Source organism: Hemicordylus capensis, chromosome 6 (genome assembly GCF_027244095.1).
Source record: "Hemicordylus capensis ecotype Gifberg chromosome 6, rHemCap1.1.pri, whole genome shotgun sequence".
NCBI classification, from domain to species: Eukaryota; Metazoa; Chordata; class Lepidosauria; order Squamata; family Cordylidae; genus Hemicordylus; species Hemicordylus capensis.
The window spans coordinates 156,630,475-156,747,793 of NC_069662.1; the positions used below are offsets into that span (position 1 = coordinate 156,630,475).

A 117,319-nucleotide genomic window follows, 5' to 3' on the forward strand; every position below is an offset into this window, starting at 1 on the left:
TATTGCCTCCAAGTCCCAGAACCTGTTGGCCACCGGCTGGCCACCGGTGCCAATACAGGGAATGAGACAGGCGAGCCTTATCATGAGCCTCTCAGAGCATGCTCCAGAAATCTTAAACACAACCACGCGTCTGGCAGGTGATTTTGTTCACCATGGCAACCGGAATTCCATTCTCTCCCCCTTGTGCTACCTGCTTGGGGCAGGGAAACAGGCTCAGCCTTTTGCAGCTTTCAATTGGCCACCTGCCTCCTTGATTTTCCCACATGGTGCACTCTCATTGGCTGCCTCCCCTGACAAGCTGCTTCACTTTATGATAGCAGAAGTGCTGGGAAAGCTGGCACACAAACAGGCCAGTGGAAGCTGCATCAGTGGCAGACTCAGCTGCCTTACTGAGACATACTGATAAGAAGAACCTTGTGCTGAAGCGAAAAAGAAATCCCATTCTGTGGATGGACATTAGGGTTGGGAGTTTTTTTGTTTTTTAAGTTGCTCATTCTGAAACTGTGCAGCCAGACCTTGTACAGCTTGGGTTGAGCAGAGGCTGAAATCTTGCAAATTCTAGGTAAGCTTCAATTGACTATACGGAGTTGCATTTTACGGCTCATATGATTTAGTTTGGAATAATCTTCAGTATCTTTTGGGATACAGTCAAAGTCCAGTCCTTTTTGGACTGGAGGGATGGGATGGAGTCTCCTTCTTCATGAGCATTTTGCTTCAGATACAGGGCTGGTCATCATTCAGAGACAGAAGGAATTCCTCACACCCATTTTATTCAAAGTTTCAGTTTCTTTCCTGCTAGCATGATTCCACAGAGCCCTTGGAGTGACTAAAGACAGCTGCATGAATGCAAGTTACATTTACAGACTTTAACATACTCATTTCCTCTCTGTCCTTCGGTATTCCTCTATATTTCATTGTAAGCTACTTTTTTGTTATTATTATTTAAACAAAAAGCAGGCTATATCTAGAGAAAACCAACATCTGGCAATCTGGGACTATTTCCCCCCCAAAAGAATTTCCCCCTGGTAAAACAAGATGCATACTGAATGGGTTTTGAATGTTTGACTGTTAAGATGGTCCTTATTTATGTGCAGATCTACATTTGCAAATGTTCATCTCAGAAAGCTAACATCCCAAACTGCTAATGTTTGATTCAGGGGGAGGGGGGCTACATTACATGTCGGAATGAAACTTTCCTTTTCAGACACATTGTAGTTTTGGGTTTCTCTGGCAGGCAAACATTGAGATGTTTATGATGAGAAAAATGCCATGATGTCTGACGTTATCTCAACATAAATGTTAAGAGTTAGGAAATTCTGTATAAAAAAGGAAGCCTGTCACACACACACTCCCTGGGCTGAAGTGTACAAAGTGATGAAAAATCTGCCACCTGCCCAAGTTATTATTTTATGTTGACCATGTTTGAATAGGAACTTAAACTCATCAGCCTTTGAAAATCTCATCTAAATATGCAGGAGCAAATCCACAATTTGGAAAACATTTCATTTCCATCTCCTTTTATTCAATACCATGGCCCCAGTCTGGGAAACTGAGAGTACTGCGTGATAGTGTACTGCATGATTGCAAGGTCTGCCTCCTTCCAGCTAATTAGTAATCATCCTTATCAGCTGTGAGAGTGTCAATAAATGTTCAGCTGGCCAGGAGGAAGGGGAGGGTGTGCCTAGACTGAGCAACACGTGCTTCCTTCTTACCTCATCAGGTGACCAGTGCTATTAAATATGACAGCACTGGCCACTGGTTAGCTGGTATTGTTGTGGTGCAGGAGCACTACACAACCAATCACACACACAGAGAGAGCTGGGTGCAGAGTTCCATTGCCAGAAACAGCTCCTCATGAAGTTATGTGACAACTTTCAGTAAGTGGTTTAGTAATGTGTTACTAAATTGTTGAGCCAATTTTTGTTGGCCCACAACACACACGTAACTTTTTCCAGCAAGCCATCTTTTTTGGTTAACCATGGGGTCTGTTTGTGTAAGTAGAGATGGGTCAGTTTAAGGGCTCACTACAAACCAACACAATTGTGTGTGTGTCCATCCTTGGGGCAAGTTGCAACTATTTGAGTATTTTACATTATTATTGTGACAGAAGCCTCTTGTCACCCAGCACAACTAGTCACACAGGACCCATGACAGTGTAAGAAAAGACTGGTGCCATCTAAGGAAGAAGGGTTATTCTCCAAAGGAAAATAATAGCTGTGCTGAACAGCTGGCAGCGTGGGGGCACTAGGACTCAGAAGAAGACTTAGGCTCTGCCCTACTCTGTACAGGAAAGGGGTGGGGCTTCTACACAGGTGTGAAATCGCAAATATCCACCATGCCTGCTGATAGGTACAGAGAGCCCAACAGACCAGCTAAGGCCCCTACATAAACAGGAAGCAGCAGGGAGCTGTCCATTAGGACCTTGCAGTCAATGGTGCTGAAGCTAGCTTCTGAGGACACTGCAAGACTTTGAGACTTGTTCCAAAGAATTGACATACAGGAAGTTTGGAACTATGCCGCTCAGGACTGCTGACTTGTAACCCATATTAGAAAGAGCTGAAGACACAGCTATAAAACCTAACCTACGTGGGGACATGACTTGACTAGCAAGCATGAGGTTGCTGGTTTGAATCCCTTCTGGTATGTCTCCCAGAGACTATGGGAAACACCTATATCGGGCAGCAGTGATATAGGAAGATGCTGAAAGACATCATCTCATACTGCGTGGGAGGAGGCAATGGTAAACCCCTCCTGTATTCTACCAAAGACAACCACAGGGCTCTGTGGTCTCCAGGAGTCGACACTGACTTGACGGCACATTTAACATTTAAGTGTTCATCAGGGGATGTGATACAGTTCTCTGTATGACTGTGCCACCTCAGAATGCAACTGAGAGATCATGTGTTGAAAAACATTCCTTAACCAGGATTCCCTGGATCTGGATACCTTAAATGTCAGGGAGAGGGCACTGACCCTAATCTTCTCTGGTGAGTTATCTTTCCACATATAAGATATTCTGATACCTGGCTATTCCTAAGCACACAGGCTTGCTAATAGAGATGTGCACAAATCACAATTTGCTGTTTGATTTGAGCTCAAATTGAATCTAAAAATCTACGAATTGATTTGGCAGAACAGCTGGCTTGGCCAGCTGTTATGACGAATCAGTCTTGAATGCAAGTGATTCAAGCACCATTTTTTCTGGGGAGAGCTGGTCTACCAATTGGGGCCAGCAGGCAGACCAGTCCTCTGAGGCGGGCTGATGTGCTAAGTCCAGGGTGGAGGGCTACCCACTCTTGTGATGGGTAGTCCAGCCCTCCACCCTTGACTTAGTGTGTCAGCCCACCTCGGAGGACTGGTCTACCTGCTGACTACAACTGGTAACCAGCTCTCCCCTGAAAAAATGGTGCTCGAATCGAATGGAGTGATTCAAGGTCAAATCAGAGTCAATTTGATTTGAACTTGAATTAGACCCTTTATTCTAAGGGTGATTTGATTTGAGTTCAAATCACCTGAATCACCTCGATTCGAGCTCAAACTGATTAACCTCAAATTGATTTCACATCTCTGCTTGCTAACTGCAAAACCCTTATCGATAGATAGTTTTATCCTAAGTATTCGGTCCTAGCAAGAAACTCCTTCCTAAACTCAAAAACAATGATAGTCCACTCCTGATAGTGAGAAATCAATTCAGTGAAGCTGGAATTGGATGTTATGGCAGATGCAGAGCTGCCACCAAACCCAGCTGTCCATCTCATTCTTCTCTTCAGTAGTGTCTACTCGTGATAAAAAGTGCATAGTGTGATGGCATTGCCCTGTAAATTCCCCACCCCTGCAAACTGCAAGGAATGAGTGGTGCAGCAGAAGGGAACTCACAGCCTGATAACATTATCCCATGCACTTTGCATTGTTGGCAGGAGAGGGGATGCAGAATTGCTGCTTTCAGTCGCAGTCACTCTGACAAGGCTGAGCTGCAGGAGCTGGAAGTCAGGATAAGAGAGGGTGTTAAGCCAGGAAGTCAGAGCACACCAGAGCCAGAAAGATAATGGTTGCCCAGACAAATTCTGGCCTAAACAGGAAGACCTTTTATAGCCCTTCCTGTTAAGAGAGCTAATAAGCTGTCTGGATGGGCACAGTCAGTCCAGTTCCTGGAAAGCCTTTATTGTCCAGGGAGAGATTCCAGATTGCAGTTCACCACACAAAGCCACTGTGCCCAGAGTAGTAGTGGACTACTGGTTCTCATCTTATGTCTCCTGATGTATGCATGTCGAAGGAAGATCTGAACTGGCCCTGTCTGAAATCATATTTTCCTTCAGATGAGAAAACAGTGTTCTAAGTGCCATGAATGCATCAAAGAAGTTCCAGACGCCATAGCAAGCTTGTTTGAATGTGTTAGAGGGTGATTATTAACACTGCAGTATTGCTGACTGCTTTGGGTGGGGGGGGGGAGTATTCATTGGTTGCTGAGGAAGCAACAATCTGGGTTGTTTTGAAACCTGGCTGTGACCAGCATGCAAAAGAACTGGCTTCTCCCACTGTAAGTTCATGCCTCATTGGCTTTACAGGTGTGTGTTATTCTTTGATTTATTCAAAGGGTAGAGCAGATGGACTGATTCCAGTAATGAATTTTAGAAGGAAAGAAGGGAGCTAAAGCAAAAGGAGAAGGAAAACTACCTGATGCAGATATCTTGTATATGTAATGAATGGAATTCAAGTGGCATTTTACATCATGGAAATAGATGTAAGGCATTCATTTTGTCCAAGCAAGGATGGGAAGCCTTTCCCACATTAGAGCCTTGCCTTGGTCTAGGTCCACCATGGGACGTTCTAAGCCAGATTTGTCAGATGGCTTATTTCACCTTTATGGCAGGGGCTGAAACTGATCTACCAACTCACCTTTCATAAAAGGCTCCTGAAATGTATGACTGATTTCTCTTTTGCTGTGACCTCTGATCTCTGTCAGTTTGCCTTTTTTCTGGTCAGTTTTGCCTCTGCTGAAATTTCCAGAGCAGTGGCAATGAAAGTTGTCTACAGGCTGAGCTTGCAAAGCACTTTACTGCACAGGTCAAGACCTTTGCCTGCCGCTTAGCCCTTTGTGACACTGCTCAGATTCTTTGACCAGAGTGGAGCTGGAAAAGGGTTTGTGGTGATACAGCAAGCTCAGCTCTTAGTCCTTATTAAAGGCTTTCCTCATTCAACTCCTTTCATCTCCCTTCGCCTCCTGCCTTTATGGAGGAAAATGAGAAGGTGCTTCAAGGGACCAGGAGAGCAGCGTGATAGGCGAAGGTAGGATTGCATCACCTTACACCTAGAGTGGAGGAGCTCCAGAGGAGAGAAGTGTGGTCTCTGGGAGCAAACTGACAAGCCTAAGGCAGCCAGAGAGTATCAATAGACAGGATTCCAGGCTCAGGCAGCTGGGGTGGAGTCAACTGCGTGCTTAGGGAATCTCTCTGTTGCTCTCTCCAGCAACAGGAAGGTCACAGGTGTGCAGTTCAGGGATATTTAAATATCAAATACGGGAGTGTTTGTTGCAGTCGCAGAAGTATGGTGCTGGTACAGGGAAATATAAAGAGAGAAAAACAAATAGTCTCAATGTGACAGATCTATTTTGTACAACCCATGTTGTTATACAGTATATACATCCATCACATGGTGTGATATGTAAAGATGAGAGATGTTGCAATAGGGTTAAGGCACGTGTCAGCATAATAATCAAGTCAGATCATGGCTTAGAAATTCATCTAATGTGAAAGTCACCCGCCTTTCAGCCTTGCTAATAGTCACATGACCTAAAAGATACTTCACATTGCATAGAAGAAGCACTGCCTTGTTATCATGCGCACGCATGCACGTGCACACACACACACACCTCTTTCTACATTTTGTTTCTGTTCATAAACTCCCCAAAATATCTACATTAAAATATAGACATTTTAAACTGTATAATTTTTGATTCCACATTATGACACTTCTAAGAGAGTACACCTCATGATGATTTTTTTTTTAAGTGATGGGAGAAGTTTCCCAGTGCTAGTGACATATCAGCACTGGGGAAACTACATTTCCCAGCACTCCCAGCATCTGGCTTAGAACTATAGCACAATGCCAGGCACAGAGCGCAGGGAGGAATACCTCTGTCCCTCCTTTCTTCTATTTTTACTGGAGCAGCAAGTAAAATAAGCAGGAAGTGGAAGGGAGTTGGAGAGCAAGAAGGAGGCAGGAATGGAGTATTTAACAACTTCTTAGATTTGGAATTTTGGACTAAAATCAGCACTGGAGAAGGACTTTTGGGGCCATGATGCTTGCCATGTATTTGAAGCAACTATTACAAGTCATTGAGATTCCTGTTTTCAAACCAGGAAATATGATGACATCATGAGAATTTTCTGGGTCCCACCGGGAGATGGACATAGGAACACAGGAACATAGGAAGCTGCCATATACTGAGTACGACCATAGGTCTATCTAGCTCAGTATTGCCTACCCAGACTGGCAGCGGCTTCTCCAAGGTTGCAGGCAGGAATCTCTCAGGCCTATCTTGGAGAAGCCAGGGAGGGAACTTGGAACCTTCTGCTCTTCCCAGAGAGGCTCCATCCCCTGAGGGGAATATCTTACAGTGCTCACACATTGTCTACCATTTATATGCAACCTGAGTGGACTCTGCTTAAAGGGGACAAGTCATGCTTGCTACCACAAAGACCAGCTCTCCTCTGTGATTATTGTCCATTCCTGATTATGACTGAAACAGGTTACCCACCCAGGAGTCTTTTCGTGCTAGCTGGCATTCCTGAGGACTCTGCCCTCCTGGGTGTCTGATATTCCGACACAGCCTATAACCATACTGAACATATATGACACTGCCTTATCCTGAGGCAGACAGTGGTCCATCTAGCTCAGTACTGACAATGAAGCTATTCTCACGATCAGTGGAAAGCAGGCTATGGGTGCTTAGCCCACTTCCCACCGATCGTGAGACTCACTGGGCTCGCAGCCGAGCCCGGTTGAGTCAAAGCCTGTCACATGCTAAAGCAACCCTCCCCTAAGCCCAGGTTAGTGGAGCAAGTGCTCCGCTAACCCGGGCTTTTCGATCATGAGTTGGGCAACTCACGAGCAGACCCCCGAGCGGGAGGCTGAAAAGCAGCCTCCCGGCTTGGGGGTCTCTCCAGCATGCCCTGCGTGCTCGCGCAAGGCATGCTGGAGCTTCCAGGGGTTGCATGGTCCCCAATCCTCCCAGCCCCTGCTGGCTACGTAACGGAGCCAGCCGATGTGTGGGTGGCCGGTTCAGCCACTGGAGCAGACTGCCTGCTTGTGTGTGGGGAAAACGGGCTTAGCCCGCTCTCCCCGCTAACCCTCCCCAGGCTCTTTTCACTGATCGTGAGAAGAGCCTCAATGTCTACACCAGAGGTTCCCAACCTTTACTCCAGATGTTGCTGAACTACAGCGCCCATCCTCCCCAGCCACAATAAATCCACATCTAACTGGCAGAGAGTCTTTCCCAGCCCTACCTAGAGATGCCAGGGATGGAATGGAACCTGAGACCTTTTGCATGCAGAGCAGATGCTGTGCTACAGCCCTACGGCCCCTGCTGCAGGACTGCTGCTCTCTTGCACTTGTTCCCATGAACGGGGGTAAGTAGCACCTGGCCAGGTGGTGATGATGGAGGGAGAGCAACTATCCCCCAGGTGCCAGTCTCTCCCTTGGGTGTTTTTTGAATTATGAGCCCTTATGGGACAGAGGACCGCCACCACCCCTGCCCTCATTTCTTTTGCTATGTAACTCACTCTGAGAATTTTTTTATTCAAGGTGGTATATAAATACTCATAGCAGCAATAGCAATTTACTTTTCATTCTGTATCAGGCAACCTAACTATTATATGTATTGTGCATAGTCGATTTGTCACATTGTGATTTTATGTTTTTGTCTATTTGAGTGATTCATCTGTTGTCAGTATTAATATTTTGTTAGGAATTATTTCCTATTACCATATTATTATGGTATTACCATATTTACCATTTATTACCACTTATTATGGTATTACCATATTACCTATTACCATATTTACCTGAATTGATGACGATTCTGAATTTAAGATGACCCCTTTAAAAATACAGGTTATACCTAATGGCGCAGCGGGGGAAAGACTTGACTAGCAAGCCAGAGGTTGCCGGTTCAAATCCCCGCTGGTATGTTTCCCACACTATGGGAAACACCTATATCTGGCAGCAGCAATATAGGAAGATGCAGAAAGGCATCATCTCCTATTGCGTGGGAGATGGCAATGGTAAACCCCTCCTGTATTCTACCAAAGATAACCACAGGGCTCTGTGGTCACCAAGAGTCAACACCGAATCAACAGCACACTTTACCTTTACTTGAAATGAACAGGACTCTTGACTTAAGATGACCTTCTGATTTCTAATATCAAAAAACTTGGAAAAAACCTAGTCTTGGATTCAGGTAAATATAGTACTTCCCTATTGCCCTTATAGAAGAAGCAGGGCCACAGGGAGCCAGAGAGTTACAGAAGGAGGCTAAAGGTGGAAGCAAGATTCAGATGTGGCTGTCTCCGGTTGTTATCCTACCAGGGTTGTTTAATCCCATGTGGATGCCAAGAAAGGGCTGGCTCACTTCTGTTCACTAATGCTCTGAATATTTTCTCAGGCAGGGACGTGGGAAATGGCTGTCCTTCAGCTGGAGGGGCTGCTGCTACTCCTGCTGCTAGCTCTGTCCAGCAGCACTGTGAAAGGACAGCGGGACCCAGAGGTGTTCTGTGGAGGTCAGTGGCCCAACTGGGTATTCCTCTCTTGTCTTCTTGCTTGATGTGGCTCAGATGTGATGGCTTCATAGACACTGGCCAGCCTGGCATCTCCAAACCCTTGAGTCTGGTACCAGTGTTCCCTCTAACAGGGATCCCCAAATATTGTTGACTACAATGCCCAGCATCTGCAGCTGCAATAGCCTTTGCTTGGGGATTATGGGAGTTGTAGTCAACAACAACTGGGAATCTCTGTTAGAGGGAACACTGTCTGGTACCTCCGCATATTACATGGAGGCCGGTATTCATCAGCATTATTGCTGCTTCCAAGTACGTAAGGACAGCCCTGCTGGATCAGGCCCAAGGCCCACCTAGTCCAGTGCCCTGTTTCACACAGTGGCCCACAAGATGCCACTGGGAAGCTCACAGGCAAGAGCTGAGGTCACCCCCCCCTCCTGCTGTTACTCCCCTGCAACTGGTATTTAGAGGCATCCTGCCTCTTAGGCTGGAGGTGGCCTATAGCCCTTAGACTAGTAGCCATTGATAGACCTCTCCTCCATGAATGTTTCCAAAACCCTCTTAATGATGACATCATTAGTAGTTCTTAATAAGTTCTTGATAAGAACTAATTATTATTAATAACTACTTATTAGAATGGCTACTCAGAGTAGTAGCCGTTGATAGACATCTCCTCCATGAATTTATCAAAACCCCTCTTAATAAGAACATAAGCACTAGGAACATAGTTCCTAATGCTCCAGTCATACATTTAATGGGAGGTCATATGGAGAAGGATATTTGGTTAATTTGGTAAGTGGCTGGTGTGGTGCCACTTCAGAATGCTGGTATGGGAATAGATGTTTGAGTGCTTTCTCATTTTAAAAACCCCTTGCATATCTAGGGTGGCAGGGAGAACATTGGACTGGAGTCCCCCACCATGGTGGTTTTCCATGGGCAGAGTGAGCTTTTGATGTGGGAAAATATCCAAACCTGTGATTGCCCAGCTGCAGCACTAGAGTCCCTGGGTGTCAGACCTCAGTGGAGTCAACTCACAAGAATATAAGAGCAGCCCTGCTGGATCAGGCCCAAGGCCCATCTAGTCCAGCATCCTATTTCGCAGAGTGGCCCACCAGATGCCGCTGGAAGCCACAGGGAGAAGTTGAGGGCATGCTCCCCTGCAACTAATACTCAGGGGAATCCTGCCTTTGAGGCTGGAGGTGGCCCACAGCCCTCCAACTAGTAGCCGTTGATAGACCTCTCCTCCATGAAGTTATCCAAACCCTTCTTAAAGCCATCCAGGTTGTTGGCTGTCACCACATCTCATGGCAGACTCCTGGGCCAGAGACAGAGTAAGGGTCCAAAATGGATAAGGCCAAGTTCCTGAGCAGGCAGAGCAGGATCCGAGGGCCAGAGGCAGAGGTGTAGGCAGATCCAGGCAGAAGTTAGGGGGAGTGAACATAGATCAGAAGGACCAGAAGCAGGGGGCAGGGCAGGGCAAGGCAGTCTCTAGAGTGACTCTGTCCAAAGTGCTACCCACACTAAGCAGTTAGTTCTGAGGCCAGGTTTTTATAGGGTCTGGTGTGCCAGGATTGGTTCTTGGAGTCAGCTGACTGAGATTACAGCCCTGATGGTGTCCCTGAAGCCTAGATCTCAACCTAGCAGGCTTGTGGTAGGAACAGAGCACCGGTGGCACAGGAGGGAAGGTACTGGCAGCTTGATGCTGGGAGCCTGGTTTGAGACAGCCTCCCCCATGTCTTACCTTGACATTTTCTGCCTGTGATTTCTCTAGAAACCAAGTGGAGCTGGGTATGTTTAACCGGAAAAAGAGAAGGCAAAGGGAAGATGTGACAGCAGTCTTCAAATATCTGAAGGGTGGCTTGTTATAGAGGAAGAGTGGACCTGTTCTCTGTTGCTCCTGAGATCAGGATCGCAATCTGTGGGCTGAAATGACAAGGAAGCAGATTTAGGCTAGATATCAGGAACATCCTAAACATTAGGGTTGTTTGACCATAGAACCACCTGCCTTGTGCAGTGGTGGGCTCACCTTCACTGGAGGTTTTCCAGCAGGGGCTGGACAGCAATCTGCCAGAGATGCTCTAGTGGGTTCCTGCCCTGAGCAAGTGGGCTGGAGTAGAAGACCTCCAAGGTGCCTTCCAGCTCTAACAACATTCTGTTATTCTATACAGGCGTTCTGGGGTGGGTGACAAAGGGTGCAGTTGCCCTTACCTCCATTGAGCCAGTCCCATTGAATTTAATGGGCCTTTTCCCCAGATTAGCGATAGGACTGCAGCCTTTCCCCCCACCCCGGGAAAAGGTCCTGTGGATGCCCATGTGTGTAGACCTGCTGTTCGAGCAGTCATGTGAACAGCTGGGCTCTTGGTAAAGCTTTGCCGGTATTTGAGCCCCAGAGCAAAGTGAAAAATCGAGCAGCTTTATATTTGTGGTTTTATTTGTGCAATGAAAGGAAGGTGCTGAACTGCTTCATTGAAAAATTGTTGGAAATAATTCGATATACTGATTGGATGCCTCATTTATCAACAGCCCACAGTCCTGTGGCTGGCCAGCGTAGTGATCTTTAAGCTACCCTAGACCTTGTCTGTGTTGACTGGCATTGTTCATTCCGCTTATGCGAACACCTAGATGCAAGGAGTCGGTCCATTCAAGAGCACCCATGCAGTCCTCTCTTCCTCCTCGGCGATTCCACCTGGCTGCAAACAACAAAGCTTTGTCATCTATTGACAGTTGTATGCATGAGGGGGGAAACTCTCCATCTGTGGTCTCCTAGCAGAGAGACAAGTGACTGCGTCTTTTAACAGATGGCACCATGAGCTATCAGAAATGTACATCCCCCCTGAGACAGATAACCTGACACGAGGTAGTTTCAACAACATATTGAAATAAATCCTCCCTTATGAATGCCAGGGCTGCAGAATCAGCTGCACTGCAGTCCCAGGATCCCTTGACAAAAGTCTTGCTTGGGTGATGCAAGCGCGGCAGTTTTGAGAGACAGACCGCCTTGTGTTGCCTGAAAAGGAGCAGAAGGAGACAGGGGGGCAGGTGAGGGGACTTTCAGATGCACATCGATTTGAAGAGTCTGAGCTTTGTAGCATCCATGCCTCTCCCCTCCAAAATGAGTTCAGTTGGAGGAAGGCGGGTGTTTCCTGCTGTACTGAAATCTAGGCTGCCTTTGCACTTCTCTTTCCATAGGAAAGTTCCTGGTTCTGCTCTAGATTGTATTTCTGGGATCAGGGGTGTAGCAAGGTTGGAGTGGGCCCAGAGACGAGATTTTAAAATGCCTCCCCTCACTGAAGCTCAGCTCATGAAGTAAAGAAATCTTAAATGAGGCTGAGTAGTGGTAACAAAAAGCATAGTAAAATTTATATATATAAAAAACCTATGTGCCACAATAGAACATCATCCTGAATTATTTTTAAAAAGGTTTTGTAAACTGTGGACGATGCAAGTCATTTAATGGTACTAGAGAAAGACATGCTGTTCTGGAAGCTCCAGGTCTTAACACTCACATCAGTTTTGGAGGATGGATACAACTGACGGAAGCCCAGTCAGTGTGTGGCTGGGGGAGTCAGTCATGTGACTTGCCTCTGGGGGGCCCCCAAGGCAGTGGGCCCCCAGACAACTGTCTCCCCTTGCCCTATTATAGTTACGCCTCTGTCTGGGATAATACAACTGGCCCTATCCAGCCCCAGCACAGCATCCCTCTAGTGGCTGTTGCTGGTGTCTATCTTATGTTTCTTTTTAGATTGTGAGCCCTTTGGACACGGAGCCATCTTTATTTATTTTTATTTACCTATGTAAACCACTTTGGCAACTTTTGTTGAAAAGCAGTATATAAATATTTATCATTGTTGTCATCATCAACTACAGAGTTCATTGTTTCCCTTCTGTAGTGTCTATGTAAACCCTCTTCTTACTCAAGAAATGGGGGGTTTGGGGTTCAAGTCTCTATATTTTCTGAGACAGTGTATTTCCACCAGTGCTTGCAAGAAAGAAAGAAAAATTATAATGCCAAACTCAAGGATTTATATGTATTTAAAGTTTCTTTGTACATATGAATTTGTTAAGCACACATAAGGATAAACTTAAAATACCTGTTTACAAAATGGTACAAATTATAAAACATACATACAATGATATCATAAGGCTATTCTATGATAGCTTCTTTTTCACAAAGTAGCATGTGGCTTGATAAAGAAAACCAAACCAAACACAAACTCCCAGTCTCTTTCTTGTAAGAAAAATGTCCCAATAGCACGTTTGCACAGTTCAAATCTGCTGCCTCCTACAATGGGCAAAGACAGCTATTTTTCTGCAACACAGATGCAATGTTATAGGGCTGTACCACGGCAATAAAACACAAAACAAGGCATCGGAAATGTGAACAGCACCTTGCTTACAGTGCAGGGACTGTGATGTCAAGACACAAGCAGTATGGAAAGACACTTAAGGGACACATTGTGTCACTGTGGTAGCGTGCAATCTGGAAAGCACCCCAGTGCACAACTTGATTGAAGAGGAACTGTAATAAGGAAGCAAGTTCATAAGACGCAAAGGTTTCTAAAATCTCCTTTTCTCCCTCTCAGTTCTTCTTGCGTGGGTTGGAACCTCCAAAAGATTCTAAGGACCCTCTGAGCACGCTCCACTACCAATTAAGAAAGGGGAGGGGAGATCACAACACCCTTTAGTTGTCAAATTCAGGGAGCCTCTATTGTTAATCTGCACTATAAATTAACAATAATAATGGTGGTGGGGCTTATATCTACATATATCCTTCCATTAGGATCTAACTGTTCCCTTTCCCATTGGTTTAGCTACCAACCATCTGGGTGCAGAGTGGCGGGCTGGAGAATATCATTCTATATATTGATAGGATTTCCTCCTGGAATGAACCAACTTGTTGCATATAGCTGCTGTTGTATATTAAGATGCAAAAATAGTTTGTTGTGAGATTGGAAGTTGGCTGATTTCTTTCTTGGCGGTTCTGTCCATTGCATGAAATCTAAATTTCATATATCACAGAAGTATCACTGGAAACTGGAATGCTCTTTCTTGGTCATTACGTAGAATGACCTTCTTTCTTGGGGAAAGTGTAGCCCTTGCTTACAGCATGGCAATGTACCATGGTTGAGGACTGGACTCTGCTCTGTAGCATAACGGCTAACCCCACACTGGAGATAAATGATCTTATCTATCTATCTATCTATCTATCTATCTATCTATCTATCTATCTATCTATCTAGCATATTTTTATACCGCCCCAAATGCAAGTTCTCTGGGTGGTTTACAAAACAATAAAAACAACCAATAAAAAAGATTAATATATTTAACAATTAATCTCTCAGCATTTCAAATATCAGATATCTGTGCAATGAACTTGGGTATTCAATTGGTTACAAATACTGGAGTTGACATGCCTTGCCTTGAAGAACCTCCTCCACATTAATTCTCATGCTGCAGAATGAATGTGCTCTTGGAATGGAATGTCCACATCAGGGGCGTAGCAAGGTTGGAGTGGGCCCAGAGGCAAGACTTTTAAATGCCGCCCCCCCCCCGACAGAAGCTCAGCTCATGAAGTAAAGAAATCTTAAATGAGGTTGCATAGTGGTAAGAACAGAACATCATCCTAGATTATTTTTTTTTTAAGTTTTGTAAATTGTGGATGATGCAAGTCATTTAATGGTACTAGAGAAAGCCATGCTTTTCTGGTAGCTCCAGGACTTACACTCACATCAGTTTCAGAGGATTTGAACTGAAGGAAGTCCGGGTGGGTACGTGGCTGGGGGAGTCAGTCATGTGACTTGCCTCTGCCCCCCCCCAAGGCAGTGGGCCCCCAGACAACTGTCTTTCCTTGCCCTATTATAGTTACGCTTTTGGTCCACATTGCAAAAAATTCTGTGGCCTGTTCTACAACTCAGTTCTAGGGCTGCCAATTCTGACTGAAGCTATTTCTGGAGATTCCCACCCCAACCCCCAATATTTTTCACAATATCAAACCATTACAATCCCCAGGATTGCTTTCAGTAGGCACTTGGAGATTGATGCCTGCACCAATCCTGGATGATTGGGAACCCTAGTTCACACATGCAGTGAAAGTCCTAGATTGTGGAGACTGAAGCTGTATCCTACAATGGGTTTCACAGACTCCTCAAACAACACTTTGCAGGGGAGGATCAGGAATGGAAGCGAAGCTATCTTGAGGGTATGCTAAATGTGGGAAGGCCGGTATTGTGCCATCCAATCCGAAATAGTAAAGTCCAGAAAACAATTAGAATATTTCTAACATGAATTATTGAAAATTGCCCTTCAAAGTGCTGATTTGCCACAAATTGGAACAAGTGGTGATTGCAAACAAGTCACACTTTGGGGAGAAATTGTCACATGGAGGGCACTTTTCAGGGATAAAGAGTTACAAGGGAATCCCCCCTCACTACATACCACATTTTGGGGCCAGATTAGGGGTTCATTCAACTTCTTTTAAAATATCAAATGTAAAGGTGAAGTGTGCAATCGCATCGGTGTCGATTCCTGGTGACCACAGAGCCCTGTGGTTGTCTTTGGTAGAATACAGGAGGGGTTTACCATTGCCATCTCCTGCACAGTATGAGATGATGCCTTTCAGCATCTTCCTGTATCGCTGGACCACTTCCAAAAATCATAGTCATGGAAGTGTGTCTAACTATAATACAATTGCCCATATGTTTACTCAATTTAAACAGTTCACTTTGTATTGCTGCACAATTTGCGGACATCTGGAATGTGAATTTGCAGAACCTGGAATTGAAATTAAGGAGCCTTAATGCTTTCTGATTTTAAGATTGCTTCATGCAGAAGGCATTCAAAGGAGAACTGAAAGGAGAAAGATGTGGATTTGGCATTCAATAACAAAGTTGATAGTGGTGGTATAGCAAGTCTAATAATGAAAGTGAAAAATATAAAAGGAATATATATTATATATAAATATGGTGAAAAACAGGCAAGAATCAATTTCTAGACACTATTACGTACAAAGCTGTGGTTAGATGGAGACTGCAGGGAGATGTCCCTGTGCTCAGCAAATTGTAAGAAAATATACCATATCTCCCAAAAAAATCAGCTGGACTGGCATTGTTCTGAAATAACCTGATTTGATGGGTCAGATCCCAGATATACAACACAGCAGATGCTGAAGAACTGCTGAGCTTTAGGGCTGGTTCTAACAACAGCCCTAATGTTGGTGCACCAGAAATCTAGAGATTCCCACCGCACATATGCTCCCATGGAATGCTTGTGTGAACTCAGAAAATGAGGGTGATTTCAGGTTTGCACTGCACCAAACCAACATGAAGCCGAGATTGATAATAGATTTGAACTTGGCTTGACAATCTCAATTTCATGCTGGTCTGGCAAGGTGCCGACCTGAAATCACCACCATTTTCTGAGTTTACAGGACATGGTCCATGGGAGCACCTGCAAGATGGGAATCAAATTCCTAGTAAACTAACCTAAGGGCAATTGTGAGAACCAGACTTTGGCTTGGGAGCCTTGCCATGCTACTTTGGTCCTTGCAGCTGCTAATCAAATAAAGCTAAGGCTGCAATGCTACCCATGCTAATTTGGGAATAACACAAGCCTCTCAGAATGCAGAGACACTTATATTTGGGTAAACATGCAGACAATTGGCACACTTGCATGGGAAGCAAGCCCCATTGAACAGTAATACTTACTCACTGGTAAACATGCACAGGGTTGGGCTTTATGGCTGCAATCCTGTACACCCTTGGTGGGCAGTAAATGCAGTTGAATTCCATGACAGTTTCTTCTAATAGATAGAATTGGGTAGTAGTTTTTGTTTTGTTTTGTTGTTTGTAAAGCAAGGCAAGGTGCATTGGATGATCTGCCTTCCTCACAACCTGTGGCCCACTGATGTCTTTTGAATTTACAGAGCAAGAGAGCATGCTTAGAATCCCTTAAGGCATAACTAATCCGTGTTAGGTGATCCCTGCATAAGACCTCTTGTTTAAGAACTGATATGCTTTGCTCGTCAGATTAATGCTAATCCAGCATTCACTTCAAGAGTCCCAGCACTAGCAGGCAGAATATGGCCCATTGCACAGTGGCTTGCTGATGGACCATGGTATACCTTTTGCCTACAGTATGGCTTTAAGAGAAAAATAACAGGAGGGTTTTAGGCTCCCAGTGCTCCCAGTTAAGGCTACCAAGATCCCCTAAAACGACTGCATTAATGGGCATTCCAGTCAAAAGTGGCAATAGATCCCCAAAGCCCCACATCTCATCCAGCATAATCCTCAGCCTTTATTTGTCATGTGTTTTAATCTAGCTAAATGCAAGGCACCACCAACGTCTGATTTTAACATCTGACACTTACACGTGAATATTTGTTCAGGCTAACCCAAGACAAGTGCTTTATTTATCAAAGGAATTGCTGAGCAGTGAAGAAAGGTGTGACAGCAAGTTCCAGGGTTGCATATTTGGTCCTAGCCGTGACTCAGGCATCTAGGTAATTATCTCCCCTTCAGGATGACAACTGAGAGACATGTTCATTCTGTCTGGAGGAATAACCCTGTTATTTTAGTATTTCTTTCTGAGCATCGACAAGTGCTAACTTGTCAGGATGCAGACACTCCTCCTGCCTCTGCTTCAGTCTCCTAGCTGGGCTGGATTATTCAATTACTGGCTCTTTGGCCTCCTCTCAACCTTTCTAAACCATTTCCAGCTTCCACACAACTCCTTGGCAAGAGTTGAAAGGTGGTTTTCCAACCGAAAATTTCACAGCTTCATCAGCCCTTCCAGACCGCCTGTTCCCGGCTTAATTCATTTGAAAGCCGGACTGAAACAATTATTCAGACCCAATGGATGATGGATCCAATCCTGTGTTTGGCTGCACTCAGGTAGTGGTGCAGAGGACTCACCAAAAAAAAAAAAAAATCCCTGGTGCTTCTGCTGCAGAGGAATTCCTTGTCCCTTCCTGTGAGCTTCCGTAGGCATCAACGCTTCTAGGCCTGCCTGCTTTCCTTCCAAATCCCTGCATGAATATAAGAAAAACCCTGCAGGGTCAGGCCCAAGGCCCATCTAGTCCAGTAGTCTATTTCACACAGTGGCTCACCAGATGCTGAGGGCATGCCCTCTTTCCTCCTCTTGCTCCCCTATTACTGGTATTCAGAGGCATCTTGCCTCTGAGGCTGGAGGTGGCCTATAGCCACCAGACTTGTGGCCATTGAGAGACTGTCCTCCATGAATTTATCTAAACCCCTCTTAAAGCCATCCAAGCTGTTGGCACATCTTGTGGCAGAGAACTCCATAGGTTGATTATGTGTTGTGTGAAAAAATACTTCCTTTTGTTGGTCCTAAGTTCTTGGTAATCAGTTTCCTGGGATGACCCCTAGTTCTAGTGTTATACAAGAGGAAGAAACACTTCTCTCTGTCCACTTTCTCCGCACCATGCATGATTTTATAGACCTCTATCATGTCTCCCTGCAGTTGTCTTTTTTAAAAACTAAAAAGCCCCAGGTGTTGTAGCCTTGCCTTGTAAGGAAGGTGCTCTAGGCCCCTGATCCTCTTGGTTGCCCTCTTCTGCACCTTTTCCAGTTCTACAATGTCCTTTTTTTATATGTGGTGACCAGAATTGTATGCAGTACTCCAGGTGTGGCCGCACCATAGTTTTGTATAAGGGCATTGTAATATGAGCAGTTTTATTTTCAAACCCTTTCCTAATGATCCCTAGCTTGGAATTGGCCTTTTTCACAGCTGCCGCACATTGAGTCGACACTTTCAATGCGCTGTCCACCACACAGAGACATATATAGGTAATATTGGAGCCTGGACCTGAAGGGCTTCGGAGCTGCCCCCGCCCCCGCACTTGAGGGCTGGGGCAGGGGTTGGGGGCATGTCAAATCTTTTTTAATACATTTTTTAAAGCACCACTGCGTAGTGGAGATGGGGGACTACCAGTGCGCGTGTGGGCACTTGGGGGAGGGAGGCAGTGGCAAGAGCTCCTTCTCTAAGCCCGCCTGCCTCCCAAATAATAGATGGGCCCATTTTCATCCCATTTAGGGGCTCTCTGCACACGCCCCTTTCACCAGGTGTGACTCACCTCAGCCCTAGCTGGCTCCTCCCACTGTCTCTCTCCAGGCAAAGGAGAGAAACAAAAACTGAAAGCCATACAGCCCCCAGAACAAGCCCTGGTGCCCTGCTTGTGGAAGTCTTTCCCCAGAGACAAGGCTCACCTGGTGTCCAGAGTCTTGTCTTCCTGGTGCCAGGAGAAGGCCTTTGAAATGGCTCTTTACGTTGTTTGGATGCTTGCTTTTATTTTACCTGTTTTTTTTAGTTACTGCTTGGATTACTACTAGCAGTAGTAGTTACTGCTACTACTACTACTACTACTACTACTACTGTGACAATGGATATTTATGTGCTGCTTTTCAACAAAAGCTCTCAAAGTGATTTTCATAGACAAATAATTATTAATAAATAAGATGCATTCCTGCCCCCAAAGGGCTCACAATCTAAAGAGAAATGTGAAGTAGTAGACAGCAGCAACAGACATTGGAGGGATGCTGTGCTGGGGTTGGACAGAGAGGGTTGCTCTCCTCCTGCTAAATATAAGAGAACCAACTCATTTAAAAAGTGCCTCTTTGCTCGGTTAGCAGAGGTATTCCGCCCCTAAAATCAGAACCCAGGCTGCACTCCCAGCATCAAGGAAGCAGTGGCCTCCAAGGCTTTGTTTTTGAAATGACTTCTGGTAGGGTTTGTTTTACCTCTTCCTCTACGCCCAGAGAAAGATGCAGGGCATCTTGGCACTGGTAGTATTTTCCAGGAGTGTGGTGATTACATGCTTCCGCATGCAAAGCATGTGCTCGACAGCTAAGCTATGCACCACCACCCCCGACCTTTTCAGCATGTACACAAAAACCTAAAAACTCCCAGGGTTCTTTGTGGAAGCCAGGCCAGTGAGTGAAACTCATTTCCAAGCCGTTTACCTTGAAGATGTGTTGCATGGCTGTGCTACTGAGGGAGCATCTCTTGCCGTGATCTTGAAAATGTACAATGAGAATCAGGTGGTCAAGTAACCAGAGTGGATGGGAGGCACATCCAGAGATCTGTCAGATCTAGCTTGCAGATGGAGCGTGTACATTTTAAACCCTTCCACCTGAGAGCTGGTTGAGCCCCAGGATGTGCTCATAGGAACCAGGCAGCCAATCACAGTGCTAACACGCATCAACATTTGATTAGCCGGGGACTAAACAGGAGTTCTTCCATGCTGGAGCAGCCAATGCCTTATCAGCCTGGGGCTCCCTCTAGGCAATAAACAGATGAGCTTAGTTGGAACAGACTTTGTTATCGTTTGACACTTTATTGGGAAATCAGGTTCTTCTGTGAGGGAGAAAAGGATGTGTGTATTGGAACAGATGGTATTCCCCTTTGAAAGGTGCCAAATCTCTAACTAGACAGCAAACAAAATCCTCCCCTGCCCTCCAGAGAAGGATAGCCCGCCACCCGCCCCGGCTCAAATTCCCAAGATCTCTTTCTTCTTCACATCCAGGTACAATGGTTCCATTTCATTGAATGCAAGTGCCGCAACTAAGGTGGAGGAGTGGCTCACAGAGCTTTTGTGAGGCTCCTTCTCCCCAGGGTCTCAAGTCCAGCTTTGGCAAAGGCATTATCAGCAACAATGAACCATTTCCGTTGAGATGCAACAGCCTGATATCTCTCAATGCCCTTCAACCATTGTGGATGGGCATGATGGGAGTTGGAGTCCAACAACATCTGGGGACCCAAGACTGGGGGCCCTTGAGCTTAAGTCTGCAGGCCAAATTGCACTTAAAGATGCAGCAGTAGGGCCAACCCAGGGAGTCTCCATAGTCGGACCCTCTCTAGCCTATTGCTGTTAAGAGGCTTGGGTGCTGGTTGCACTGATTTCCCTGTAGTTTCTTTTTGGCCAGAAATGGGTGATGGTGCACCGGACGGACCACTGCCTGACATCCACCAAGGTTCATGTTCTGCTGCAGGCTTGGGTAGTGATGTGGACGAGGGTGTACTGCTGTACAGCCCTCAGGGACATATTCCTGGCAACAAAAAAGGACTTTTGTGGGAAGGGGAGAGGAGCAAAAATTGCCTCCTCACTCCCTTCCCATGTGTTAGGCATGCAAGACAAGTGTTAGCTGCACCTACTTTTTAGGCTAGTGAGAACTGAGCTTTTGCTCTACCCTCGTAAGGCTCCTCCCCTCCTGCATGCGTCCCGGAGCGCATCATGTCAGCCATTATTCCAAGTGAGGTCTGACCAGTGCAGAATGGTCAGACCTCACTTTTCTGTGATCTGGCCTCTGTTAATGTATCCCTAGGTTGTATGAAACATTTTAGCAGTTGTATCACACTGCTGGCTCATGTTCAATTTGTAGTCCACTAAAACATCTCCTCCTATCTATATCTATATCTATATCTATATCTATATCTTTATCTTTATCTTTATCTTTATCTTTATCTTTATCTTTATCTTTATCTTTATCTTTATCTATATCTATATCTATATCTATGCCAAGCCAGGTCTCCCCCATCCAGTGTTGGTGCATTTGGTTTTTCTTACCCACATGCAGGACTTTACATTTATCTCTGTTGAATTTCATCTTGTTGGTTTTGGCCCAACATTTGAGCCTGTCCAGCTGAGTTTGACTCTTGCTTCTGTTTTCTGTTTTTGCAGCCCACCCATGCCCCATTTTGTGTCATCTGCAAATCTGATGAGCATCCCTTCTATACCCACCTCCAAGTTATTTATGAAAATGTATCTTTACCCCAAACTGTTTAAAATCCCAAAACAACTTTGAGAGGTTGTGAGTAGGGGTGTGCATGGTCCGGAGTCCCCCCCGGTCTGGCACAGGGGGGACTGTTACTTTAAGTGGGGTGGTGGTGGTACATCCCCCCCCCCCCGCCGCTCTTCCCCCTCCGGCGCTGGTCGTTTTAAGCATCTTCTTGGGGCGGCAGAGTTCCTCCCTGCCGCCCCTGCCCCCGTCGCTGTTCCTTATGGCTTAAAAGAGACTAGCGCTAGCGGCGCGCATGCGCCCTCCTCGGCACACGCGCTTGTGTGTGATGCTGGCGCGCGCCAGCGTCAAAGACAAGCATGCGCGCCGAGGAGGGTGCATGCGTGCCGCTAGCGCTAGTCTCTTTTAAGCCATAAGGAACAGCGACAGGGGCAGGGGCGGCAGGGAGGAACTCTGCCGCCCCAAGAAGATGCTTAAAACGACCAGCGCCGGAGGGGGAAGAGTGGTGGTGGGGGGTAAGTACTACCACCACCACCCCGCTTAAAGCTACATGCCCCCGCCAATCCGAACCTCCAGACCGCCAGACTGCCGAACCGGTCCGGAGGTCTGTAACAGTGTGCCCGGACTGAACCATGCACACTACTAGTTGTGAGATGAAGAGGAGAAGTGACAGCAGAGGGGCACCTAGGTAATTTTGGAGCCTGGACCTAAAGGCCTTTGGAGCCCTCCCCCCCGCCGCCCGCAAATTAATGCTCAGCCGGGTATCCACACCACCCAGGACAGACTAAAGAGGATTTGGGGGGCCCCAGGGGCTGTGGAGGCCCTGGGCTTTGGCCTGGAAGTCCAGGGGCAAGAGTTCCTCTGAGTGGCAGTGGGAGGGGATGCTTGCTGCCATTTTTTTCTGCCCTCAGCTTTCCTCAGCTGCGCTTCTCCAGGGGGTGGAAAAGCAGCTGAGGGCTGTGAGTGAAAAATGGCAGAGGGGGACAGGCTAAGCAGAACTTCTCCTACAGTACATAGGCACACTGAAGTTGCTATTTGCACCCTATGGGGGAGACCCACGCAGATACCCATATGGTACTGGTGGTTTCTTCACATGAGACAAATAGCAGTTCCAAAAGGAGGGATCTTGGCCCCTTTCCCCAGTCACAGTGTTGTTTCCCTGATTCAATTCCCACCTCCCACCTCAACTGCTTTGAACAACAAAAACCCAAAGGGAGATCCAGCCACCATCTCCGTGCATAAATCTAGTTGGGCCCTGAAAGTGGCAGGAACAGGGAAACTGAGGAAAGTCCCCTTGGACAAGCCGGTTAACCTGAAAAGCATTCTAACTTGCAAGCTTCAGGGGCCCACCCATAGATGTCGGCCGCTCTTTCCCTTTTAGCGTGAAGAAAGTTCCTTCTCTGTCTCCGCTTCCACTTATCCCTGCTGCTTTTTAAAATCTCCTTCCAGTTTTCCCTGTAAATGTCTGGACTTAGTAAATTATAAATGACAACACATTTATATGAGCAAATAAATGTTGTGTTTGTGAGCTAATAAATCGAGAGAGGTTTTATAGCTGCTTCCCTCATGAACACAAAGTAATCTTGTATAGATTTAAGTAAGCGTTTATTCAGAAACAACTCAGTTTTTCTCCTCCTCCTTTCCTCCCTTTTCCTTTCTGACTCCACTCCTGACACTCTCTACAGGATCCCCACTGGGACAAACTTCTACACAACAAAACATAAAAGATACTGGATAGAATACAACAAGCAGGCCTGTATTATCTGCATCTGCATCCTGGCCTATGAGCTCAAGCTCGCAGCAGGCAAAATCACCAGATGGTGCCGTCACAGGCCCAAGTCACGTTAGCAATTTGGTGTGTATCAATGTGTAGGGCTGCTCCAGCCTTGAATGAAATCGCTGTTGTCATCTGTGCTGTAGACTTTTCAGATGCTGCCTATGATCCTATTACGTCTGTAGCTTAGTTCCAAGAACGATTCTCAGGAGGAGGTAATACTGAGAGGTTCTGGCCCAACCATAGATTAATATTTTATGGTGACAAAATGTTTCCGCGTGTGTACTTGGGAATCCATGTTGCTTGTAAATGGCTCTCTTAATACTTCATATCCTCCCTCCCCCTACAATGAGGTCCACTGCCAATTAATTTTATGTTGAGCAGATAAATAAAGGAAAGCCTGGGGAAAGCGACACCAGCTCTGTATTCAGACATGGAATGAGAGACCCCAGTTTTGAAGCATTTGCAGGTTTCTTTTTAAAGCAATGCATTTCAAACAATGCTTGTATGTACCTTTCCGCTGTGGGACGCTCCCCCACCCCCCAGTCGCTGGATACTGCTGAATCTTTCCCAGTGCAGTCCTGGGACTCGTAAAACGAACGTGGTTTTGCTGATCCAAACACTGGCTTTGGTGCCTTTGTTGCTTTAATAGGCAGAATCTACCATAAAGTCCACTTCGCATGCTTGGTGGTGCTGGCCCTTCTCTTCTTTATTAGGACATTGAGTTAGGCTTTTGTTTAAATGGGATGACAAATGATAAAGAGAGGCTGTAGGCCGTAACATCCTTAACACCTGCAAGACCATGACATACTAGTAAGAACCAAGAGATTGGATTTCCCGTAGATCCACAGCTGCCAGAGAGATCTTGTTTTGTGAGAATTTCAGTTTCCTCCTTTTTATGCCTCTGTATTTAAACAAAGGGATATTTCTTGCCCTCATGATTTTTTGAAAAAACCCTGGAAATGTGTTCAGTGTCTAAAAATGGCACTGAGTTCTTTTTGTTCTGTCAAGCCAGGCTCATCCCTAGCTGTTTATCCCCAGCACTGGCTCCACAGAGGGATACTGGCTTACAAGCTGACTAAATTTACTAGAGGAAGTCCTACAGAAATTTAGTAGTCCTTTAGAGGAATGCCTGAATAGTACTGTCGAGTAATTTAGTCTGGATGTCAGCCACTATCTTTAAACTGGTCCCAGCTCTTGGTCTAAAACAAGGGTTTCCAAACTTGGATCCCCAGATATTGTTGAACTATAGTTTCAATCATCCCCAGCCACAGTGGTCTTGTGGATGATGGGCTGTGGTTCAACAATATCTGGGGACCCAAGGTAGAGAACCCTGGGACTAAAAGAGAAAGAGAGAGAGAGAGAAAGAGAGAGAGAGAGAGAGAGAGAGAGAGAGAGAGAGAGAGAACTCATTTCCTATTGGCCAAACACTGAGCCAGGTCTCACGATCATTGAGACCCAGTTTTGGAGTGTGCGCAGGGAGAGCGGGCTAAGCCGTGATGGAGCCGGTGGGGGCTGGGGAGCTCGGGGGCCACGCGGCCCCCGGAAGCTCCAGTATGCCCTGCGCAAGTGTGCAGGGCATACTGGGGAGACCCCCGGGGCCGGGAGGCGGCTTTTCACCTCCCCTCCGGGGGTCTACTCGTGAGTAGCCATGGCGCAGATCCGCGCTGCGGCTACTCACGATCGGAAAGCCTGGGTTTGCGGAGCGCTTGCTCTGCAAACCCAGGATTTGGGGAGGGCTACAAAAGCGGGCTAGCCGCTTGTAAGCAACCGGGCCCGCCTGTCAGCCTGGTGGTTTACACGATCAGCAAAAATTGGGCTAGGCTGTCCTAGCCTGATTTTTTCTGATCGTGAGAATAGCCCCAATACTTTATATGGGAACTCTGTGATTAGAGCTTCCAATATAATTTTTCTTCATGCACAAACAGCTGCCCCTCACCGCTTTGGATCAGAATCATGGTGAAGGGGAGGGGAATGCACACTTTCCCCCTATGCCACAGCATCAGTTCATATAGCCCCCCCCCCCCGGAAGCTGCTCTAAAACATGGAGGGCAAAACATACAGGCACAAAAATTGATTTAAGTTGGAGAATCAGCACCGGGAGGATAGGTAGGACCTTGTTTTATAGCTACTTCCCTCAAACACACAAGGAATGGAGTGGAGAGCAGACTTTCAAACCTTAGCCCCTGGTGGCGCAGTGGTAAAACTGCTGCCCTGTAACCAGAAGGTTACAAGTTCGATCCTGACCAGGGGCTCAAGGTTGGCTCAGCCTTCCATCCTTCTGAGGTCGGTAAAATGAGTACCCAGAAGGTTGGGGGCAATATGCTAAAATCATTGTAAACCGCTTAGAGAGCTCTGGCTATAAAGCGGTATATAAATGTAAGTGCTATTGCTATTGCTATTGCTGTTAGCAAAGTGCCCCCTTTTTGGGCCAGTTGCAAGTGACCATCTGTGCAGGACAGAGAGCTAAATTGGTTCTGTGGGCAGAGTCTCCACATCAGTAGTATTGGTCGCTCCTCCTTGTGCTGCCACTTTCTGGGGCAGTGCCCTATGAGAAGACTGGGTTTGGAAGGATTTGGACTGAACAGCCTGGATGACAGGAGAGGGGTTTTGGGGCACCAAAGAGAGCGATTTGGCACAGTAAAGAGCGTTTTTCACCCTCCTAGCCATCTCTATAACTTCATCCCAGGTAAATTTCTGCTCCAACAGCAGGTTTTCATGCAGTTTGGAGCAGTGTGTTTTCATAACAATCTGATCCCTGATCATTTCATCATTAAAATTGGCAAACCCACAAACTCACTTTAGGCACGCAGTGCTGTGACATACTGATCGATAGATTCACCAGGCGGTTGGGATCTAGAACAGAACTTTTAACATTCAGCAATCACATTCAGTGAAGTGATCCTCATGATCGCTGCAGGAGGCTCCCGCCGTCTGTGGAGAGGAAGCCCAAAAGCACTTACCTCCCCGCAGATGATAACTGCCTCCTCTCTGGGCTGCCGGATCGGCCGCCCACACAATTGCCGGCTCCGTGATGGAACCGGGAGGGAAGGTGGGGATCGGGGCTGCGCGGCCCCCAGAAGTCCGAGGATGCCCCATGTGAGTGTGCGAGGCATCCTGGAGAGACCCTCGAGCCCGGAAGGCATGAAAGTGCGGCTGAAATGATCACCTAAGGCAGTGATTCCCAACCAGGGTCCCTCCAGATATTGCTGAACTACAACTCCCATCACCCCCATCACAATAAATTGTAGCTGGGAATGTTGGAACTTGTAGTTCAGCAGCATCTGGAGGGACCCTGGTTGGGAACCACTGATCTATGGCTTGAAGAGCAGCTTCGTAAGAATTGGCATCCCAAGTTGGCAGGAAAGGGCCAATGATTATATATTCTCTGGCCTTCAGAGCCCAGGCAGTGTAGCAATATAGCCTTCTGCTTTGATGGAGTAAAATCAGGGCTCTGTATGGTAAGGAGGTAATGGCAGAAATAGGACCTCCATGGTTTCCTGGGAAGAGCAGGTTCTTCTGGGTTGGGCTGGGCAAGAAAAACAGTGGTGGTGGGATCTGAGCCATGCTGCAGTCGGCATCCAGTGAACAACAGAGCCCAGGATTGAGAAGGGGAAAGTACCTTCAGGGGTTGTGCAGGTCAGGAAGCCGGAGAAACAATCAGCAGCAGCGATCCTTTTAAGCAGTGCAGGAATGTAGGCGCAGTAATGCAATGAAAGGAGGCTGCAGGAACATTCACAAGCTTTGCAGGCTCACACGCTTAGCTCAAAATCTCATCGCCAAATGTTTTATAGCTGCTTCCCTTATAGCCACAAAGAAATCTTATGTAGATTTAACTGAAGGTTTATTCAGCAACAACTCCATTTTCTCCTTCTTCCCCTCCCTTTTCTTTTCAGACTCCTCCCTCACACTCTCTACAGGATTCCCCCCCCCCGCACCCACCCCAACAAATCTCCAAACAAACTGCAAAAGATCACTGGATAGACGACAACAGACCTCCCTCTCCCCATTCCATGGCCCCAATCAGAATTAGACTTCCCCTGCAGCTGTTCTTAGGAGGACATAATTAAGTCAGGAGCGCCAATGTGATGTGTGATTTGACACTAAGAGAGCACAGAAGCAGAGGTGCACCTAGGTAATTTTGGGCCTGGACCTAAAGGCCTTTGGAGGCCACCCTCCCCTGCAAATTAAGTATCATCATGCTCCGCCAGGTGACCACACCACTCAGACAGACTAAAGAGGATATGGGGGCCCCCAGAGGCTGTGGAGGCCTTGGACCTCAGTCCCAAAGCCCAGGAGTAAGAGACCTCTGCACAGAAATAGCAAATGCGGAGACTGATCCTCATTTGGTGGGCGTCCCTACGTAGTTGCTTGCACATCTTTGACTTGGTAGGCCAAAAGGCTTTAATTGTTTTTTTTTTAGGAGATACAGACAAGTTGGCAGGAATGCAGATAGAAGATAGGATATGCACCCTCCCACCAGCCACGATTGCTTTTTAAAAAAGGAAGAAGAGCATATTCTTGCTGCCATTTGGAGCTCTAGAAAGCTCCAGTTCCTACCCCCCCACCCCCCAAATGGGGTTGGAAAAGTCTGATCTGAACTTGACTGTGCAAGTACTGGTTCAGACTCTCTCCGAACCCCTCTGATTTGGGTAAAATTGGACTAGGTCCAGTTTTACTGATCCGATTTTGCCCAGGCCTATGGGGACTGCCTTCCAAATTCCATCCAGGCCCAGTCCTCTTGAGGCAGGCATTAGCAGTGGGCCCCACCGGGATGCGGAGGCCCAGACAGCTGCCTAAGCATGCGGCCTGTTGGTGCCAGTCTGCTTCATGACCCCCTCCTTGATGTCGCACATAACTGCGAGAAGAGAAAGCCGCCATTCCGATGCTGCCTTCTGCAGACTGCCGAGTTTGCTAGGGTGATTTCTGCGCTGGGGACGCCACTTGCTTATTTTTGTTTGGCTTTGTTTGCTGTAGCTTGCAAGGCCCTTGCCGAAGAGCTGGCCTACGACATTAAGAAAATAGGTCCCAAGAGGACTGTGAATTCAGGGACGTTTCGAATCAACCCGGATGGCACACGAGGGAAGAAAAAGGTAAGAGGGAGAAGGACAGGGAGGGGCAGTAATTGCTGGGGTGTGCAATTACCAACCACTTATCCAAACAGCAGTTGGTCTCTTAATCTTCTAACCTTTTCCGTGCTAAGGCCAGTTGCCACTAAATTGCTTCTCTTTCCTCTGGGACCCAAAGTAATCTGTGAGCTTGAAATTGAGATATATTTTCCCCCTTCTTTTTGCAGTACCTTTTTTGGGGAGGGGGGCTTTCAGTTGTCGAGAAGGGAGTATTGTTCCATTGCCACAATGTATTAAAGAAAAGTCAATCACAACTATACAGGAGGCTGCAAGGGGGGAGGGAGGGAAAGGATGGCAGCTCCACTTAGAACCAGTTCCCCGGCGACGTGGGCCAACTTTTCTTGCTCAGAGGAGGCACCCGCTTGTACAAGCAGTGCAGCTTCACTCTGCAGTTTGGGTCACAGGAGCCCGATTCAGATATTAGGACATCTCACATGTCCATGAACTGGGTAGGAGACCAGTTTCCAAAGCTGGGCACACTCTGTTTTGTGATCAAGTTAGATAAAAACAAGGTCAGAGGTGGGGAGCTTGATAGTTTGTCAAGCCCAGCTGGGCAGGGGTTCCGAAGGACGGAATCCGGGTAGTGCACACTTGTCCTACCCAACTGGGCTTGACAGATGATCAAGCTCTCCCACCCTTCCTTGTTTTTATCTAACCCACAATTGCAAAGCAGGGGTGTACCCAGCTCCTGGAAGTGGGTGAGTAACAGCAGGAGAGAGGGCATGCCTTCAGCTCCTGCCTGTAGGCTTCCAGCGGCGCCTGGAAGGCCACTGTGTGGAACAGGATGCTGGTCTAGATGGGCTTCCTTGGGCCTCATCCAGCGGGGCTGTTCTTATATTCTAAACTGGATAGGGCGCATCCTCTACCCAGTTTATGGTGGTGTGAACTGCCCTGGGATGTTGTAGTGAGGCATTTGCCTGAGGTGGCAGATGACTGGGGCACCAGCAAGGTGGCCAGACATCTCCTCCAGGCAGCTGCCATCAGAGCAGCTCTTTGAGACTGATCTGACCCTTGCAAGCGTTGGAAGGAGTGCCTCTGCTCATGCTCCTTGAAAAGCTTGCAAGGAGCGAGAGGAGAGGAGAAGAGAGGAGAGGCTGCTGGCAACTTGTCCTCCTCCTCACTCTCAGCACCACTCCCAGATCTTTCAAGGGTTGGTTTTGAAAGGGGGCTGGAGCCCATCAGGGCCATGGGGCACGGCATGCCGCAATAGCTTGGGCCTTCCCTGATGTACAGAGATTGGTACAGAGCTACATGTTTCTGTGTGAATGACTGTACTTGCGGTCATCATGAGGTAACATGTGAATAACTGTTTCTGTGTACCAGAGCTGTACCTCTTTACACTCACTGTATACTTGTTGTACAAAGCCCTATTCAGACTCTTGGTTATACAGATGTCTGTACACTTGTACATGTGGATACTTGTGCCTGTGTTCATTTAAAAAGTGAACCTGGGCACAGGCTCCTCAAATGCATGGTACAGATAGGACGTATACTGTACCTGCATTCAATGCAATGTGTGAATAACTACGAATACAAATACAATGAATACAATTCAACAAAAGCTCCCAAAGCGGTTTACATAGAAATACATACATGCATACATACATACATACATACATACTGTACATTCATCTGGATCTATGCGCACCATACACTCATTGTATGGATGTTGAACCTACTCTCCACTGGTGGCGTGCTTGTAGTCAGAATGACCCGCTGCCCCTCCCAGGTTGCTTGGCCACACACCCCCGCACACTCACAAGCATGTCCCTATTTCATGGAAGGAATTTTGGAGGATTCAACCACATCCTGGCTTGTAGGAAGCCCCTCGCAGCAACCTTCAAAGGCGGCTTCAGTCTCAAGGCCAAGCAACGTGTGACGCATGATTTGAACACTAGCCTGCCCTGCCATATTCAGAGAAGGAGGTGGGCTGGGATTCAAAGCACAAATTGAGAATGAACATGATGGGCACTGAACCCTGTCTACTGCCTTTCTCTTCCACAGTCCATCCCCCCAGGTCATTGCCCTCCAAGTATCGGAGAGCAGCTCAGAGACCAGCAGCAGAGGAAGGAGGGATCCACTGGAAAAAGCAGCAGACAGGGGCGGGTTCAGCACCCCCAACTGCATACCCCTTTGGGCACTTTAAACAGCATCTCACCAGGTTTCACTCAGATGATTGGGGAAGACACATACTCAATATGCAGTTTGGCCCTATGCAGAAAGACACAGTCTCCCTATAGCAGTGGTGGACAGAAGGTAGATCTTTGGGTCATTCACAGTGGATCAGCAAAGATTTCTGACTCCCAATGGTTTAGGAACAGGCAAGAAGGCTTCCCTCACTGTTTTTGTGAGCTGATAACAAGGCCTGGGTCCCCTTAATTAGGTCAGGCAAGGAAGCATGGCTGGGGGTAGGGAGGGAGGGAGAAAGGGAAGGGAAGGGTTTTCCTTTTTCTGCTCTTCTCCTTCTCCTCTCTCTGCAAACCTTTTAGGCAGGTCTTCCCACTTGTTCATCCTAATTCCCCCACAGGTGATTACACATGAACTTTCTGAGCCCTTTGAAGTCAATTGCACATCTTTTCTTGTACTTATTGTCTGCTCATACTGTATGTATGAGCCATGATCACAGGGCATGACTCAGAGAAAGAGGGAGAGAGAGAGGGAGAAAGGGAAAGAGAGAGACTACAGACACACACTTGAAAAAGAGCATGTTTAAACACGGATCAGTGGAAGTATTTTGCTGGGGAATGCTCATTTCCTCAGACATTTATGGTGCTAGCAAGGGTGGTGCGTGAACTGCACACTCTTCAGCATGTGAATTTACATGCATATAATGAAGCCAGACACAGAAACTGCACCCAGCTGACAAATATTAACAGCTAGGGTAGATTTATCAGTATTCCAGGTACAGGGAGAATGGGTGGGGTATAATAATGAAGCGATATAAGCTGGGTTTTAAAAAATGTTTTTAGAGACAATGCTAATATTGTTTGTACAAGTATTTTAGAGCTATAGTAACTTAACAAAATGGCTCTCCTCGGAGGATATGGATGTTTCAGAGCTGTGATGCAAATGGGGAGGGGGAGGAGACACCCACGAAGTGACTCTGAGGGTTGCCCAGTTTGCAGGGACAAAGTTAGAAGGAGACTGGGCTGGGACAAATGCTGTGGGCAGTGTTTAAAGAAGGGGTAGTGGTGGAGGCTTGGAAGGCAGTCAGGAGACCCTGCCATTGTCAGGACTGGTGGCAATGGTGTCTGGAGACCTCTGCACACCTGAGGCAGGGCACCATATGCCACCACCATGCATGCATCTTCTCCCCCTCTGTCCCTTTTTTAAAGCATGTGTGGGGCAGGGGGTAGGAAAGCATCTTGCCACCATGCTGGCTCCCCAGTGATCTGCAGCCTGAGGTGACTGCTTCATCTTGCCTCATGGAAGGGCTGCCCCTCCTGGTGGCTGTCCAAGGATATTATCAAGGTTCTGTACTTCTCCTCCTCGCCTCTCTTGGGCTGTGTCTCTCCATCCTTTGCCTCTAATACCCCTCCCCCAGTGTGTTGGAGAGGTGCCATTTTGTTGTCTGCTTGGCTGGCATCCCTCCCTGCTGGAGGCTGCACCCCGTGGCTCCAGCCCCTGAGGAAGTGGACAGCTGAACAAGGGGCAGGAAGATAGTTGAGTGCACGGCCAGAGCAGAGAAGGCAGTGACTGACTCTGGGTCAGAGCATCTGTGTGCACACATGTACATGTCTAGCATCCAGTGGGTTCCCAAAAGGGGCCACAGTCCAAGGCCTTGCATGCAAATGAATCATGTGGGACTATATTTTTCTCTCTAGTTTGGTGCCCTCCACTCACCAGGCGATCCAATCCTGTATTAAGGTGGCCATGCTTACATCACAGGCCCATTCACCTGTGGTCCATACATGCAGGAGAGTAAAGTGGTAGAATCAAAGGGGTGGCAGAATGGGTTGTACCACTTCAGCCTGCAGATTGAGGTGGGGGGTGCCATTTCTGAACACTGCCTGCATAATAAATGAATAGCACACAATGGTTCTAGCTCAACTCATTCCCTTTGTGCTGGTTTTCTACTTGCAGGGAGGGTTTTCTTTTCAAACAGAAGGTTGATGTTCAAAAATGTGATTCCTCTTCTGCAGTCTGAAGTGGCACATTTCATTCTATCTGATTTCTATCTATCTCATAGCTAAAATGATGGTTATATATACCTAGGTGGCCAGATTTGGCTTTAAAAAAGCCAAATTCTGGCTTACGGCCCATTTGACCCACGAGTATACCCCTTAGGTTCTGGCAACCTTGAAGCATTCGTTCTTTAGGTACCAATGGATACGAGACATTCTTGAGTGATGCCTAACAAGTTTCTCCTTCATCTCTGCCATGATAGGGATATCACAGTTCCCCTGGGCCTGGTGCTATAGGAATTGCATCACACAGAGAGGCCAGTGCATTACAGAGATGATGGAACAGAAAGACAAAAAGGAATCTGTAGCCACAGAACAACACAAGCACCCACTCTTTAACAGAGATTTAAACTCAAATATTATTTGTAAAGCATCACAAGGATTAGGTGTTACACAATAATTCTGTTTACAAAACCAGTTGCTGCCCTCAGTTTTTCAAACAAAATGTAACGGGGAGGAGAGAGAGAGAGTAGGGCTCTGCAAAACCAGTTTGACTCAAACTGGGCTCGATTTGAGCCAACCTTGTTCAACCAGTTTAAGCTCAAACTCCATAAAGGGCCCATCCCTGTTCGGCCCAATTTGACCAGTTCTACATGTTTGCAAAGGGGAGTCTGGTAAGGATTCCCCTTTACAAGCAAAGCGGGGGGGGGGGACTCTCCATCATTGAAAAGGGAGGGCGGGGCAGGTGGGATGTCACCTTATGTGCCGTGGTAGCAGCGCAGTCCTCCGCAGCAGTGGTGGGCTGTTGGCAGGTCCCCTAGCGCCCCCCCCCCGGCGCTCTCTCCATCAGCTCAGACAGGCAGGGGCCCACTGGCCTGTAATGATAGGGGGAACACCAGTGGGGCCCAGGGGAGCTGCTGCTGCTGCCAAAGAGTCGCACCACCACTGCAGCATATAAGGTGACCTCCCAGCTCCCCCCCTTCCCCTTTCAACCCCATAGGGTTCCCCCACTTTGCATGTAAATGGGGATCCTTACCGGATCCCCTTTGCAAGCATGCAGAACTGGCTGGTTCGGCTCGAACTTGGAAACACACGCCTTTTTGGAGGGCTGGTCCACTTCAAGCTCAGACTGGTCAAACCGGGTCGGTTTGAATCCAACCCAGTTTGATTCGAACCCAGTTCGATTTGAACAGGTTTTGCACATCCCTTCTCTCCGCACCCCCCCCCGCCCAAATACATTTTGATTGAAAAACTGAGGGCAGCATTTGGCTTTTTAAACATAATTATTGTGTGGCATCTAATTCTTGCAATGCTTTACAAATACTATTGAGGGCTGTTTGCATGACTCTAAACAGGGTCAGAGGAGTACCCAGCCAAGGTAGGAGAGAGCCATGCGTGCTCCCAGTCAGCACTTGTGTGTTTGGAGGAGCTGGGAAGGACGGCTTCTCACCTACCCTCAATAAAATGATGGGGGCAGGCTGTGGGTAGTCCACTCCTCGTACACACCAATCAGGAGTGTGAACAGCCCTTCTGTTCCTGTATTTGATGAACTGTCCTCTCACTTTTCTGCCCTTCCTGATTTTCAAGTTTGCACAAACCATAAATCAATTAAAAATACAAATTTGTGCAGGTCCCCCCACCTCCACCAGTGCTGATCTCCCTAAGTTTTTTTTTAAGGTAAGGGAATTAATCAGACAATGCATTTGAGATGAGGCTTTACAGCAGGGCGCAGAGCATGAGTTGCCCTGTTCTAGGAAATTCTAATAAAATCCTTGCTCTAACTAAATACCTCTATGATCTGACATCCCCAAAACTTTGAAGAGCATTTTCTTTAGTGTGCTTTCATGTGCTGCCCTCTGCCTTGTTGGAAGGGAGAGGTTTAGGTATACCTTACCCCCCAACAATTGTGCATTGTTTTAATTATATAGCAAACCACTTTGAGATTATTTTAATGAAAAGCGGTATAGAAATTGACCAATAAATAAATATATTCTATCCTGTTTGTTGGCTAGTCTGAGACTGTAATAAACAAATTGAACTATGATTTTAAAAAAGTTAAATTAAACTGTGTTAAATTTAAATTAATTTAAATTAATTAATTAATTAATTAATTAATTAATTAAACTATGTTAAGTTAAAGTAAAACAAAATTAAACTATGATAAAAAGTCCTGTTCTCTCCCACCCCACTGATAACAATGCCAACCCAACATCATGTGACAGCCAGCCCAAAAGCTCATCTAAATAGATAGGTTCTGGCTGATAGATGAGGGGAGGTCTTGTGGTAGCAAGCATGACTTGTCCCCTTAGCTAAGCAGGGTCCACCATGGTTGCATTTGAATGGGTGACTCCATGTGAGCACTATGAGATCTTCTCCTCAGGGGATGGAGCTGCTCTGGGAAGAACAGAAGGTTCCAAGTTCCCTCCCTGGCATCTCCAAGATAGGGCTGAGAGAGTTTCCTGCCTGCAACCTTGGAGAAGCCACTGCCACTCTGTGTAGACAATACTGAGCTAGATGGACCCATGGTCTGACTTAGTAGAAGGCAGCTTCCTATGTTCCTATGATGGTCAAGGACTGGGTCAGGCAGGTCTACTCAGGGATGGCATGCTAGAGCTGAGGTATAGTGACTGAAAAAGCTCTGTCTCACATGCTCGTCTGCTGAACCTCAGACAGCACAGGAAGGTGGTGCAGGGCTGCTTCTCATGTTGAATAACCTGCACAGTATGAAAGGAGACAATCCTTAAGACCAATCCTGGCCATTTAGGTCTTTCAAGGTAAAAATTCTCCCTCCCTCCTTTCTACTCCCATCTTTTCTCTCCTTTCTTTAAAAACAGCAAAACACACACACATAAACAACAATAATGATGGTGCCACCTGAAGCAAGGATCTACATTCTGAATATGAGTCGGCTTGTTCCCTGCCTGCCATTGCTCAAGATCAGGGCCTATTGCTGGCCTGGGTCGTGACTCCTCTACCATAGCATGTAGCAAAGGGCATTGCTTGACATTCATGGCCAAGTTCCCAGTGGATTGGACAGTGCTTCCCACTAGTGGTGAAAGTGACTAGTCACAGTGTAGTTCAAATTCAGCCAATTTGTACTCTTTGAAGAAAATCCAGCATTCCAATTTCAGAACTATTCGTTGAAGTCCAGGATTTTCAGCAAATTCATTTTATCTGGCAATGTATAAACTTTGGACCCTGAATTGTTTTGGGAATAAATAACGAATTGAGAAATCTTCCTGCTGATTCATCACAAGAAAAAGCTGATTAAAAATGAAAAAGCAAGTCAGACACACATGACAGCATCCAGCTGTAATGAGATAGTAAGCAAAACCTGCACAGATTAATTCAACTTAAATCTTAGCATATTTGTACTTTCTGGAGTACAGCATATTTTGTACTTCAGGAAGAACAAGAAGTTTCTGAACTTTCCTAATTTATAAAGCTCTATCCCCAAAGGAGGTGTTCAAATACAAACAGTTGCAGTTTAGATATATTTGAATCCAGGTATTTATTAAAGATAATGAACATTTGAATCTGATGGGAAATTAGGAAATCCCTTGGTCATTTTAAGTTCTCCCATTCCCATTTCTCATATATAAGCTTCCCAACATGCTTGATTGAGTTAGAGTGACCAAACATTTTTTAAAATCTTTTAGCAAAGACACCATAATATTTTATATTGGCTCATTACTGGTCCCTCTCCTTAAATCTTTTTGTTAACTGCTCAATGGTGTGTGTGTGTGTGTGTGTGTGTGTGTGTGTGTGTGTTCGTGTGTTCGTGTTCCAAGCTCTCTGCTGCCACCACTGACAATAATGCTGGGTGTTGTGGAGTCCACCCAAAATAATTTATTTATTTATATTGATGAATGTATATACCGCTTTTCATAACAAATTTAATTCAAGGTGGTTCATAACTGCCCTGAGCCATTTTTGGAAGGGTGGTATATAAATAAAATAAAATAAACAAATAAAAAACATATATTAAAAACAATACGATCCATAAAAATGTATATTTTTAAATAATATCTATAAAGATCTATAAAAATATGTGCACAGACCTCATGGACATATTCACATGATTAGTGTGAAGAGCTGTAAGGGGGTTTGCAGGGAGAGCGGGCTTGGCCCACTCTCCCTGCAGACGATCCAAAGGCAGCCCTGGGTGGCTGGATTTTTATTTTTTTATTTATTTTTATTTATTGTTAGATTGATTTACTGCCTTTCATTAAAAACAATCCCAAGGCGGTTTACAAAAGTTAAAACACATATGATAAAAATGAGTTAAAAGTATTTAGCTAAAAACATAAAAACAAATCTGATATTTTAAAAAATATAATATACAAACACATAAAACTATACATGGATTGGCCGCCCACACGACTGTCAGCTCCGTCATGAAGCTGGCGGGGGCTGTGGGGATCAGGGGTCTACTCGATCGAGTCTCCCAGTCAGGGAGCCACTCGTGTGTCACTGCGCGCCATGGCAACACACGAGCAAAAAGATGAGGTTCACAGTGCGCTCGCTCCGTTACCCTCATCGAAGGGGGGGGGTATTTATGGAGGCTAGCTGCTGAGAGCCGTGTGACTCCCGTTGCAGCACACGATCGCCCCAAAGCGGGCTAGGCTCCCATAGCCTGCTTTGGGGCGATTGTGAGAATAGCCTCAAAGTGTGCTATGCAGAATTTCCCCTATCAATGCCTTCCCTTCTAAATCCCCTCCCCAACAGAGGTTGGACAGCCTCAGGGATGCTATGGCAGATTCCTGTACTCAGCAGGGGGCTGGGCTGGAGGACCTCCAAGGTCCCATTGGACTCTACAATCTGTGCTCCCAGGAAAGGTGCAATGATGCTCAATGATGATTGTTTAAGGTCAAATATTATTTTCACTGTAGTTCAGTGGTAGAGCATCTGCTTTGCATACAGAAAAGTGTCTCCTGGTAGGGCTGGGAAGACCTCCTGGCTGAAACCTTAGAGAGCTGTTGTCAGTCACTGCAAACCGTACAGAGCTAGATGGACCAATGGTCTGAGTCAGTAGAAGGCAGCTTCCTATGTTCCTGTATAAATCAGCAGCTCCATGTCGATGGAGAGAGACACACATGCTAAGGTTAAAACCACCCTGAGCCATTTTTGGAAGGGCGTTCTATAAATCAAATAGATCAAATAAATGGGGGGGGACCCCAAGCACAGCTCCATGCTTTTCTTTGACAATTGTGTTTGCAGCAGTACCACTGGTGTTACACCCATGCTTTCTGCAGCAAACATGTAAAGTGTGGAATTCATCTTTAAATACAGATGTGCATGCATCTGGAAGCCATAATAGGGCTGTTAGATGTCCATGTGTGCACATGGGTGTTTGCGGATATGTGTCTCTCTGTCATTGACAGCTAACATGTTTGGTTGAGGAACACTGCTGTACTCCTGGCAAGCACAATTGCTGAGTTAAGTGTGAAGCCATTCTAACATGAGGCAATTGTGCAGAAAGCTCACTGCAGAAAAATGTTTGGTTCATTTGCTGATGTTCTCACTCTCCCTCCTCCCCACTTTCTCTCTCTCTCTCTCTCTTTCATGAAGTTGTTTTCAGTGTTTAAATCAATCATTACTCTCTGTTTATTTCAGCAAAGGACTTAATTCTGCAGAGAAATGTGCCCAGTCCCCAAAGGCTGTGATAGGAACATGACCTTTGGTACCTGTAAATGTTGTGTACCAAGACTGCCTTTCCTGACAGCTGTGGTGATAATCCCCTTTGTCTCTTTTAAGTGAGAGCTGATAAGTCTGTATAGAACCTGTTCACCACATTTCTCTCTCTCCACAAGGTTTAAATGCCCCTCAAAGAGAAAAATGCAAGCGAATACACGCTTGGTTCAAAAGGTGTTTATTTTGGAAGGAAATGGTAGCCATTCTTCCAATCAGAATTCACTAAAGGGGAAACTGGTCTTCATTATTTGCAGGGCTGCTTTAAAAAAAATCTCTTAAAGGAATTATTTAAATTTAGGAAGTCTTTACACCAGAGAATCTAGGATCCAAAGGGTCACCGTCAGTGGCTACATCCTGACTAAATGTACTAACGGAGGTCCTGTTGAAAGTTAGTACTCCTTTGGAGAAACTCCTAATCAGCATTACTGAGTAATATAGGATTTCAGCCCGTGTTCTGTGTGCACATCAGGGCTTTTCAGCCCCCTCTCCATTCACACTGCAGTCCCTTGTGCACAACACACCACCAACTCCTCACCAACACACTACTCTAAAGTTAGAAAGACCTCTCTTTTGTCACATCGGAAAAGTCACATTGGGTGAGAATAATCTGTAAGTACAACCACGTCACGCGTTACACTGTAGGTGTGTGGGTGGGTGTGACCATCGTCACTTCCCTATCACACCAACAGAGGGGTCACTTTAGGTGAGTTTATAACACTGGTCATAAATAGCACCTAAGAAGTGTGTTACTTACTATTACACACACACACACTCCTGCTTTTTTAGGTGTCATGATTTCAAGATCCACATTGGAAGGTTTATCCAAGAAACAGCAATGACAACACACCATTTATATAGCCGCCACATAGCAGTTGTTCTCTGGACAGCTCACAAGGTAAAAGACTACCCATTTATTATTGTTGTTTTCATTAAGTCCATTTGAGAGTGAAAAGTCCTGCGTAAGAGTATCTCAGAATAAGTACATGTCCACTAACTATTTGGAATACAGTGGAAGATATATTTGGAATATATGACTGAATATAGTGGGGGTTTAGTGGAAATGGACTGCAGATTGTGTTAACTGCATGCTGCTCAACCAGGAGAGATCCACCATCCTCCAGTTCATCATCTAATGCCAGCATGATCCTCACTGCTCAGCTCTGCTCTAGAGTGTAATTCAGCTTGCACTATGTAAGCACTCTCTGCTAGGGAACAAGGGATATGAAATCTCTTTCCCCTCCTAGTCCGTTCTGTCACCTGAAGCACATTTCCAGCCATCCAGAAGGGCATTAAATGGTAGTGTGCTTTATTCTCTCTCTCTCTCTCTCTCTCTCTCGCTAGTGCAGAAGGCCCAATGAATGGGGTCATGCATCAAGTCCCCTGCAGTTAACCATTATTTTTGGTGAATAAAGGATGGTTAAGGTTGAGTGGAATGTCAGGAAACCTTTCATCCTTCTTCCTTTCAGCTGTCTGTGTTCTTACCCACAAGCCATACGAAGCTTCCTGGCTTGGTTTTCACATACGTGGCCAGCTGGCTCCTTCTGCATAAGGCCTGTGAGCTTCTTGGCTGGGCTGAATGCCTCCACATCTGCAGAGAGAGAATACCAGGCGATTGCTAGCACAGTGCAGTCAATTGGGTTTTTGCTTCTCTCCGTGTTTTACAGGGAACAGCAAGTGATGCCTATAGCCAGTCCATTGCATGTCATTATGGTGCTGCTGACAACATTGGAGGTCAAAAGTAGGGTTCTTCTGGGGAGGGCCTGGAATGGAACCAAGGCTGGTCAAGGGTGGAATCTGATAGGTCAGGGAAACAGCCCATCAGAACTTGGAAGGTCAGATCTGGGTGGAGTGTTCTGGTGTCTGGTGTTGGGGGTCTAGAAGTAAAAAACTCTTTGTCAGGCTAACTCTGAGTGGCTAGGTTTTTTGCCCCAATACTGATTTGCTACCTGAATGTGCGTGTACTGGTTGAATCAGTAAAATAGTGGATAGTCAGCAGTTCTACATAAATAACCCATATGGGTTGTTTCTTTCCATCAGTGCTGGTGGTATAAGAACATGAGAAGAATATAAGCATTGATCAAAAGACTGAGACAAAAAAAAAATCACTCATAGAACTTCTTAGGCACAACCCTGAAGCTTTGATCTGGGTTTGTCCACCCTCCAAGGTTACATGCAGAGCCTTGACTGTCCTACACTGCAAACAACATCTGGAAATCATCGCCAGAAACTGTGTCTCAGTTCCTTCAGTTGCACCACATCCAAGAGGGGTACATATTCTAGCTCACAGGTCCTCAGCTTTAGGTCCCCAGATGTTGTTGGATTACAATTCTCATCATCCCCAGCCATAATGAATGGTTGTAGTCCAACATCTGGGAATTCAAGTTTGGGAACTTCTGTTCTAGCTAAGACAGAATTCACTTTTTAAAAATGAGAATGGGAAGGTGGGTGAGAGCCAGTTCTGTGGGAATGACCTATGTGCTCGTTAGGCTCTGTGCTTATTTTTATTATTTATTTATTTACTACATGTATATCCTGTTCTTTCAAGGAGCAAAGAGCAATGCACGTGGTTATATTTATCCTCACAACAAACCTGTGAGGTAAGTTAGGCTTACTGACCCAGAGTCTCCCAATGAGTTTTATGGCTGAATGAGGATTTGAACCCAGGTCTTCTCAGTCCTAGTCAAAGGCTGCCTTCTGACTATTTTAAATGTTAAGCTGGTCTAAGGACCGTAATAAATTTACTACGACTACTACTGACTAAAGAAGGCAACCATGCCTTCTAATGCTAAACCAGAGCCAACCCTGCTAGAGTTTCGATTTTGTGGTTGCCTGAATGCATAAAAATGCGGTTTCGTCACCCACCCAACCAACCAAAGGTTCTCAACCCCAAACCATAATCTGAACCTTTGGTTTGTAGTGTGTTTTGCTGCAGGAACCTCAGGTTTGAAGGTGGCATCATGTTGTCCAAATTCTGCTGTCATCGTAAGCTGAGCTTTGTGCTGTGGGCGGCTGCTCCCAAAACCATAGAGAGGGCAGCTCAGACCAGCCCAGAAACACGTCAGCTTCTCGTTGGCTGCTTCTCAGATTAGTTGTCCCGCCCTCTGCATTCTCATGAAGTTCCTCTGGCAGTCTGGTCTGCCCGCAAGACATACCCACGGAAAGTTTTTTCTTTCTTTCCCCTGCACAGCCACTTGGGTGTCGTGCTAAAGGATGCCCCACAGTGGCCAATTTACATAATGCACAACGCTGGTCTCAGCCCAGACCATTTGCTTGTGGACTATGATCTATCTCCAGTATTTCCCTACTCTGCCCACCGGAGACCGCCCAGACATATGGAGCAGCCCAGACTCCTTGGGAGTGTGGAAGGGTTGAGTGGAGATGGGAAAGTACAGAGTATGATTTCTATTATTAACCAGAGATACTGGGAGCTCCACATCAGAGAGCCCCCTAGAGTTCAATGCTTCATAAGAGTGCAGTCCAACGGAGATCCGAAGGTCATGGAGCCTCTGCTCCTGCTCAGTGGACTGGCCCTCTCATGAGAGAGCTAATCCCTGGCCAACAAGCCAACATGGGGTCAGAGTGTGCTGGGGCTTCCTGGACTGCTTGGCCCAGGTCTACCATTCCAAGAGCATCCTTTGCCACAGTAGACCAAACCCCAAGATCCTTTGCCTGCCCTCATAGATCTTTTTATTTATTTATTTTTTCAAATTTGTAGACTGCCCCAAACTTCCATCTCTGGGTGGTTTACAGCAACATAAAACAGATTAAAAATGAAAACCTTAAAAACAATTTAAAGCCACAATCCAGTTAAAAAGCCTGGGTGAAAAAAGAAGTCTTTAGGAACTTTTTAAAAAGTTGTCAGAGAACATATACATGTTACCTCCTAGGAAGCCATCATGACCCCTTCCAGGAGTAACAGGAACTAGTGCCCTACTGCAACCCCCAACACAAGTAGTTGTGCTTGTTGTGCACAGCTGTATGGCTGTGGTGCCTTACTAAGGGCAGTGGTGCAAGTGCTGTGAGGAACGAGTTTAAATGCCCTTTCCCAGCTGAGGGCAGTCGATGGATGCTGAAAAGGCACAATTGCACTGGGAGATCGTGGTCACAGCTTGACGCCTTGCCCACAGTCTGGCGACGTGAACACTACAGAGCTTGCTGGGATGCAGCCTCAGAAGACGAGGAAAAGGGAGGCGCCCCTCTGCCCACAAGCCAGAGGCTGTGAGACTCAACGATTATCTGTGGGCTGATTCCCAGGCTCACAGATTAAGCACAGGTTCATCTACCCGAGGTTTCATGCTAGGTCCGAAGGCGGCCTAACACTCTAACCACTACAACCAGTCAGAAGCCAGTGAGTCTGGAGACAACAAGTGGACTTTAAAAATAAATAAACTATTTATTTAACTACTCTGTCTCTCAATCACAAGGATTCCCAAGGCAGCTGAAAACAACATACAGCTATACTATGGCTGGGATTATTGGATTGTAGACCACCAACATCTGGTGGCCTTCTGAATCCCTATGAATGGGTAGATCTGTCATTCCCCAGAGCTTTTGCCCAGAACCGCTCTGAGAATCTCAAAGGCTGAAAAGTGCTTTCTTGTTTTCCAAAGGTGCTCTAGACCCCTGCAACAATCTTTTTGAGAAGTTAGCCATTACATTTCCAGGAAAAGAGGAAAACCAGAGTTGTGGTGGAGAAAGGATCATTTTGCATTTTGATTGCTTTGCTTTTGATTGTCTTGTTATTATTCACATGTTGGGCAATTTCTGCATGTCCATTAGAGATTATAAGCTCTATGTTAATGAGCCCGGACACAACACACAGGAAAGGAGGAACTAAACTGATTTTTAGCTAAAGTAGATAATGCTGGGGGAAATTTAATTTATTTTTCCAATGTAGCACATATGATTTTGTGTTGGATGAGAGTTAATTCTTTGTTTTCTTTTTGGAAGTGGGTACTGGATGATTTTAGTGATGGAATAAATAAGCTTTAGGCCACATTTACATATCACGCAGAACCAATGGACCCACTGTTCTGCTCCCCTCGCCCTGGGCTCCTGTCTGCATTCAGACAACAGGGAGACCGTCCTCTTTGCTTTTTGATACTGGTACAAACAGTTGGATCCTATGACATGCCACACAAAGAAAATGGCTTCTGGAAATGAATGGCCAGATTTTCATCCTAGCCCAAACACTGGCACCTCAGAAGCCACCCTCAGCACTGCTGGGCCATTGCTGTTCCCTTTTCAGCACAGCAGAGCCCCACACAAGAGGCCTTGCAGGAAATGAGGAGTGGGTAGAACCATTCTTCAGGCCTTGCATGGTCTTCTGTGGGTTTGCTTTATGGAATCGGCTCCTCTCAACAGCAAAGCTCCTGTGCTGATGGTTGCCTTGCAGTGTGGGGTTTTCTGGTAACTGGTGCCAAAGGATTAGGCTGAAAAATTGCTGCTACTTTGAAAACAGTTAGCTTTAAAATAAAAATAAACATCTGGCTGTTTTAGTAGTTTGAATAACACCAAGAATGCTTGGAAATAGTGTATTTTTGATGAGAGCCCTGGATGTTTTCTCCCAAGAGAACGCATGTTCCATATTCTTCTCTTCCATAGGCAATCAAAAACATTTTTATTCCACTGGAATCAGTGGAAATGCCCACTGTTTTATAGAGCTGTGAACTTCTGAATTTGTTACTTTCTTAGTTTTAGTAATAGTAGCTGGCATCCCTGACTAAATTTGCTAGAAGAAGTCCTATTGAAATTTAATATACCGTTTGACTATTCCCTGAGTAGTACTATTCAGTACGTTAGTCTGGCTCTCAGCTGTATTTGTTTTTCTATGTTTTAGATAGCTATTTTTGTTTGTATCTTTACATATTTGTAAGTTACTTTATGATTAGTTCTCTGTTGAAAGGTAGTCTGTAAAGAAACAACACAATTGCCAGCATTCACAAAGATCTCTCTGTGCACATCCCTTGCAACCCAATGGGACTTCTTCAAAGAAATATATAGAGGATTTCACCAATAAGTGAAATCACCAATTGGACTATCTCTATGCCACTTAAGAAAAGATCCGCATCAGCTTCAATCTGTGTCCCAAACGGGAAGCTACTTCTGAGATGATTTTGGCTCAATAAAGCTCTTAAGCAGCAGTGTTGCTTTAAAGTTTCAAGTTGAACATCTGGCTTCTGTTCAACATGCTAAGGGAATAAACTCTAGAGGGGCTAAAGAGTACCATATTCATTGTTTGTTTGTTTATTCAGTGTATATATCACCCTTCCTCAAATGGCTCAGGGTGGTTTACATTAAAATCAAAAACACATAATAAAACAATTTTAAAAAACAACATTTAAACCAGATTAAAATTAAAATTATATATCATTAAAAGCCAGGCTAAAAAGATGGGCCTTAAGGCTCTCCTGAAGGCCTCCAAGGAAGAAAATCCTCTTATATCCATGGGGAGCATGTTCCACAATGCAGGGGTGACAACTGAGAAGGCCTGATCCCAACTCACCACCAGATGAATTGGTGGCCTCCAAGACAGACCCCTCCTGATGATCTTAATGAGCAGTGGGGATCTTTTAGAGAAAGGTGTTCCCTCAGGTAACCAGGGCCTAAGCCATTCAGGACTTTAAAGATAATAACCAGGACTTAGTACTTTGCTCGGAAATGCAAATGCAACTGTTTAACAACAGGCACAATGTGTTATCTTCAGGAGTAAGTGCTTTAAATGTAGTTGGTGGATTAAACCCCTGTTTGCTGGGTAGAATCAGTGGATTCCAAGGAACAGCTAGAACAGCTAGGAGAAGTGGATGGAGAACCAAAGAAGGCATACTGAGTTGAGGTCCTTGGATATATAGTTAACTTCTTTCTATCTATCTATCTATCTGGGAGAGTGTTAGTTTTATGGACATAGTTAATAGATGATGATCTGAGCCTTATGGGTGGGTTCAAACCAGCAGCTAGTAAGTAAGAGAAAACCTCTGGTTCCAGCAAGCACACACTCCCAGTACTGCTGCCGTTTCCATATCATCGGAACCTACCAATGTCAGGTGGAGAATGTCAGTTACAAATGCTGGTTGAATTATGGGCTGTGAAGAGGACTTGGCCATCTCCATTCAACATTTGCAAGTCTGGACAGCATGGAAGCACTGGTGGTACCAGCAGCACATGCTCACTGGGAGCTGGTGGTTTTCTCCTGCTTACTTACTATGATGTCTGAACCTGACCAGTTTCTGATGATCTGGAATATGAGTGTGTTTGGAGGTGTGATTTATATTTGTTTGTTTTCGTTTTATCATTTAAATAGAAGGATCATAGGAAGTTCTGACATCAGTGGTTTGCATCCCCTTCTAGAATTACAGTGTACTGCAGTGCCTATCCAGTTATTCAAAAATGACACAAAGACTAGATACCATATAGAGCCATACTAATTTTGCACCTCCCAGGTAACAAGTCAAACCAATGAATTTAAGTAACATTGTGATGTGATGGTCTCTTCTACTTTTGTTCTTGAGTCAACATTTTGGTGTTTGTTTGTTTGTTGTTTGTTTTTTGGCTTTGGAAACCCTTGTTTACTAAAATTAGGAACTTCAAGAATCCTTCAAAAGGGGTGTTGTTGCTATTTTTCAATGCATGTAATTATTACACCGTTTAGAACCTGACAGACACATTCCAGTTTGATGTACATTATTCAAGTTAGATTAGCTTTTACTTTGTTCAGACCAGAAGTCATAAAAGATACATAAACATTAAAACAGCATATGCTCTAAAGGAATAAGATCAAACGTCATTTTTAAAAAACTCCTAGTTTATGTCTTGCTAAATGTTGTTGATGCCAAAAGAGCTATCAAGGCATAATGCAATCCTTTCTATTATATTTTTGTTTCAATTGACTAGTAAGAATACTGGTTTTTGTGAGTGGATCATTTGTCCTTGCCAAGAAGAAAGATCCAAATGCTGAGCTCTAAACTCCTTTTTTATAGAATAGTCCACTTGTAGCAATTTCCTGCACTGAGTAGTATGACTTTTAAAGTCTCTTCCAACTCTGAAATTCTATGAGTGGCTTCACATGACATACTAAAAGATGATCCATTGCTTCTTGGAGTTTGGCAGTGAACCCAACTTCTGGTGAGGGTGGTTGAGGATATGTTGACATTGACCATGTTCTGCAAAGCTGCCAGTGTTGGCATATTCTACCTGACTTTCGGTTCTGGAACCAACATCTGGAACTGATTTCAAATCTTGATTACAAATGTAAGTTCCAAACCCAAAGCTGGGGACAATATGTTGACATTGGTGAGTTCGCACAACATAACCAAAGTTGGCACATTGCACTATCACCAGAAGTCAGGCTCACTGCTGAACTGCAGGAAGTGGCAGGTGGGCTTTTAGTGTGTCGTGTGAAGCTGTCCATATTATGAGATTCCTCCCCTGCTCGTATAAGTCATGCACTACCACAGAAGACATCCAGTGAAAACAAAGGCAGGTCAGTGCTAACTTAACATGATGATTGATAGGATAACATTATAGTATATAACATAACATAATATAACATAACATAACATAATGTAACATAACATAGTTATTGTTATTCCTCAAGTGAGCCTGGAATTAAATGCTGGATATTTTGCCGCTCTCTCATGTGTGAGCAATTTCATTGTAGCAACAAGTGAGCATTATGGAATGTGGAAAATGGATGACGTGAAAAGACTGTCCGTGTTGGGCTTGGTGGTGGTCTTATATGAAATGGAATGCAACTGTTGCATTAACAGGCAGCTCTGGCAGAACAGGGCATGGATATCTTTAACTTTCAAGGAAGGCTTTTAATTCCAGATGTTAAAATGTCAGAGTTTGTTACTGAAAATGATGTTACGCTGATTAGTTACACCACAAAAGCTAAAGTACCTTCCTCTGCTCGGATCACGTCTCTTAATGGTAATAGTTGGGCTTGCTACACGAATTGCCTTCTCTAATATATCTCTCTCTCTGCACATTTGGCTGAAAATAGATGCAATTTCAGCCAAACTCTATTTTATTTTTATTTTTATTTATTTTTAAGTCTGAGTGCACTTTACCAGGCTAAAATGGGAGAAAATACGTGCTTTTATTTCAAGTCACAAAAAAGTATCTTCTACCATTCCACATTCTTGCAATAAACTTCTATTTCTAAAGTGTAACAGTAAATGGTTTAAACTTTCTCTGATTTTTTTTCTGTTGGTGAATAAACTCTTCTTCTTTTTTTAATTAAGCAAGCCCAGGTGGTAGGCCCACGTAGCAAACATATTTTTCCAACCTTTATTATGCCTCATTAGAATTCTCTCCTTTAAAAGGATTTCTAATTATATTGTCTAATAAAACTAAACCTTGGAGATCATTTGCATATTATATGAAGAAATCTCATACAACAAACTCACAGCGGATTCAATTAACATAATAGCTAATTATATATCCCATCAGCCTTTTGAGTAGCCCGGCATTCATGTTTCCCCTGTTCTAGCCTAGAGCAAGGGGGCTGCTTTCTGAGTTTTCACTTTTAAATATTGACTCAATAAATATCGGAAATGATGGAATACTTTTGCCAATTAAAAAGCTTGTGATTAAACTACATGGAAACACTTCTTTAAACACTTGTTTCCTTATTCTGGAACACTTGTTTCCATATTCCATAGCTGTTTTCCCCCATAGTCAAGCCACAAAGCACTGCATGTTATTAGACATGTGTACTTATTTACATGGGTGGCTGTACATATGTATACATACATGCATGCATAATTCATACATACTGCAACACTGACATAAGGAGAAGAAAGGAGGTGGGGAGAGAATATCTCTCACATAGAGAATGCTGTTAAAAAATTGATTGGCACTTTGTATTTTGGAAGATGTCCATCTGCAGGAGTTACATTTTTATTTTTCTTATCCTGTGTCCACAACCCAATTGTATTCTTGGCTGGCTATGGTCTCTATCAAGGCAGAAATTTACCACGAGATTAGTGGAGACATAGTAATGAACTGGCTCATGAGCTTTCTTGTAATTGACTGTTATGAAGGTGTCATCTCTGCAGCCTGTAATGAATTCTTAAAATTGGCTAAAATATTCTGGAACCGATTTGTCATGTGCACGTGATCATGAGTACAGAGAGTAACTTTTTGTCTTTTTTAACATTTTGAATTATTAGAAAGATCAGCGTGCTTTTCTTCTCTTTTCTTCTTTTTTTTGAAATGTCAAGTATGCTTTGAATGATCAGCAGTACTGGGGATTTATTTGAAAATGTTTCAAATGATCTATCCAATGAAAAAAATCTGCATACACAGCAAAATCAAGGGCGGGAAATCTAGTTTTCTGGAGTACCATGTTCTTTGTTGTTGTGTTTTAAAACAAGAAACCAAAACAACAAAAAACAAACCCTAATGATAGTGGCTAAAGTTTGATGGAGAGTCAGATGCCTTTCTCTCTTTACAATGATGGCCGCCTTGTTATTCATATTTTAATGAGGTTACTATCTCTGAGACAGCTTTTCGGGGTGGAGGCCCCTGTCTCCGGTGTGACCACAATAGGAGTTGTTTTATTGACAAGCACCATTCAGAATCTTCAGAGTCTCCAAAGAAAGGCCTTCATTTTCTGCCACTTGCCCAAATACTGTTTTTTGTTGCTCTTTTATTACTAAAGCAATTTTAAAGTATGCTGCTTAACTTTTTGATGAAAGGTCTGGTGGGGATGGTGGTTGCGATATGTCTCTGTAGAAAGTATACCTTTCAGCCAATATGTTAGTTTGAATATGAATTCCGGTGGCTTTCTAATAAAATTTCATTATCCAAAGAGGCAACAGAGACAGAGTAGAAGTGAACTGATTAGGTACAATTGTACATATTCCGTTTGCATACAGATAGTTATATGCATAGATACGTGTGTGAATGTGCACAGCCCTGTGCATATAATGGCACCCAAGACTGTGTGGAAGAAGAATTTAATCTCTTAATAATTATGTGGGAAAAGGAAGCTAATCTGAAGTCTCACACTGAGTTTAATTCTGATCATTTCAAAAGGGGTGTGTCGGGAGGGGGAGAAGTAATTCTGGAAGAGGAAGTGTTTGTAACTATGATCAGCTACTATGCTGACCCCATTCACTTTTCTAAACATAAAAGGTGGGTGTTGAAATGCACACACAACAATTCCTGCATTTGTTTCTTTTTTTTAAAAACCCACCACTTTGGTAGGCATAGAAGATGCTGGATCAGAATCCAGTCCTCTCTATATGCACATGGATATCTACTTATTGTTTAATATAGACAAAATGAAGAATATATATGTGTGTGTGTGCCAATCACAAATATTCTGTTTGTATGAATAAAACTTTACCCTGCACAAATGCATGGAAATCAGGTAATTTTTGTCTGTCATCACTTCAGCTAAAAACTCTCTCTCTCTCTCTCTCTTTCCTGTACAGCTGTATGTGTAAATGTAGATGAGCATAATCCAGTATTTCATTAAGTTTGCTTAAATTCAACTGGTGCCAATTGGATGTAAAGATGCTTATGTTTATACTGAATTGCAGTGTACTGTGATATATTTTGGGGTCCTAATTTGGATATTGTAAGTCAGAGGCAACTCACAATCTGTTGTGATACTTACTTTTGATATTTTGGTCAATGACTTCCATCGGATCCCATATGAGCAACCGGTGAAAGAACAGTAGAGAAATTGCTTCTAAAATAATAGCTTGGGATATAAATTGAAAACTTCTTTTGTTTCCTAATGCTTAGCAAATAACCATTATGATATTATGAAAAAAAAATACAGCTATTTCAGTATGCTGAAATATCACAAGTTACTTTTTAGATTCCCCCCTCTCATGTTTAATAGTCCTACACTTCTATTTAAATGTGAAGTCACATGGTTAGGGAAATATACTATGAACTATTCTGTTTAATGTGCTGTACACATTAAATTCAACACAGAGTTCCCATTCAAACCAATGACCCTCAGCACTCTTAACTCTGTGTGAGATTGTGGCCATGACAGCTCTAAGATGATGTAGCTGAAATCTGGGGGGTCAGCTGAATCTCAAATAAAACTCCCTGAACTTTTAATACTCATTATATCATGCACCCTTTCCCAAAAAGTCCTTTGCCTCTGTAATGAGTGTTCTAAAGACGTTTGTTTTGAAAAATGAGATTACTGGTTTTCTAAAAGAAGTACCAGAAAGAAACAGACAAGCCTCTCCTTGTTTTATTTTCACCTGGAACCTAAACATAAGAAAGCAAGTTCCCTTAAAATCAATGGAATTTAGTTCCAAATAATGTCAGAATATTTGACTTTTAAAATCCAAATCATACTGATGGGTGGGGTGTATATTGCATATTTCACATAATTTTTGAACCATCCTCTCTCTCTCTCTCTCTCTCTCTCTCTCTCTCTCTCTCTCTCTCTCTCTCTCTCCACAAACACACACATTTTGAATAGACTGCCAGATTTATAGATTGCCTTCCAATATGGCTCTTGCCATTTGCATTCAACATCTGCAATTAGTTTCTAATTAATAATTTTATTATGCTCTTTTTCCTCCTGTAATCTAATGTGCAGTGTTTACCTCTTGTTCACCTTTTCTTTTTTGGTTCTCCCAGATTCCCTAAAAAAGTTAATTCCAAATATAAGATGGGGTTGGGGTTAGAGAGGAGAAAGTATCATAAAAGGCCTAGTTTAAGGAGCACAGGAGGTGGGGCTGTGGAGGAGCAGTGGGGAAGGGACTCTAAGCTTTAATTTTAATTCTCCTGCCTTTATTTATCTGATTTGTAGCCAGATGGTGGTGAAGCAATGAAACCCTTTGTGTAAATGGAGCACACATATGAAAGTGCTTCTGTAATGTAATCATTGAGACCGGAAGGGTTCATACTGAGTCTGAAAAGAGACAATGGAGACTGGATATATCAACATTGCAGAAATCGAGTTCATTTGTGATTCAGTCCCTTTGACTATGGTTGTCATGAAAACTTCCTACTTTGATCAGTAGAGGGTGGAGAGGGGGAAGAATCTTCTAAAGGCCCAAGGATGCAACCCCCAGTTGTTTACTGTGCACTTGGCTTCAGTTCACGCCCCCTTCCGGAAGAAGCAAGAGGGATAGGCACATCTTGCACCTTGACCTGTCTAGACGGGGGAGAAGTTTTTTGTCCCTGTTTCCAAGGGCGAGGGGTGCTCTTTGACCCCTGAAGCACTAGCTGTGGAGACTTTTGCTAAGCATGTAGGTAGTGTCTAAATGTTTCCGCTGAATTCTTGCTTAATTCTGAAGGAAGAGGAATGGCTGAAGACATGGACCAGCTGTTTGGAAATAAAGCTTGAAATAGTAGAACCTGGGAGAAGTTAAATTTTGTAAGCGATTATTTTCTTTGCATAAACCCCTGGGAGGCATTAAACAGCTGCATCTGAGTTGACGAACAGCAAGTAAGACAGACCAACTGAAGGATGGGGGTGGGGTGTGTGTGGAGGGACTTTGTAGAAACTCTGCTCCAGTTAAAGAAACAAAGCTGACTCCAGCCAGAAAGCTTTCAGGGTTGCGTCGAGAAAATATTGCCCAGAAAAAGATGCTGTTTCTCTCTTTATTTGCTGTGTCTTGCACATCTTCTTTTAGCACCAAAATATGCTTTAAAGATCTAAATGCTTCTAATGGCGAATTGTGTTGTTGCAGTCTAAAAGGAATGTTTTGTCGAAGCTTTAGATGTTTCATTTTTCCAAGTGTCGTCTTAGATTCAGCTGACATTTTTAATTATGGATGTAATATAATATGGGCCACTAATTATGCAGATACGGAGGAGATTTGGTGACATTGTTCCTTTCCCTCAATCTGTTTAAGACACCTCTTCTGATACAAGCTCATATTTTGCTTTTGTGGTGTTTACTTTTTTTTTTTTTTAAGATGGGTATATAATATTTTCCCCTTTCATTTAGGTACCTTTTGCAAAGTCAGAGACCTTCTTAACGGATGTTTTGGAAAAGATCTGTGATCGGATGAATGATTACCAACTTCAAGATGATCCAGTAACACAGAAAAAGATATTCAAGAGATATGCTCCTAGGAAGGATGAGCCGATATATGCAGAATATAAAAAATACTTTTTTTATTCTGATGCTTATAAGCCCTTGAAATATGCGGTAAGACAACATAATAAACTGGTGACATTTCAGGCTGAATTGCTATTAGCATAATGTTTGATACTCTATATTAAATCACTTCATTCAGTGTCAGCCCATCTTGTTGCAGGCTCTGTGCTGGTTTATCTTAAATAATAATAATAAATAGTATGGTGTGGTGTACAGGTGGAGAATCATTGCATATGTATCTAAATATTCTCTAGCACGGCAGTTCAGTTGCCTAGATTGATGCTGTTACTGTCCATTTTTATGCTATGGGTCTCCCAAGCAATACTCTTTTTTAAAAATCCATTTTACTGGCATTTGGTTTCAGTGATATAAATCAGTTCCAAAAAAAATCTCTGTTGCTTTTTCCAGTAAGAGGTAGGCAACTGTGATGTTTGGTTCATCAACCCAATTAATACTAAGATCATTTCATATACGTATTACTGGGCTGGTGGAAAAGGAAAGGTATCCTCTTTCTATTTCTATTTCTTAGGCTTTGTTGAAAGGGAACCTAGATGCTAAGCTAGAACAAGGGCCTATAGCTGGTTGAAGCAAGAGTGTCACTCAGACCTCAAGCCAGCCTAGCGCCACTTTGTCGCTTGATCAAATAGTACATAATATTTCTGTTGAGGCATCAAGCATCAAGGAATGTTCACTGTAAAACAGGAAAAAAGTAAGAAAAAGAGGGGAAGTCAGTAATAGATTTGCATCCTGATGTACGGAAGCACATGCCGTTGTTTTCAAGAGATTACATCGAGGCAGTCATATGTTTAGGATTGGGGTTCAGATGTGATTTTAGCGACACGTGAATCTGGAAGCAGTATCAGCACTCTCTGTAAAATCATTTGTGCTCCAGTTCAATTGCTCTTGCTTTCTATGAGAGGTTAAAGGCAATTCTTGCATTGCAGGATCCTCAGTGTTTGGATTAATGTGCTAAAACTGTATACTCATCTCTTTATGGCATCTACCAGCTTTAAGCTTTGTAGCTGGGTGAAAGCTGGAATCTGTTGTCATAGATTTTTGGCCTCCTGACTCAAATGCTTCTTTGTTTTTATGTTCAAAATGTATTTCGTGGCCCTTTGCTACTTTGCCATGATCCAGTTTGGAGTTGGGGGAAGAACAGCTGACACCCATTACGTAGGAACAAAATGGCTGAGCAAAGTGTTACTCTCTGCTGCCCAAAGAGACTCATCGGGAGCAGCGCTCATTGCTCAGAATGCCCCAACCCCAATTGGTACCTGAGGTCCCAGTCACTGGTCGTATCCAGCATTTTGAAGGTCACCAGAATTTTGTAAAAGCTGGGACCAAGAGGTTTTTTAAAAAAATCTTTGCATACTGAGTATACTGGTATATTTTTTTATAAGATTTAATTGAACCTTTTCAGCTAATGGTGTTATAATGAGAGCAACTAGCTTTAAGAGGAAACAGGCACAATTTGAGTGTAACTCTTATTTATTTTTTAAAAATCTCATCATGCAAGGGTCCCCCGCCCCGCCGAAAAATGGAACCTGAATTAGCATATATTGAAATCACAACATACTGTTAATTATTATTATAAAGGAAAACACACACACAACTGATTGGGATGTTGCACAAGTAAACTGTTCTAAATAGGATTCTTGACATTGTACTCCTTTTCTGCTCTGTGTAAATGGTCTTGTTTAGTTCTTTGCTAGAGAGCGACTATTTCCCCCCCTCTTTCAGTGTGAAACTATCATAGAACAGTATGAAGATGAAATATTCTCACTTATCGCCCAGGAGGCAGACTTTCTGGCTGACAAGCTGTGCATTGAAAAATCAGGTACTGTGTCTGATGTAACATGTGCTCTCTCTCAACAGCATCTCTTTCCCTCCCTTCCCCCTCAACCTAGTTGTATTACTTGGGTGCAGCAAAAGCACTTTGGAAAAATGTTCTGCAGCCTGAATAAGCATTGACACTGCACTGCCATGCAGGAAGGGTGGACAGTGGGTTCTTTCAAATGGATGTAGCATCTGCTCTTAAATTCTTTCTAAATATGCTACCATATTGCACTATTATACATGCGTGAGCTGTATATTTTCTTTAAGCATTATAGGTGCTGTGTGTGTGTGTGTAGGTATATCATCTTATGTATTTTTATAAATAATCATAACACACAGAAATATCCCTTAGGTACAGTGCTCTGCCATCCAGAGCCATTGACACCAATGGCAAAAGAACTACTAATTCTAATGGCGATGGATTCCATCCAGACTTTATTTTTAGCAAGGCTCTTTTGTGATGTCTAGATTCCTGAAACAAAAATGGGACTAGGTTGATTTCTGCTCAGATAACTGTTCAAAGTCCCCTTTTTACAGCTAGAGATTTTGATGCTTTTGCTTTGTCATCTGAAATAAATTGTTTGCTCTTCCAGAAGTTTCTAACTGGGGGGGGGGGATGTGTGGATAAATAGTTATCTGTCAGTAAAGCTGAATCATTTTGCTGTCCATCCACCTCAATTTTAATATTATATCATGGCATTTAAGATCAAGGAGGACGTCCTGCTTTAACTCCCACCCCCATCTCCCTCTTGCCAAATTCTAACTAGATCATCACTTTTGAATAAAAAATATTCTAGAAATAAAGAGTGGGTGACTGGGTTATGTGTGAAAATGTTGATCTAAGAAGCAGTGCTTGTAATATTAATGCAGGTTTTTGAGGTTCAAAAGATCTAATAATAATTGTGAGTATAAGGGACGTTTATGATATGAGAGGTAAAAGCTGGCAGAACTTGAGAAGGATTCATAGAAGTTTAAAAAAAGTAAATATTTCAGAAGACTGGAAAAGTCAGTTAGATTGCCCTCCTTGCCACACACAGAGATAAATTATTTAAAATGAGAGCTTTTCAGCAGTGCTCCTTGGGATCACGTTATAATGTATATTGCTTCCTTTTAATATATTGGAAACAACAGTCAGCAAAGAGCATTTTTAAAACTGTTATGGTCTTTCAGTGTGTATCATGCAGTTGCCATGCTCTTCCTTTACTCTCAAAGTTCCTCCTCCACAAGCCGTATAGAGATAAAGAGGAAAAGAAATCACAGAGCAAGAAAAACTGGATGAATTGTATAAGTAAATTTTCTCCATCATATTGATCTAATGCTCAAACTTGCCTGTAGCTTTAGTGGGAAGTAAATTTGCTGTCACATAGAACCCAAAAGCATGCTGAAAGTTGCATGTTTATGTTAAGAAGCTATATAATGAATTCTCTTTCCAGGAGCATCTGACAAAGTATGTTTTTGCTTATGACTGCTCATGCTAAAATAGGTTAGTTAGGCTACTCTCTGTAGCCTAACACAGGAGCAAGTCCTACTGAATGCAATAAGACCTATGTTGAAGCAAGCATGCATAGGATCAGGATGCTAATCTCTAGATTTCTTTGTCTCCTTTGCTAGCTAGTTTCAGAAACAATGGTTATAAAAGCTTATTCAGTTTATATAGCTTATAAGAGTGTATTACTAGCTCTCAAAATGATTCTCCACATTTCACTTTCTTGAAACAACCCCCGATCAATCAGTTGAGATTATTTTACTTCCTTCCCAATCCTGGAGGCTAACTTCCAAGTAATCATATTTAGGATTACGGAGTTATACTATGATTCTAAGCGTACTTAATTGGAAGTAAATGCTACTAAAACAGATGGATCATCAAGGAGAGGTTTAGGATTGTGCAGAAATACGACTGATACTGAAAGGAAGGGCGGGCCTTGTGTTAGCTAGAGTCTCAAATATTTGGTCGTGCAGAACAACCGAAAGTACTTTGCAAAAGAAAACATAAACTAAAAAGGTTTACAGTGTTTACTTGGACAGGGAATGAGAGGAAACAAGGAAATACAGTGGTAGAATAGAGCAGTCCTTGTGTTTGACCTTGTAAAACCTCACAGGACTACAAACATGGCAGCCAAGCTAAAAAGGAACCCCAGAAATGTAGCCAGCCACACTATGTTTTCTATAGAGGAAGAATCAATGATGTTTTATATGAGGAAGGAGAAAAAGACTCAACCTTAAAAGGAACATCCTAATTCAAACTTAGAGAGAGATTTTAAAAAATAGAAGCCAAGGCATATATATTGCAAATTAATTCAGATCCTCATCATCATCATCAATGAGAGGGGATAAAACTGCTTAGCTTTAGGAAAACCAAGGAGCTCTGCTTACTGCTGGTGGAGAAGGAATCTGATTCCAAATTGGCAGGAGAATCACATTTGGCAAGAAGAGAAGAATAAAAGTGAAGTTCTCCAGAAACCGCTACACAGATATGTTGCACAGAAGGAGCTAAATGACAAGCTGTGGTGCAATCCTTATGTATTTTGAACACAGATAATTCACTTCCCATCTTGTTTGTTTGTTTATTATTTCCCATCTCTAGTGTGGCACAGCTTTAGTTAGTATGAACTTGTTTTCATGTTGGCAGTCCATCCCATCTGTTCACAGTTTGTGTAGGAATACACTCAATACTATTTTAAATGCACATGTAGCTTTAGAAAAATGAGCATTTTCAGTAACACAAATGGTTTACAAAAAGACATTGCCTATGGCATCTGATTATGGGGCTGTAACTTTCACTGGAAAGCAAAATGCAAACTGTGATCAGTGTATGAATATTTTGAAGTATTTTGCAAAGCACAATTCAGGGAATATGATGAATCTGGGGTGGCCCATAGAAAGATAACTGGCAATTGAATTAATTAATTAATTAATTAATGTACGTCTTCTGTTGTATGTATGAAAAATATGTTTCTCACAAGGCATATATAAGGGATATTGAATGGTTTCCCTAGGAAGATATGCTACCATCATGTCAAATTCAGCACAGCAGACCTTTTACTAGAAAGCTATTCCGGTGTTTCGGTACATGTTTACATGACATTTGCATTTCTTGTTTGACTAAAGAGCAGAAAAACTTCAATGAGGTGTGTTAAAATGATGAAACTGTTTGATATAGACAACCATGGATCCATTATCTGTCAACAGTTTTCTTTGATCTCACTCAAAATCTTTATACTACACTTTTTCACAGGCAAGGAATCAAAAAGGATAAAACACAGTTTTTTTAACATCCTTTTGTGGGGTTGCTTCCCTACCCCGGCCCCATGCCTCAGCTTAAGGAGCTGGGAACTGTTTCTCAAATGGAATATCTATTTTTGTCTCCCAGCCATCACTAGCAGTTGAAATATACCATAAGATCAATGATATTATAGAAGTGTTGAGATGTCTCAGGATGAGCTGCTGTGCCTTGATGTATCAAATGGCTGGTCTAAAAGGTTTGGGAAGCACGGGCAGGGGAGGAGCACCGGCTTACGTAAATGACCAACTTTGCCAAGCCATCCGTTTTCCTGTTGACACTTTACAGAGAGTCATGGCAATTGTGCTGTATACAAGGTTCAGGATTTGGAAACAGCCAGATATATTCTCGTTAACGTATGGACTTCTGTCAGTTGATTTAACATTGGAATACAATACACTGCTGTAGCTCCCACTTGCCCCCAAAGTTATCATTAAGGTAACTTAGAGACTTCTGTTATAATAATCCTCTTCACATGCTTATAGCGCTGCAAAATTATTCTCTTTGGCTGAAATTCTCCATTCGCATCCCAAAGGTGAATTTATTTATGTAGAAAGCTTGAGCAGAAACCATTCATGCATTTTTGAGTTGCACAAGGGCAGAAAAATATATCTATTCAACTATAAAAGCTTGAGGTTTACTCTCACTTCTCCCCACTATCAACCTTACTGCAACATGTCTATTACTCCTCTAACAGCAGAGATTTCATAGTTGATGCTATCCAGGTGACTAGTCTTCACTGAGAACAGCTTTTCAGGATAATTTGCCAAACCCAAAGCAGTGCAACAGAATTCTGTACTGCTACAGAATTGTGTTCTGTAAACAGTACAACTCTGTTTTGTACACCTGAAGTATGCTAAAAATTCCCACAGCATTGTGATGCATCGTCTAGCACTGGGAAATAAAGAGAATGTTTTATCTCAATTGATGTATTTGTTAAATGAAAACTTACACATGTTTATAATTATCTTTCCTTTCCAAGACAACTTTGGAAATTCCTGGTAAATTGATAGTGTTTTCAGTATACCCATCTCCTACAACAGATTATGTTAATCCAAGCTTTGCAGGGACAAATATACCAGCCATACTGGGAAGCTCTTGGTACAGAATCAGGTCCAGAATAAGTTGGTCTTTTCGTTTATTTCCCTCTTTCATATTAATAACCATTCAAACTTCTATTCTGAACTCTTAAAAGTTAAAGTTAACTCTTAAAACCCCTGCTAACTTGGCAAAGAGGCACTTTTTAACATGGCAATTCTCTTTATTTAGCAGGGGGAGAGTAACTGGCCCGATCCACCCCCAGCACAGTACCTCCAGTGACTGTTGCTGGTGTGTGTCTCTCTTATGTTTCTTTTTAGATTGTGAGCCCTTTGGGGACAGGGAGCCATCTTATTTATTTATTATTTCTCTGTGTAAACCGCCCTGAGCCATTTTTGGAAGGGCGGTATAGAAATCGAATAAATAATAATAATTATTATTATAAAAGGAAAGGCAAATCAACAACAGAATTCCATATATTCACTTTGGCTAGCTGGAGCACCTAAAAAAAACTAGCGTGTTGCCAAGGAAAAGATTTAGTCTAGTCTAAGTTCTCTTGTCAGAAAAGCCCATTCCTAACCATGTTTACTCAGAAGAAAGCCCCATTGATTTCCATGGGGCTTCCTTCCAAATAACTAGGTTAGGATTGCAGCCATAATTTTCAAAAACTGTCCAATGTTAGAGATATTTGCCATCAGAGTTTAGAGACTGCTTAATATGTCTGTGTCTAGAAAACTCTTCCTGTACAAAGCTCTTGAACTATATAATTTAGGGCAAAATTCTCCATATAGGTCTGTGCAGTGAAAACACCAAGACAATTCTGGAACTCATAATAGAGGGGAATGACCACTTCAGATTGAGTTTGAAATGTTTGCAAGATTTCCCACTGCTACAATTTGCACAGATTTCATAGCTATCAGTTACCTGAAGTATTCACTTGAAAAATTCTTAAATTTTTTAATATACATGTAACAGAAGTATAAAGATGTGAAACCTGCCACCTCCTATTTTTAAAATTTGACTTCTCTTTTTAAAAGAGATGTTTCAGGTCACCAAAAAAAAAAAAAAAGTAATAAGCAAAGTAATAGCACAAGTCTTCCGATGAACCTATGATTTGTGTGTAGTTCATTTGTCCAATATGTTTTATTTAGCTATAACCATACTGAGTAATTTATTACGATCAAGAGATTTTGGAGCATGGATAAATTGAAAAGTTGTGCAATTGTAAAATAATTTAATTGTTGAATGTTTTAATGATGCATACATTTCTCTTCTCTTGTTCAGGTCTTTGTCCAAAGCCTGATGCACACGGTGAGCTCTAGGAGAACAGTCATCTGCTAATATTACAGCTGAAGAACATCTATGGAAATATCCCCACAGTCTGTGCCTTGCATAAACGTTTATCTTTGCTTGCTTTTTAAAAAATGTATCCACCTAAAAACTGTCTGTGATTTTTTCTTTTTCTTTGGCAGACTGATATATTAAATTGCCACTACTCCACACCATTTGTTGAGGACACTGGACTGGAACTTCCTTAACTAGAATGGTCAGAGGTGAAACTCCTTCCCATTATGAGGTTGTTGCATCCTAAACTAATTTCTGAGAAACCCAGGGCCTGTTTGTAAGAGGGTTTGCAAGTCTGGTCAGCAGGATATTGCCTATTGATTAGCAAAATATATAGAGGATTGGCGATGCTTAGACGTTATGGTAACTGTGTGGTGTCATTCTGTCGTTTTAGCTAATGACCGATTTCCAAGGACTTGGAATATGTATAAACCAGCCTTAAAATAAGAGAATGTTCAAAGAGTAGTCATCTTTGGTGACTATGCAGTGGTGTGGTCACACCAAAGAGTGGGGCCACACCTGTGTAAGTGAATGCTGAACCACTCCCTTTAGCTGTAAACAAGCCCCATGGCAGAAAGCAGAGGTTTTACAAACCTGTACACTATCTTTTAGAAATGATGTGACTTAGAGGGACTCATTTGGTTTAGGAGCAAACCACTGCCTTAGCATTTTCAGACCTGAATGTCAGAATGTCAGAAGAGAGACGTGTAGCAAAAAGTCAATCAAAAAGCTGACTATCTCATCCAGTGGGAAAACCTACCTGGGCCATATGGCAGCTGCGATCAAAACAAACAAAAAGGTGGAATCTTATTTAACATGCTTACTGTAATAAATTGCAATCAGATTGTAAGTAAGCTGGTTGAATGAGGAAATGTCAGAACACCCCTGATGCTCCTTGCACCAGTAAACCGTGTCTAATAATTTGCTTTGACTGGGAGGTATTTTATTACCAACATGCAATGTATTTGTTTGTCATTTTCAACACTTTATAATAAAAAAAGCTCTCTCTCATTGAGTAGTTCTTGCTTATAGGTACTATCAAACTTTTCTCACTTTTGGGTAATTTTTTTTTTAATGTTCAAGTATCTTCTAAGCATCAATAAAATCAAATTGATGGATTATGGATCAGATCACACACTGATATCCCATAGTTTTAAACAGGTTTAATATGCAAATTACAATCCATAATTTGAAATATGAGATTTCCTGGTATGAATTTCTCATTGGAAATCCAACTTTGAAAAACATACATTCTATACAGATTTGTTTAGTGGTAAACTGGGAATTTAATCGAAATTCTTATTAAGTAAAATATGTAGTGTAAGAGTTCAAGAATTTTAAAAAATGAAGAGGCCATCTTTAGAAATGCTAAATAATAACTGAAGATGTCAATGCTAAAATTTCAATAAGATGAGTATATAAAGTGCCATGCTATATCAAGATCAAAAGCCCATACATGTTTCATTTAAAATACTTTATTCCTTGTAATCAAATTTCCTCTGATGCCTTTACCAATGTTAATATTTGCAAAATTTACAGCACACGCCTATACGTATTTACAAAGAAGCAAGCCTCACTGTGTTCAATGAGACTTCCTCCCTAGTGTTTAGGATGGCAACCTTAGGACGGCAGTGACTGATTTCCTTTAAAAGTAACTACGTTTAGGGCGGAAACATGTAAGTATGCTATATCTGAGACAAAGGCAACATCTTGCCACATTCATGCATTGTTAACTTTTAGTAATTTGTTTCTACTGGAACCAGTAACCTACTTTATATCTATAGTAAGATTTCTGTTGTGCAATGTACAGTCCTATCTGGAGTCTTCAAAGTCGCAGATGGTAAATTTACAATGTCTGGCAGTCTGACCCTGATCTTATTAATTGGAAGTAAGTCCCACTGATACCAATGGACATACCTCCAAGTAATACCTCAATTTAGGGCTGAGGTATTAGTCACATTGCAGTGAATTGGAACACGTTGACTTACATTCTACCTATTTTGGTTTAACTGGATTGTGTAACATCTGAGCCATAGACCTCCAGCTCTAAGTACATTTACTTGGAAACAAGTTCACTTAAAATCAGTGTGGCTTACTTTCAAATAAATATGTTTTGAATCAGGTTACAATCCTGACCCTAGATGATAGGTTATGATCATGCACCTAGTTCCAAACAGGCAGAGCTCATTGAAACCTTTATACATGTAAGTCGGACCTGAGCTGGTGCCTTAATGTTCTCTTTAGCAGTGTCTTTTATCCTTTTATTTACAGGCAACATTTTCTTACATTTATATTCTTCCTTTGCCTACTCAAGTAACTTTCTATTGTCTAGCTCAGGAATTGACATTAACTTTATTTCTTTCATTGAAACCATACATTGGGGGTTAATTAGTCAGGTTTCTATTCTGTTGATTAACAAAAGTGAACACGCCAGTCAGTTTGAGGACTTTAATTTTGACATGAAACTAGTGTGCTTAGCAAATACCTCGAATATGGAAAAGAAACAGAGAGGTTTCCAGTTGGCTTCATTTAGACAAACAGAGCTGGAAACTCTGTCCCTATTCATGGTGGATGGAAAATTAAATGGAAAGGGGTCAAATTGCTTCCTTCACACTTCATGGAATCCTATTGATTTTTAGGGCAAAGATAAGGAAAGAACTTACCCAAAATCTATATTTTCTATATATTATAAAGGGGCATAATCAACTTGAAATCTCATCAGTTTATTTTAATTAGTTAGAAGTGGTCTCAGTATCCCAATTACTAGTTTGGGGAATGGTTAAATCATCATTTTTCTCTCTCTTTTAAAGAGACCCCTCCCATCATTCCTCCCATTGCCGCTCTTTGAATGATCCATCCAAAGTCAAGGGAGCAATCCAATCTGTGGGGAAAAACAGACTATATGACTGCACATAGTAAAGCCTGTCAGATATACAAAGTAAACCAGCTGAAGGGGTAAACAGCGCAAAACCTTCTTCCCTGTCTGCCTGTCCTAGTCATTTTTGACTTTACAGTTGTCAGAAAAACAGTACCCGATGATAGTACGACTGAATATATATTTTCCTAAAGGGCGACTTTTGAGATGTTGATATTGGGTTTATGCTTTCTTTATTGGCTAAATACTGGAGATCCTTCATGATACACTTGCATACTTACAGGATATGAATGAAAAATCTAACCCTGGGTCTGCTTTGTTTATCACTGTATGTTCAGTCTCCTCACCTAGTCTTCAGGCCATGCCTGCAGTGGCAAGTCAATACAATTTCAACTGGGCTACAAGGCAGGCATTGTGTGCAGCTCTTTAGAATGGTTGATTGTGTCTTAAGGAACATTCTTCATGTCCTCTTTGAAACATTACTAGATGACTTGCAGCATTATTCTCTGGAAAATACATAAAATTATGACAGTGACCTACTTTTACACCATTGTGTGAATGCAGTTGAGGTCAATCCAGTTACTCTAGCACAGATCTGAGCCCAATTACTTTTAGTAATGTAAGACATGAGTGTGCATAAGCATGCCTTAAGTAGTGTTGCCACCTTTGAACCTGGTAAATTAAGGGTGGTCCAGCCATTTACTGCATCAGTGAGACAAACTGAGCAGTATATTTGGAGGCTTATTCCAACCACATGAATATGATGAGTATTATCTAAACACATCATTTTGGTTATTAAATAAGAAGTTGGGAAACTGATCACTAATGCTTGATAGAAATCAGAGTAATTATGCTACACAGCACATCACATTTCAACAAAATAACCTACTATCAATAATTGCAGGGGGCAGTTTGATAAGAAGCTTGCTGTTTTCTGTTACCCTTCGGTTCAGGGGTGTAGCTATAATTGAGTGAATGGGTTCAAAGAACTTGGGCCCCCCAGCTCCTGAGGGCCTCCTAGCTCCACCCCTCCCTATTTTCTTCATTATCTCCCTCATTCTGAGGGGCCACTGGAGAGCGTAGCGAATGCAGGCCCCCTCGCCCCTAGCTTCAGTTTTGGAAACTGAAGTGCTTCAGTTTTGGAAACTGAAGACAGGGTTGACTAAAATGTGTTTTCTTCACAAAAAGTACAGACATACTCTGTCTGTAATAAGTATCCTGCATGGTATGGCTACCATATTTCTTCCCAAGAGCTCTTGTACAGAGCAAAAAGCAGAGCAGAAATAAACATTTCAGAGTTGTGAGTTTTCAGATGTGGATGTGTGTGCTATGGCGGATTAACGTAGTAGCAAATGTAGCATTTGCTACAGGCCCTGCATTTTCGAGGTCCCCACGCGCCCGGCTTCCAACTGGGAATTAAAGTTAAAACTTTACCTGTTTTATTTCGTCCATGTTAGATAAAATATCCCTTTTCTGCTAAATGTGCCTTTTAAGAGAAGGCCCAGCACAGCATTTGTCCAGTGGCTTTTGCTGGTGCCTACCACATTTTTCTTTTTAGAGTGTGAGCCCTTTGGAGACAGAGAATCATCTATCCACTCTTTATTTTTCTATGTAAACCACTTTGAGAATTTTGATTGGAAAACGGTATATAAATGTTCACTGTTGTTGTAGTAAGTGTGAGTTTGTGGCTTGGTCTCCCATACTCCAAAATAAAGCAAATGAAAAAAAATTGAATTACTTTACTATGCAAGTAAATCATTTATGTTTTAATATTTATGTGCATTTTTTTAAAATTCAGGGCCCCTTTATAGCATATGCTACAGGCCCTGCACTAGCTTAATCCGGCCCTGTGTGTGTGCCCCTCTCTTTTTAAAAAAAGCAGAAATGGCCCTTTGCCAGCCATATACCATTATTAGGGCTAGGAGAGATCGACATTTATACTCATGAAGCTGTTCCTTTAGCTAGCATTTTAGAGAAACATATTTAAAATCTTGCAGCCACTGGCTGACATCATGAAAAAACATTTCCATCATTTTCCTCATCATATTAGCCATTCTCTTTAAAACTAAATGTATTTATCCATCAGTCAGAAAGGTTGTATATAACAAAAGTCAAATGTTGGCTGTCTTGCATAAATTAATTAACAGGCTCTGTTAAAGACATACCAGCATTACTTAGGGAATCCTAGTTGCCAATTGAAGGCTGTGGTCCTAAAGCACTTTTCTTTGGAAGTCATTTGTATTGAAATTAATGGGACTTACTAATGGGATTGGAGTTGGGCAACTGCTTTCTTAACAGTGCTATTCCATGCATATTTACTTGTAAGTAAATCCTACTGATTTAACTGGACTTGCTCCCTAGTAAGTGTGTATAGCAGTGCAGGCTTAATCAACGTACTAGTAAAAAAGGTTCCTTGGAGTCAGTAGGACTTATTTGCAAGGATATTAGGGAAACGTGTGTAAAGATGGACATGGCAAACTCAGTAACTGCTGTGTAAAAAACTGTCTGCTTAATTCACAATAGAATGTTTGGTTCCATTTTACTAATAGTTTGTTTATTTATGCATCAGGAGATTCATATTTTTATGAATCTTTTCATAAATATAAATATTTTTATGATTTTTTAAGATTGTGAGTCCTTTGGGGAGAGGGAGCCATTTTTTGTTTGTTTATATCTATGTAAACTGCTTTGGAAACCTCTGTTGAAAAGTGGTATATAAATATTCGTTGTATTCATATATTCTTCTGTTTTATAGCTGCTTCCTTCATAAACATGAAGTCGTCTTCACTTAGTTTAACTAAAACTTTATTCAAAAACAACTCCATTTTTCTCCTCCTTTTCCTCCCTGACTCCACCCAGCACACTCTCTACTGGATCCCCACTGGGACAAACTTCTAAAAATCACAAAACATAAAAGATTACTAGATATAATACCTAATTTTCCAGTTTCAAAAATGAAAATTTTCAAGGTGGCTTCCATAACAAGCCAGTTAAACCATTTTTTAAAAAACCCAGTAATCAATCAGTAATAAAAAGAGCACAAACACAAAACAGCACATTACATTTTTTAAAAGTCAATAAATAACAAAAACAAATCAAAAGCTTCTCAGAATAAAAGTCTCCCATCAATAGCAGAACATTGTCATAGGGTGGGGAAATGAACTTTCCGGATCAAGGGGGTTCCAAGGCCCTCTTGAATGTCCCTGCCCATCATATCTCAGAAGGCTGACGGACAGGCAAAAGGGCCTCATCCGGCAACCATTGCAGATGGGTAGAATCATCTTAAGGGAGACAGGCCATATAGCCATCACAATATGGAAATGTTCATGGTCAAGCTCAGGAGAGAGAGAAATATAATAACAATAATGATGTTCCTGAATAGAAAGCATATGTATTTGTTGCAAACTCATTCAGTTGAACAAACAGAAAAATAAAATAATATTAATGCAAGGAAAGCAGAGGATAGTACAAAAGGACACCATTCTGCTAAGGTCAAGGGAGCTTTGTCCGTTTGCATTTCCAAAATCCCCAGCCACTGTTTTCCTTCAAAACAAAAATGGCAACAGGGTTGGAATTATACACTTACTTTTTAATGGTTGATTTCATTTTCCGCATCAGGTCTATCAGGCAAAGAGCTCAGGTTGCTGTGACTGATATTATATTTAATGTGGATTGATACTGTTTGCTAGGAATGAGCTGCCACCACTGTATTCATATCACTGAGGGATGGATGGTGGGATTGAGCCGAAGGTCCCCAATGGAAAAGATCAATACTTTATTTACTAAGATAAGCCCTAAAAACAAGATTGTTCAATAACAAGTCTTATTATTTTTTTATTTACTCATATTTGTCTCCTGGTGTTCTCCCTCTCCCTCTCCCTCTCCCCCACCTCTCTCTCTCTCTCTCTCTCTCTCTCTCTCTCTCTCTCTCTCTCTCTCTCACACACACACACACACTCACACACACACACACAGTTCCAACACAATTCTTAGAAAACATTTATTAGTCCTGCTGTATTTGGTATCTTATCGACACGAGTCAAAATATGATGGCAGAATATTAACTCATACAGTAGACATCCAGCAATGAATTAAGTTCATCGTAAATTAGGGAAGCCGCATCGAAATGCAATGAAATACTATTCATCACACTTCTGTGTGAAATACTCTGTAATTATACTGAACACAACCATATACAGCATGTTTTGTTATGGTAACTTAACTAGATAATTAGAGCTAAAGTTGTTTGGTTGCTAGCTATCGTTTGTGGATCTCTTAACAACTATGTCAGAATTTAAACACTGTTGCTTAAGGGTAAAGCTGGGGCGACATGCTCTTCTGTGTGTGTGTGGGGGGGGGTAGACCATAGTCTCTACAAAGAAAAGCTAAATTTTGTGCCTTATGCAGATAATTGTATTTATCTGAATAGAAAGTGACTCTGAAAGTGATGCTTTAAAAGATAGAGGCTAACTACGTTATTTAAGAACTATGATCTATCGATTTTATATACCACCTGATATGTGTATTTCTAGGCGGCGTACATAATTTAAAATAACAAATATAAAACAAAGTAAAAACAATTAAAACAATTTCACAGAATAAAAAGTTAAAACAATTTCATAGGATAGTTCTTTCATAGTAGGAAAGAACCAGGGGGAAACCTCATCTTAGATTTGGGTAACTACAATAAATAGACACTGGAATTGGCACATGGTATTCTTGCTAAGGTGCAAATGGCCCAGTGCCCTGGAGGCCCATGGCTGTTGCCCATCTTGCCCCCCCCTGGGGAGGAAGGGATTGGGCCCAGCCAGAAATCAGGGGCACCAGCTGGGTGCAATCCACTCCCTTTGCCATGGTAGGTTTTGTTCAAATGTACCAAGTAGTGTCACAACTACTTGGTACATTGTGATGGCCATTGTGATAGGGGGAACACAGTCGTCCCTGCTGCTAGCCTGCTGAGAATGAAAAAAGCTTGTGTGCACCACCACAAGAAGGAGAAGGGAACCACTGAGGTAGAAGAGAGCATACCTTGCTAAGAACTCCCTCAAATCTAGAGGTGGCTCTTCAAATTAAGGGCGTATTTACTTGTTTGGCATAATTTATTCCGCTCCCTCTGATTATGGGGAGAGGTAAGCAGCTATGCAAGCCACTGAACTCCAGCCCCTGACCCTAGAAATCCAACTGAGCACTCCTCTGGCTTTGGAGATGTCATCTGGTTTTGCCAGCATGTGTATGTTTTTCTTGCACTCCTAAGGGATAGACATTTTCTCCTCCCCTCCCCCAAGACCTTTTCCTGAAAGATCCTTTCTGCTCATTAAAGATCATCATGAGGGGTCGGTCTTAGGGGGGCCACCAGTTCATATGGTGGCAACCTGGGATCGGGCCTTCTCAGTTGTCACCTCTAGGTTGTGGAACATGCTCCCCATGGATATAAGAGGACTGTCTTCCTTGGAGGTCCTCAGGAGAGCCTAAAGACTCATCTTTTTAGCCTGGCTTTTCATGATATCTTGTTTTAGTTTTATGAGTTTTAATCTAGTTTAATTGTTTTTTAATTTTAATTGTATTATTATGTGTGTTTAATTTAATGTAAACCACCTGGAGCCACTTTAGGAAGGGCATTATATAAATTGAAATAATAATAATAATAATTTAAAAAATACAACAATAATTAAAATACAATAAAAATAAAAATACAAGCTACCTGTAGCCAAAAATTGGTGGGACCATAGAATTGAAAAAGTTGAAGAAAATGAAGATGTAAAAATATTATGGGACTTCCGACTACAAACAGACAAACGTCTGCCACACAATACATCAGATATAACTCTAGTCGAGAAGAAAGAAAAACAAGTTAAAATAATCGACATAGCAATACCAGGGGATAGCAGAATAGAAGAAAAAGAAATAGAAAAAATCACCAAATACAAAGATCTACAAATGGAAATTGAAAGGCTGTAGCAGAAAAAGACCAAAATAATCCCAGTAGTCATTGGCGCCCTGGATGCAGTTCCAAAAGACCTTGAAGAGCACCTCAATACCATAGGGGCCACAGAAATCACCATCAGCCAATTACAAAAAGCAACTTTACTGGGAACAGCCTATATTCTGCGACGATATCTATAACAACAGCAACAGTATTGATGATAAAATTCAGCCATCCAGGGTCCTTGGGAAGGACTCGATGTCTGGATAAAACAAACCAGTCAATAACACCTGTCTGACTGTGTAAATAAATAATAATAATGGCATCTGAGATACTCAGAACGCAGAATCCTGCTCATTAACAAATCCTTTAGCGTTTCTGTGCTTGCACAATAATATACGTCTATTGATGTGCTTATGTATTTGCTATATATGTATTCATATGTGGGATATATGCACTGAGGGAGAATCAAGATAGAATTTTTGTGGAATATATGTCTCCACACAGAAAAGCCACACATAGTTTGCTGAATTTCTTAGGTTCTATTCAAAGAAGCTGATTAAAACCCACTGAAATCAATGAGACAACTTAAGTCTCATTAATTTAAATAAGGCTTGATCAAGATTGACTTTCTTTGAATATAGCTCCTTATAGCTGTCACTGCAAACTGCTATGGGGAAGCAGGAGGGTCAGTGTGGAAGGTGTGTGCATTCAACATTATGCAGCCTGTGGTACATGGTGTCCTTTTTCAGGGACTGATTTTTGTGTGTCCAGGTCTGGGCTAACCAAGAACAAGGTAAGCCAACCTTTCTAGTCATGCTCGGGAAAAGAGACAGCGAGATTATTCCCACGATCAGCCAAAATTGGGCTAGGGGAGCCTAGCCCAATTTTGGATGATCATGGGAGCCACCGGGCTCGCAGGGGAGCCCGATTGCCTCCCGGCGGTTATCTCACCTAAGTACCCCTCCCCTTAAACCGGGTTTGCGGAGCGAGGGCTCCACAAACCCGGTTTTTCTGATCATGAGTAGCCACAGCATGGCTCCGCACCATGACTACTCATGAGTAGACCCCCGGAGGGGAGGCAAAAAGCCGCCTCCGGGCTCCGGGGGTCTCTCCAGTATGCCCTGCGTGCTCACACAAGGCATACTGGAGCTTCCAAGGGCCATGTGGCCCCCAAACTCCCCAGCCCCCACCAGCTCCATCACGGAGCCAGTAATCATGTGGGCGGCTGATCCGGCCTCCCAGGGCTCCCACCCTGTGCCTGTGTGCGGGGAAAGCGGGCTTAGCCCACTCTCCCCGCTTAGCTACCCAAACCAGGTCTCACTGATCGTGAGACCCAGCTCAGTGGCTGGGTTCAGCTATAATGCAATACTGCAGTTTGAGCTAGGCAAAGGCAGAATTCAGACGTTACATGGAACCTGAGGTAAAACCATCTCAGGTTGGCCCTGCATGACATGCAAATTATTGGAACCACAGTTGCAGGACTCAACCGTGGTTCTGATTCCTCCCCTGACCCCCCCCCCCACCTCCAGATGAACCTTCAGCTTGAAGTAAGGCACACTTACCAAGCCAAGGGTCTGGAAGCTGGAGAGTTTTGTCTGGTTTAGGCAAGCTGCTCGAACTGGAGTTAAGGGTAGGAAGCTCCTCCTGCTCTTAAACTCCATTGGCTGCTGCGGCTTTCCTTCCTGGGTTGGAGGAAACCAACACAGCCAGTTCCACCCCATTTGTAATCTCCTAGATTGCAGATTGTGATCATGTGGGAGCACGCCAGGGGACTTAGAGGGAAACTGTGGGTCCATTGAACCTGCAGTCAAAAGGTACGTCTGAATGGGCCTTGAGTTAAGAACCCAAACCACAGTTTGAGCTTCCAGACATACTGCAGGCAATCTATAGTTTAGAGCTACTTATCTGCTTTTTTTTCTGAAACCCCTCTGTTCAGGACTCAGCTTCTTAAGTTGATAGTGAGCAGCCCTCTTGTGGAAGAGAAATGGCCCTAACCACGATTTGTCCATGGTCTGGGAACTGTGACATAACTGCAGGTTGCGATTGTGCAACTAAACTATGGTTCATGCTACCAAAGCTGTGTAAGCTATGGTTTGCAAACCACTTTCAATTCAGGTTTCAGAACCTGATTGGCTGGCCCCCAACAAATCACGGTTTGGGGCAAGCTCAGGTTCTGATATTAGAATAAACAATGTTACACATTGGCTGTGTTCTCATGACTGCAATCCCCGGGGGAGGAGACTGCAACCAGGAGCTGCATTCACTCCCAAGAAGCAGTCATGTGAGCAGGGAAATGTCAGGGGGAAGACCAGGGAGTGTGTGTTTCAAGCCATCCCAGTAGTCCAGCACGAGCAGCTGACCTCTTCCACCTGCCATCAAATCCCAGATCACCAATGTCAGCTGCTCACATCAACCTAGCAGGATTGCTGGAAACACACAATGTTTCCCAGATCTCCCTCTAACCTCCCCCCCTCCCCGGTCCCCACTAAGCCGCTTCTCAGGTGTGTGCACGGCTCCTGAATCCCGGCTGGATCCTTCTCTTCCCAGGTTTGCAGTCGTGAGACATGCCCATTATGTCCAAACCCAGTCAGTGTCATTCTATTTGCTACACTAGGAATGGTAAGCAAAGTTAAGAATTGCAACATTTCCCGAAGACAAGAAAATCTAGTACAGTATAGTTTAGAAATCTAGCTTTAAAATGTATGAGGCAAATAGGAAGGAGGCAGATGCATCTGCGTGCATCTCTCAAGTATACATTTACTTATCTTTTTATCATATTACAAAATAAATAAATAAATCCAAATGCATCTTCAAGTGCAGTACACAGGAAGGGGGAGAGGTTTTAAGCAAGGTCAAATTACCTAAGGCAAGACAAGACAGACGACGAGCTACCCGGCTTAAGAGGGCTTTTCTAGGTCACACCAGGTATTGTTGCAAGGCTCTTGATTAACAGCAGAACTACCTTTTATGGATGACAATAAAGGTAAATGCTTCACTGTTTAGAGGAAGATTGTAAGGAGGCTTTGCACTGAGAGGACTGGGGAAGAAGAGAGAGCAAGCGCGAGCAATTCACAAAGCTCATTTAAATGAAATGGGAAAGCGAGGACCTTCTCAGCGCCTTTCAACATATTTACAGGATAGGCCAGTCTAATAGCATTCAGCAATGAATTCTGTTGCCTTCAGGAACAATTGATAAAGATTCTGGGAGCTGCCTGCCCCAGTCTACTGTGGGGAATGTTAATAAACTAGTACCCAAGGACTCCAAAGAGTGTGCAGTGGAATACTGGGAACTAAATGTCAGCTAATTAAGTCGGGCTGAGACCATGAAAGATCTTGTGAGTTAAAAGTTAAATATTAATATCAGTTTCAAACTTTATGAGGAGCTGGCATAGTGGCAGGAGCGAGGAGGGGGAGCACAAAGTAGATTCTTGACATTTTATATTGCTAGCTAACCGTATCGCAGTATTCAATACCTGCTGAAGGTGTTTTTTCTTTTCTTTTTTTAAAAAAAATTACATACTGGAAGAACATCCAATAAAGAATTATAGCTAACCTGGAGGTGACACACACATTAATGAAGGGAGACAGCAAAGATTCCAAGAAGGCAATGATTTCATAGACTTTTAAAAAACCAAATTCCAAGTTTTATCGTTTTTTTAAAAAATGAGAATATAGATTGCTTCAGAACTACTGAAAGGTTCAGTAGCTTCTGATCTGATGCTGATTGTGTTAGTATCAAGACCAAAAGCTACTCTATTTTTTGTAAACAATGCTAGCAAATGTTGAAGTGTTGAAAAGCTGCCCATCCCTGGCAATTTTGGGCATTTGTTGTAAATTAAATTTGTTTATTACAAGTTTAAATGTAAATTTATTACATTTAATAAACTTGCTTAATTTACCATCACTTACCCTCAGCTTCAAATGCCCTCAAGTCACTTAATCACATAGCCAAATCCAAAGCATTCCAGTAGCATATCATACACAACATGACTATGTGGTCCCTTATATGATTACCCACATGAGGAGGAGTAGCCAGTGGTCATCTATAGAGTTTATATTATTGCTTTTATATTATACATAACAATTCTCTAGAACTGTACATCACTTAGAAAATGACACAGATCCTACCCACGGATTTATAACCTAAAAGACACAACAGGTAAAAGAGGCGGGGGAGAGAAGAGTAAAACATCCTGCCTTTCTTCTCAAGCAACTTCAAGATGGCTGACACCCAGCCTGTAGAAAAATCTTACTCAGGGTCAAAAAACACACACACACAATCAATTTAATGTGGTGGTTTGACTCTGCATGTTTCAGTTTTCTTGTTTAAATAGCATGTGTGGGGCCCCCAGGCCTTTGGATAAGAATTGTGGCAGAGGAGGCAATCCCATTGGCACAAATGGAAACTTTCCCCTCAAGTAAAATAGTACATGTCAGTGGGGGGGGGGAGTGTCCAACCCATATCAAGACCACAGCAGATGCAAAGAGTTTAACCCCCCTCTCCCTGCCATGTTCACATGCCCCCCTTTCCCCACCATGGTCCCCTCCAGCCCCCCCCTCCGAAAAACAGTGGCAAGATAGTGTACAGTTAAGTTTTGAGGGAGACTCCAAGTGCCTCCATATCTGTGTATATCTGTTTGCGAGTCTGTCTGCATTTGTGTGTTTGTGTATAGATTTGTCCTTGGTGTCCTGGTGTCCTTGTCCTTACTATGGTTTCCTCCCCTTGAATGCTGCAATGCCCTTGAGCAGCATGGCCCTTGCATTTGGCTCAGTCAATAAGGATCCCTGAGGAACAACATCACAGTTATCCTGTTAGCCTCAGACAAAGCATTGCCTAACAAAAGCAACTGAGCATGAGAGATTTTTACCTTGAAACTGATGCATGCAAAAAGACCTGCAGGAAGCCAAGTGTGAGCGCCACAGTCCTATGTGCCTGACATTTATCTATCTATCTATCTATCTATCTATCTATCTATCATATTTTTATACTGCCTGATATGTACATCTCTAGGCGGTGTACAAAATTTGAAACACAATATAAAAGAATAAAAACAGATTAAAATTTCACAAAACACAATAAAAACTACCTCATGACATAGGTTATTAAAATTAATTCCAGGTGCATCTTGAGGGCCTTCCTGAAAACAGAGAAGGAGATGCTCTTATTTCAACAGGGAGCATATTCCAAAGCCCTGGGGCAGCCACAGAGAAAGCCCAGTCCTGAGTTACCACCAAACGAGTTGGCAGCAACTGTAACCGGACCTCTCCAGAAGATCTTAATAGCGGCAGAGTTCCCTGCCTGATATGTACATCGCCTGACATGGCAAAAGTTAGCATAATATGGTGAAAGGTAGTTTAATATAACGGCTGGGATATAAATATAGTAAGCAACATATCTCCTGCTAACTGAGCAAAGAGGCACCTTTTAATGTGGTGATTCTCTTCTATTCAGCAGGGGAGAAGCAACCAGCCCATTTTACCCCCAGGACAGCATCCTTCGAGTGGCTGCTATTGGTTCTACCTTGTGTTTCTTTTTCGACTGTGAGCCCTGTGGAGACAGGGAACCATCCTGAAGCAGGGAACCGTTTATTTATGATTTATTTTTCTGTGTAAACCACTTTGAGACTTTTGATTAATCTGTTTTTTGAGTTGATTGGCTGTCCAGTCATTATTCAGTTAATTGATTGATTGATTAAAGTGGAAGATCCATCTAGCCCCCTCCCTAATAGCATTTCACCACTTGCCGAAGATTTCTTGTTTTGATAGACCTTTGGGCTAGCCAGAGGTGACTTGTTTTAGGGCATCTCTCAATTCTGTTCCCCTATTCTCTTGCACTGATCCAGTTGCTATCTGCTACTCCTTGTTTTAATGTGCTTTTAAAATTGATTATTTTAAAGTTGTGATATGAGTGCCTTGGGCATTTTATTTTTAAAATAGAAAGATGGCTTATAATATTTTAATAAACAAACAAACAAATAAATTTAAATATGCATACCACAGAATCTCAGAGAAGGTGGCTTTTTTAGGTTTCTGAAGGACACAATTTCTCCAAAATATATGGTAGTGCTCAATGTAATAAAGAAGCTACCTCTCCTTGTAAGATAGAATGGCCAACAAGAATGTTAGAAAGAGCTAAAGATTATGTATTCCTGCTTCCACACCACTTTTGCTTTGAGTTTGGATTTGGTTGCAGCGTGGATTACCATTTGGAACTTCTATGTATTTGAATAAATGTTCTTGTTCTGCTGTCTGCAATGTGTGTGAATACAGATTCACCCTTATATCTGCAGGCTTCAGACATAGCATCTGGTGATGACAGAAACTATAAAGTGGTATCTTTGATAAAGCAAGGAATTTAAAGTAAAGAAAAGATGGTTGGTGGAAATACATGATATGGCTGAGCCAGAATTTGTGCAGCTTTGATTACTAACAAGGAATGAGGGATCTCTCTGTGTGTGTGTTGTACCAGAAATACATACCAGAAAGGTATGTATTCTGCAAGAAAGGTAGTAGAATTTGGTACTGTGTACAGAATTTTACATTCTGTTAATCTCAGGTGTGTGTGGATGTGGGTAGGTGTGTGTGTGTGTGTGTGTGTGTGTGTGTAATTTTCTAGCCCATATGACTGTGAAGATAGGCTCAGAGAGTGCCTAGTGAAATCACCAAAACTAGAAAGGAGCTCAGTAGGATTTCCAGTGCTCATAGGGCAGTTTTGCTACCTCACAACATCTGTGGTCACACTCTCTGAATAGCAGACACCAAATAAATTAGGTAAAATAAGCAAATCTGTGTCCTAAGTCTATAGCATGGTCTGAGGGCACATGTGGCAGCCCTCTTGACTAAAGCTAAATGTATCTAGGTCCAATCAGTACCTGCACATGGGAGATCACCTGGGAACCCCATATAGGTTGCTTTAAATATGTGGAAGGAAGTTGGGATATAAATGCAATAAATAATTCATCAGGTCACAGAATCCACCTTCTTTGGGCCTAGAATTTGGGCTAATTTGTGCAAAATTATCATTTTTTTGTTACAGAGTATACCGGGCTAAACCCCACACTCTCTCGAGGAAGCTTTGAAGAGTTGGAGCGAAATGAAGATCTACAAAAAGCAGAGAATGGCACCCTAAGCCTAGTCTTATTTAATGTGAAAAGTCTCTGATTTTGTAATGCAATAAATGTCGAGATGAAGCCATCTTCTTACTATGTAGCTGACCTTTGGAGCCAATTGTGAGAACCCAAATTTTCCAGGCAACCAGATCCTGGTTATCTGTCCTGGTTAAATATGGTTTAACCACAGCAGTTTGACCAGGATTGCCCAGAAATTCTGGGTTCTCATAATAAGCTCCGCAGGGCTCGGCAATCCTGGTGAGCTCTTTATCCAGGATCACCATGACTGTGTGAACACAGCCAAAAATTTGCATCAGTTCTTTCCCCGTATCACAGTCTGATCAGTTGTATGCAGGCATTCTAATTCCCCCTTCCACACACTTGCCCAGCTACATGTATTTTATATGGCAGTGGTATGTTTGTGAACACCACAAACTTTTGGGTAGGACAGACTGCATGGATCATTTCCACTGACTCCATTAGGTGAGAGGGTACCATTTGACTGAGTGAGAAAGATCCGCACAGTCACCTGACCATTGTTGTTCACACACTAGCTATTTACTCCAGAACTGCTATCTTTTACATAGGAAGCTGCCATACTGAGTCAGACCATTAATCCAGCTGGTTCAGTACTGTCCACTGTGACTCGCAGAAGCTCTCCAAGGTTTCAGACAGGAATCTTCCCAGCCTTAACTGGCGATGCCAGAGTTTGAACCTGGGACCTTCTGCATGCAATGCAGGTGCACTACCACTGAGCTATGTATGGCCCCATCCCTTTTGTTTGCATCAAAACATTTTACAGAGAGGTCAGATGACATGATTGATTGCTAACTTGTTGCATGAGGGTCTTCCATGTTGTACTCTCACCGTTTCTCAGACCAGCTCTATAGAGACTTCTCCATCTTTGACCAGAACTGATGTGCTAGCCTAGGACTGGGAAAGGGCTATTGATTTAACTGGCGGAGAATTAGTCTGTGAAGCCCCAGCACTGAACCCCTTATGAGTTCTGGGGAGGGCAGAGACAGGCAGGAGCCAGGAGGTAGGAAATTAGGGCTCAGCAGCAGAGAAGCACACTGGCACAGGTGGGGTGAAAAAGGGAAGGTGGCTCCATTGCTGCTGTTGCTGCCATCAGTACGCGGCTGTTGCTGCAATCCTAGGTCAATATCACCCACTTTTGCCTCTGCTGTGGGGATGAGAACTGCAAGAGACCAATGAAGATAAAGTACTATATTAAGTGCTGTGTGGGTCCACACTTACAATTTTGCTTCCACCTGAAATATGAAAAACTTTAGCAGTGCTAAAGAGCCCTGAAATGGAACTGGCCCATGTAGTTGCAGCATTCACACACATGCCACTGTGGTGTTATGGGAAAGCAGGTCCCATGTGACTGGGTGAGGGTGTGACGATGCTCTGGTTCCAGCCTGGGGAAAAACTGGACCCACTGGATTATTTCTCCCATATGCTAACTGAACATGTGGTTTGTTATTTCAAAGCCTGAAATGTTTTGACTCAGGAGCCATCATCACGGTCTTTTGTTCAGCCTGAGCTGAGCCTTGTGAGGTCTAGTCATCACTATAGCCTATAGAAGGAGATAATAATTCATCCCCTCCTCCAGGGGAGCCATGGTGGCAACAGCTTTGACAACCACAAGGCCAAGCGCGGCATGCTGGCCTAAGCTGATGGCAACATCGCCAACCTATGGCAGCTCACCAGGCCTTGAAGCCTAGTGATGCTGCTCAGCATGGGATAGGCATCTTCCTGTCACTTCATGGAAGGGTCTGCTAAGAATATATTGCCATATGCTGGACATTTTCCAGAAGTCGGAGGTAATTCATGTCTTGGCCAGAAAATCATGAGCTGGTTGTCACAGTAGGGCTATAGGCAACTATCGAGTAGATGCCAGGAGCCAAGGGGGTCATGGAAGGGGACAAGCCAAGAGGACAATCCAGTTTGCCCAAGCAAAAACCCAGCCTGACCAAGAAGCCCTCCCTGTTGAACTTCCTGAAAGTCAGCCTGGGTAGGCACAGCAACTCTAGTACCTGGGAACCCTTCACTACCCTAGGAGATATTCTGCCATGTGGAACCTGGTAGCTCACCACATGGAACAGCTACTATGAAGCTATGATTTGTACGAAGCTATGTACAAAGCAATGAGTCTCCGCCCCCCATTTGTAGCTCTAGCAGTTGCTGATATATTTCATTCCATTTTATTATATTCTTTATCTAAGTCCGCGAGATTAATCTGGACTTGCAGCCTGAAGAAGGACAATTCCCATATTTCTTGTACTCCATAAATCCATGTCAGTGTGTCCTTCACCAAATTCCTGGTAGTGGCAGGCACTCATATTAGATGTCAAGGTATAGACACATTCTGGCTAGATGGAGGCTCTTAAGAGCAATGTTCATACAAGAAATCCAATAGGCCTTAGACTGTGTGTAACATTTGCCAGTAAAAACTGAGAGAGCACTGAGAATATGCTGCACAAACTCTATATTCAGTTTGACTTTGGCTCAACATCAATTTGGCTCAGCTATAACTCCACTGACTTGTGGATTTATTCTGCCTTAGGGGAGAATTGGGTCTCAGGTCTGCTACAGCCAAAATAGTCTAGAGACCCAGAGAACAGTAATGTGTGACATAATGCTAGGATCAAAATGTTAAACACTTTTGCAGGCCTTGTGCCTTCCCCAGCATCATTTCTCCAAAATGAAACTTAATCATCACTCTTACAAGCAGGATATTAGCATCAAATGAGAAAATGCAAACTCATTTAGGCCATTTTCACATGTATTTGTGATAAAAGTTGCTTCATAGACAGCAAGATTGAACTCTGGAGGATCAACCTTTCAGCTGTAGTGCTCTTGAATCTTTAAGAGGATCTGAGAAGATCATGGGATGCTAGCAGGCTGAACTTGCTGAAATTAGTAAATGTTTATCTGCATCCTGTCTTTCCTCTGAGGAGATAAAATTGATTTAGCAACAACTTTGTGAGGTAATATAGTCTGAGAAAAGGTCACATAGATCTGATCCTGGTTATCTATTTCAACCACAGCAGTTTGCCCAGTATTGCTCAGGAAATCTATGTTCTCAACATCAGCTCTGCGGGGCTCATCGGTCCCAGTTAACTCTTTAACCAGGATTGCTATGATCGTGAGAACGCAGCCTACATAAGGCCCTTAATGGCTGACTCTCCCGGCCACCTGGAGATTCTAGATTCTAGAGGAATCAGGTGACTAGTTGAAGTCTCTCTTCCTGTGAGGTGCTGTGAGGTACTTCCTTCCTGATACAATTTGCTCCATCTGCAAGCTGTCCTGGAGCCTTTACAGACAGAGCTGTTACCACAAATCTTCTCCGGAAGAGAGTGAAGCTATTCTCATGACCAGCCAAAACTGGGCTAAGGGAGCCCAACCTGGTTTTGGCTGGTTGTGAGGCCCAACAAGAGCGGGTAATCGTTTGGGTGGCCGATCTGGCCACCCAGGGAGGGCTTCTTGATCATCTGTTGGGAGAGCGGGTCAAACCCACTCTCTTCGCAAACCTCCTTTTGGCTCTACACACCGATTGTGTGTAGAGCCTTAACGTGTGAGTTCGCACATCAGGCAAACTTACCCTGAAGACATTTCAAGATCTTTGGAAGCACCTCACATACAAATTGGGCTTTCCTTCCCAATTTATAGCTTATCCTGATGTATTTCGGGGTTTTTTAATCAGAATATAACATCGGTTATAATAAATGACAATTACTACAATGAATAAACATACAATGGATTACTGGACCAGAGGCAACATCTAAACTAAGCTAGTTATGACTGAATCTCCTGGAAATTAATGGGACTTATGTCAGTCATGAGTAACGTATCTCATTTATTTCGATGGTAGTTTGCAGTGAATTACTAGTCTAGATATGTTCAGATTGACTATATCAAAAATCTGGATGTTATCCCAAAAAACCTTTCTCAACTTAGGAAATTTAACCTTGACTCTTTAATAAAACAGTTAAGGCAAGATCTATTTGTGTGAAACTATTTAACATGGCCCAGGGATTGCCAGAGTCAGCATGCTAGCACTACTTAAGTTTATTCTTTCAGACATCACCTATTCCAGTGCCCCTGAGATATATTTTTAAATGGCAAACTATACTTGAGTGTATCCACCAACCCCCAAAGCTCAATAAAAACAAAACGCCTAGGCATGCCAGTTAGGGTTGTCTAGATAGCCTGAACTTAAGATTTGACTCCCACCCCCAGCACAGTACCTCCAGTGACTTTTGCTGGTGTCTGTCTTATGTTTCTTTTTAGAATGTGAGCCCTTTGGGGACAGGGTTCCATCTTATTTGTTTGTTATTTCTCTGTGTAAACTGCCCTGAGCCATTTTTGGAAGGGTGGTATAGAAATTGAATTATTATTATTATTATTATTATTATTATTATTATTATTATTATTATTATTATTATTATTCAGTTTAGACAACAAGCCCTTTCTCATTATCAGTGAGAAGCGCTTGAGGGCGCACAGAGAGGAAGGCTTGAAAAGCTTACCTGCCCTGTGGAAAATAGGTTTTCTGGGTCTAGGCATGGAGATTACACACCCAGACATTCAGCTACCTCCTCTGGCAATGCGGAGGGTCGGCAGCCAGGACACATCATCCTGCCCCCCCCCCCCAAATCCCATAATGCACCATGCAAGTGTGCAGTGCATCCTCAGTATCCCCCCAGCGACGGGTGGGAGCTCCTCAGTCTCCAAGCCCCAGCTGCAAGCAGCTGGAACTGGCAGATGATCCAAAAAATGGGGCTAAAAGAGCACTCACTCCCTTAACCCTGTTTAAGAGGTTGGCCTCTTTGGCAGGTTTGCTGGCAAAGCACTGCTGGGATTGGACGCAATCCCTGCAGTTCATACAATCAGCCAAGACAGGGCTTGGCTTCCTTAGCCCAGGTTTGGCTGATCGTAAGAACAGCCTCAACATTTGCACCTATTGCAAAATACACACATCAAAACATGGGTTCCTAGGAAACTCTCCTCGAATACCTCCCAATTTAATCATGGTATGCTCTACCTACCCTTTGTCCTTTGAAACATTCATGGGCTGCCAATCTTTTATTGGAAACTGCAGTAGTAGTTTGGAAACAATTTGTAAATAAACCAGTCATCAGATTCCATGAATTCCCATTCTAGAGCATCCCTTAGTCCGGTTTTGCCTGCATATGTGAATAGCTTCTCTGTAAACCTGATCAATACAAATCCAAGAATTTGGTATGTGTTATTTTTTACAAGTTGGAATCTGTAAAGTCACATGTTGTGACTCCACAATTAATTTAATGTCTGAACTGGAGGTATCCAACAACTCCTCTTATACGATTCGACTGGATCAATTTCAGTTTGTGACTCCTGAGGATGTGGACAAGCTGCTTGGAGCGGTGAGGCTTACCACTTGTTTTCCTGACCATTGTCCAACATGGCTTGTTCGATCTAGCAGGGAGGCTGTTGTAGGCGGCCTGGTAGAAATCCTAAATGCTTCTCTGAGGGAGGGGAGGATGCCTCCTTGTCTCAAGGAGGCAATTATTAGACCTCTTCTAAAGAAGCCTGCATTAGAGCCCTCAGAATTGAGCAATTATAGGCCAGTTTCCAATCTCCCATGGCTGGGCAAGGTAATTGAGAGGGTGGTGGCCTCTCAGCTCTAGGCGGTCTTGGAGGAAACTGATTATCTAGACCCATTTCAAACTGGTTTTGGGGCAGGCTATGGGGTGGAGACTGCCTTGGTCAGCCTGATGGATGATCTCCAACTGGCATTTGATGGAGGAAGTGTGACTCTGTTGGTCCTCTTGGATCTCTCAGCGGCTTTCGATACTATTGACCATAGTATCCTTCTGGAACGTCTGAGGGTGTTGTGGGGTAGGAGGCACTGTTTTACGGTGGTTCCACTCCTATCTCTCGGACTGATTCCAGATGGTGTCGATTGGAGATTGTTGCTCTTCAAAATCTGAGCTTAAGTATGGTGTCCCTCAAGGCTCCATACTTTCTCCAATGCTTTTTAACATCTACATGAAACCGCTGGGAGAGATCATCAGGGGATTTGGAGCTGGGTGTTACCAGTATGCTGATGGCACCCAGATCTACTTCTCCATGTAAACTTCTCCAGGAGCTGGCATATCCTCCCTAAATGCCTGCCTGGAAGCAGTAATGGGCTGGATGAGGGAGAATAAACTGAAGCTGAATCCAGATAAGACAGAGGTACTTATTGTGCGGGGTCAGAACCCTAAAGACGATTTTGATCTACCTGTTCTAGATGGGGGTCACACTTCCCCAAAAGGAACAGGTTCACAGTCTGGGAGTACTTCTGGATTCATACCTCTCCCTGGTTTATCAGGTGGAGGTGGTGGCCAGGAGTGCTTTCTATGAGCTTCGGCTGATACGCCAGCTGCACCCATTTCTTGAGATCAATGACCTCAAAAAAAAGAGTGGTACATTTGTTGGTAACTTCCAGACTTGACTTCTGTAATGCGCTCTACGTGGGGCTGCCTTTGTACGTAGTCCGGAAACTTCAATTGGTTCAGAATGCGGCAGCGAGGTTGGTCTCTGGGTCATCATGTTCTTTTAATGGTAATGTTGTTTTAATGGTTTTAATGCTGTTTTAAAATGTTATTTTAAAATTTTTTAATTGTTGTAATGTGTGTGTGTCCCCCCCCCCCCATTTTTATCTTAACGAATGTTTTACTTTGTTTTTATTCTGTTGTAAACCACCCAGAGACGTAAGTTTGGGGCAGTATAAAAATGTTTTAATAAAATAAATAAATAAATAAATAAATCTCAGAGAGACCACATTACTCCTCTGTTGATGGAGCTACACTGGCTGCCAATAGGTTTCCGGGCAAAATACAAAGTGCTAGTTATAACTTACAAAGCCCTAAACGGCTTAGGCCCTGGGTATTTAAGAGAGCGTCTTCTTCGTTATGAGCCCTTCCGCCCATTGAGGTCATCTGAGGAGGTCCGTCTCCAGTTGCCGCCAACTCGTTTGGTGACTACACAGAGACGGGCCTTCTCGGCTGCTGCCCCGAGATTATGAAATGCGCTCCCTGCTGGGATACGAGCCTCCCCATCTCTGGCAGTTTTTTAAAAAACGTCTGAAGACACATCTCTTCAACCAAGCTTTCTCAGCTTTTTAAAACTTGTTTTTAAATTGTTCTGATTAATTGTTGTTTTATGATGTTTTTAATTGTTAATTATTGTTTTATGCTGTTTTATAATTTTTGTTTTAATTAATTGATTTTAATGTTGTTTTACTGTAAACTGCCCTGAGCCTTTGGGAAGGGCAGTATATAAGTTTTAATAATAAATAAATAAATAAATAAATAAATAAATAAATAAATAAATAAAAATAATAAAGTCTGGCACTGTGGATTATCTTTGCCAAGCCCCAGTTAGTTGTCCTTTTTTAAAAAGTTAAGTGTCTGCTGTTTCATCTAGTATTCTTAACTTGAAATGTTTCTGGTCTTGGACGTTTGGTCTGCTGCATGTATTTTTGTTGTTGTTGGTAATGTATTGCAGGTATTAAATGGTTGTCTTTGTAAATTGCAATTTTTAAGTGCCTAGTTTTATTTTACACTAGCTTGAGTTCCAAATTTTGGAATAAAAGCTGTATATAAATGGACCTAACAAACAAGATTATCATGCAAGGGATACTGGCATGCCCCCTCCCCTCCTGTCTCTTTGGTTTCTTTATATATCTGTATATTTAAATTTATTATGGTGTGTTGTGTCTCCATCTTGTAAATAAAAGAAATCACTCTGCAACGGAGAGCTGGTCTATGGGATGAGAGCTGGTCTTGTGGTAGAAAGCATGACTTGTCCCCTTAGCTAAGCAGGGTCTGTCCTAGTTGCATATGAATGGGAGACTACATGTGTGAGCACCTTAAGATATTCTCCTTAAGGGGTGGAGATGCACACCTAGGTTCCAAGTTCCCTGCCTGTCATCTCCAAGATAGGGCTGAGAGAGATTCCTTGGAGAAGCAGCTGCCAGTCTGTGTAGACAATACTGAGCTAGATGAACCAATGGTCTGACTCAGTGAGGCACTTCACACGATGAGTGTGAAGTACCAGGCGGGGTTTGTGTGGGGTGGGCAGAGCGTGCTTAGCCCACTCTCCCCGCACTCTCTCCCACATTGGCTGCCCAGGTAACCGGCTGCTCCAGTCGTGCATTCCCGCACCTGGCCACTGCTCCATTTGGAGCTCTGAGGGAAGGGGGAAGGGGAGTGCTGCCACACAGTGCCTCAGCCCCCTGAACCCCAAGAAGGTACCGCGTGAGTGTGTGGTGCCTTTCTGGAGGTCTCCCCTCCCCTCCACCCCCCCGAGTGTGTCAGCTGTGGCTGCAGGCAGCTGCGGTTGACACACGACCAAAAGAACACGGCTAACAGAGTGCTTGCTCCATTAACTTCATTTAGGGGTAGGAGAACCACTGGGCTCGCCCATGAGCCTGGTGGTTCTCACGATTGCTCAAAACTGGGCTGGGCTCCCGTAGACCGGTTGTGAGCCATCGTATGCATTGCTTCAGTATATGGCAGCTTCCTATGCTCCTATGTACTGATGATACCTCATTCCTCTTTAACTCCTCTATATCTACAAAATGCCTCTGATCTCCTTTATGCTGGTATGGATGTAAAATTAGGAGGCTCCTTTTCTATGTGTGGTAGAGTTGTGAGGTGGTATTGAAATGCTGAGAACAGGTTAAGATTTACAAAACAAGAAACCATAGTATCACTTTTTCCAGACTCTGACTTTTTACCATATTTGATGGGGAACAAAAAGTTCTCTTAAACAAATAGATTTCTTCTTGTTGCCACTTGTCTAGAAGTTGCCCATTGCCGGATCTGTCAGAACAGTACTGTACGTAATGATGGCTACCAATATATCTGGCAGCTTGAAGGAAAATTAACAAACCAATGCTATTGTCCAAAGGCCTAGCTAAGCCAAACTCTTTCTATTCTGTGTGGCACCCTTCATCAATTATGATAATGGTAGCCCTTCTCCTACTCAGTCATTCCTTCTCCACAAATCATTCTGGAATGATTTGCAACTAGATATGAGATTGGGAGATTGGTGACTGGATCTCCCACTGTGGTTTTTGTTTTTGTTTTCACCTTTTGCAAAGGTAAAGTGTGCCGTCCAGTTGGTGTCAACTCTTGGCGACCACAGAGCCCTGTGGTTGTCTTTGGTAGAATACAGGATGGGTTTACCATTGCCATCTCCCACGCAGTAGGAGATGATGCCTTTCCTCATCTTCTTATATTGCTGCTGCCCGATATAGGTGTTTCCCATAGTCTGGGAAACATACCAGCAGGGATTCGAACCGGCAACCTCTGGCTTGCTAATCAAGTCATTTCCCACTGTGCCATCTGTGGGAGGACCCAAATATCAGGACTGCAGCATTGGGAGAAAGAATTGTTAACCCGTTTACCCCATGCCATTTATGAAAGAAATTGCAAGAGGGGCATAGCTCATTGTGGGGGATATGGCTTATTTAATCAGCATAGATAGATAGATGGATGGATAGATAGGAAGGATAACTATAGGCCTTCATGAATTGGTCTATTTTTCAGAATTCCTAGAAAATATATTAGTTTCTTCAGCTCTCATATTACTTGTTTCAGGAATTTTAAAAGGTGAATGTAAAATTAAAGGTAAATGTAAATTAGTCTCTGTAGTGCTGGATTGGCTTCCCTTGCATTTGCTACATATTTATCCAGGCCAGAGAGTGGAGCCCTTCAGCAATTCAGACTAGAACCAGAAAATGAATACAGTGATATATTCAGTTGCCATAGCTGCCATATGGTGCCAACACGGAGATGAAATAAAATAAAAGTCCAGGAGGACTGGAAGTCAATAATGAGGTACCCCATATGACACTGGCTCTCTGCGGCAATGCTCCAGACACCACCAAGCAGAAAAATGGCAAGAAAAACTCAATGGCAAGAACAGTGCTGGAAATGCAGAAGATAGTCTCACCAAAGAGTAAGTCAAAAGAGGGAGTTGTTGGTATGTGTCTCAGCCAATGAGGAAGAATTGAAGGGCTAAGAGGGAAAGGAGGAATTATAGGCAGCACAGAAGGGAGAAAGAGAGAGAGACCATCGAAGCGTTAAGTGGCAAACAGTCTAAACAATTGTCCTGACAAGAAGGAAGGAATCTCAGCATTCCTAATGTTTGGCTATTGAGCATGAACAAATGTCCAGGCAAACTGTAGCAACATAAAAGCAGGCCATAGAAAAATGCAGGGCAAAGCCCTTTAAGATGAAAAGAGCAAGAAACGGTACTGAAACGGCTAGGTCAGTGAAATTACAAAGCATAAATATATAGTGAGATTCGATTGGGCTTACTTGGCCAGATAGTATAAAATAGCATAACTCCATTCAAACCATTGGAGCCAAAGATATTTGTGCCACCAGAAGGTCTTGCCCGTCAGTTTCAAAGCACATCAAACACAAGCGGATCTAAAATGAATAATATTAGTAAGATATGCAGGAAGTCTACAAAGAATCAAACTTCAAGGATCAGAGTTAGTTCAGTGTGATGATGTGAAATGCTTACCTTTAGAAATCAGTTGAGTCCAGTCTCGTGTTTGAGGCTGAGAAGCAGGAAGGAAGGTGTTGCAGACACCACAATAAGGAAGCAAAAGGCTGAGACTGGTGCTTGAATGGCAATAACTGTAGATCAACATCAACAGCTCACTGATTAACTGTTAATACTACTTCCAAAAATCAGTAAATGATTCCATCTTGGTTTGCAAACCAAATTCTAAATACTACCTATTAAACTGATTCTATAATTATCAGCCCTTTCATCTATCTATCTATCTATCTATCTATCTATCTATCTATCTATCTATCTATATCTCCAAATATAAATATTTGGATCAGGGAATTATGACTTGACAAGAGTGGCAAAGAAGAGTTCTTAAGTTGGGCACAAGTTTCTTTTTTAAAATTAGCAATCGTTGATTAAAAGCTTTGTTTTCTTAAAAAAATGTCTTATGAAGAATTCTTTTGAATTCAAAACACGTTGGGAATCTTTGACTTAACATACCTTGTTTACACCTGAAGAAATTTGTTTTTGTGTTGTACATTAGGGTGTTGTCCTCTTGTTGTGGGACCTGATAGAGTGGCACCTAAACAATTAAAAGTAAGCCCCACTGGTTGTGCATAGAATCAAGATGTAAGGCTGCAATCCGAAGGAAAGTATCATACATCTTTGGAAACAAGTGCCATTGAAATCCATGGTGCCTAATTAGTTGTGTTTTGGACTGGAGTGCCAGTTTCAGAAGAGGAAAGAAAAACTGTAGCAGCAAACAGCAGTACATAAAATCCATAGCACAACAATATTGTTAATAACTTCAGGCCAAATTCTCCACCAATAAAAATCAACAACCCAGCAATTCTGATCTATGTTGATCATGCCAAAGGAAAACCGATAAAGGTATAATAACCCATATGAGTATTAATAAAAGCAGTGTAGTGTTTCAGATCATACCAATTTCCGAAGGTAAGGAATTAAACAATTAAAGCTGGGAATAACATGAGCATTAATATCCTTTTAATGGGTCTTCATCAATATTTTTTATAAATGGTTGGAAGAAACTCATTTTAGTAACATGGCAGATCTGTAAGCAATGGTAATACCCATTGTCTTAATATTACTATGAATAACATTACTATAGGTATATACTAATTGCATCTTTAAAAGGTATTGCCCAAAGAACAAGAGGCAAATCTAAGAATGCTTTCTTCTCTCAACAGTAATGTTGTAAAATCCAACAATTACATATGAAGAATGCTGTACAACCCAGATAGCAGGGTGTGGCAGAAAGGATTTTTAACAAATCGTAATGAAGCAGCAGCTGACCACAGTTCTTCTGGAAAGAGAGGTGGTCACTATAATTTCATAAGGGAGTCTTTAAGGATCAGCTATTTTTATTTTATTTTATTTTATTAAAACCTGAAATTGCTGAGCCGTGGAACTTTGAGGTTTAGTTTGTAAACATAAAGAATTAAAATTTGGACATAAAGGAATCAAGACATTTGAGCGTGATTTTTTTAAAAAAAAATGGGGAAATTAGTTGATTTGTGTATTCAGCCAATTTTCCATGTTTGGATCCTGTGTTTGGCAACTGCAACTATCACAGATTTATTCATTATTCAAAATTACTCTCCAGTTAATTCCTGTGAATAATATTTGAGCTGTGTATTTGTTGTTGAGCAGCTTATTATTCAAAATGTGGGCTGTGCTAACTGGTTGTCACTGAGCAGCTAGGTCAAATAGTTTATTTTTGTCACCTGCTTGGGTGAATGTATCTGTAGGAATCAGGCTGCCAAGGAAAGTGTTCCGCATGTATTGAATGCAGAACTGGTGGGCACAGTCCATTGAGCGTTGCTTCTGTGAAAACCCTGTGGCTGTGGCTGTGCAGGAGCAGTGCATTGGTGGATGGCATCCTGGGGGGTGGAGGACTATTGGACGTGGGTGCAAATGTCACTAGTTCTCACTGAACCTCTCCGAAACCCTATTAACCAAAATTTATTTATTTATTTATTTATTAAGAATAAAAATAAGTACACCATAATCACCATGACTATACTTATTAATGTTATTAATAAAGGTCAGGAGAGCTGGTCTTGTGGTAGCAAGCATGACTTGTCCCCTTAGCTAAGCAGGGTCCGCCCTGGTTGCATATGAATGGGAGACTTGATATGTGAACACTGTAAGATATTCCCCTCAGGGGATAGAGCCGCTCTGGGAAGAGGGTCTAGGTTTCAAGTTCCCTCCCTGGCAGCATCTCCAAGATAGGGATGAGAGAGATTCCTGCCTGCAATCACTGCCAGTCTGTGAGGACAATACTGAGCTAGATGGTCCGATGGTCTAACTCAGTATATGGCAGCTTCCTATGTTCCTACCAATTCTATTATATAATTGGCTGTAGAATACTACAGGGGTTTCAGACTTGGGTCCACAGATGTTGTTGGATTATTACAGCCATCATTCCCAGCAGTAACTGCTGAAGGCCATTGTAGCTGCGGATGATAGCAGCTATAGTTCAGCAACATCTGGAGACCCAGGTTTGAGTACCGCTGGAACAATGTAATATGGAATGGGAAGGCATCACTATCGTGGCCTGTGTAGTAACTGGCAGTCTTAATTCCTACCAGCTCAGAGAGGCAAAGCCCAGGGCAAAGCAGGGAGTAGCCTATGGCTAGGAAGAACATCAACCTTCTTGCTTAGATCAGAGGATAAGCCTGACCAGGAAGTTTTTATAAACCAGGGCCAGCCCAACTGGTGGCACCCCAGGCAAAGTCTGGCTTTGGCACACACACACACACACACACACACACACACACACACACACACACACCACCTCTTCATCCAGGTGCCCCCTGCCCCCCCTACTCCTTCACCCACATGAGTGGGCACCTTCCATCGGGTGGCCAGGCAGTCCCCATTGCCCACCCAGCTGCCCACTTGCTCTCCTTGCCACCTCTACCCACTGTCCCTGCTGCTGTCAGCTGCTTCTGGGCAGCCGGCCTGCCACAGTGCTTTATAATGACCTCACCGTGCAACACTGGAACATTATTAGAATGCGCCGCAGCAGGCCAGCTGCCCAGAAGCAGCTGGCAATGACAGGAACACAGGGCAGAGGTGACGGGAAGAGCAAGTAGGGATTGGGAGCACCCACTCGGTTGCTTGCCCATTCTGCCAATGGGAGGTGCATTTGCCCACTTGTGGGGGGGGGCAGCATGTGACTCAGATCATCAGTGCCCCTCACCGCTTGGCACCCTAGGCAACTGCCTAGTTCACCTAGTGGTCAGGCCTTGCTACCTGGTATGCTCTGACCTATATAAGTTCAATATCTATCTATCTATCTATCTATCTATCTATCTATCTATCTATCTATCTATCTATTCTTCATTGGTTTGGCTGGTTGTATAGCCTATAGTTCCCTCCTTTAGAGCTTCAGTGGTGAAACCGGCTCACAGACACCTGCAGCCTATGGAACACGAGTATGCAAACCCAATGAAAGTAGTGTCTCCAGCATCCTATCCCTAATAAAAGAGGCAAAGCACTTCTGTGTGTGGCACATCTGTGTCCTACCTTTGAAATGTGGGGCAAGCGCTCTTATTTAGTAACACTGCAGCTGATGCCATATAAAGTGTCATTTGGGGGGCTCCTTCTGTTGTTGATCAAGCTGCTTCAAAGGCATCGTACCAGATAACTCCAGACAAGACATGGATCATGCATGCATATTCCCCTGGATCATGACCATAATTATTATTCAGACTTCGATTGGCCTCAGTCAGTTGCTTACATTGTATTGCAATTGTTATGAGAATTTCAGCACTTAGTTTCTCCACAATCAAATGTGCAATCTTTTTTAAAGGATTGCTAGAACTGAGTATGAGTGTATGACATAGGTATATACACATGAGATACATATGTGTGCCTGTGTCACCATTAGGTGATACATGTGGTGGGGCACTAATATAAACTCACTAGCTTGACTGGGAGCCAAAGAACTGTGAAATGCATTTCTTGAATACAAGTGGCAATGTTCTCAAACAGAAGCCCCCCACTTCCCATGTCTCATGGCAAACTGATTTTAGAACTGAAGGGAGTTTCCAAAGTAGTTTGTGATGTGGCATGGAGGGAGCTGTTAGCTGTTAAAAGAAAAATTACGCAAATCCATTACAAAAACCTAAGCAGCACTCTGGATCTTGGACCCAATTTCAGATTTGAAATTGTTATGAACCAATCCCCATTCAATCTTCTTGTCCAGGATCTATATATTTTCAAAATAAAAACCAACTCTGGATAATCTTTTAGGGCAATTACTAGAGAGAAGGATGAGGTACTAAATTACTGTAGATCATGAAATATGTAGATTTGCAGGGAAAAGGAGGATATGCCATCTTATCCCTGAATCAGATATTTCAATAAAACAACAACCAACAACAACAGAGGTACATGCAGACTGCAATTTTTGAAATGTAACTTGCTATTGGCTGTCAGAGGTCCAGCTTCCATATATTGAAATGAGACATTACAAACTGTTGGCTCATCTGATGCAGTGTAATGGAATGTTTATGAACATTCCAACTGCTCAGAAGTTTAACAAATGGCAGCAAACAAGATAATGCTATTGGAGGGAAGGGGTTCTGGAAAGAGTGAGAGCAGTTCTATGGCAACAGTAGTCAACTGTTAGACTGAGTGGCTGAATAGTGCTGTGTAGTAGTCATGTGTGAATGGATGTGTGAAAGTTGCAATTGTGTTGAATGTGACTAGTTCAAACAGTTATATGAATACAAATAAGCCTCACTGACTATCTCTGACTGACTTGACTGACTGACTGATTAACTGACTAACGTAAAATTCCCAGAACAAACTACAAAAGATAGAAAAGTGAAATTTTCACAGGTAGGTTCTATACTTGCCCAGACCACCCCAAAATTCCAAAACTGCAGAAAAAAATCATTATGTTCCCAGAAAATCCAAGAAAACTCTCCCACTGGAAAGCATGGGGAATGATATGACATAGAGCTAAGAAAACACTAGAGTCACAGCAAGACTTGAAAACTCTAAGCCCTCACTTACTCACTCACTGAGGCTATTCTCACGACCAGCCTAACCCTACCTGGGCTGCCCCAAGCAATGTTAGGCTGGCCATAAGAAGCGGTGGAATCCTCCCTCCGCTCCCACCCACCTAACCTCCTTAACAAACCCAGCTTTAGACAAGGTTAAGGGTGTTCTCACACTCTTACCCCAGCTACTGGGTATTGTATGATTCCTTGGGCTGTGTTCCTTGGGCTGCGGGTGCATAGAGTGCCTGTCTGCTGGGGAAATCCCAATGCAATGTGCATGCTGCCAGAAACCGGCAGTTGCTGGTTTCTACATAGTGTTTCTTTTTAAACTGTGAGCCCTTTGGGGACAGGGAACCAACTCTTATTCTTTTTCTATGTAAACCACTTTGAGAACTTATATACTGAAAATTGGTATATAAAAGTAGTAACAATAAACAGGAATTAAATAAATTCTCAGTTCAGAGGCAGTTTGCTTCTCATACTGGTTACTTGGAAACAACACTGGGAAAGGTTTGCTTGCCTACATATCTAGCTTCTGAGCTACTGCTACTATTAATATTTATATACCGCTCTTAAAACAAAGTCCACAAAGTGGTTTACATAGAAAAATAAATAATACATAAACACATAAATACAAATAAAATAAAGCTTCCCAGAGGCATCTGGTTGTCCACTGTGGTAAGCAAGATGCTGGACCTTTGGCCTGATCCAGAAGGACCTCTCTTATATTCTAAACCATTCTATATACTATTGCAGGTGTGGATAGAGCCTATCTCCCTGTTTGTTCCCACAACAGAAAATACTTAGGGTACTGTTGATGAAACAGATAAAACAAAAGAGGGAGCATTTGCAGACCTCACTGATGCTAGAAAGGAAGGACTTCAAATAAATGTGAATAGAGGAGAGAAAATATAAGCAGAGAAGCAGTACTGCTGGCAGAGATCTAGGGATGATAATGAAGACTACATTAGACATGAATGTACCTTGAAATATGGTTAGGAAGAAAACCAATTTGAGCTGGGGTTTCTGATATCATACAGCAGAGCATAGAAAAAGAAGTTTCCGCCATGTGTGGTTCTGATGAAACAGCAACTGCAGGAATGAATTTAATTATACCCCTTTACTTTTATGAAATCAACAGGTGGGATATTATTTCCAAGACCAGAATTTTTAAAAACCCACACACTATAGAAACGGGTGGAAATGAATTATAGAAGAAGTAAATCGTAGTAGATCAAAGTCATGTGTTGGGAAGGTGCCAACATTTATGTATAAATGATCCTCCATTTATATTTCTATATGCACTTCTATGGAAAGTCTAATTAAGGAATGGGAAATTGGGTAGATAACCCAACTTATCTGTGGTACAAACAAGACATGGAGCTCGTTCTCATGATTATATGGGGGTGGGCCAGAGGAAAAGCACACTCTTAGTAAGAGCATCTTACTAAAGGGGAGTCTCTTACCCTGTGTCTTCCAGATGGCCAGATGGCTCCTTTAGGTTCCACAAGTCTCCTTGGGTTCCCACATGAATGCTGCTGCAGCATTTTCTATTGCTGAAATCAGGAGTGGCAGTATTCACACATAGACTGAAATGCATTGTGGGAGCAGCAGAGGTAACCCTCAGTAATCAGAGGCGTATCTAGGGAAAATAGCACCTAGGGCAAGCACTGAAATTACGCCCCCTGTCCAAACATCTGACACCCATCTTTCAGATAACTTTACCATAATATCAGCTGAAAAATACAAGTCAAGCTCGTTAATCTTTTAATCTTTCAAAAACTATTTAGCAGTGGACGTAGCCAGACCAAAAAATGCTGGAAAACTACAATTTCAGTGTGCTAGGGCTCATGAAATACCAAGGAGGTGTACTTGGGAAACTAAACAGAAGTGCCTGTCTAATTCTCTACTATGCATTGTAGCATCACTATTACATAAGTTTTAAAAATCAATGGAGAATTTGACTTTTCCCAGATACTCTGAAAATAATTAAATATATATAGAGTAAACTGTGTCACTGCTTGGAATATATTCTAGTCTTTCAGAAAGACAGTTAAAATGAGAGAAAGAGAGCAAGAAACTCCCAGTGAGCCTTAATACTAAAGATTTCACACTGATTCAAAGACAAATAATTTCACACTGATTCAAAGACATATAATTAAGACATCACATTTAACTCACTTATCACAAGAAGCAAAGTAAGAGCAAATGAATACAATCCTAGCTCATAAGCTTCGGCTCATTATTCACAAGCCCTGGTTCTCTGTACATAGTGCCAATCTGAATATGTGTGCAGTGACATATTATATTAAATATTAATTTTTTTAACCTGTAGCCCCTTAGGGGGCTTCCTAAAGGTTGGGGGGGTCTGTAAAGGTTTTCCCTCCCCCTGCTGGCCTCTAGGGCCTCACAGGGACCATTTGAACATGTGCGGTGGCCATTTTTAAATATATATATATATTTTAAAATGGCTGCTGATAACAAAATGGCCACTGCGCATGCTCAAATGGCCTCTGTGAGACCTGGCATGGCCTAGGGCTTCACAGAGGCCATTTGAGCATGCGCAGTGGCCATTTTGTTTTTGACGGCCATTTTTTTAAAAAAAAATTAATTTTAAGAAATGGCGCCCCCCTTCAAGTGGCGCCCGGGGCACATGCCCTGCCTGCCCCACCCTAGATACGCCCCTGTCAGTAATACAGCAGCTCTCTTCTCCCTGGCCCTGCAAGCCACAGGACTCTATGAATAAAATGGCCACCAGCTGCCGAGAGCACTTTCAAGCCTGTGACAGCACAGCAGTCCACAAAAGAAGGTAGGATGGACTTAGTTTTTGTCCTACCTTTAAACCTGGGTAGTCAATCTGAACTACCCAGGTCCAGAGCTGCTGGGTCAAGAGGCCTCCTGACTATCCAAGTGACCATGGATCCCTGTGTTAACCCTGTCCTACCCAGGTATCTGTGGTTGTGAGAACAACCTAATGATGTCAGAGATATCTGGAAGCTCTTTGGCTTTAACTGCTATGTGATAAGAGGCAACACAACAGAAAAAGGCACTATATCTCCACACTAGGAAAAGTTACAGTCAATTGAATTTCCTCCCAAGTAGTTGATGAAGCCACAGAACTCTAGCTAGAAGTATAAAAGAAGGCAACCCTAGATAATTTCATTTCACTTTTTCATTTTATTTAATATTTTAATGCCACTTTTCCACAACCAAGTTGTGATCCATATGACTTAGAACAACAACAGCAACACATGAATAATATTTTGGCCAATATGTCAACAAACAATAGCCATTAGATTACAACTCTATCAAAAGCATAACAGAATATCAATAAACAATTCATAGAAAAATGAATTAGAAAAATGAATAGAAAAAAAATAGAAACAGTAATTCAGTAATTATTACAACTGTATAATGTATGTACGTTGAACTGTTTTAAATAAATATGAAGACGATGGAGTGGGCCCCCATCTCATCCTCCCCTTCATCTTTGTAAGTATCTTTGTGTATGAGAATTTACTACTACTTGCCTTCCCTCCCCTGTCGGCATCCTGCCCAGATGTAGCAAGCTGTATTTGCAGGAGTACAATGTGCAACTCATGGCACATGTATGGAAGGGACTGGATTAGACCAATTGTGTACATATACCATACAGAATTATTTATTTATTTTATTTATTTAATATATTTGTATATAATTTGTATATTATATATTTGTATATAATATATTTGTATAATATATTTGTATATCTCTGGGCGGTTTACAACAAATTATAATTGCCTACCTGAAATGACCCAAAATCAGACTTCTGGTCCCTTGGCATTATTCGGGTATATTTAAAGCAATTAGGCCTGCAGTTTTGTCCTCATTTATGCATGAACAAGTTCCACTAACTCAAATAGAATTTATGAATGAGTAACTACATGCAGGATTGTCGGCTTTAATACTAGAATGATAAACGTTGGGTTCTTTTTCATTTCCCATCTTTCTGAAGTCTTAGTGGATATGCCCCCTATATTTACTACTACAACAAATATTTATATACTGCTCTTCAACCTAAGTTCTCAAAGCGGTTTACCTAGAAAAATAAATAATACTTAAATAAGATGGTCCCCTGTCCCCAAAGGGCTCACAATCTAAAAAGAAACATAAGGTAGATACCAGCAACAGCCACTGGAGGGATGCTGTGCTGAGGCTGGATAGGGCCAGTTGCTCTCCCCGCACGGCTAAATAGCTACATTTTATTTATTTATTTAAAGTATTTATACCCCACCCCTCCAGTGCACTACTGCTCAGGACAGCTCACAACAATAAGGTAGACACAAGATACAATAAAAGTAATAATATTAACTAAATTAAACCCAAAAAAGTTGTCAGATTAAAAACCACAATCATTATTAGGTTCAAATTAAAGGTTATTATTAATCTGAGAGAATCACCACTTTAAAAGGTGTCTCTTTGTTCAGTTAGCAGGAGTCTATCAATCATCATCATCATCATCATCATCTATTTATTTATTTATTTGCTATATCTCTAGCCCTTCTCACTGTGCAAAGGACTTTGCAGTCCTTATTTCTTATGCTCGGAGCGGCTCTGTTAAGTAATTAGGCTACTGAGTTTCATAGTTTACTGGGAACTGAACTTGTGATATGACAAGACAAAAAGAGGTTGCTAGCTTGTCAATACCATATTTAATTGATCAGCTAATGGACGATCAAAGCAAGAAAAGCCTCACTGGCAGGATGGGAAGAAGCTGTGAAACTGGTTTGCCTGGTCTGTGATTGGGATGTAGACCAAAAGACTAGAAAAGGAGGTGGTTTGAATTTAGCTAGGGAAAAGACAACCTTATGCTAACTCCCCCTATGTACTATGGACAGTGGTTTCATCATAATCATCATCATTATTATTAATATTTCCTAGTACTGCATCCTTATAAATTGTCCATATATTGGCTTTTGGGGATGCTTTTAAAAACCACTGTTAGTACGTAGACAAGTGCAGAAGATTTGCCATTCTACGGGTTTCAGCTCCCTTCCCTCCCTTGGTCTATAGAAATTAAAATTATAGGTCTATAGAAATTAAAACACTTTGGGTAGAAGCATTTTGATGCTAGGCTAGTGCACATGAATTTACATGGATGCGCCTGAGCACTAAGGCACTGAATAGTGCATAACCTACCATCAGGATCTGGCAGGGATCCTTGGAGAGAAAATAATATTGCAAGTTCAACAGTATATTCCTATCTTTAAAGGTTAGAAGGTGTGAAGCTGAGTGGAGGTACAGTGTTGAAGTTCAGAAGCACTGCTCTTGCTTTGCAGCTGATGCAACTTTAGGAGCTAGCACTGCCTGTCTGATTGCTTCTTGCTTGCTTCCTCTTAGAATGTGCATTTGTAAATAAACAGCTTATTGCAAAAGGTAGCATACAGCTCCAGTGCTCTGTCATCCAAAAGGCTGCTGAAGAACTCCTTATTGCTTGAAGAACTGAGAAGTGTGAATCAAACAATACATTGAGTAAATAAGGTGCCGAACACGACAAGTTTTCTTCTCATCCATATTGCAAAATTGAAGCACTTCACACATTACATTACATCTACAGATCTTACATCACAAACAGAGCCTTCCATTCAGCAGATTGTATCCAGTTCATTCAGTTAAACTAAATGCATCGAATACAATGCTGTATAAAACATTCCATTTGGAGCTGCAAATTCATTCATTTTGTTCATTCATACAGTCGTTGCTCATTTGTTAATGCATGTAAATGTATGCCCATTTAAAATGTCTAAATGCCTAGTGTGGATTAAAGCTAATTAAACTTTAAAAACTTGCTAGGTTATGCAAAAGGTCAGGCCAGTTTGTTTGTTTATAAACTGAAACTAGCCAAGCAGCTATCTTTGGCCAACAGGCACAAATTCTCCTAATTCTCACAGTTTTTGAGATTGTTGGAGGCCAAGAAAGGGAAAACTGCAGTTTGAAAGGACTGCTAGATCTCCAAGCTATGAAATACACAAGTCTGCTTTCTTGAGTTGGCTCTATTCCCACTTCAGTTGGCTCTGACCAGGGTCCTTTGCTGTTCAAACTGCTACCTAAGATTGAGGAAGAGGCCTTTTAAGGGGAAAAACTGGGCATAGAAATACTCAAGATCTCTTAATGCAAATTAGTTACACCTTAACATCTTTTATCCATCCTATCATAGTTACCATCCCAGGTTGTAAAAGAACAGATACTTTTACCATATCAATGCATGCTTAATACAGATGAAGTGTATGTGGATTCTAATCTGTATTAGTGCAGAACAAGGGAGATGTGGGGTAGTTGTTATTCAGGATTAATGCAGAATACAGCAGTGATCTTGTATATGTGCTCTAAAGCTGAAATAAACTGAGAGGAGAAATCCTTACGCAGATTTTTAGATTTACAAAACCATGTGCGAAAAATTTCATTCCAAAATGCCAAATTATTAACTTTGAAATTTAACACACAAAACATTTTCAAATACTGTATTGGACTGGGTTTCAGCTTTTGGCATATTGTCATGTATACCAACTTTTGGCAGCAAGACAAGAGTATCTGCCAAAATGAGGAAGCACCTAAGCAGCAGGTATTCCCAGGAAGTACACATATAATATTTTCAATAATTTTAAGATAATGTATGCTAACAATAACAACTCCCACATATCACACCTCAAGTCAAAGCTGTGAATTTTAAATGTTCATAGCATTTCAAATGTATGTGAAACTAGTTTTCAGTTCTGAGAAAGGCAGAAGCTCTGTTCAGACACTCAGTAACCATGTAAAATGTATGCAGTTACAACACCAATGAAAATTCTCACCCCCTGGAGCGTACACACACACACACACACTCACACTGACCATGAACATAGCATTTGTCTAAAGACATAAACATGGTACCCACGTAGAAATCCTCACCATGATTAAGAATGTTAGGTGCCCCAGTATTCCCAAACACAGGAGGGATCTCTCCTTTGGTATAGCATGTGTTTTTTTAGACCTATATTTACTCATGGTCAGTGGAGGGCAGGGCTATGGCAGTTTGAAAAAGCATACTTTTACAGTATTCTATCCAATTATCTTTTGTAGTTTGTTTGGAAATTTGTCCCCTGGAAGGGTGGCAGTCCTGTAGAGAGTGTGGGGGAGGAGTCAGAAAGAAAAGAGAGAGAGGAAGGAGAAAGAGAATACGGAGTTGTTGCTGAATAAACTTTTAGTTAAATCCACATAAGATTTCCTTGTGTGTATGAGGGAAGCAGCTATAAAACAATACTTATATATATAACAAGGATAGCACATTGGTGAAGATGAAGTTAAGCAGTTAAAAGTTGTAAAACCCTATCCTCAATTTTAAAAAAGACAAAATTGTGCCAACAAATCTGATGGTGATACAGAGGGCTTTTTCTCATTCAGGTACCCAGGTTATGGAATTTCCAGTCCTGGGAAATCCATCTGTTACTCTCCTTATTATCTTTCCATCACCGTCTCAAGACTTTTTTGTTTAGGGAGGTGGTTAACTTGGCTAGCTGGTATGTATGTATGCTGTATGTACTGTAAATTTTGATACCGCCTAACCCAGATGACTCTAGGCGGTTCACATGTTTTTCTGTTTTCTGTTGCTGTGCTCTCTAATTGTAGTTTATTATTTTTAAGATTGTTTTTTATTATCTTAACTTGGTTTTTCAATATGTTTAATTTATCTAGATACCGCTTGGATGTTTGTATGAGTGGATGGGCAGCGGGGGATTAACAAATAAAATTAACAAATAAAAATAAATGGCTGAACTGGCTGGCTAGCAGACTTTATTTATAACACGTGCCTCCTCCTCTGAAGAGCTCAGACTAGCCCTCAGATGGAAAGAGGAGTTTCTGTATTAGCTAAAAATTCAGTACACAGTAGCAACTAGTACAGAGAATAAGAAACAGGTCCTGCGTCGAATAGATGTATGTGGAGGGAGTGGCAGTGCATGCAGACAAGTAAATAATGCTGTTTAGCTTTATAAGTCCATTCATATGGACTTATTTCACCTTATTCCCTTTCTGATTTATCTGCTCCTTAGCTTTTATGATGCTGTTTTTATCTTTATGTTGTGTATATAAATATCTTCTTTTAATTTGTTTCGCTAGCCGCACTGGGAGGACTTGGTCTTGAAGGCTGGGGATGCAGGAAGTATGCATGTTTTTAATAAGTAGTGGTACATATGCTGGTATCCTCCAGGCTTGACTACTGCAATGTGCTCTATGTGGGGCTGCCTTTGTACATAGTAGGGAAACTGCAGTTGGTAAAGAATGCAGCAGCTCTGGGTCATCTTGGAGATACCATATTACCCTTATATTGAAAGAGCTACACTGGCTGCCGATAAGTTTCCGGTCAAAATACAAGGTGCTGGTTATAACCTATAAAGCCCTAAACAGCTTAGGCCCTGGGTATTTAGGGGAACGTCTGCTTCACTATAATTCCTGCCCATTAAGATCATCTGGAGAGGTTCGTCTACAGTTGCCACCGGCTCGTCTGCTGGCTAATCAGGGATGGGCTTCCTCCATTGCTGCCGAATGCACTCCCTGTTGAAATAAGAGCTTCCCCATCTCTGACACATTAATTAAAGTTAATTAATTAATTAAAGTTAATTAAGACACATTTGTTCACCCAGGCTTTTAATTAGATTTACAGTTTTAACACTTTTAACTTGTTTTAAGTTCTAAATTGTTCTTAATGTTTAAATTTTGTTTTGATTGTGAACTGCCTAGAGATGTAAGTTTTGGGCTGTCTAGAAATTTGTTAAAAGAAAGAAAGAAAGAAAGAAAGAAAGAAAGAAAGAAAGAAGTCAAATGTTGACGTTAAGAAAAGAAGTGAGAAACTCTAGTGTCAGAAAGATGACTAAGATCTTTTAGTCCCTGAGGCAGAAGGGGCAACCACTATCCTGCAATAAAAGTGTAATTTAATTAAATAACTAACAATATACTGCCTTTTCAAAAAGCTCCAGATCTGCCATCTCCAGCAGGCTGACACACAATATTAATAGGGCCAACAACTGGCCAGAAGTGCATGACACTGAAGACCGACATATTTTGTAGGGGGCGGGGGGTGGGGAGATCATCATTTTTTTAACAGTTGTGTAAAGGGAAAATGTTTAGCAAATGGAGCTTATAGTACTGCAGTTGGTGGTACTCAATTGCACCTCAGCTGCTACTGACTTTCTCCACACAATACAGAATAAAGCTTCTTAGGTTTTCAGAGACTCTGGAAGCTATGTTGGGCAGTGAGGGACATGGTATTTGGCAAAAGAAAATATCTGATATGAATTCTTCGGCCAAGCTTGGGAAGAGTAAGTAGAGGAGTGTGTGCGTATATATATGTGTGTATTTGTGTGTGCAATAAATATTCATTTATTATTTCTCTATGTAAACCGCTTTGGAAACTTTTGTTGAAAAGCAGTATATAAAGTGTTGCTGTTGTTGTTGTGTGTCGGTCTGTCTGTCGTCTGCCTGTTTTTATCAGTCCTAAAAAAAGGCCCTCTAGCCTGCAAGTTTGTTTTGCTTCCAACTGCCAACTACCTGTGGCAGTTGGTTGCCATGGTGATGTCCCCAGGTTGTCTGGGCTGAACATTCTGACTCCTTCAGGCTTTGAAGAAGAGACTTTGTATGTTTATGATGGAAGAAACTTGTGCAGAGGTTATTCGGGGGCAAAAAAGGAAATTAAGAAAGCCTCTTTCTCTGTCATGGATTGTCCACACATACAGAAACACATACTTCCAGAAACAGCCAAAGATCTGCAGTTCTCGCTGAAGCCCATATTTTAGGTTGTTCCTGACTTTACCTCAGCCCACCTCCTCCTCCTCCTCTGGCGAGAAACTGTTGGAGTGAACACAGAAAAATCGTGAGGTGAGAGAAACAGTCGCCAGTGAAGTTGGTGATACCTGTGAGGAAACAAGAATGCAAAGACAGAAGTTATGTGGGGCAGGATTTGAAAGAAAGGACAGAGGAGAGATTGGCCCCACCCACCCGCTGCCTCTCTGCCTTTGGTACCGTACCACAAAGATTCAGAAAGGCAATGGCATAAAAGCAGAGAGTGTGGTAAGTAAAAGTTATTATAGAATGGAAATATAATTGTTTTGTCCCATCATCAGTTATGTTTCTGGGGGTGATGGTGAGACTGGAGGAAAGAAGTGGTTCTAAAGTGGAGGGAAAGTATGCTAGTAGAATTGCCAACTGACTGCAGCTATTCCTGGAGCCCCCCCCCCCCCCAATGTCCAACATTTTTCATAATATCAAGCTATTAACATCTCCAGGATTGATTTCAATAGTCACCTGGAGACTCATGCTGATTCCTGAAGACTCCAGGCCAGACCCCTGGGCGGTGGGCAATCCTTTAAGCTAGCATGAAGAGGAAGGAAAGGCTTCCCTGGGCCCAGAGGATGCCCTGCAATATTTCACAGATGAAAACAAGAGCAAGAATAAAATAATGGTAACATCCCCCCCACCCCAAACCTACTCCCCCCCCCTCTCTCTCACACACACACACACAGCTGAAGGCTCTTTGCTGCCTGTTCTTTCCTGTATCCATTTACCTGGCAATAGCCTATGCTTGTGATTCACAAAGTGAGTACACCCAAGGGACCTATTATTATTGTTGTTGTTGTTTACACAGTCAGACAGGTGGTATTGACTAGTTTGTTTTATCCAGACATTGAGTCCTTCCCAAGGACCTGGGATGGCTGAATTTTATTGTCAATTGTTATAATCACCGCAGAATATAGGCTTTTCCCAGTAAAGCTGCTTTTTGTAATTGGCTAATGGTGATTTCTGTGGCCCCTATGGTGTTGAGGTGCTCTTCAAGGTCTTTTGGAACTGCACCCAGGGCGCCAATGACCACTGGGGTTATTTTGCCACAGCCTTTCAATTTCAATTTGTAGATCTTTGTATTTTGTGATTTTTTCTATTTCTTTTTCTTCTATTCTGCTATCCCCTGGTATTGCTATGTCGATTATTTTGACTTGTTTTTCTTTCTTCTCGACTACAGTTATATCTGGTGTATTGTGTGGCAGATGTTTGTCTGTTTGTAGTCGGAAGTCCCATAATATCCCATAATAATAATAATTATTATTATTATTTTACACAGTCAGACAGGTGTTATTGACTGGTTTGTTTTATCCAGATATCGAGTCCATTATTATTATTATTATTATTATTATTATTATTATTATTAATTCGATTTCTATACCGCCCTTCCAAAAATGGCTCAGGGTGGTTTACAAAGGGAGATAAACAAATAAGATGGCTCCCCGTCCCCAAAGGGCTCACATTCTAAAAAGAAACATAAGACACACACCAGCAACAGTCACTGGAAGTACTGTGCTGGGGGTGGATAGGGCCAGTTACTCTCCCCCTGCTAAATAAAGAGAATCACCATGGTAAAAGGTGCCTCTTTGCCCAGTTAGCAGGGGTCACAGGAAGCCATTACATGCCCTGCACACAGGTTTCTGAAGCAGGCTTGTTAGTAAACTAATCAAATTTCACTTTAAAAACCTTAAGGAGAGCTAGTACAATATTTATACTCACAACAGACCTGATTTTGCTTCCCATGGAAAAGCTGCAGCTCATCCTCATGTATGGTTATGCAGAAGACAGAGGGAAGCAGCATATTTGTGTTTTGTATTTATTTAGTATATTTGTAAACTGCCCCAAAGTTGCATCTCTGGGCGGTTCACAACAACAAAAAACAAATTCAAACAATAATTAAAACATTAAAACAATGTAAACCACAATTCTAGTTAAAAGCTTGGGTGAATAAATGTGTCTTTAAAGACTTTTTAAAAGCTGTCAGAGATGGGGCGGCTCTTATTTCAGCAACTAAGCCACAGCTTAAGTCTGACCACATGATTTAAAAGAAAGAAAAAGCTGTTGAATTTTTTTTTTTTTTTAAACCTAATGGTTCTGTAATAAATGTTATGCTTAGCGGCTCAAAATTAACCCCATCAGTTGCAGTTTGTGAAATGACAGGTTAAGGCTCTACACATGATCCATGTGTGGAGCCAAAAAGGGGGAAGGCTATGCACATGATCCGTGTGTGGAACCACAATGGGGTCTGCAAGGAGAGCAGGTTTCACCCATTCTCCCCGCAGACAATCAGGCAGCACTCCCTGGGCAGCTGGATTAGCCGCCCAGATGATTACAGGCTCTGACACGGAGCTGGTTAAGGCAGCGGGGTTTGGGGGCCTTTTGGCCCCCAGCAGTTCCATAAGGCACCGTGCAAGTGTACGGTGCCTTGTGGGGAACCCCCCCCAACACCGGGAGGCTTGTTGTAGCCTCCCAGTCAGGAGGCTACTCATGAGTCGCTGCAATACAGAACCATTCTGTGGCAACACACGATCTTTCAACCTGGTTTTCCCGAAGCCCGGGTTAAGTGAGGGGCCTTGGAACTGGGCCTGCCACCACGCCACCATTGGGAGCTGTGCAGCTCCTCTTGCTGCTGCACATGAGCAGCAGGAATTGGGCTGGGCTTCCTTAGCCCGGTTCCTGCTGCTCGTGAGAATAACCTCATTGCCTGCTGCATAGTGCCTTAAAGCTCATCCACATGCATTAGAGTCAAGATATGTCCATATCCCACTCAGATATTGAATGACTAGAGTCTTAGAAAAGGAAACTCAAAAAATTCCCTTCGAGAAAATAAATTTTAGTGCATTTGCGTGGGCATACGCATCATTTTTAAACGAAATATCTAAAAGCAAAATCAAGGTCAGTTATTTAACAGCAATGAATACCAGAAAATAAGGTCTGTCCCGGAAAGACAGAGAGAGTTGGATCATATTCCTGTGGTGACATAAGAACATAAGAGCAGCCCTGCCAGATCAGGCCCAAGGCCCATCTAGTCCAGCATCCTGTTTCACATAGTGGTCCACCAGATGCCACTGGGAACCTACAGGCAGGAGTTAAGGGCATGCCCTCTCTCCTGCTGTTCCTCCCCTGCAACTGGTACTCAGAGGCATCCTGCCTCTGAGGCTGGAGGTGGCCTATAGCCCTCAGACTAGTAGCCGTTGATAGACCTCTCCTCCATGAAGTTATCCAAACCCCTCTTAAAGCCATCCAGGTTGTTGGCTGTCACCACATCTTGTGACAGAGAATTCCTCAAGTTGATTATGCATTGTGTGAAAAAATACTTCCATTTGTTGGTCCTAAATTTCCTGGCAATCAATTTCATGGGATGACCCCTGGTTCTAGTGTAATGTGAAAGGGATAATAATTTCTTTCAATCCACTTTTTCTGCACCATGCATGATTTTATAGACCTCTATCATGTCTCCCTGCAGTCGTCTTTTTTTAAAACTAAAAAGCCCCAGGTGTTGTAGTCTTTCCTCATAAGGAAAGTGCTCTAGGACCCTGATCACCTTGGTTGCCCTCTTCCGCACCTTTTCCAGTTCAACAATGTCCTTCTTTAGGACATTGGGACATGGCTGCTGTGGGTTATAAAGTATCCTAACATCCTCTCCTCAAACTCAGGATTATCAAAGAGATATGATCCATTTATTCCCTCCCAGTAACTGAGAATTCTGTGTGTTTCATTCTCATTATGACTGTCAGTGAAGCAAAACTCTCCCCCCCCCAAAAAAACCTAGGCCTTTCCTGGTGGGTTCTAGACTGCCTCCTCTAATTCTATTGCCTCTGATTCACTTCTGCTTCCAGAGGTGCTCTAACCCCTGGACCTTGGGGCCCCGGTCCATGGCCTCCAAGGTCTGGGGGGGGGCTCCTACAGCCCCCTCCCTGCGCCTGCCTGCTGCACCATGTCTAACCTACGTGCTGTTTTGTTTTTAAACAAAGCCGCCGTGCAGCCGAGGGGTGGCAATGGGAGAGGGGTGAGTGGAGTAGTCAACCTCCCCTGTGGCGGCAGCGATGGGGAGAGTGACCACGGGGCACATCCTCTCTGCCCAGAGGCTGCTGTGAACTGCACAGGCTTGCCTCGCAGTTCACAACAGCTGCTGGGCAGAGAGGACATGCCCAGCAATCGCTCCCCCATCTCCACCACCACCACTCAGCGGGGGAGGAGAAGGTCGACTACTCAACTTGCCCCACCCTGCCCCTGCAGCCACTCCTCGGCCATGCGGCAGCTTTGTTTTTTTAAAAATGGCACGTAGATTAGCTGCAGCAGGAGGCCCCCCAAAAGTATGTTTTGGGGATCTCGCAGTGGGAGGGAAGCTGGTGGAGGGGGCCTCGCGGAAGGGCTGGTCCAGGTACCAGATTCATCTAGGTGCATCCCTGCCTGCTTATGATTCGGGCGGGGAATGCCTAAGCATAATACATGTTCCACTGGTTGGGCAGTACTTACAGAAGCTTTCTCCAACAACCCCACACTCCTATTGATGTGTATGCACTAATGGCATAATTTACTCTATGCTATAAAGCAGGAGTGAGCAACCTTGGCTTTCCAGCTGTTGTTGAACTACAACTCTCATCATCTCCAGCCACAATTGTGGGGATAGTGAGTAGTACAACAACAGCTAGAGAGCCAAGGTTGCCTACCCTTGCTATATAGACCGATTAACCAGTCATTCCCTCTTCAAATGGTTCTGGGAATTATAGTTCTGTGAAGATGCTCTAGATGTTAAAGAATCTCCAGCATCTAACCAAACTACCTAGGATTTCTTGGAGGAAGCTACAGCAGATAAAGTAGTATTTATGTTCATAGTGCAGATACATATTACTTAGAGAACTGGCTGTGTATAAGGTGTATATACAATAAATAAATGTAGTATTTTGGCAGTAGGACATCCCTTGTGCTCACTGCATTCTCTGTGTTTTTCATGACTGAGCAGTCCAGGAGTACAGTAAGCCCCATTACACAAGCACAAGCCATATGTACAGCAAAAAACTGATCTCAAAATTTATTCTCTCATTTGTGTGCATTCATTTTTTCACTGATAGGACACCACTTCTGTTTGACCAAGAGCCAGTGTGATATAGGGATTAAAGTGTTAGACTAGGACCGGGAAGACCCTAGTTCAAATCCCCATTCAGCCATGAAACTCACTGGGTGACTTTGGGCCAGTCACATATCTCTCAGCCTAACCTCCCTCACAGGGTTGTTGTGAGGATAAACATAACCATGTACACTGCTCTGGGCTCCTTGGAGGAAGAGTGGGATATAAATGTAATAAATAAAAATAAAAAAGCTCTTGTTTCTGAGTCCTGGTCATGCTAGTGACAATGCTGTGCTGCAACCATATGTGCAGGAACCTTACTGGAGTTCACAACCCTTTTTCTTTATATAAGAGAGCTGAAGAGGATCATTTTCATCATCAACTGAAGAGGATCATTTCCCCCTCAAATGTATATTTTCAAGGGAGAGGAACAAATACTTTACACACATAATATTCCAGGGTCAATCCCCATGCAACCAGTGTCTCAGGTAGAAAGGCTGAAAAATACTTCTGCAAAGGATAGTACTGCCTGTCTACTACTGTTTACTGTATTGTGTTAGATGAGCTATTCACTGGTCTGACACATAAGGCTGCTTATATCTCTATCTTCTCTTCACAACATTAAAAAAAATCACATTCACATGAAAAACCCCAAACAAATATAACTACTAAAGCTCAAGATAGACATCTCATCTAATCTAATATAATCTTAGCTAGCTTGATAACTATTTTCTGGATAATTGTAAGAGATTAAGGGAATACTTATGCATTGGCATCTCTGAGTACTAGGAAAGAAGTTTTTTAGAATACAGGCTGGAGCTAGCTTTGAATTGATTTAATTTTATGTTTGATTAAAAATGTATATTTTGGAGGCCAGGTGGATTTACATTTTTGGTCACCCAGTGCTAGTCTTTAACTCTTGCATAACATGTCATGTTATGATTTATAACTCAGTTCAAAAACGTGCTGTAATTTTTTATACAAATACAGCATTGTACAATACATAATACAATCATTGGCACAAATGTTAAGAGCAAGGTGACAGTTATGTTTTCTTGCATTAACGTCCTCTCCGCCCAGCTGTAAAAATGCACGTTGCACACTCAGAATCACTTCATGCTATCTATCTGAGATCCATTTTTCAAACCAGGATGACTTTCCCCCCTGTTGGCATGTATAATTAGTATAATTAGACCAGTCATGAGAATTTAATTAATATCCCAGTTGACCTTTGTTGGGAGAGTTACGGGAGAGTCCTTGTATATACTCCTGGATCTTTCATCAGCTTTCAGTATCACTGACCATGGAGTTCTGGACCACCTGTCGAGAATGAGAACTGGGGACACCACACTCCAGTATTTCCATTTCTATCTGATGGTTCAGTTGCAAAAGATAGGGGTTGTGGTTTTTTTTTTGGGGGGGTGCCTGTTTTGTACTAGCTTGTACTTTTGTACTAGCTTTTGCTACACTTTGTTACAGGTTGTACACTTTGTTCTTTGATATATTGGTGCTACAAGGTGTAGCCAATGGGCTGCCTATGTGCAGTGGCCCAAGGCCCTCATAAGTACCCACTACTAATCCCCAAGACCATCTCTGAACCCACAGTCTTCATGTGATGGTGACTGGGGAGAGGTCTCATGGAAAACAGTATGTCAAGGGCTCCTTGAAACCTGAAGCTGGATTTGTAACTGGTAAAAATCACAGCTGTTCTTCCCTTACAGTAATCATATTCACATGGCTGCCACAGTTCCCCAAAGGTTGTGTGATCCGGCTCTCAATCTTATATCCCAATCCTAAAAATATTTATTCAACAAAAAATTCAATTAGTTGGAGATTTACTTTCAAATAAGTGTGTTTAGGACTGGAGCCTTAAACAAATGAAAAAAATATCAACTTTATACAGACCTTGCACACTTTTATAAACGTGATTGTGGAAACTTCAGAATCTATGGCAACCACCTATTTTTCTTAAGATGGTAGCCCTGCTGCATCCCTAATGCCAATGGTACTGATCTTAGATCATGGCAGCAAAATAGTGAATTGTGTTACAGACAACTGAGTATTTGCAATGGAATTTTATTCCTGAAAGATTAGCATCTACCACAGAATATGTACATGTTTAGATAGATGTTGATGTTATCAGTGATCTACACTATTTTATAATCTGCTTCAGGAAATTCGATGTTTTAATTCTTTGTATGTATGCGGCTCAGTTTTTGTGGTATTTGGAATCACATTGTTTTATTGTATGCAACCAACAAGATTATTCTGTTGCTACTCATTGCTGTATCACAATCAGTGTGGGGAAGAATTTCAACCATTTAGAGTGAATCTGCTATATAAAATGGAATCTGAGGAATTTTGTTTTTCCTGAGCTTGCTTGTAATTTTTTTCACAGTAGTAATATAGAATTTTAGCTTCACAGAGTTCTCTAGAGTTGTGCATGATTTGTAGGTATTAATGTGAGAGCAGGATCAGGACTAATATCAGTAAATTCCATTGCTAACTTGAGTTATACAAAATGGATATGACAATGCTATTTGTTGGACCAATTTAGGCTGATGACAATAATATACAATCAGGAGCTGGAATAGTTTTGTGTCATTAGAAAGTCTGCAGACTCTTTCAGTCTGCAAAAATACATAGGAAAAATACAATATAGTGAAAATACAATATAGGTTTGATGGACCAACACAAGATATCATCATATCTATCTGTCTTTCTTCTTTCTGATTTGAATCAAGCTAAATATTGTCCTGTTTCTTTCTGCCTGAATGTTTGTTTTTTGCATAAGATCCTTTTTGTGTATCATTCACGTGCTACTGCATTACCTATTAGTTTTATTTGTTTGTTTGATTTATAATTGGCATGCTGAAGGCAGCTAACATTGCAGTAGCCCAAAATAATTATAACAATTCAGTATAGAACCAAAACAAACATAAGAATAATCACATGGAAGATTATTCTTGATGAAAGTGTGGAGAGCTGAATTTGGTCATTTTGTTGGCTACTGTCAGTTAATAGGCTTTCAACAGCTGCAGCACATTGGAACATCTAAGCTCCTTCCATATTGGTTGTCTCCTAGAGCAGCAGCAATGTTGAACAAATTGTTCTCTGGTGAGAACTACTCTGCCTACTTTCCGTTCACTATAATCTTAATTGATAAGTAACATCTTCATAAGTTAGCCCACTTGCACCTCAAACATTCACATGTCCACAATCTTAAATTGGGGTGGATGACATCATTACAAACTACACCCTTGAGCTGTCCCTATGTGTCCCTACACCTCTAGCAAATGTGGTTCAAATTGGTTAGGTGATCCATAAGTTAGCCCAGTTATGCCTCAAGCGGACACACGTCTGCCATCTTGAATGGGGTGAATGACATCATCACAAACTACACTGTTGAGGTGTCCCTATGTGTCCCTACAGTGTTCCAAATTTGGTTCAAATTGGTTAAGCAATTCACAAGTTAGCCCTCTTGTGCCTCAAACATTCAGGTGTCCACCATCTTGAAATGGGGTGGTTGACATCATTACAAACAGTGCCATTGAGGTGTCCCTACACTCACTACAACTGTACCAAATTTGGTGCAAATTGGTCAGGCAGTCCACAAGTTAGCCCACTTGAGCCTCAGACGGTTACGTGTCCGCCATCATGAATTGGAGTGGATGAAATCATCACAAACCATGCCGTTGAGATGTCCCTTTGTGTCCCTACAATGTACCCAAATTAGTTCATATTGGTCCAGGCTTTGTGAAATTGATAGCGGGGTGCGTGTGCGCACACACACATACACACACATGATGCCAGGTGACCTTACTTTCCTTAAGGAAAGTAGGCTAAAAATAGAAAGTAGGATTTTGCCCTGTCCCTGTTGGCTACAGTTGACAGTTGCCTTTTTCAGCAACAGTGATGAAAAATTGAAGGCTGGAATACTCAGCCCCTCCCTCTACTGATGACAGTTGATGATCTTCTGTAGCAGCAGCAGTGATGGAACTGAAGGGCTCAGGGGTGTAGAGAGGGAAAGCTTGAGAAACACCATTTAATTGGGGGGGGGAGAGGCAGGAGAGGAAAGACAATTTTTGAGGGAAGAAAAATATAGTTTTCAGACTGAAGATATATGTTGTTATATTTGATGAGCGGAGTTCAGTAAAATGGTGGAGGGGGGGACTCCTCAAATGCTTGTGGGGGGGGATCTGCACCCCTAGAAAGGCTTATCTGAGGGAGGGCAAGATGCCTCCTTGCCTTAAGGGGGCAGTCATTAGCCCTCTTCTGAAGAAGCCTGCATTGGATCCCTCTGAGTTAAGCAACTATAGGCCTCTCTCCAACCTTCCATGTCTGACAAGATAATTGAGAGGGTTGTGGCCTCCCAGGTCAGTCTTGGAGGAAATGGATTATCTAGACCCATTCAAACTGGCTTTTGGGTGGGCTATGGGGTGGAGACTAGGGATGTGCAAACAGGTTCAATATTGAATGTGTTCAACATCAAACCAGTTTGGTTTGACTGTTTGGGGTGAAACTGAACCACCCCCTGTTTGGTCTGACCCTGGACCAAACACCCGCCGATGTTCGGGGGGTTCGCAAGCTTTACATTGTTGTTGTTGTTGTTTTTAATTAGCTTTATTCCCCTCGGGAGTTCCTGGAGGCGGCAGGGGGTGTGTTCTGTGGGGGTTCCCCCTCCCCCTGCCGGCCTCCCTCCTGCCACCCTCAGCCAGTTTGGCCGGTTTTCGGCCTTCACCCGGCGGCCCGGCGGCCATTATGCAGCCCGCGCACCTCAAACCGAGGCACACGGGCCTCGAACTGAACCGGGCTAGCCAGTTCCGTGCACATCCCTAGTGGAGACTGCCTTGGTCGGCCTGATGGATTATCTCCAATTGGGAATTGACAGAGGGGGTGTGACACTGTTGGTCCTTTTGGATCTCTCAGCGGCTTTCAATACTATCAACCATAGTATCTTTCCGGAGCATCTGAGTGGGTTGTGGGTAGGATGCAGTGCTTTACAGTGGTTCCACTTCTACCTCTTGGGCAGATTACAGATGGTGTCCCTTGGAGACTGTTTCTCTTCAAAATCTGAACTTTTATATGGTGTCCCCCAGGGCTCCATATTGTCCCCAATGCTTTTTAACACCTACATTAAACCGCTATGAGAGATCATCAGGAGATTTGGTGCAGGGTGTTATCAGTATGCTGATGACACCCAAACCTATTTTTCCATGTCAATATCATCAGGAGAAGGCATAACCTCCCTAAATGCCTATCTGGAGGCAGTGATGGACTGGATGAGGGGTAACAAACTGAGACTGCATCCAAATAAGACGGAGGTACTTATTATGGGGTGTTGGAACTCGGTAGATAATTTTGATCTGCTGGTTCTGGATGGGGTCACACTTCCCCAGAAAGAACAGGTGCGCAATCTGGGGGTGCTTCTGGATCCGTAGCTCTCCCTGGTGTCCCAGGTTGAGGTGATGGCCAGAGGAGCTTTCTATCAACTTCAGCTGATACGCCCGCTCCATCCACTTCTTGAGATGAATGATCTCAGAACAGTGGTACATATGCTGGTAAGCTCCAGACTTGACTACTGCAATGTGGTCTGTGTTGGGCTGCCTTTGTACATAGTCCAGAAACTGCAGTTGGTACAGAATGCAGTAGCCAGGTTGGTCTCTGGATCATCTCAGAGAGACCATATTACTCCTGTACTAAAGGAGCAAACCCGGTTTTTAAAATCATGTGTTGCCATGGTGCAACTCCACGCCATAACAACTCATGAGTAGACCCCTCACCAGGAGGCTAAAAAGCACTGAAGCAGCTTCCCAGCTCGGGGGTCTCTCCAGCATGCCCTGCGCACTCACACAGGGCATGCTGGAACTTCCGGGGGTCGCGTAGCCCCTGAACTCCCAGGCCCTGACGGAGCCAGCAGTCATGTGGGCGGCCTCTGCCTCTGCCTTAGCCTGCTCTCCCCGCAAACCCAATTTGGCTCTTCTCACTTGATCATGAGAAGAGCCTCTATATCTTCTTCTCCATGAGCTCCACTGCCCATTAAGATCATCTGGAGAGGTTTGTCTGCAGTTGCCACCAGCTGAATCTGGTGGCTGTGCTGAGTCTCTGGAATTCACTTCCTGCTTAAACAAGATAAGCTTTTTAACTGGACTGTGGGTTTTTTTTTTTTTTGGTTTTTTTTAATGATCTGTTTTTTGTTGTTGTAAACTGCCTAAAGACAGAAGTTTGTGGTGGTCTACAAATTTGAAAAATAATTAATAAATAATAGCTTTAGGTCTTCACATATTCTACCTATGCATTCTACTTAGCATCTACATTGTTAAAACCATGTGCATCTGGAATTTGCAGCACTTTTGTTGGAGAGCTGAACTCTAGATTTTGGCATAAACGTGGCATGCACTAAAAGCTTGTGCCAAATCTGTAAGCTTATAAAATGATACAAGACTCATTGTTGTTTTTGTACCAAGACTCTTTGTAGTAAAAGGATCAAATCAATCATTTTTGCCATTTTTCATAGTAAAGTTTCTTGGCTTTAGACAGCTGTAAAGCAAACTTACTTTTAATCTTCTTTAATAGTAAGGCCACTGTGTGAAACAGGATGCTGGACTAGATGAACCTTGGGCCTGATCCAGCAGGGCTGTTCTTATGTTAATCTTAAAATAATTGCTTGAAAAGTTAAAACTGCTAACCCAGGGAGGTTTACCAATCTTGGGTTTCCAGATGTTGTTGGACTACAACTCTCATCATCTCCAGCCACAGTCACTGAACCATTATAGTTAGGGATGATTGGAGTTGTAGTCCAACAACATCTGGGGGGCCCAGGGTGGGAACCCCTGCTCTAATGGAAGGGGTAATTTGGTAATGTCTGTGGTTAGTATATATAAAATCATGAAATAATACATGAAATAATTGCTTATTCCTGCACATTCTTTTCCTGTTTCTACTTTCCTCCCCTTCTTGTGTTGACTCCCTTATGAGCTCTTTGGGATAATAAACTCTCTCTTCACTCTGTGTAAAGCTCCATGCACATGGATGAAGCTATATAAAGACATTATTAATACTAATACTAATAATATTTATTAGTAGTCACAGTATTAAATTTATTTATATAGCACCAACCATGTACATAAGAATTTATGTAACTTTTTATGTGTCCCATTGTTATGAAAGAGAATTAGCTGGCATTGTTTTGTTTTTGTTTTGTTTTGTTTGTTTCTGCATGAATTTGTTAGAAATTAAGGGCATTTGAACACATTGAACCTTCTCCTCTCCAGTTTTATGAACCTTCATCCATTTAGGATGTCCACAGAGAAGGAGGTTAAGGGTTCTCCCATGAGAAAGAGATAACATCAAAAGTGTATGTCCTCAGATTTCTACATGAGAAAAGATGTTATGGCTACATGAGATTATCATTGTGTCTGTAACTTAGGAGATACTGGGCTGTATCCTGAGAAAGTCAGGGGCTGACATTCTGACAAAATTTATCAAGGCATGACTAATTTGTCTTTTTAGTTTCAATGAGACTTCCTTGAGTAAATTTAGTAAGGATGCCAGGATTGAGTCAGGATGCCAGGATTGAGTCAGGATGCCAGGATTTCAAGGATCAGGATGTCAGGATTTCAAGTCCCATTGAAATTAAGGGAATTAAGCTAGTCACAATTAACTTGATTTGAGTGATGTTTAGTTGTGACTCTTAAAATACAATCCACAGCACAAATCAGAATTATGCTGTTGAAACAAATCAGAGTTATCCTTTCTTATTGTTTCAAAGCTATCTTTTGAGATTTAAGATCTAAATAGAAATACTGTATGTTTCTCTTAAATGATTAAAGCATTTTAAAAAGTGGAATAATTTAAATGTCCAGGCTGACAACAACCAAAACAGGAACTGTACACTGTCAAACAGTAGCTAAGAAGTAAATATGAAAAAGTAATAAAGCATCATAAATGATTTTTAAAAACTAACCATTTTTAAAAATAAAAAAGTTTTCTTTAGAAATTTCAGCAAAATTTAATAGTGCCACTGCAGTTGTCTAATTTTATTGCAAATTCAAATTCAGATGAGGTATCCTAACTCTGGGATAAAACAAACTTATCTTGCTTTACCCTCAGAGTGTTTACTCCTGTCTCCTGATTCTGCAAATGTTTCATCTTGTACCCATCTCAGTATCTAATATTATAGCAGTATAAATTATATTATGTTTAAGAACAGACAGGTCTAAATAAAAGCAAGAACAAAATCATGCTACATGATTTGACAATTTCATACCCAAATGTTTCATAAATCTGAGCAAGTGAATACCGAATGAAAAACAGATCAGTAAAATGCAACAAAACTGCTTCACATAAATCTTTGACTCCATATTCACTGTTAATTGTTTTAATATGACTACATAACATTAGTAATTTGAATTGGCATACAATTTGGGGGTGCGTGGGTTATTTTTTTCCAGGTTATCACTCTACTTTATGATATTGTGCAAGCTCAACTTCTCACAGCAATAATAGTGTGATAAACTGAACTAAATTCCCTTTTTTGCCCCAGCACTCTCCGCTGTAAATTAGGATAACACTCAAAACAGCTAAGCTGATGAACTATGATTTAAATGAGTTCATTCCTCATTGACTTCAATTGGGCTAAAAACATAAAAGCCATAAACCTTAACTTGGCTGCACAAAGTAAGCAATTTGATTACAGTATTTCATTTTTTAAAACTTGACATTTTGTTTCTAGGACCTATTAAATCATTTGTATAACAAAACTAAATTTGAGAGATACATTATACACATATAAAAGTATATTTTCACTGAGAGTATCCTTTTCTAAATATAATAATACAAATATATGTACACATCATTAATTTGCAATATTGTACATTTATAGAGTTTTTCAGTCCAAGCCTGTGAAATGATTATGTTTCTATTATTGCATTTTACATAATTATTTAAATTACTTGCCATACAAACATAGACTGCCCACACCAGAGTTTTTTGTGTTTTACTAGAGGAATAAGAACTGTGAGTGCTAGTGATAGTGAGAAATAAAATCTTAATACCCCAGTTTAATTCAGGACCAATGAGAATACTGAGGAGAAAAGAAAGAAGTTATGATTCAGAATGTATAACATGGCTCCTTGCTTTAAATATTTGCAACCTACAACTAGTTTTTGCTTAATTAGTTTAAAGGGCTAGGAGTGGAATCCTGTACACATACCTAATAATAAGTTCCATTGAATTCAGTGGAACTTCTGAATAGACATGCATAGGATTACAACTTCAGCATTTTGATGGCACATTTTAAACCTGAGAAAGTTAAAAGAACTCAATAAGATTCTGATTAAGGTGCTTGGTACTCCAGTCCTATAGATTAGTTTATAGTACAAGCTGTGATGTGTGTTTCTGTAATATAAATGTAATCTTATGCCATAGAAGCAAGGCAAAATCAGCTGATTCCTTCTTGCTATATACAGTATACCTCTTTGCACCAGCCTCCACAGCTTGTATGGGACCTCAATCTCTTCATTTCCCCGTGACTCAAATCACACCCATCAGAGTAGCATAAAGCTTCCTGCATAAGAATGTTGAGCTACTCAAAGCCAGGAGAAAGCACCAGCAGAGAAAAGATGAGAGCAATTGATGTGCCAATGCTCCGGCAGGGGTCAGGTCCAGCTACCATTACTATGCACCAATTTTGGTATAGTGCTGGTGGCATGTGCTTTCAGGTAGATGTAATGCTTGGCCATAGGATCAGTCTGTATGTGCTTTTGTGGTGAAAATACCATTGGAAGTAAATGGAAAGTAGGCTTCTACATTACAGGCAAAGATTTACTATATTCATAAATATTGCTACACTGAAAGAGAGAAGCTTAAATGTGTCTAATGACTCCTGAGTTCTGACAGTATAATTTGCCACATAGATATGAGTGGAACATAGGAACATAGGAAGCTGCCATATGCTGAGTCGGACCATTGGTCTATCTAACTCAGTATTTTCTTTACAGACTAGCAGCAGCTTCTCCAAGGTTGCAGACAGGAGCCTCTCTCAGCCCTATCTTTGAGAAGCTAGGGAAGGAACTTGAAACCCAGAGTGGCTCCATCTCCTGAGGGGAATATCTTACAGTGCTCACATTTCTGGTCTCCCTTTCATATGCAACCAGGGTGGACACTACTTAGCTAAGGGGACAGGTAATGTTTGCTACCACAAGACCAGCTCTCCTCTGGATAGAGTGGCTGGATAGATCACACAACACAAACAATCATGGCCAATCATACTATATCTGGCAGATGGGAAATGAAGAATGAAGGAACAAAGATAGATAGTTCTTTTTAATAATATGTATATACTGATTTTCAAACAGCTACAAAAAGGTTACCAAGGCAGTTTGCGTAATAAAAGAAAAGAGAAGATTATTTTTCTGTTCTAAAAAGGCTCACAGTCAAAAAGAGAGACAAGGAAGGCAACAACAAAAGCAACTGGAGAAATGCTGGGTTTGGATATTGCTCTCTCTCTCCCCCTAAATATCAGAGAGATACCACTTTACCTCTTTGCCCAGTTAGTGGAGGGGGGGAGGGGAAGGAGGAGGTTTTCAGCATGATCCAAAAATGTTGTTTGTATGAGGATTTGTTTTTGTAAGGTGTACTTTTCACATTGATGACTGTTTCTGCATTGACTTTGAAAGAGTTTATCTTTGACTTTTCCAATGCACTTTTTTATTTGGCTTTTCCATTGCTCTGAGGTGCCTTCGTTTAAAAAGAATGGGAAAATAAAAGAATGGTAGAAGAGAACAACACTATTGGTCCAAAATCTACTTGGAGCAAATTTGTTGTATGGCACTTTAATCTTTGAAACATTTTTGAAGTTACTTTCATTGAATTTAATGGCACTTACTGTATTTCTCAGTAAAACTGCTTAGGGCTCTCACCTAGGATAGATTCTTTCTTCATGTACAGTCCTTAATGACAATATAATGGTCACAATCCATTCTGAAATGAAAAATTATTCAGACCAGTTTTACAAGAACAGCACTGATAGAAGTGTAACTGCAGGAAT

The 117,319-nt window shown here is 42.5% G+C and overlaps 1 protein-coding gene and 1 long non-coding RNA gene across 15 annotated transcripts in view; both read left to right on the top strand.

The window, feature by feature from the left end:
• The first annotated feature begins 307 nt into the window (after positions 1–307).
• On the top strand, positions 308–60,845 carry CNPY1 (canopy FGF signaling regulator 1). 13 transcript variants are annotated; one of them, XM_053258989.1, is made up of 6 exons: positions 308–562; positions 8,663–8,777; positions 28,278–28,393; positions 52,184–52,387; positions 54,077–54,173; positions 59,775–60,845. In XM_053258989.1, the coding sequence occupies exons 2-6, from the start codon at positions 8,678–8,680 to the stop codon at positions 59,810–59,812; spliced, it is 555 nt and encodes a 184-aa protein (XP_053114964.1). In that variant the 5' UTR covers positions 308–562; positions 8,663–8,677; the 3' UTR covers positions 59,813–60,845. The 13 variants fall into 13 exon arrangements, with proteins under 13 accessions (XP_053114964.1, XP_053114969.1, XP_053114961.1 ...); XM_053258994.1 differs by lacking the exon at positions 8,663–8,777 and adding an exon at positions 39,034–39,142; XM_053258986.1 differs by lacking the exon at positions 308–562 and adding an exon at positions 813–916.
• Positions 60,846–100,939: 40,094 nt separating this feature from the next.
• The window catches only part of LOC128329253 (uncharacterized), a 124,727-nt gene continuing 108,347 nt past the window's right edge, over positions 100,940–117,319 (top strand). For both annotated transcript variants that reach the window (XR_008309583.1, XR_008309582.1), the window contains exon 1: positions 100,940–101,432. This is a non-coding gene — a long non-coding RNA (uncharacterized LOC128329253). The remainder of the gene's footprint in view (positions 101,433–117,319) is intronic.

What these genes read in the sequence shown, in the direction of transcription:
- CNPY1 (XM_053258986.1), top strand. Translation starts at nt 845, where the DNA reads ATGCAAGTTACATTTACAGACTTTAACATACTCATTTCCTCTCTGTCC. An exon ending in CCCAGAGGTGTTCTGTGGAG is followed by an intron (nt 8,778 to 28,277) that starts GTCAGTGGCCCA and finishes TGTTTGCTGTAG; the next exon opens with CTTGCAAGGCCCTTGCCGAA. An exon ending in GCTGTGCATTGAAAAATCAG is followed by an intron (nt 54,174 to 59,774) that starts GTACTGTGTCTG and finishes TCTCTTGTTCAG; the next exon opens with GTCTTTGTCCAAAGCCTGAT.